This window comes from Hyperolius riggenbachi, chromosome 6, assembly GCF_040937935.1.
Source record: "Hyperolius riggenbachi isolate aHypRig1 chromosome 6, aHypRig1.pri, whole genome shotgun sequence".
Taxonomy (NCBI): domain Eukaryota; kingdom Metazoa; phylum Chordata; class Amphibia; order Anura; family Hyperoliidae; genus Hyperolius; species Hyperolius riggenbachi.
The window spans coordinates 108,662,843-108,807,021 of record NC_090651.1 but is presented as its reverse complement, the minus strand read 5'-3'; the positions used below and the strand labels follow the sequence as shown (position 1 = coordinate 108,807,021).

Below are 144,179 nucleotides of genomic sequence, written 5' to 3'. Positions count from 1 at the left end.
ACAAACACAATGTTCCAAAACTGCTTGAAGAAAGAGTCAGACAGGTCAAAATGGAAGAATACCAGCAGGCCCTTGTGGAGACTTTAGAGAGGAGATTGACATCCTCCCCCTCCTCTAGCCAGTTGTACGCAGACAGACTGACTTCCGCAAACCCAGGACGACCAGGAGGGCAGCAAACAACGCAAGCCGCAGCTAGTACCCAAAAGGGAACGGTATCGGCAGTGTCCTTGGAGTGGGAAAATTTTCTGACACCCATGCAGCAGCAGCCCACTGGACAGCAAGCGTGCAGATCCACCTCCAACACCGATCGCCTGGAGAAGATGGTCAAGGACTACATGTCAGATGACGTAGCTGCGTCGAACAATCCATCTGCACCCTTCAACTATTGGGTATCGAAGCTAGACACCTGGCACGAACTGGCAATGTACGCAATAGAGGTGCTGGCTTGCCCGGCAGCCAGCGTTATGTCGGAACGCTGTTTCAGTGCTGCCGGAGGCATCGTCACAGATCGGCGTATCCGCCTCTCTACAGAAAATGCAGACCGTCTGACTCAAATTAAAATGAATCAATCCTGGATTGGAAATGACTACGCAACACTCCAGGACCCCAACCAAGTAACATGACCAATGAACATCTGGGATGGTGTAGCGTTTCCGGTCCCTGTTTATTGAACCTCTCATCTGTATTACATTTATGACTGCATGGCGGCAAAAAGCATTGCTGCTATATCCGCACGCTTTTTGTCCTCATGCAAGGCCTGGGTTGTTGTGTCTCAAAAACCGTGGCCTTCTCCTCCTGCGCCTGCTCCTGTTCCATCACGTCTGCTGCTGCTGGGTTAGCGTTGCCGCGTGGTCCCTGTTTATTGAACCACTTATCTTTATTACATTTATGACTGCATGGCGGTACAAAGCATGCTATCCGCACGCTTCTTGCCCTCATGCAAGGCCTGGGTTGTTGTGTCTCACAAAGCGTGGCCTTCTCCTCCTGCGCCTCCTCCTGTTCCATCACGTCTGCTGCTGCTGGGTTAGCGTTGCCGCGTGGTCCCTGTTTATTGAACCACTTATCTTTATTACATTTATGACTGCATGGCGGTACAAAGCATGCTATCCGCACGCTTCTTGCCCTCATGCAAGGCCTGGGTTGTTGTGTCTCACAAAGCGTGGCCTTCTCCTCCTGCGCCTCCTCCTGTTCCATCACGTGTGCTGCTGCTGCTGGGTTAGCGTTGCCGGTCCTTGTTTATGGAACCTCTTATCTTTATTACATTTATGACTGCATGGCGGTACAAAGCATGCTATCCGCACGCTTCTTGCCCTCATGCAAGGCCGGGGTTGTTGTGTCTCACAAAGCGTGGCCTTCTCCTCCTGCGCCTCCTCCTGTTCCATCACGTGTGCTGCTGCTGGGTTAGCGTTACCGGTCCCTTTTCCTGGAACCTCTTATATGTATTACATTTATGACTGCATGCCGACAAGAAACATGTTACCTGTGCAAAGAAAACAGACATTTCCCGCATTTAAAAGACAGTTTTCCCTTTGAAACTTTAAAATCGATTTTCTCAAAAACTATAAGCTCTTTTTGCTAATTTTTTTTCCTCTTGTACCCACTCCCAAGGTGCACATACCCTGTAAATTTGGGGTATGTAGCATGTAAGGAGGCTTTACAAACCACAAAAGTTCGGGTCCCCATTGACTTCCATTATGTTCGGAGTTCGGGTCGAACACCCGAACATCGCGGCCATGTTCGGCCTGTTCGGCCCGAACCCGAACATCTAGATGTTCGCCCAACACTAATTAAAACCCATTAAATGTATATGCCTATTTATCCCGGTTATAAAACCGTTTACAATGTTTGCCGCCAATATTTTAGTTGGAAATAAAGGTGCATTTTTTTCAGTTTTGCGTCCATCCCTAATTACAAGCCCATAGTTTATAAAGTAACAGTGTTATACCCTCTTGACATAAATATTTAAAAAGTTCAGTCCCTAAGGTAACTATTTATGTATTTTTTTAAAATTGTAAAATTTTTTTTTTTTTTTTTAATTACAAAAAAAAATTGGGGAGTGTGGGAGGTAAGGAGTTATTTTTTGTGTAAAACAAGTTTATTTGTGTGTAAAAAATGGTTAGGGTGTAGTTTTACTATTTGGCCACAAGATGGCAACATTACCAATTTGTTTCATGCGACCTGCAAGCGTCCTTCCGGACGCTTGCAGGAAGTAGAAAGAGGCTGGGACATTGTTATTTTTTCACAATGATCGCGCTGCTCAGCCGAGCGGCAGCAGATCATTGCGGGGCTTAGATCAACGAACGGGAATGGATTTTCCCGTTCGTTGATCTCTGGGCGAGCGGGCGGCGGCGTGTGTACTAGCGGTGGGCGGCGTGTTTACGAGCGGGAGCGCGGACAGCGGCGGGAGTGCGCAAAGTACAGATTTCTCCGTCCCTGGGGGTGAAAGGATGGAAAAAGGGGCGGAGAAATCCGTACGCGCGGGGGTAAAGTGGTTAAGGTGCAGCAGGTGCAACAACTTTATTGTTACTTATCACAAGTATTTTGTTTGAAACTATGGGGCAGGGGTGGAAGGGGTTCAAAAATTTAAAGTAAAAAAAAAAAAAAACATAACATTTTTTCTATGTAAAATAGTATACTGGTGTAATTGGATGTATTTTTACTTTTTGACCAGATGGTGCTACTATAACCGTGTTCTATAAGTAGAAGCACAGAAAGTTGCTTATCTTTTTTATTTTTTTTTACAGTGAGCTTGCTTCTCCTTGCTCCAGGTTCTAGGTTGTCACAGACACTGTGATCGGGGCTGGGAACAGCTGACTCTCCTACCCTCGCATATGGAGAGGATTGTGACGGTGATGCGAATGAAAATGATGTGGGGATCGTGAATGCAGCGGTAAGCAAACAGTATGCATATCTATGCCCCTGATCTGCACGTGAAGTATACAGGGGAGTAGATATGCATACCAATAATCCTGAAATAGTTAAACCCTGCCAGGTATTAGCACTGTACTGTATACTTCCAATAAAGGAAAAGTTTAAATAAAAATAAAAAAATAACTCTCTCCTTCATCTGTTAGTGTTTACCTCACAAAACATTCTTCTTTCCTTCTTTTTTCCTGAACAGAAATTCTACTTCATTATACAATTTACATAATCATAGGCACTGCAGTGTTTTTTGTAGTTTAATCATATTATACATTATCTTTCCATTTTAATTTATTACCAATTAGGACATTTCCAAAACTGAAAGTTAAAACTGCAGTTCTTTACATCCATGGCAACAACACTTTGTTTGGAGTGCAGACTTTCTAAAATTCCAACCTTATTGTGTGATAATTAGATGAATAGAGCAGGAGCCATTGTTTCCCATTTTCAACACCTGCACAAATTCATTGACTGGCAGAAAATATTTACACCCTCATCTGCCTGTCTCTGTCAAGCTAAGTACACACATGCAAACATTTTCACCTGTTGGGGATTGGGTCAGGAACCAGTGCTACACAGACACATTGTTAGCCTCCAGGCTAGTGATTTGTTCTGTTGCTATGGAGAGGTGTGAAGGGACGGTGATCTGCAAATGACTGAGTGGAATCCTGAGGGTGGGGGAACAGAAATAACATTGCAATTGTCCTGCTTGTGTGTCAGGGGTCATTAAGAATCTGTCAAGAAGGATTCTTAAAGAGAACCTGAACTGAAAATTAAAAGTCAAAATAAACATAAAAACGTCATACTTACCTCTCGCGTAGTCTAGTCATCAATCTCTTTCTCCTGTCTTGCATCTCATGTGTCCACTGGGATCAATGAAATTCCCTGTCCTCCATTTTGAAAATGGCCAACCTCATAACAGCTTCCTGGTCAGCACACTGTTAAACTGTAATATCGCCCACTTCAGCCATAGGGAAACATGGGCATTACCTTGCACATTTAGTTGTAACTGACAGCAGTTGATATATAACTGACAGAATCTGGTATATTTCAGTTCTGACAAAATATTGTCAGAACTGGAAGGGATCACTGTAAAGGTGGCGATACACTGGTCAATTTGCAATCAGATCGACCAACAGATAGATCCCTTTCTGATCGAATCTGATCAGAGAGGGATCGTATGGCTGTCTTTACTGCAAACAGATTGTGAATCGATTTCAGCATGAAATCGATTCACCATCTGTGAAGATGCCGCTTCATACATTACCTGATCCGGCCGGCGCGAGTCCCCTGGTCTCCGCTGTCTTCTTATCCGCTCTGGGCTCTAACTTAGCTGTACTTCCTGTCCGGGGAAGTTTAAACAGTAGAGGGTGCTCTACTGTTTAAACTTCCTGCCGGGACAGGAAGAAGTGAAGACTGCCGGACTTGGAGCCCAGCACAGAGAAGAAGCAGCGGTGACAGCGGGGACTCGCGCCGGCCGGATCAGGTAATGTATTGCCGCTAGTGTCGGTCATCGGGCATTCGAACGCCACTATCGACGCACTTCCGACCCGCCGGCAATCAAGCAAAATCTTTCGCACGGACAGATCGACGGGAATCGGCAGGAACGATCGATTTCAGACCGAAATCGATCGTTCGGTCAGCATTTGCACAACGATTTCACAGCTGATTCGATCACAGTGATCGAACCGGCTGTATACCGGTGGGAAAATCAGTAAGTGTATGGGCCCCTTAAGAAGAAAATAGTGAGCTTCTAAGAGGAACTGATGGTGAGGTAACTAATGTTTATTTGCAGCTACATCATGCATTTATTTTAAATAATTTTACTCAGTTCAGGTTCCCTTTAATGACGCCTGAGCAGGATCGATTGCTGCCCGCTGCACACACACAATGATTGTCAGCCACAATGGTCATTATCGGATGTTTCGGTCAACAACTATCCCATGTGTGTACATACCTTTAGGGCGGTTTCACACTTCTAACCAGTGGTAGCAATGCAATGCGATTGGATCACATCGCAGCGCCAAAAACAACCAATGTAGATTACTGCGGCAGTGCATCTCGATTCTGACTGCAGGCCAAGCAGGAAGTGAGGCTCTCTAGCGCTCACTTCCTGTGGCCAATGGTAGAGTTGTGTAGAATTGTATTGACAAAATACACTTCCACACTTGTGTGATATGAATACGTACAGGGAACAGATTTAAAGTATGCGCGGCACCATAGACTTACAAGACTTCCGGTTCATTGCATGTCTCCACACGTCACTGGGCAAGCCGGCCACCAAAGCCTTGTGACACCAGCATTACCCGAGCGGCAAAAACGTCACTTCTGGTGCATCACGTCCAGACAGGTATGAAACGCCCCATAGGCTTTCATTGGTGCAGCGATACCCTGCGGCAAAACAGGATAACGCAACCCACGAGTGTGAAAGAGGCCTTAGAAATATTGTGGATTGGCCTTGTTTTTATATGTAAATACATAAATGCAAAGTAAGCCAGAGCAATATTTTCTAATAAGCCATGCAAACTACAGAGATGAGCAAAACACATGTTTTTTTTTCTTTAAATTGATGAAAACTGTTACGTTTAACATTTGTTTATTTAAATAAAATAAAAAAATCCATAAGAATGTATTATGCATACATGTTTCCAGTTATTGTCTTTCATTATACACAACCTTATTATGACATGATGACACTACACAGAAGCTACAAGCATACCACAATTTCTGAAAGACGATCACATTAGGTATCTAATTTGGGAGAGAGAATCTCATTTTACACTTTATATCAGACAGTGCCTTGAAGCCCTGTGATTTTATTGAAGGGAAACTCAACACACATCCTTATCGAGCCATATACACCCTGCAGCTGCTCCTATCTGAAGATCATCCAAGATTAGATTTGTCTCAGACAATAAAAACCATTGTGTCTTCCCAGTGTTCTGATGGTGCATCATTGCAGATGTCACATAATTGCAACATCATAATGGCTATAATAACATACTGTACTTTTCCTGTACTCGATTTCCTCTTAATGACATCACAGAATGGAAAAGTAAGAAAATGTTTTCAAAATAATTAGCTATTATTATAATTAGCTACTCTGGTGTTTTCGGTGCTAAATACAGAACAGTAACTAAATGCAAAGATTAATCATTAAACGCTGATGGCTTTCTGTGTATCAGTTTCAAATCCAAAGCTTGCTAAATCAAGCTTTTTTTATTACATATTTCACAGATGTGTAACTAGCGGCATCTGAAAATGACACACATGTCTACTGCATCAGTAAAATGATTTTTGGTGCCTGTTGTCGTTTTGCTTTTGTTTAAGGCCTTGTTCACTTTGGGCACGTTCAGAAACCTATTCAAGCGCATGATAAAAAATGCATGCGTTGATGTGCGTTTCATAACCTTGTGTTGCGGTGACCTTTTTTAAAGTGGACCCATGTGTTTTACATGCGCTTTATTGTGCGTGAATGCAATTTTCTTCAGCATTTTTTGCTTATTTGATGTAGCAGTTGTCAAAAAATATTTGTTTTCGTTTAAAACATTTTTTTAATTAGTGGTAAAAAAAAGCATCTCCAAAGTGCATTGCTATGCACTTTTATGCGCTAAAAAAACGCACCCATTCACTTGCATTGCTGTGCGGTTTACAGCGCAACGTACAGAAATGCATGTAACATCACGTTTCTCAAGCAGACAGTAACAAAGCGCATAGATGTGAATGTGGTGCATTAGAATCAATGGAAAAAAGCTGTACCTAGCAAAGCGTACAATGCAGTGCACTTTGAAAAGCATACAGCAACATCCCTCGTGTGAACAAGGCCTTATTCCTTGTCAACATGGGTGCCACTGCTGCCTAATTGCTTGTGTTGTTTTAAAGGAACACTATTAAACCAAGTGTTCTAAAATGACAATGTACAAATAATGTCTAAATAGCTGTGTAAACATTTTCCTACTTTTCATGTTAAATATTAGAGGCAAAAGCTGTAATTCATTGTGTGTACATTTCCGCTACATTTGGAGTCTCATTTGCATTGAATCTCATTTGCATAGATGAATCTCTGCAGTCTACAGTGTAATATTGAAGCAGAGTTATATGAAAAGCCTGTCAAGTTTCACATACACAATTACAAATGTTTATGTCGCACATAGGATTCATTTCCTCTGCTCTCTGCAGAGAGCTTAGTCAGAGACAGGCAGAGCTTTCTCTCACACACACACAGATGCACTGTGAGGGAATTCCACCTCCTCTCATGGCTCAGTACGCCGTCATAATTGCCTTCAGAAAAGTGTGAAAGGAATTAGATGACAGCAAACAAAGAGCTAAAAATTCAAATGTATACACCAGTACTTAGCAGCACTTCCCAAACATTTCTTATCTCAATTGAAAAAACATGTTAATCGATAGTGTTCCTTAATATAACCTTATGCAAGGCAGCTTATATCCTTTTTACGCTGTTAATTGATGTACATGTGCTAGATATCTGTTACTCAAATCAATTATTTGTGATCATTTTGGCTGACAATCTAGCATGTGTACATGTCTCCCCTTATAGTAGTAGCCTCACCCTCAGTAATCTGGTGAGTTGAATAATCTGATGACTGCTATTTTGTTCACCCACTTAATAACACAGAACAGGTTGCCCAGAGGAGATTGTTATTAAAGGTACATACGCACATGCAATAATTGTCAGATGAAACAGCCAATAATGACCCTTTCAGACGACCATCAAGTGTGTGTTCAAAGGCTGCCCGACTGATCCTGCTCGTGCATCAAGGCATCCTTACGACACCTCATGCAGGACTGTATCTGCTCCACTGTGTGCCAATACTTATCCATCCACCCCCTCCATAGCAATAGAACCCATAGCGATGTGTCTATACAGCATTGTTCCCTAACTTGTTGCCCAAGAGATTTTTTCTCAATCCCCGGTGCATGCCAATTATTGCATGTGTGTACTTAACTTAAGTATAACCCCAAATGCTCCCAAACAACCACTTCAGGTGACAGGTCCCTTTGGTGTATCTAATGCTCCAGACGAGATAACCTCAAAATACAACAAAAGGAGTATTTTGCCCTGTACAAGCACTGCTCTATGAATAAGGATAATACGTTTAGTACATTGACTTGAAGTTCCTCTACATCCTGCTGCTGGTACCTCTCTCTTCCTCACCTCTGCTTATGCATGGGTTAGGACCTTTTATGCAGCTATACAGTATATCAGCTTTTTATTCTACTGCGAGCAGTGTGAGTCCTGGTAAATAGAAATGCATCTGGGAATGACATAAAATCCTAGAATACATGATGGTCTCATATACTCATATAAAAGTGTATAGACACTTGGTCCCCTATGTCCAACACAGGTAAAGTAGCACACATTTGCAAAAAACAAAGGTCAAGTACCTTTTTCAGACCACAAAATTCTAGTCACTTGCCCTGTATGCCATGCCACCTGCTTGGCTATTCCACACAGATGGTGGGTGAGTGGATTATGTATCTGCAGGAAAGTAAACACTGTGGTCATCTACCTATGATTTCAAGAACTTTCCCCTTCCTTTTACCTACCTTCCTTCAACCCTCCCTCTCTCCCTCTTTCCTTCACCTCTCCCCAACCCCATATAACATTTTACAACATTATTGTATTTGTACCTATAGACCGTGTCTGTGGTGTTAATAAACTTTTCCTTTTGCTCAGCTACTGAACACAGGGTTTCCTGAGGTTAGATGCAGACACATGGTGCTGGGAAAGACAAATTCTTGACGTAGTAGATATGAAAGCAGCTGAGTCATACAATAATGTTACTCATAACATAATTAAAATGGGCACTAGTTAACTTGATGAACTTTGTAAGATATAGCAATGTATTGTTCACAACTAGATTTCTGCAAAATGTCACTGCAATGCTCAAGATCAGCAGTGGATTATTTCAATATTTGATTTGTAGCAACAGATTACATGGCACAGCACATAAAACCTTCAAGCACTTTCGTCAGTAGAATGCTCAGAACGGTTTAATGCATCAAAAAAGTGTTTCTGTGGTATACACTGAAAACAGGGCACCCGGAAATGTGGGTGCTGGATGAAAGTGCTAGTAGAATATCAGAAACATTACTGATATTCTCCTATTGGGCGCTGGATAATGCCAATACTAAAATATTTTACTTTACCTAACCTGCTTCTCACACTAACTGACCAATGCCGAACACTAACCTACCCCTACAAATGCCCTAGTCCCTAGTCCCCCTCACCCTCGCCGGCCGCTGCTGCTATCTGTCCCTCAGCCAATATCTGCGCCGTTAATCTATTTTTTTCCCACCCTGTTATATGTCCCTGCCAAATTTTCTGTTTTAGTTTCTCTGTCCCTAGGGCTATCAAGCAGAATAGTTGTCCTTTCTTTGTATCACCAGCAGGGGCATTGCTAGGATCCCAAAAGATCCGGGACACCTTGGAGCACCAAGGTAAGTGGCAAAAATGGGCATGGCCATGTTGGGAAAACAGGCATGGCTATGACATGGGCGTAGCCAACCGTAATATAACAGAAACTCAAAAGGGCCCAGAGTTTTTTTTTCCAAAACACAGTTATCCAAGTGACCCTAAAGGGGATTAGACAACAATTTTTCCCTTTAAAAGCACACATACTGTATAAGGCAGCATTCCTGCAAAAGAAAATATGCATACCAAAGAAGTGTTTCCCAACATAATGGAAATGCATAAAACGGTACACCACAGATTTGGAATGCAGAAGACAGTACACCGCAGGTTTGGAATACATAAAATGTAACGCTGACAGTTACATAGTTACAAAGTTAAGGATAGGTGGGGGGGAAAGGCTGTGCATCCCTAAACACATGTTGCAATTGAATGGTTAATCGCACAGGCATACACCGCCTCTGCCAGACTGAAAAATGCATGCCCTGCATCCAAGACAAGTGCTAACATTTAGTAAACTAGGAGGTACTTTAGCTTCCAATATGGTTTGCATGCAAAGTATATTATACTAGACACTTGCGCCACGGTGAGGCAGACCTCCGGGCAAGTGACCTAAACTAAATTTAAAACCACGGGAGCAGCTATGCAAAAAAAATGTGTAACTTACATTTGGTAGAACAGCAAGGAGAACGCCAGCGCATACCACTAAGGCTGCATCTGAAATGACCACCAGCTCAGTGTGTAGCACCTATATAGACTTTCTGCACACTTCGCATTCAATTCAGATGCAAATCATATCCAAGTCTGCTACTACTTATCATGCAACAGGAAACTCAGGAGGAGGGGCTGGGAGCAGCTAACCTGACAGTTACATAGTTACAAAGTTAAGGATAGGTGGGGGGGAAAGGCTGCGCATCCCTAAACACATGTTGCAATTGAATGGTTAATCGCACAGGCATACACCGCCTCTGCGATTTGGATCGCACAAAACGGTACGCCACAGATTTGAAATGCATAAAACAGTACACCACAGACTTGAATTGCATAAAACAGTACACCACAGGTTTGGAATACATAAAACAGAATGCCACAGATTTGGATTGTATAAAATGGTACGCCACAGATTTGGATTGCATAAAATGGTATGGTACAGATTTGGATTGTATAAAATGGTACGCCACAGATTTGGATTGCATAAAATGGTATGCCACAGATCAGGGCCGGGCCGAGGCATAGGCTGGAGAGGCTCCAGCCTCAGGGCGCAGTGTAGGAGGGGGGCGCAGAATTCATTCAGCTGTCATTCCTAATTGTGTATGAAGCAGAAAGACATAAGAAAAGGGGATACATAGCAGTGACTGCAAGCCAGATGACAAGAGATTAAGGTGTTGGGGAGGTTGTGGGCCCTGTGGCACCTCTTAGTCTAATAGCAATCAGTGTTTGATGGCTCGGGTGGCAGAGATGGAGGGGCGCACTTTGGTGTCTCAGCCTTGGGTGCTGGAGGACCTTGTCCCGGCTCTGCCACAGATTTAAAATGCATAAAACAGTACACCACAGGTCTGGAATGCATAAAACAGAATGCCACTGATTTGGATTGCATAAAACGTAATGCCACAGATTTGGAATGCATAAAACAGTACGCCACAGGTTTAAAACACATAAAACAGAGCACCTCAGATTTGGATTGCATAAAACGTAATGCCACAGATTTGGAATGCATAAAACAGGACACCACAGGTTTGGAATACATAAAATGTAACGCCACAGATTTGGATTGCATAAAACAGTACGCCACAGGTTTGGAATACATAGAATGGTACGCCACAGATTTGGATTGCATAAAACGGTATGCCACAGATTTGAAACGCATAAACTGGTACTCCACAGATTTGGAATGCATAAAACGGTACGCCACAGATTTGGAATGCATAAAATGGTATGCCACAGATTTGGAATGCATAAAACGGTACACCACAGATTTGAAATGCATAAAACGGTACGCCACAGATTTAAAATGCATAAAATGGTACGCCACAGATTTGGAATGCATAAAACAGAATGGCACAGATTTGGATTGCATAAAACAAATTGACACAGATTTGGATTGCATAAAACAGTACACCACAGATTTGGAATGCATAAAACAGTACGCCACAGATTTGGATTGCTTAAAGCGTAACACCTAAGATTTGGAATGCAAAACCACAACACACACACACGAACGCACGCACGCACACACACACACACACACACTCACACCTTCCACCTTGCACTTACTTTCTGACTGGCAGCAGGCAGTTAGAGGTGGGTGACACGCTGGCACTGGCTCCTAGTCCTGAAGAGCGGATCTGGCAGCCAAGCCAGGCAAAGGTAGAAGTCAGGGCGCCATGCGGGGGTCACTGGTTGGCTAAATGTCATCTTTGGCATCTTCATGAAGGGGGCGGAGCTACTCATGCTCTGACTCCATCCCCCTGCCTGTTCAATCAAATCCCACACCCCCTGCCAGGTGCTCCACTCCTGATTGGACAGGGGGCGGAAGCTCGTCCTGATGTGTGGGACAGTGGGCAGCCTGCCACCATGTTTAGCGAACGGTGGTCGCACTTAGCTTTATGTTTGGGGCATCCATGTTGGGCACCCCAGGGGGGAATATAAGGGGCACCCCAAGGCCATAGCCATGGCACAGGCCATGGATAAATAGTACAATTTACACCAAAAGCACTGCAGCATATAGTATAATGTAGCTCCCAGAGTGCGCTCAATTCTTGGATGGCAGTTTAAAACAAACTTTCAATATAGGAACAAAGCACATAACAATAAATTCAGTTCATATACTGTAAGCACTACAATGTCATCTCTCAGTCTCCATTGAATGCATATCAATCTTTAGTCTAATTTCATATGGGGGACATCTATTTCCACCACTAGGGCACCCATCGGGGAACAAACTCACCCCCCTGTTGTAACCCCTGTTAGATGGGTTAACAATCGCTTCATATCGCCCAGTCTCCTTGGTGCATCAGGATCCAGACTCCCCCTTAATGTGCCATCACTCAGTGTGCAATGAACCTTCAACAACGTCAGTCACCAGAGACTTCTGGGAACGGCCACCGCTGACCTCCAGAAAATGTGACTTATCTGCATACGTCAGGATTGTTCTAAAGCTGCATTACTGTCTGGGTCACCCTAACTGACATCACTTTGTATCATAACAACAATTTCACTGACTCTGCCTGCTCCTGCATTCAGACAGAGATGCTGTGGGCGGGCCAGGTGTTTCAACTTTCTATGATATAAAGCGATTGTTAACCCATGTAACAGGGGTTACAACAGGAGGGTGAGTTTGTTCCCCGATGGGTGCCCTTGTGGTGGAAATCGATGCCCCCCCATATGAAATTAGATTGAAGATTGATATGCATTCAGTGGAGACTCTGGGCCAGATTTATCAAAGCATTACTGACAGTTCTTTCTTCTTAAACAGTTCTAACCAGCAGAGGGACAGTTCTGCGTGATACTAAGAAACTTCTTCGATCCTAGTTAATAGCAGCAGTTTAGCATAAATTTCTAGAGTTACACTACAGTTAAGAAAAGTGCAAATCCATCCCTAAACTACCGCAGATTAAGAGGTGCTTAATAGCAGTTCTACACAGCTTGTACATTGCACACTAGGCATCAGGGCCGGCCTTTGCTATGAGCGACCTGTGCGGTCGCTCAGGGCGCCGTGCTCTCAAGGGCTCATGTGCCCTGTCGCCCCTTGCCGCCCCTCGCCGCCCCGCTGTCTCCCGGTGTCCTCTCAGTCTGTCTTTAGAGCAGGACTACAAGAAAATGGCCACCGACGTCCACAAATGCAGACAAACGGCGGCCATTTTCTTGTAGCCTGCTCTAACTACAGATGGAGCAGGGAGAGAAGAGTGACGTCGGCGCTGGAGCTGGATGTCAGGTGAGTCAGTCTCTGCCCGGCCCGCTGCCACATAAAGGAGGGGGCATACTGGGGCAAGCTACCTACGCTGGGGGCAAGCTACTTACACTGGGGGCATACTGGGGCAAGCTACCTACGCTGGGGGCAAGCTACTTACACTGGGGGCATACTGGGGCAAGCTACCTATGCTGGGGGCATACTGGGGCAAGCTACCTACACTGGGGGCATACTGGGGCAAGCTACCTATGCTGGGGGTATACTGGGGCAAGCTACCTACGCTGGGGGCAAGCTACCTACGCTGGGGTCATACTGGGGCAAGCTACCTACATTGGGGGCATACTGGGGCAAGCTACCTACGCTGGGGGCATACTGGGGCAAGCTACCTACGTTGGGGGCATACTGGGGCAAGCTACCTACGCTGGGGGCATACTGGGGCAAGCTACCTACGCTGGGGGCATACTGGGGCAAGCTACCTACGCTGGGGGCAAGCTACCTACGCTGGGGGCAAGCTACCTACACTGCTGGGGGCAAACTACCTACACTGGGGGCATACTGGGGCAAACTACCTACACTGGGGGAAACCATGCTACTACACTAGGGGAAACTGTACTAGCTACACTGAGGGCAGCTATGCTACCTATATGGGGCAACTATACTACCTACACTGGCGGCAACTATGCTACCTATATGGGGACAACTATGCTACTTATGGGGGGGGGGGGCAACAAAATCCGGTTTCGCTCAGGGCGCTGTGAAACCTAAGGCCGGCCCTGCTAGGCATGCTTTGTGAAGTGCTCCTCCCCCTTCTGCCTGGTGTCCTGTGAAACTGTTCTGTGTTTAACCCTTCCAATGCTTGGCATTGATGCAATACAGCAGATGTATTGGTTAGCCCAACAACAGCAATTCCCCTCACACACTGCACTGTCTGAGAGACCTTCCTAACTCCTCCTCTTTTACAACAGTTTTAGAAGGAAACTGCACCATATAGTGATTTCCTAAGATGTCTGAGACAGTTCTGCATAGATTTCTAAAAACCTACCAACATTTTGTCTCAGACACTCTTAATAAATGGCCCCCCTTGTTTCCAAATTGAATCAGAATCAGAATCAGAATCATCTTTATTATCGCCAAGCACACCGCTAAGTGTGCCCGGAATTGCTTGTGGTTCACATGGCATGGCAGTTCAGGAACATATAACAACAAACGTATAGAGCAAATGGCAGATCAGGAACATATAACAACAAACGTATAGAGCAACGTTTCTTGGTATATACTGCAGCTTAAGCCATTTGTTACATATTATAACATTTTTCTATATATTGTAACAAGAAACTGCATATATTATGCAAATTAGAAGAGGACATTTTAATATATTTCATTTGTTAATTAGCTAGCTGGATTTGGCTACACTTGACATGTTTAGCTAATTTTCTTTCTTTCTTCTTCTTCTTTTTTTTTTTTTTTGTATGATCAGTTTAAAATAAACAAATATTTGAAACGTTTGTATTTTGGAATATGTTAATTGGTCTTTCAAATGTAGTGTCAGGTTTCCCAAGAAGAGGGAAAAAAATGAACTGCATTTTCTTCACAAGCGATCATTTTAGAATTCAACATTAAAAAAGGAAATTAATATTTTACCAGCATTTTAAGTATGTGGAAAGTTGGCTACTGTAGATCTCCTTTTTACTCCTGAGCACCCTAACTAAATCTTCATAAGACTTGCTTAGGCTTCAGATTACACAAATCCGTCGAAGAAAATTTACATACCCCAAATTCCAATTCACAAAAGTAATATTCTGTCTCTTCTTATTTTTAAGATATCCAATATTGTCAACCATTTCTTTCAACCTCATTCTAAGGGATAAAAAAGATACATTTAATTGTTGCAAATATGTCGAATCCAATATTTTATCATTTTTTATTTGAATTATTATTTTTTTTTACGTTTCATGTGTTTTTTTTTATTTCTTTTGTATAAGTGCTATTTTTAGACATACATATACTGTATATTTTTTTTTTTACTAGAATCTGTTGCTGTAGCTAATTATGTTGCTTAAATTATAGGACTTATATTTTAGCAAAATGCAAAATTGGATTGTGAAAATCCATTTTTATAAACACTGCTTTCAGTTTAGCTTAAGTAAATCACCTAAAATTATGAAAATAACAGACTGGCAGACATTTACATATTATAAACTGTAAAAATGTTGCTTTATACAAAGCTCTGGGTAAAAAAACAAACATATAAATGACAAGCTTCTAGGGAAATAGCTCATTTTCAATGCAAACACAGTTTTGAAACTAAAACCGACATATTGACATTTTGCCACATGCAAAAAAAAAACAAAAAACATTTTAGCAGGTGCTCACTTCTGCATCTAGACCCATTGAGTTATACTCCTGTTTGCTTGATGAAGCAGGACCACACCTGCGAAACGCGTTGCACTAAGTGGAGTTCAATAAAATATTTTTGTATTGATATATTGTGACTCAATTGAGTTATATATTTTTGATGGAGGTAAGTCCACCTGAACATCCCCCTCTTTTAGACGGTTTTTAAACGTTTTTATTCTACTCTGGTGCCTCTGTACACCAAGCCTTGCTGAAATTTTTAGTCCACCCTCGGTGGAGGTGTGCTACCCCGTTTCCTATCTACAGAGAGCGACATCTTAAAAACCTGAGTGGGGTCAGGTTCTAATACTCCCCACCTGCACTTGAAGTGTTTGCCTATGGGTAACCCATGTTTGTGAGTATATCTAAATATTTTGCTTTTAACCACAACCAACTTAACAATACTACACCATATCGGGCTCTCGATTTCTCTTTGTTCTTCCAAGCAGTTCCATAGAAAGCAAGGCAATGCACATCAATATGAGCTAGCTCAGAGCAAAGCAGGAAAGCATGCAAGGAGCCATGGTGTAGGGAGTGCAGGATACTTGCGTAGCCTGGTTCAGGCTAGTGTGGACTGGATGGAAGCATGGGGTGCCGGGGTTGGTCCAGGTTGGCTGCCCTTACAGCTGTTTCGCCCTTGTCTCCTGCAGGCCTCATCAGAGGGGCATGTCACCTAAATGGTCCCCAGAGTATTGCTGGCCACCAGGCGCTGCACTCGTTGGCTTCTAGTGAGGAGGGGACGGTGTCTTCCGCCTTTTCAGGCGCTATCTCCTGGCATGCGTATCTGCGGTTGCCAAGCGACCGCTACGCATACATTTCGGGGGATGCGCTGCCCACTGTGGCCATCTTGTAGCCAAATTTAAGAAAGCACTCCCTAGGAATAAGACTTGCTTCCATCCAAACCAACTAGCAGGGAAAGAAGAGACCGCGTACCAAGAACAGAGAAAATAAAAAAAATAATTTAAATCCATACAAAGTACATTTGTACATACATTTCTAATAGATTCTCTCAAATTGCTACTGCTACCTGAATAGATTGTCTCTTTTACAAGTGTAGCAAAGCTAAACAACTAAGCGAAAAAGGCACTTTAGTACCCCTACTTTTATTAGTAAAGTTAATATGGCCACAACTATTGAAGTCAACTGTATTTTAATCGAAGGCTATGCTAACCAAGAGAGGGAAAGGGGGAAGGGGGTGGGGGGAAGGGGAGGGGCAAGAGGGGGGGGATATAGGAGGAGGGAGGAAGGAAGGGGAAAAGGTGGGGGATCTGTGGAGGTCATCGGAGGGGAGGATCAATTTACAGAAAACATGTAAAGTCATTATGCTCATTAAGCCCTAATGGGCCTAGAGCCTCAGTAATACTAATCAGCCAAGCCTCTTTCTGCAATAAACTTTTTTCCCTATCACCTCCACGGTTAGGACTAGGTACATGTAACAATTCTATCCCGTTCATTTCTGACGTCTTCCACCATGACATTCTCTCATATGTTCAATCACCCGAGGGCGCCCTACTCCTGTAGATACTGAATTTACATGTTCTCTAATTCTCCTCCTTAAACTCCTTGTCGTCATTCCAATATAATACCGATTACAATCGCAGAGAATAGCATATACTATGAACTCGGTTCTACAGGTAATCAAACTTTTAATTTTCCACTTAATAGGGCCTAATTGGAAAGTTTCCCCTCTAGCCATATTAGGACATGCCACACAGTGGCCACATGGTCGGGAACCTCTGAATCGCATATTATCTAACCAAGTCCCTGGATTATTACTCTGCAATTCGCTATGTGTGATACGACTTCCTATCGTTTCACACCGTCTAAATGTGACCAAAGGTTTTTCTTTTTTCTTTTCACTAATCTCGCGATCATCTTTTAATATCAGCCAGTGCCTCTGTATGATTTAGATTAGAAACTGCAGAATCAACTCAGAAGTATTTGGCCAATCAGAGAATCCCAAAAAATAACCAAAAGAAAGCCATTCGGATATGGGAATTCGGAAATCAATCGGAAATCTTCAGAAGAATTAGTAATTGGCATTGGCAGAAATCGGATTTTCAGCGGAAATGCAAATCAGCATTTTTGACCATCCCTACTTTCCTCCTTTGGAGGTGAGCAGTTTAATCCCCCAGTACTGTTAATCAGGTGGGCAGTCATTACACTTTTTCTAAAGGGAACAATCAGCAGAAGGTCCATCCAGAACACCTGAGTGGAGTCAGGATTTCTCCACATGTCTTAACTTCATAGTACTTTTTGTATATTGGTATCACACACACACACACACACACACACACACACACACACACACACACACACACACACACACACACACACACACACACACACACACACACACACACACACACACACACACACACACACACCAAATCAAGGAAAAAAGCTCAGATGTTTCTCAATGCAGGGACCACCTCTCCACTGCCCCTGCTGAGCTCTAGCAAGTGCCTTGTCAGTGCACAGGAACAGCTGTCATGCGGTGAATTCCCTGCCTCCAGCCTCCTGTATGATAGGTGCCTAAGGGTGATAGGGATAAATAGCAATAAAATAATAGCAATAAAAAAATAAAAAAATACTAAAGGGGGAACTGTCTGAATCTCCCGTGAAGTGTTGTTTCTATGCCTCACTTCTAGATCCTGAACTAATAGTTTTAATTTTAAAGAGAACCTGTACTGAGTAAAAATATTTAAAATAAATACATGAGGTAACTTCAAATGAACATTACATAGTTACCTTGTCATCAGTTCCTTTCAGAAGCTCACCATTTTTTTCTGACAATGATCCCTTCCAGTTCTGACAATATTTTGTCAGAACTGAAATATATCAGTTGCTGTCAGTTATAGCTGAGAGGAAAACTGATGTACCAGGTAATGTCCATGTTTCCCTATGGCTCAAGTGGGCGATGTTACAGTTTAACTGTGTACTGACCAGAAAGCTGTTATGGGTAATGGCCATTTTCAAAATGGAGGATGGAAAATTCCCTTGATCACAGTGAACAAACAGGATGCAGGAGAGGAGAAAGACACTGAGGAGTAGCCTACATGGAAGGTAAGTATGACTTGTGTATGCTTATTTTGACTTTTAATGTTCAGTTCAGGTTTTCTTTAAAGTCACAAAGCTCCCTGAATTTCTGAGGGATAGGTCATGAGAAAAAAACAAAATCTGCAGTAGACGTACTGACAGCAATAACTACACACACACACACACACACACACACACACACACACACACACACACACACACACACACACACACACACACACACACACACACACACACACACACGACAGAAAATAATAAAAAAAAATTATTCTCCTTTCTATGATACTCAAAACTATACAAATATCCTAATATTTTGCTTAAAGGGACCCTGAGCTCAGGTTCAAGATGGAATTTGGACTTACCTGGAGCTTCCTCCAGACCCCTCACCCCCCCCCCCCCCCCATAGCCAGTCCTGCTGGCTGCTCCTTTAATCAGTGATTCGGCCTGGAGTCGGATGTGCATGCTCCACCACACATGCCACGCATCATCATGCTAACCGGCGTGAGAGTCCTGCACATGCACGGTTCAGTCTTAAAACCAACCAGCATGATGATGCATAGCGTGCACGACGGAGGCCAAGTCGCCAATTTACGGAGCCACCAGTGGGATCGAGAGAAGACTCCAGGGGACCTCGCAGGCTACGGGGGGCTGGAGGAAGCCTCAGGTAAGTCCAAATTCTATTTTGCGGATCAGTTCATTTCGGCGCGCGGCTCTGAGAGCCGAGAGCCAAAACTGGGCACCGTCATAGCAGCAATGCTATGATGCGTGCCCCGCGTAGTGGTAATTCGGGGCTCTGGAGGCTGCCAGACCCCAAATTACATCTCCCTTCTAGTTGTGACACTTCGGAGGGGGAAAAGTATTTAACACCACCTCGGAGTTAAGCGGCAGTGGGGAAAGCTGTCATTCGGCTCTTCCCACGCCGACCTGAGCGGCGCCGACATAACATGCACCCCTATTTTGAGCCTGAGCCCAGGATCCCTTTAAACCATTTCCTGCAAAATGTACGTTTATGAACGTCTTATCTATGCAGTGCACCTCTAGTGTAAAATTGGTCATTTATAAAAGTCCAACTATTCTGCTAAACGACACGTGAATGCATGCCAAGCACAGGGACATGTATTTGAAACCTTCTGCCTATGGCATAAATTGGTTAAAGTGTTAATTTTAAAGACCATGTTTGGTCCTTTCTGTAATCTTTGTACAACTAAATTTACAGTTCCAGCAGACATTTTAGTGGCAAAGTGAATGTGTAAACATTGCCTCCTGTTGCTCCAAGGAAACAATTTTTGAAGGTCCTAAAATAATTTGTTCCTTTTGTGCACACAATTCACCCTGTTTATAGGATTACGGCACGCACAGTACATTATAAGCAGTGTGCACTGACAAACACATAGGTACACATCCTTCACCATTCGCAATTGCATTTCCTTGCTGAATTTACAGCTGCATTGCCACAGGAAACCACTGGAGGGGGGCTTCTCCCTCACATCCACTATGCCTCATCTTCATAAGCAATTGTACAATCCCAGCTCAAAGTGATGAATCAGAAATGAAGAATTAACACTAATCCAACTTTTAAAAATATTATATTACTATCTTAAAGTGGTATAAAACCCTGACATAATATTCAATAAAAACATTTTTTTCCTACTTTTTATATGCCATACGGTTATCATTAGAGATGTGGCAAACTGTTCGCCCGGCGAACATCTCTGGAGGTTTTACTACTTCCGGGTCGCTCTGACCCGGAGTAGTATGCCTGCGCTGCCCGGCGGAGCGCGTCCTCGATTGCGCTCATGTTGCCGGGCACTTTCTGCGCATGTGCGTGACGTCATGAACGACGTCACGCACATGCTCAGAGAGTGCCCGGCAACAGGAGCGCGATCTAGGACGCGCTCCGCCGGGCAGCGCAGGCGTACTACTCCGGGTCAGAGTGACCCGGAAGTAGTAAAACCCTCATGGATTTAGAGATGTTCACCGGCGAACGGTTCGGGAACCGTTCGCCACATCTCTAGTTATCATATTTGCATTTGTGCATAAGTATTATTATTTATTTAGAAGTTACAAGTTCCCAAAAGTACAGTTTTTTGCTTTGAGAGCTGACTTTGCATTTTATTAATAACTGGTTTTATTCATTATGTATTGAAGGCAGAAATGCTTTGAGTTTCTGTCTGTGTCCAGGAGCTTCTCCACAGTCAGAGAATGTGTCACATTCCTCAATTGATACAATTAAGTAAACACAAGATAACATTATCTTCACTTTCGGATGCGTCCAGATTTCTCTGCACTGAACTGTCCTGTGTGTAACCCTTTGAATGCTGTTCTAGTAAAAAAAAATGGTGGTTGTATATAATATTCTGTAAATCATTTTTTAGAGTAAAGAAGAAATGCTGAGTTTCATTACGCTTTAAACAGATGGTTTAGTAACATAGAACAAGATAAAAAAATATTTTGTTATAAACAGGCCAGCTATTACTTTATCTACATTACAATTTTTAGTATTTTTTAAAATTATATTACATAAAATTATAAGTTGCTTTTCTGTAGAAGGCTTTCTGTAAGTATCTACAACAAAATTAAAAAGAGGCAATTTAAAATTAGTTTTCATTCATACCCATGCTCAACTAAAATGTTCCACACTACTGATTAAAACCCCCTACCCCCACCCACGGTTCAATAATGACAGATGACTTACTGTCAGTAAGAGGTCAGAGCTGTCAGATGAATAATACTAACTGTAAGTGACAGCAACTTAGGGAAATATACATCCGATATATGTATGTGTACGCAAGTATATTCAATCTTACATTTTTTTATTTTTTGTTTGTAATAGAAATAGACTGAAAGCTAACACTGCACTGCAGCTGTATAGAAGTCCAATCAGATAAGTAAGCACAAAATCAGAAACCAAATAAAAGTAAGGCAATATTAAGCATATTTATTTTTAGACTTAAGCATGGCATACACATATGAGTTTCCCAAGCAAATTAGATCGCTCTGATCCAATTCACTGTAAATCCATAGCACAACATGCTAATGAGATCGTAATTTTGATCTATTTGCAGCAAAAGTGGATCAAAATTAGGATCAGACTGGACCGAAAAGTTTTTCTGATCTGATGCAGTGGGAAAGCAGTGTTTGATCAATGGCCACAGCGTTGCACTGCGTTGAACAGTGCAACGCTGGGGTTCGATAGATTTTCTATAGATTTCATGGTGAAACCCATTTAAAATTTGAGTGCAGTGTATGGATAAAGTCAATCCTTCTTTGATAAGATTTAGACCAAAGAGGCATCGATCTATTTGCCACACTGGGCAAAAATGTGTGTTTATTGGTACCTTAACATTAACCAGACTACAGGAAGTTCCTGTCACCTGTGCATCATTAATACCAATCCTGAGTAGGACAAGCAGAACAATATTCAAAGGGCCTACTCTTGTAAACCAAAGAAGCTGCAAGAGAAGCCATGTTGGATCCATATAGGAAAAGAGTGGACATAGTCGTTGCAGAGGAGACCAAAGTTGTGATTATCAAGGGCCTGGTATAATGAGATAATTGAGCAAGAGTAACATTGGTTCTGGTTGCAGATTAGGGGCTTGATTCACTAAGACAAATAGCATGCCTTATCAGAGTTAACACACCTTATCAGAGTTAACACCTATCATCAGAGTTAACACACCTTATCGGAGTAACATAGCGAGCGCTATGAACTTATGCCTGCTAATTTACAATGACAAGAGCTTCATTCATCCTTCCCTGAGCCCCTGCGGGTCCAATCATTTTAAAGGACATTATCCCCGCCCTTTGATTGGCCCAATAGGCTGCCTGTCAAGTTTCCTGTCGAGTGACAGACAGCCTATTGGGCAAATCAAAGTGCGGGGATAATGTCCTTTAAAGTGATTAGACCTGCAGGGGCTCAGGGAAGGACGAGTGGAGCTCACGTCATTGCCAATTAGCAGGCATAAGTTCGTAGCACTCGCTATGCTACTCTGATAAGGCACGTTAACTCTGATGATATGGGTTCACTCTGATAAGGCGTGCTAACTCTGATAAGGCATGCTATTTGTCTTAGTGAATCAAGCCCTAGGTGTGAATTGTGGCATTAGCCTTCAGAGCCACTATTAGCTCCTGGAGTCGTCTGAACAATCCTTTTCTATATGAAGATATCATTACAAGGTTAGCTGGTTATAAATGATGCCAATGTTTCATAATCACACATTGTGTTGAAAGTGCAAATAAGATTTATTTCTCTGCTAATTCTGATATTTTAAGCATCACAATTCATCTGTAACTGGAAGGATTTATTAAGCTTAAATCAGAAGAAATATTTTAACTATCATAAGGAGGCCATGTTACATAATCATAACACCTACAGAGCTAATTATCATCCCATCTGCTATTTTTTGTTTACCTTATTAAGCCATGGTTGCTTTTTTTCAGATTTAAAATGAGTATCCATTTTCAAATGCAACAAGCCTATTTCATGCAAATGAGAATGAAGTAGCACTTACTTGCATTTGTTGATGGCCCAAGCTGTTATCAAGCCTTAAAATAGAACCGGAACATATCTCTAATATATGTGTCAATACTTCTGCCTTTAATGCTTGCCATGCTGCAGAGTCTGAATATAAGATGAGATGCACTTACTTTTCCATTCTGAAACTTTTATTCATTTTTGAAAAACACTTGTGTAGCCAGTGCTGAAGATTAATGTTACAATTTTAATTCAAATCATTATTCTTATTAAGTTATCCTACTAGATTGCTGTGAAACCACATGCCATAGAGCCCCGTGATAGATATCAGCAGATTTCTGTCTCGGGATATTGGCAGAGAGTAATTTAAAAAGATGACTCATGATAAAGATACAGGGCTTGATTCACAAAGCGGTGCTGACCGTTTAGCACCAGAGTGCTAAACAGCACGCGAAGTGCCATTCGCGAACTTTTGCGTGCGCAAAGTGCCGCGATTCGCGCAATCGCGGACTTTTGCGCGCGCAATTTGCGCCAAATTGTGCTCGCAAAAGTCAGCAATTGCGGCACTTTGCGCGCATAAAAGTCCGCGAACGGCACTTCGCGTGCTAACTGTTTAGCGCTCCGGTGCTAAACAGTTAGCACCGCTTTGTGAATCAAGCCCATAGAGTATATGGGAGATTTGTACTGTATAGAGTTTGAGAATTTATACTGACTTATTTAAATAATAATTATACTTATGGAACAGTTATCGAAAATGTCTACCCCTGTCTTATAAACCCAGGGAACTATCTTCACCACATTTCACAACAACTGTGATAGGCGTACAAATAATTAAGCCACCGGGAAATTTGGGCGCAGGGTAAAGCCGATAAGCAGCTCATCCTGCCCATGAAAAATTCCCGGCTGCGTTAATTACTATTGCACCATCACTGTCACTGTGGACAATGAGAAAATACGTAATTCGTCTGCTAGCTTTTGCTGGAGGCCGGATTACGCTGTTTTTATAGTAATTTGTCATCTGAACGCTACTTTAGCCGTAACCCCTATTAACCTGATATCGACCTCTCCACGCCAATTGGCAAGGACGCGGCGGTAGCCCCACGACCGCTCAACACCAATTGGCGTGAAGTCCTGGGGTGGGTTTCGCAGGAGATCTCGAACACCGCTGTGTGGTCATCTCCGCTTGAATGATGGAGGTCCGCTCCGTCATCAGTCTCCCAGCGGTGATCGCCACTAGGAGACTGTTAGACGGCAAAACCCCTGTCTATTTACATTGTACAGTGCTGCAATCTACAGCAGCGTTGTACTGGGGACAGCCGTGTGACACGGCTGTCCCCCTGGGAGACACAAGATCGATCAGCTTTCATAGGCTGATGCCTATGACAGCCGATCGTGCTGATTGGCTGAAGGGGGAGGGAGGGAGAGCTGGGGAGGAAAAAAAATAGTGAAATTTATTATATAAAAAAGGACAAATAAATAATAATAATAAAACAAACAAACAACCCAGCAGCGATCAGAGCCCTCCAACAGAAATCTTTGTTGGTGGGTAGAAACCTCAGTTGGTGGGCAGAAAAGTGGGGGGGAGGGAAAATCACTTGTGTGCTGATTTGTACAGCCTTAAAGCTTCAGTGGCCTAAATTGTGAAAAATAGCCTGGTCACTAGGAGGTTGTAAGCCTACGGTCCTCAAGTGGGTAAGGCCTGTTGCGGCACCAGCTGCACCAAAATCTCTGACACTGTTTTTAGTTCCTTTGTGCTTACTACTTACTACAACTACTACTACTACTACTTACTCCACTGCTCCATTTAGACCATGCTGTCTTACTGTGGAGTAGAGAGGAGACAGTCATTAGAAGGAGGCAGTGTGGCTTCATATAAACCTATGAAGTGTTAGCTCTTCCTGTCATTTGGCTCCCAGAGCCTGCAGAGTCAGATAAGAGGGGGTAAATATAGGGAGCCTGGGTGAGTGAAGGGAGGTATGGGAAGCTACACTGGTGGCATTAAATACTATTCCCCCTCCAAGTTATAGCAACTCAGAGGGAGGAGTATTTGGGGTCCAATGATCGCCGGAACCTCGAATTACCCTTTTGCACCCTGCGCAGTATATTATTACCGCTATGGCAGTGCCTAGTTTTGGCTCTTGATGCTGAGCACTGAAACCACCTGCTTTGCGTTATTGACCTCTCCATTATATTTAGACTAGTGTGCAGAATGCTGAGGCATTCAGAATGTGTGCATCAGTCTCCCCTTCAGTTCCCAGGACCCCACACAGGTGTTACTGGTTCATATTTATTTTTTTAAGTGGAAAAATGCTTCTCAGGTATAGAAGATTTCTGATTGTCCCAAGGTACAAACCAGTGTGACCCTGACCCTGGACAAATCTTTACAAATCTTCTAACCACCTTTATTATAAAGTCCATACATGTTGTAGCGGTTCAGTTGTCTTTAAGCCATTTTTTTTCATCAAAGGCTGAAATCAGGATAATTAGATACAAGACAAATAACATTTATATTGTGCTTTTCTCCTGGTGGACTCAAAACACTTGAGCTGCAGCCACTAGTAGAGATGTCGCGAACATAGAATTTTCCATTGTCAAATGGCGAACGCGAACTTCTGCAAATGTTTGTGAACATGGTGAGCCTTCAATGGGCAGGCAAATTTTAAAACCTACAAAGACAGTTTCTGGCCACAAAAGTGATGGAAAGTTGTTTCAAAGGGTCTAACATCTGAACTGCGGCATGCCAAACGTTCCACCAAAAATTATGGAGTTGAAGCAAAGTCGGTTTTAATCCCTAAAGGGCAGAAATCACATTATGCACAGCTCTGGGTGTCAATGAGCTGTGGAGTGTCACACACAGAGAAATGTAATAGTACTATCAGAATACAGTGAAATACTAATTCACAGGAGTGGTACTGTGTCTGCAAGTTAATGTAGCCACAGCAGTAGTGTGCACACAGCTCTGGGTGTCAGTGGGCTGTGAAGTGTCACACACAGAGAAATGCAATAGTACTATGAGGATACAGTGACATAATAGTGCACTGAAGTGGTTCTGTGCATGCAACTTAGTGAGGCAACAACAATAGCAGTGTTGTGCACACAACCCCCCCCCCCAAAAAAAAAAAAAAAACACAGGAACCCGATGTGCCAGTCCTCAAAAGGACTGTTTGGGGTGCTTTTGCAGCAAGTGAGGAACAAGAACACAGGCCTAGTGTCAGGTATAGCGCAATTACCTCAGCGGCGGAAAACAGCGCGGCCGCCGCTTCTACGGCTGACGTCACGGCGTCAACTGTCGCGTCTCCTCAGGCGTCTTGTGCGGTTCCCGGCAGGACAGGTCTTTCAGTGGCACATCAGGTTAGGTATGCACACTCGCGGGCGGAGCGGCAGGACCTTTATGGGCTTAGGAGACGGGTCAGCTGATTGGCCGGTCAGCTGACATCGGACTGCTGTTCTCACTGCCGATTGGTCAAGCAGTTCTGGGCGGGAGCTTTGGAATTGCCTGTCTGTATTTAAGGATGGGGATGTCAGTGGCTCGTTGTCTGTTGTTGCTGAAACTTCGCAGTGAAAGCTCTCAGACCTTAGTCAGATCCATGTGTGCTTTGATCCGGCGGGACCCCGGGGATTTCACACTGGATTGGGATTATGTTATATTGTATTGATTATTTGTTGTGACTCTTTGCCTGTCTCTGACCCTCCGTTTGTCTGTCGATTCTGTACCTCTGCCAATATGATCTGTTGCCGACTTCTGCCTGAATACTCACTCTGATTCTGCCTAACGATTCTGTACTTCTGTCAATCTGATCTGTTGCTGCCCTTGCTTGTATGACCACTCTCCTATTAATGAGGCCTTAGGGCCATCACTCTCGTGTGTTCCTGAATATTGCTGTGCACCCAATCACGAGCGTTTTACAATTGAATAAAGTACTGACTATTGTGCTGATAGAGCTACTACTGATCTATTTAGGTATCACTGATCGTTACACCTAGCTAATGCTTTTACTACCTATCTGCAGCAAGTCTGGCCCTGCTGTCACTAACAGTCAGCAGCCAGCAGAGAATGCCTTTTGATGGGGGGTGGGGGGTCCAGGAGGGGGTGCTAGCTGATTGGCTGCCATGTTTCTGCTGACTGTAAGGTAAGGGGTCAAAGTATGGCTCCATTATGATATATAGGGAACGGGTCAAACACGCCATATGTTCGCAGTTCACAGAGAACGCTAACAGCGGAAGTTCGCCAGATAATGTCCACCAGCAAACTGTTTGGGCCATCTCTAGCCACTAGTAGGCAGTGGCAGTGTTAGGAAGTCTTGCCCAAGGTCTGCTTACTAAATAGGTCCTGGGCTGGCTTACTGAACAGGAAGAGCTGAGATTTAAACCCAGACCAGCTTAATCAGAGGCAGAACCCTTAACCAGTACGCTATCCAGCCGCTGCAAATGAATGTAAAAAAACAGTGTATCTTGAATAACGTATTACATTCTACTATATGTCATTATGGTTCCTCTTTAAATACCTTGAACTGCTCTCAAAAATGAACCTTCCCCTACTGTGACCACAGCTAATGGAAAAATAGGGCAACACTTTAGTCTTCACCATAGAAACTGGAACACAAGAGTGGTGAAAAATGAAATCATTACCACACAATCATCACGTAATTATCTACTAATAGACTGTCCTTCTGCAGGCCATCTCAACAGCATGGGAACAATAATAGCAGTGTTGGCCTGTCATAGTGAGTTGCACTAAAATCATTTAATTACCTTGGTGATATATTGTAATAGCTTGTCATTTTATCAAACTGTAAGTAAAGAATTTCATCCTCTGTTGAAAATGCAAAAAGATCACTTAAAGACTACTATCATGTCATGATTTTTTCCTGATATTAAAACATTTTTCTCATATAAAAACATACTATCTATCACAGAAAAAAACAGATAACTGAAAAAATAGAGAATACAAGGATTTGCAGTAAATTGATTTATGATTGCTATTCATATATCTGCATAATACCCTTTATTATTTAAAAAAAAATAATGGTCCCCTTAACCACTTAACGACCGCCTAACGCCCATAGGCGTCGGCGGGTCGTTAGTGGTATAGCATGGAAATTTCCATGCTAGTTCACGGAGACTGTCTCCGTGAACAGTGTGCGAGCCGCCGATCGCGGCTCGCACGCATAATGTAAACATGCGGGGAAGAAATCCCCGCTGTTTACATCACACGCCGTGACGTAGATCGGTGATCCCTGGCCTCTGATTGGCCGGGGATCGCCGTCATCTGATAGACAGAAGCCTATCCTATCAGGCGCAGGACGGATATCCGTCCTGCGCCGCTCACAGGGTAAGGGAGAGGGAGGGAAAGCCGGGGAGGGCGGAAAGCGCTGCGGAGGGGGGCTTTGAAGAGCCACCCCCGGAAAGTGCGGGTAGCCGGTGGCGATCAGACTCCCCCCAGCAGGACATCCCCCTAGTGGGGCAAAAAGGGGGGAAGTCTGATCGCCCTGGCTATTTCCTGATCGGTGCTGCGGGCTGGAGAGTCCATGCACCACCGATCAGAAGAAAATCCCGTGGTCCTTAAGTGGTTAAAGTGGTATGAAACCCAGCATTTCTTCTTTGCTCTAAAATATTATTTACAGCATATTATATACTTCCACCATTTTTTTTTTACTAGAACAGCATTCAACTAGTTAAACACAGGACTGTTACAAGCTCCCTGCAGGGAAAGTTGGACTCATCCACACTGGAGATAACATTATCTTGTGTTTACTTAATTGTATCAAGTTAGGAATGTAAACACGTCTATGGCAATTCAGACACTCTAGAACACAGACAGATACTCAGAAAGCATTTTTGGCAACATTACAATATGAATACACCAGTTATGAATAAAATGCACTGTCAGCTCTCAGAGCAAAAAAAAATTACTTAGGGGACATGTCATTTCTAAATGAATAATAATACTTATGCACAAAAGAAAATATGATAACTGTATGGGATATAAAATATAGGAAAACATGTTTTTATTGAATATTATGTCAGAGTTTTATACCCCTTTAAGGTGTATTATCCTCAAAAGCAAATATTAACCCCCCAAATAAACCATGAGACTTAATGAAATCTGCTTTATTTCCAGCTATTTACAGAAAGGTGTAAACTGAGTCGGGGTGTGTTGCCTGGCCTACATTAGATGTGCTTCTGCTACTTACTCAAAGTATAGTCACTTATGAACGAATTCAATAGTATAAAAGCAAATTAGGGAGAACTGTAACCTGTAGTATTTTTAACTAAAAGGTTGTAGCAGGCCACTGAATTCTGCTGGCTATGCAGGATCTTCTCAAAAAATTATCATATTGTGATAAAGTTCATTATTTTCTGTAATGTACTGATAAACATTAGACTTTCATATATTTTAGATTCATTACACACAATTGAAATAGTTCAAGTCTTTTATTGTTTAATATTGATGATTTTGGCATACAGCTCATGAAAACCCAAAATTCCTATCTCAAAAAATTAGCATATTTCATCCGACCAATAAAAGAAAAGTGTTTTTAAAACAAAAAAAGTTAACCTTCAAATAATTATGTTCAGTTATGCACTCAATACTTGCTCGGGAATCCTTTTGCAGAAATGACTGCTTTAATGCAACGTGGCATGGAGGCAATCAGCCTGTGGCACTGCTCAGGTATTATGGAGGCCCAGGATGCTTCGATAGCGGCCTTAAGCTCATCCAGAATGTTGGGTCTTGCGTCTCTCAAATTTCTCTTCACAATATCCCACAGATTCTCTAATGGGTTCAGGACAGGAGAGTTGGCAGGCCAATTGAGCACAGTAATACCATGGTCAGTAAACCATTTACCAGTGGTTTGGGCACTGTAAGCAGGTGCCAGGTCGTGCTGAAAAATGAAATCTTCATCTCCATAAAGCTTTTCAGCAGATGGAAGCAGGTGGACCGGTAAATTATATTTATACAGAACGTCAATGCAACTAAATGCACATAATTATATACAAAAGTCTAAAACAGCATATTTAATGGCCATATACAGTAAAGTCCATGAAAATATATTTGTTAAATAAGTTACATGACTGCTATTTCATTTTGATGATGTTATTTCTGCTTCTGTAAGGGTAGAGCAATGATGGATTTATCAAGCTGTGCAATGTAATTCTCTTATATCCATTCTTACTACATGCACAATTTCTGATTAGTGCTAATAATTCAAAATATGGATCTTAAATGCATACTAGTTAGGGAAGGTAATTCACAATGCTCGGTTCTGCTGCTGGTTTAGATTGACATAATCAGTATGGCTTAATCCCACAGACAGCTCATTAGCTCACTCTCCTTCATGACATCCTTGAACACATGGCACACCATGATTGCTTGTTACTGAAATGCAGGGAGGTTCTTCTTGGCATACACTATAAGTATTGTTTAAAGGCTTCATTGGAGCTATGTTTGTAAGGTTTTAAACATTTTGTTAAAAACACAAACACAGAAGAAGAGCTTTACGTTTCTTCTGGACAAATTGTAATTTGTAATCAAGTAATTGTATTGAGCATACATAAAAAAGCAAAAGAAACACAGATCTGTCAGTATACAATGTAAAAACATGACATTTTAAATCAGGAGGATACCATGTATTGAACTTTAAAACAAAAATAAGGAGCGCTCCATAGTGCATTACCATAAAAACCATTTATTACGCAAATAAAGTTATACTCACAAAATCTATGTTAATAAATTCGCTCTGTGCCTTCGTCAGATGACGCTATAAGCTCAAGCACGCCCCTTATCAAGATTTCAGCCGCCGTGGTCATGGAGACGGCTTACGCGGCGATTAGGGAAACCAAAGGTGATATATGGAGGGGGGTGGGGCTGGCAGTACCCAGGCAACCCACATTTGTAATTGGTATTACAAATGTGCAGCTGTCACACACACAGGTAGTCAATGAATGTGCTGGGCCTGGCAGTAGCAGAGTAGGAATTACCAGGGGGCCAAAGGCCAGCTGCGACTGACTGACAGGGCTGTCTATGCAACAAAAGTGTCTGTGGGACACACACACACAAAATATATATATATCTATATATCACAAGAACAACATTAGCTCTCAAAAGAGCTGTTGAGGGGTGCTTTTTAGCAATAAGTATCAGCAGGGGGCAAGCTAACAAGAGCCGGCCTAAGCTTTCCCTATGTCTACAGCAGGTTCCTCTCCCTTACTCTAATTACTGCAGCCACATGAGTGAGTGAAAAGGCTGATGCTGCCTGCCTTTTATAAGGTGGGAGGGGGGGGGGGGGGGCTCCAGGAGTGAGTGTAGCCTGATTGGCTACCCTGTGTCTGCTGACTGCGATGTAGAGGGTAAAGTTGACCCTAATGATGTAGTATAGGGGGCTGGTCAAACTCGCATATAGTTCGCGGTTCACCGTGAACAGGAACCACCGAAGTGGTAATAAATGTGTGTGCAAACCGTTCGGGCCATCTCTATTAAACATCAGGTATATCTGAGTCAGGACTGGGTCACACTATAGTGTGTCCCTCACTCATAAGAAATTACACCTATAAAACACTTTCCTAGCAGAAAATGGCTTCTGAGAGCAGGAAAGAGATAAAAAGGGTGAGTAGTTCATAGATTTTAGCTCTGGCATACTTCAATGAATGTGTCATTGATCAAAAACAATAAAACAGTAAAAACTAAAATAATAGATTTAAATATGAAATAAAACTGTAGAATATCTTAAAAAGTCATTTTTAGGAGAAGGAGGATAGAGACAATTGTTTATTTCATTAATTTATTTTCACCTCGGGTGTCCTTTAATCACCATTCTGTGAATGTTTCAGTAACGTGTAATGTGAATGATCAACAACAGAATGGAAGAACTGTAAACACAGACAATAGCATATTATTAGACTATAGAGTACATGTAATACAGAAGTGTAGGTGTATAGGATGAAGAATGTATACGTTGGCTGATATGTATAAGAATGCAGTGTGTGATAATGTATATGACACAAGATAATTTTGCAGATCAGCAAAGCAACATCACACCAGGAATTATGAAAGAAAACATAATATACGACAGAAAGATATCAATGACATAATGAGTAAATGTGAGTGGAGTACAAATGCACATTTTTTAGAACATGTAACAGGTAAAGCCTTAATTACATGATCAATGCCCTAATCATGAGGACCAAATAAGACAGTAAACTATACATTTCACTTTGAAAAGAGTCAAGATAATATCTGACATACCAACAATGCTTGGATTGGCATGGATGAAGCACAGATGGATGTGGATGCCACAGTGCAGATCACCTTTGGCCGCAGGCACACAGAGGAAGGTGTTCCTGGTTCACTGAAAATCTGTTTCATGCTCTGTCACATGACACATGAGCACACAGCCAGGAACAAGTTATGTGGTAAAAAGTGTCCACCAGAGGGAGCAGAAGTAAACTATAGGCCATATCCTATTGATGAACTATTCTTAATTTAGGCGATGGGGGTATCGCCTAATTCTAAACAATTTAAGACCCCCCCCCCCCCCAGGCAGAAAAGAACTTGCTTGGGCGATATAATCACCAGCGAGTTCTTTCACGGTATCTAATTACCCTTATCATGCCTCCAGGAAGCGATGCTTCAGAGCAGACATGAGCGTTAGCTTAGACCTGCAAAAAACAGGTCTAAACCAGATAACGCATGTCGTCACCGCAGCATTTGGGGGTCTCCTTTTATAAGGAAACCCCCAGTGCTCCCCGTTGGGTCGCCGCACATGTTAGAAGCCCCCCACGTGGCTCTGCCAGTCACCCCTGTAAAAATACAATCCGCCACTAATCACCCGACGCCTCTCGCTGCAAAATCTGTTGGATAATTACAGTGTATCTGTCACTGTAATTTCTGTGCGCATAGGAGCCCAGGCAAAGCATCTTTGAATCTGCCGCCAAGGCTCCCCATTGGTCCACTGTCTGAGCCAATAAAATGGCTTTTGATAATTGGTGCTGTGGACCAAGCACCACAGCACCACATGGTCTGATTTAAACTTCAGAACTCAAATCTCTGCTGTGGTGAAATCATCCTATTTTCACCTGAAGAACATTGCAAAAATCAAGCACCTCATACCCCCAGAAGATCTGCCAACCTTAGTCCACGCCTTCATCACATCCCGACTGGACTACTGCAATGCTCTCTACACTGGCCTTCCAAAAAAGGTCTTGTACCGACTACAGCTGATACAGAATACTGCTGCCAGACTGCTAACCAACCAACCCCGTCACTGCCACATAACGCCAGTCCTGCACTCCCTTCACTGGCTACCTATAGAATGGAGGGTCCTATTCAAGATCGGCCTACTGACATTTAAATCCCTGAATAATTTAGGCCCTGGATACATGAAAGATATGTTGCAGCTGCGTAGCAATCCCCGCATTCTCAGATCAACAGGTTCTAATAATCTAGTCATACCCAGAGTCCACTTGGAAACTTTTGGTCCCAGAGCCTTCTGTCATGCTGCCCCTACGTTTTGGAACTCCTTACCTCAACAGATCAGGACAGCTCCATCCCTGGACGTGTTTAAATCCAGACTGAAAACCCACCTGTTCAGTTTGGCATTTGCAGAAATATAACTTTTGTTGTGTGAATACTTAATCCAACTAATTACTGAATCTGAGAGAGCCTAAGCGCTTTGAGTCCTATGGGAGAAAAGCGCTATAGAAATGTTATTGTATTGTATTGTATTATTGTATTACTGCGCAAGCGCAAGTCTCAGATGCCTGCACAGTAGAGTGGACCCGACTGGGATCGGCTATTTCCATCTATTTCCGAGTGGAGAGCTGCAACAGCGCCCCCCCCCCTTCTGCCCCCCCTCATCGGAGCCAGGGAAGGTAAATATTGCACAGCTTGACAAATTGTTGGCTGTGCCTTCCGAGGGGAAGACAGAGACCACCGTGGGACAGAGGAGGACGGGGTAAGCCTCGATAGGATCCATCAATTGCATTGCACTGGTTATAGGCCACATTAAAAGTGGGAAATGTTTTAAAATAATGTATTGCTGCCTCATTCTTTTACTTTTCATCACAAAAACCTGGCATTTTAACATGGGCATTAGAAATGGGGAGTTTCAATATTTTTAAATTGTTGGGTGTGTTTCTTTTCCTTCTTTCTTTTTTTTAGGGTTATGTGAGGTGAAGTCGTCTTGCAAAGTAAGTAAATTTAAAGGTTTCAGTAAACAAAATATGCCACTTCGCTGATAGTCTTTAAAATGTAAATATGTGAATTACAAATAAAGAATAAAAGGGGTTTTGTCCATGGTTCAATATTAGTATAAAATGTTACCAACCCAGGTTACTACCAAATTATTCAGCATTCAATTGCAAGTGAAAATCAAAGGCGAGTCTTCATTTATATTGACTAAGGCTTCTAGCAACATCAGTTGGTAGCCCAGGAAATCCTTCTTATGTAAAGAAATTGAAATCTCCATGGAAACTTGTATGAAAAATATACTCCAAGGGCATGATTTGTCAAAGAAACCAGGGAAGCAATAACAAACACGTCTTGCTCCTCGGTTCTCCAGACATCTCCTGATTTATCAAGTATTACAATTATCACGAGTCTGGAACTAGCTTAACAACGGGCAGGCAATTTATTATTTATTTCTAATGTGAAATTACAAATTGAATTCATGCATTTTTAAGAGTGGTAGAGTATAATTTTCTTTTCATTTTGTGTGTGCGTGTGTGTATGGGAGATTTTTCAAAGAGATGATGAAACGAGTGTCAAATGAGTTGTAGGTTTTGGAGGAAAAAAAATGAAATGAAAACTAATATTAAGATGGTGTTTTTGTGTATGAATGCATATCGAGGCTTTGTAAGGATTGGAAAGCTTTTCTAATAAGTCTCCTGTGCACATCATAAAGATGTAACTTTGGAGAGCTGGAAAAGAGTACAGGAATGTACAGGGGGACCTTATTTTACACTAGTTTACAATAACACAATCTATAAGTAGGGATGGTTGGAAATCCCTATTTCTGATTCCGCCGAAATTCTGATTTCCACCAATGCCAATTACCAATTAGGCGGATTTCCATTTTACAATTCAAATTTTTGTGGAGTCTTTTTTTGGGTCATGTTTTATATCCTCTGAATGGCTAGATACTTTGAGCTGACTCTACATTCTCCGATTGGTGCAATGTTTCCAAGTTCTGTGATTGGGCTAAAATTACTGATTTGCGGTAATGCGGTATTTCCACAGAAATCTGATTTCCGATTTTCGTTTTCCGATCAAAAACTGGATTTCCAAGTTCCGATCAGAAATACCAAAATTTCATTTTCGCAGAATCCAAATGAGCATCCCTACCTGTAAGGTCAGTAATTTTGTTTGATTTCCTAGAATTGTTTTAAATAAAAGGCTGTATACAGGCATACTGAAGAAGGTGGATTGGGGGCAGGTGATCAACAATGGCCCTCAGCTACGACCCCCACAACCCTCTCCCCCCCCCCCCCCTTGACATTTCTTCCGCTTAATTGGTAGAGTAGCCATGTGTAGCTTTACCTCTTCCAGGGTGGTCTACTCTGCTGTTTACCACAGTCTCTATATACAGTGGCTGCAGTGTAGACACACAGAGCTGCATATAGTGAAGGTGTGTTTAAAAGAAGGGAGTTTGGTAATCAGAGTGGACTGACCTGCACTGGAAAAAGTAAAGCTTGACTGCACTATTCTGAAAATCAAGGGAAGGAAGAGTGTTTGTGTTAGGCCTAGAGTGGGGAGGTTAGTGTTAGGCATGGGTGGGGGGGGGGGGTAGTGTTAGGTGTCCAAAGGAGAAATTACTGTGAAGGAACAGCTTAGTGTGGTTTGCCTCCTTAAGGTATTTGCAATAATTCAGCTTTAAGAGTGTGCATGAGGTGCATTGTGGGTAACCAAAGTTACAGACTTAAAGAGAAACTGTGACCAAGAATTGAACTTCATCCCAATCAGTAGCTGACACCCCCTTTTACATCAGAAATCTATTCCTTTTCACAAACAGATCATCAGGGGGCTCAGCATGGCTGATATTGGTGAAACCCCTCCCACAGGAAACTCTGAGGACCATGGTCCTGGCAGTTTCCTGTCTGTGAACCTCATTGCATTGTGGGAAATAGCAGTTTACAGCTATTTCCAAATGCCAAAACAGCAAGGAGCAGCTACATTACCTGCCAGCAGTAAAATGTCACCATGTGATAAATGTCAGAATGTAAATTAGGGAGAGGAAAGATTTTACAATGGGCAAACACTGACTAAATCATTTATACATAATTATTGTAAAAATGAAGCACTTTTTTATTACATTATTTTCACTGGAGTTCCTCTTTAAAGCTAAAGTATTACAAATGCCTTCTGTTTTAAGAAAGCAAACCACACTAAGCATTGCTTTTTTTGTAGGAGGGTTTTTTGGTCTCTTTTAGTCCCCTATACTTTCCTATTGGTTTTCCAAGCTGCTTGGAAGAGAGAATAAGTAGATATTACCAGTATTTTAAATATTAATAATCTCTTGTGCCAGAAGAAAGCCACAAAATTGTATGCTGTAGTGAATGGAAGGACATGATGACATAACAAAGGTCAGGATTGAATATGCTATCACTGCAAAGGAATCTTGGGTGTGAAGTACTTGCATTTAAAGCGGAATATAACCTAGAATTTCTTCTTTGCTCTAATAGAATATTCACAGCATAATATATACAACCAGCATTTTTTTTTTACTGGAACATTATTCAAAGGGTTAATCACAGGCTTTAGAAGCTCCCCTGCCAACAGAGCTGCAGCATGTTAAACAATGTAATCTTGTGTTTACTTAAGGGCTCGTTGCCACTATTGCGGTGCGGAATCGCCTGGATTCCACCGCTGATGAAATCGCATGCGGATGCGATTCCCCATGCATTTTTTGCCACAAATTCGCATGCAATTTCGCATAGGTGAGGTTATATGCGATTTTAACCATGTCACTGCCTGTGTGAATCTACATTGGTACCTATGCAACTTCACATGCAAATTCGCGGCAAAAAACGCATGGGGAAAACGCATGCGATTTCCCTATTAAATACATTGCATGCGATTCGCATGCATTCCACTCGCAGGCGAATTCTGCGGCTCTTTTGTGCGTTTTTTCACCGCTGAAAAAAACGCACCTCAACAACGCTACAGTGGAAACAGGCCCATCCATTTGCATTACATGTGCGAATCCGCATGCGTTGGACGCATGCGGATTCGCGATAGTGAAAACGAGCCCTTAATGTATCAAGTGTGGAATGTGACACATTCTCTGACTGTGCAGGAGCTGGTGGACACAGAGAGAGAGTCAAACCATGTCTGCCTGAATAAATGAATGAATGAATAAAAGCAGTTATTAATAAAATGCAAAGTCAGCTCATAAAGCTAAAAAATGTACTTTTGGGAACCTATAACTTATAAATGAATAATAATACTTATGCACAAATTCAAATATATAACCGTATGGCATATAAAAAGTAGGAAAACATGCTTTTATTGAATTTTATGTTAGGGTTTTAAACCGCTTTAATTAACTGTCAACAGTCAGTCTTGCTACAAGAAAAAAGGGGGTCAGGTAAAATTTCACATTGTTATGAAAAGACAAAAAAGCTTCTGAAATGGCCCAAGGACGTGGTGCAGAACCTGCAGGACAGAAAAACACACAGACATGGATATCAGTTGAATTTGGTTTTGTGAGGCACCGATTGCTTTTAGATAACTGTGACACACATTTTAGAAAATTAGATAATGAAACATAGAAAATCAGCGGCAATGTTACCTTTATATGTAAACTAGTGTATTTTCCATTATTTTTGGAGACCATTGTGACCCTTTAGAATATATTGGATTTGATCATCGAGCTTGCAAAAATCACCTACAGTGCAGTTTGCATATCACTCGTCCTTTTCTATTTTAAACTCTATTACAATTTTTTTTTTCCTGAGTGTCAGAAAAATTAGATGACTTTCATGCTGGGTGGCAGAATTAGCCAATTATAACTGATAATGAAATGCAAATCCTAAAGTAAAGGGGTTTTCTTATGTCTTCTCTGCCTCAAAATTGAATGTAAAGAAGACAAAACAGTGATTACAATTTTCAGGCATAAAAGGCAAACTAAATTAAGTAATTTTTCCCCATATTATGTTTAAGTAGACAAATATGGGTGCATTATTATTCTAACAAGTGCTGATAGTGGATAATGTGTTTCATCTGCAGTATTTTAAATTAAGTAACATTCCTGGGAAACATACACAAGGATAAGTTGGGCTTAATTAAATGTAGGCTCTTTTCTCCAAACATGCTATCTTTTTCTTCTGTTTACCGTGAAGCTTATGAAATTAAAGGCTTAAAAGGCATTTTGCTGATGCTCAGTCAACATATTTTGTACATGTTTTACCAATTTTAAAATTGTGAATGTGTGAGTGAACGGTCAAGTAGATGCAAATAATTCTGAGTTGATGCAAATTGTATGCAAATGTATGTAACTTGGAAATGGACCAATAAAATGATACTGGGGCTGCACCCTGCAGTGGTGCTCAGCAGAGCTCGAATATTCGAGTAGCTCGAATATTCGAGCTCTTTTTCAGCTATTCGAGCTCGGTATTCGAGCTCCGAATAGCTGGAGATATTCGAATGGGCTATTCGAGTGAACTCGAATAGCACATTCACTATTCGCGCTATTCGAGCTAACAGCGCTATTCGAGCTCGAATACCGAGCTCGAATAGTGTCATAGCCCAGATTGATGTCCTTAGAGCCAATCAGAGGGCTCCCAGGCCCTCTGACGGCAGCCAATCACTGAGGGGGACCCTGGCCAGCCCCTACCCTATAAATAGCGGCCGCCATGTTCGGTTTTTCCGTCCTTGCCTGACTTTGTACAGAGAGAGATCTGCTCCTTTGTGCTTTGGCTTAGCAAGAGCTTTATTGTGGTCATTCACCTAGCGTTTTTGCTCACATACACCTCCTATATACACCTATATTGTTGTTAGTTAGATAGACATTGTATTTTAGTTAGTAGCTTGTGTGTTACTAGAGAGCCAGCTGCTGCAGGCAAGCTTACACAACTTTAGGCCTCAGGGCCTGCCTGTGTGGGCAGCTCAGCTGTTCTCTCCTGTCCTCTGTTAGTTTATTTCTTCTCATCTATACCAGTATTTCTGCTGTCCTTTACTAGTACTACTGAATGATTGTATTTTGTACTGTAGTTATATAACTGTACTAGGACTAACTAGGACACTCACTGTCACTGTTTGTTCATAGCTCCTGCGTGTGACCGTGTGTGTGTGCGTGCACTGTCTGTAGTGTACACACACTCTATTTCCTTCTGATTACTGATTAATTATTGTAATTTCTAGTTGTACTTCCTGACTGTTACTACTTACTTACTGTACTAGGGACACTCACTCAGTCACTGTTCATAGGCTAGCTCCTGCACGTGTGTGCGCGTGCGTGCACTCACTGTCTGTAGTGTACACACACTCTATTTCCTTGTGATTACTATTGATTATTGTAATTTCTAGTTGTACTTCCTGACTGTTACTACTTACTTACTGTACTAGGGACACTCACTCAGTCACTGTTCATAGGCTAGCTCCTGCGTGTGTGTGCGCGTGCACTGTCTGTAGTGTACACACACTCTATTTCCTTGTGATTACTACTGATTACTGAATCTGATTAAGTTGTAATTTCTAGTTGTACTTCCTGACTGTTACTACTTACTTACTGTACTAGGGACACTCACTCAGTCACTGTTCATAGGCTAGCTCCTGCGCGTGTGTGCGCATGCGTGCACTCACTGTCTGTAGTGTACACACACTCTATTTCCTTGTGATTACTATTGATTATTGTAATTTCTAGTTGTACTTCCTGACTGTTACTACTTACTTACTGTACTAGGGACACTCACTCAGTCACTGTTCATAGGCTAGCTTCTGCGTGTGTGTGCGCGTGCACTGTCTGTAGTGTACACACACTCTATTTCCTTGTGATTACTACTGATTACTGAACCTGATTAAGTTTTAATTTCTAGTTGTACTTCCTGACTGTTACTACTTACTTACTGTACTAGGGACACTCACTCAGTCACTGTTCATAGGCTAGCTCCTGCGCGTGTGTGCGCGTGCGTGTACTCACTGTCTGTAGTGTACACACACTCTATTTCCTTGTGATTACTGCTGTACTGATTATTGTAATTTCTAGTTAGTGTACTAGGGGACACACTCACTGTTCACTGTTCACACTTACTGATTACCGATTATTGTATTTTGTATTTGTACTGTACTACTCAGTTAGCGATCTAATCACTTAGTGATTAGTGTCACCTCACCCACCAACCCACTCCATTAAAGTACCCCACTTTTCACCCGCCCTTTTAAAAAACTTTTGTGTTTACGCCCAAAACATCTAAGATGTCTGGAAGTGGCAGCCAGCGCGGTTTGGGCAAGGGGAAGGACAGCAAGGGAATCAGGAGGAGAGGGAGCAGCATTGTGGCAAGCCGCGGCCGCGCCACCATGCACAGTTCTGCAGCAGCAGCAGCAGCGTCAGTGGCTAACATTCCTCCTATAGCCACTGGCCGTGGACGCCTTGGGCGCCGCCCAGCAGGAGCATCTGCAACTCACGCTGCAGAGACACAGCAGCAGCAGCGTGTAGCACCTGCTCCGATTTTCCTCCAGCCGGGTCGGAAACGTCCCATTGAGGAAAAGGATGCAGACACTGTGGTGCAACGGAGGATGAGCAGCCCGCCATCAGCTCTGCATCCGAGGCCTCCACCCTCACCACCACCACCACCACCACCCCTGTTCGCAGCAGCCGCCCAGCAGGGCCTGGGGAGGAGGCCAGTTCACCGTCACTTGCCGACCTGTCATTCAGCAGTCTTTTGACCCCAGGCATCATGAGTAAATTGTCTGCTGTTGTTGGCGATCTTGAGGAGGAGATGCTGATGGGCACTTTGGGGGATGAGGGATTGGACAGCAAGACTGTGGCGACAGTCAAGCAGCCCATCCATGCATCAGGAGAGGAGTTTGGGGGGTCATCATCCCAGCAGGACATGTTTCAGGAGGGGGAGGATGATGATGACACGGTGACAGACAGAGACTGGGTGCCACCAGCTCCAGGGGATGTCGTCATCAGCAGCTCTGAGGAGGAGGAGGAGGATGCCCTTGTGGGCCTTGCAAGGAGGCGCATCATTGCAAGCATTGGCAGCAGTAGGCAGGTCCCACAGCCTGCTGGTGTCTCAGGCTTAGCAGCAGCAGCAGCAGCATCTGCCAGTACCACCACAAGCCGCACCCAAGCCTCCCCCCCCCCAAACCACCACAGGGAGACAGGCAGCAGCGGTTCCATGCCGTAGGGGGTTGTTTTTGTCACCAATCTGGCGCTTTTTCACCATGCCCACTGTGGACAGCAAGTACGCCACTTGCAACCACTGTCAGCGGAAGTTGAGCAGAGGTGCAGACCCCTTAAAGTTCAGCACCAGCTCGCTCATCAACCACCTTGCTGCAAAACATTTCCACCAGCATGAGGAGTTCCAGAGGCTGAAGGCATCTGGTGCTGGCAGTGGCACCACACCCATCACTGCACAGCCTTCAGCAGCAGCAGCAGCAGCAACAGCAGCCACCCGCCCTCCTGCTCCTCCAGCAGCACCAGCAGGAGTGCGGAAATGCACTGCTCCTCCCCCCTCTGCAACTCCTGCTGCCGCCGACACTGAGGCCTGTTCTGGCAGCCAGTCCTCAGTGGCCTCCTCTGCTGTGTCTGCTGATTCCCGTGCCAGCAAAAGGTCACGCCAGAGCCTTTTAAACGAGTCCTTCCAGGGGGTGGTTAGGGCTCTGCCTCCCAGCAGCCGTCGCGTGCGTCAGCTGAACGGCTTGCTGGCACGGGCCATGTGCTCCCAACTCCTGCCGTACACGCTCGTGCAGGAGGGGAGCGACATGCGTGCGCTGCTTGCTTGTGCAGCAGCAGACTGGCAGCTCCCCAGCAGACACTTCTTCGCCCGCAAGGCCATTCCTGCACTCCACCGCTTTGTGATGGCCAATGTGGAGCGAGGGCTGGAGCACGCGGTTGGTGAAAGGGTCCACGTCACCATAGACTCCTGGAGCAGCCGCTTCGGGACAGGCCGCTGTCCTTCACTGTCCACTGGGTCAGCTTGGTGGAAGGGGGTGAGGATGGGAGAGCAGCAGCGGGCACAGCAGCAGCAGCAACACAGAGGGTGGTGCCACCCCGCAGGGTCAGGGGAACTGCAGCAGGTTCCTCCGATCCTCTGCCATCCTCCGGCACACCTGGCCAAACCCCCCGCCTCAGCAGCAGTGTGAAGGCCCGCCACTGCCAAGCGCTGCTGCACTTGGTCAGCCTTGGGAAGACCAAGCTGACGGCAACCCATGTGTTGGCCAAACTCCAGGAGCAGGAGAGGATTTGGCTGACACCCAGAGGCCTCAGAGTCGGAGAGGGGGTTGCCGACAATGGGGCCAATCTGGTTGCCGCAATAGACAGGGGAAACCTGACCCACATCCCCTGTCTTGCCCACGTGCTGAACCTGGTGGTGCAGAAGTTCTTGCGCACCTACCAGGGGATGGGCGAACTGCTGGAAACGGCAAGGAACGTTGTGCGTCACTTCCGGCGCTCGGCTGCAGCCTGTGCGAGCCTGGAAGACGTGCAAAAGGAGCTGGAGCTGCCACGCCATCGGCTGATCCTTGATGTTCCGACTCGCTGGAACTCCACCCTGGCGATGTTGGAGCGTCTGGTTGAACAGAAGCACGCTGTCAACCAGTACCTTACCCTGGCCACTGTTTCCGCCGCTCAGAGAAGGGACAAGACCAGCAACATCCCGTCCATCGTCCCCGATGATGACTGGAGGCACATGCAGCAGGTGTGCTTAGTGCTGGCTCCCTTTCTGCAGGCCACTAACATGGTGAGCAGGGACTATGCTATGGTCTGCGAGTGGGTGCCCCTGGTTTGTCTGCTGAACAGGGCCCTCGATGCTTTGCTGGAACAGGGAGCGGCAGCCTTGGACCAGCAGGAGCGGCAAGCAGCTGCACAGTCCACCTCTGAGGGGGAGGAGGAGGAGGACTTGGTGGAGGTCCCTGACCTTGCTGCTGATGAGGGGGATCAGCACAGTGCAGCTGAGTTGGTGCGGGGGTGGAGAGAGGATGAGGCTGAGGAGGGAGAGGAGGAGGATGAGGACAGCACTGCCGCCGATGTGCCAGCACACGTGGCCCGCCTCTTCCCAATGGCAGCGCACATGCTGACGTGCCTGCGCAAGGACCCCAGGGTGATCCAGATGAAGCAGAGGGAGGACATCTGGATCAGCATGATGTTGGACCCACGCCTCAAGGGGAAGTTGAGCCAGTTCCTGCCGCCCGCAGGAGGAGACCCAGCGCAACAAATAAGGAGCTTGCAGCAGGCCCTTGTTGAGCGCTTGGAGGAAGCCTTCCCCCAGCCTTCCACCCCCACTGTCCAGCCAGCACAGAGGCAGCAGCAGGTGCCTGCATCCAGCAGCAAGCGCCCCACAGACCTGCTGTCTCTCAGCAACGAGCTCTACAGGACTGTAGAGGCTCCGGCAGCAGTGACTAGAGAGGAGGTGCGTGCAGCAGCATCCTCCTCCAGTCACAGCCAGCGCCTGACCCGAATGGTGGCTGACTACATGGGGTCCTACAGCGGGCTTGACAGCGATGCCCCTGTTGATCCCATGGAGTATTGGGTCAAGCGCCTGGAGATCTGGAGCGAGCTGGCGCAGTACGCCCTGGAAGTGCTGTCCTGTCCCCCTTCCAGCGTGCTGTCCGAGCGCTGCTTCAGTGCAGCTGGTGGCGTGGTCACCGAGAAACGCTCACGTCTGTCTCACAAGTCTGTGGACAGACTGACGTTTCTCAAGATGAACCAGGCGTGGGTGGAAGGCAAGTTCCTGGCCCCTGTTGTCGACGAGAGGGGGACATGAACTGAAGAACCATTGTTAATGTGCCTTACCACCCTTTACCACCTCCTGGCTCCTGCTCACTAAGCCAGCCTGGTTCACTTTGACTATTACGTCGCCTGCAGCCACACATTTTACACCTACAGTGGGCTGCTGTGTACTGCCCTTCTGCTGTCTGTCTGTGTTTCCCACTGCCAGGGTACACAGATTTACCTTCTGCTGCCACTATGCCACCAGCTATTACGTCAAACAATAGCTATATATCTGTGTAATTTGTTTTACAAACAAAACCAAAAAAACATAAAAAAAAGGTTTAATTTTTCTGAGGTGCCCGGGTTGAAAACTGTGTTGTCCCAGTTGTGTATTGGACACAATGTGGGCTGCACAACCGCTGCCTGGGACCTCCTGTTGTGTTTATTTACGCCCTGGTATTACCGCTAGGTACCAGGGCTATTATGTCACGCTGCCTGCCTGCTGCCACACTCACAATACTCCTCCATTCCTCCTGCTGCTGCTGCTGTCTGTCTGTGTTTCCCACTGCCAGGGTACACAGAATTACCTTCTGCTGCCACTCTGCCACCAGCTATTACGTCAAACAATAGCTGCTCACATAATTACTCCTCCATTCCTCCTGCTGCTGCTGCTGTCTGTCTGTGTTTCCCAACGCCAGGGTACACAGATTTACCTTCTGCTGCCACTATGCCACCAGCTATTACGTCAAACAATAGCTATATATCTGTGTAATTTGTTTTACAAACAAAACCAAAAAAACATTAAAAAAAAAGGTTTAATTTTTCTGAGGTGCCCGGGTTGAAAACTGTGTTGTCCCAGTTGTGTATTGGACACAATGTGGGCTGCACGACCGCTGTCTGGGACCTCCTGTTGTGTTTATTTACGCCCTGGTATCACCGCTAGGTACCAGGGCTATTATGTCACGCTGCCTGCCTCATTGACTGCCTGCTGCCACACACTCATCCTCCTCCTCCTGCTGCTGAATTTACCTCCTGCTGTCTGTGTGTTTCCACTGCCAGGGAGCACATACAATGGCGCTTCCAACATGCGTGCGCCACCAGCTATTTGTTACGCTCAAAAATAGCTGCATTTCTTTAAAAAAACAAAAAAATTATATATACTTTTTATTAATACTGTGTGATATTATTTTTAGAGGTGTCCGGGTTGAAAACTGTGTTGTCCCAGTTGTGTATTGGACATGATGTGGGCTTCACGACCGCTGTCTGGAACCTCATGCTGTGTATTTACGGCCTGGTACCACCGCTAGGTACCACACAGCCTATTATGTCTCGCTGCCTGCCTCATTGACTGCCTGCTGCCACACAATCATCCGCCTCCTCCTGCTGCTGCTGCTGAATTTACCTCCTGCTGTCTGTGTGTTTCCACTGCCAGGTAGCACATACAATGGCGCTTCCAACATGCGTGCGCCACCAGCTATTTATTACGCTCAAAAATAGCTGCATTTCTTTAAAAAAAAATATAAAAGAGAAATAAGTGAAGAAGAAGAAGACGATATAGAAAAAGAAGGAGAAGAAGAAGAAGAAGAAGAAGAAGGAGAAGAAGAAGAAGAAGAAGAAGGAGGAGGAGAAGAAGAAGAAGAAGAAGAAGAAGAAGAAGAAGAAGAAGAAGAAGAAGAAGAAGAAGAAGAAGAAGAAGAAGAAGAAGAAGAAGAAGAAGAAGAAGAAGAAGATGAAGAAGAAGATGAAGAAGATGAAGAAGAAGAAGATGAAGAAGAAGATGAAGAAGATGAAGAAGAAGAAGATGAAGAAGATGTAGAAGAAGAAGATGAAGAAGATGAAGAAGAAGAAGATGAAGAAGAAGAAGATGAAGAAGATGAAGATAAAGAAGATGAAGAAGAAGAAGATGAAGAAGATGAAGAAGAAGAAGATGAAGAAGAAGAAGATGAAGAAGATGAAGAAGATGAAGAAGAAGAAAAAGAAGATGAAGAAGAAGAAGATGATGAAGAAGAAGAAGATGAAGAAGATGAAGAAGAAGATGAAGAAGAAGATGATGATGAAGAAGATGAAGAAGATGAAGAAGAAGAAGAATACAATATAGAAGAAGAAGAAGAAGATATAGAAGAAGATATAGAAGAAGAAGATATAGAAGAAGAAGATATAGAAGAAGAAGATATAGAAGAAGAAGATATAGAAGATAAAAAAGAAGAAGAAGAAGAAGTATATACAGTACTGAAAAAAATTCTGGACACAACTTCTCTTTCCACCTTTTTTTTTTTTAAAGGAACATCCCCACATAATCACTTGCTGTTGTTACTTGGAAAAAAAGATGTTTCTTGCATCATTCACCCTCAAAACAAGTGTTGGAAGCTATTTAAGGCCAATTCGAATAGTCAGCTCGAATAATGAGCTCGAATACCGACTCGAATAGTGAGCTCGAAGTCCGAGGTCGAATCGAATAGTAAAAAATATTCGACTCGAATATTCGACTGAATTCGAATAATTTACTATTCGAATTCGACCAAACTCGAATAATAAAAAGGGGTATCCGAGCATCACTAGCACCCTGATACATGGAAAATATTACACCGTTCCCTACGCTACTCTGCAAAGCTGGGGAGAGTGTTTTTTTTCAGATTTTAGTGGTCATTACACAGGGGGGAGGAGGTGTCAGAGGCCCACAGGGCCCACAGGGCTGTAAGACTTCTGGCTCCACCCACCATGTTTTAGCTTGATTGAGTTGACTGCAATTTCTCTGTTTTGTTTGACACAGTGAGTGCAGCAATACAGGGAAATTCTAACCTTCTTTTAACCTGCATGGCCCCTTTCCGAAGGGGAATCTGAAATTAGAGGGACATAGATGCTGCCATATTTATTTCCTTTTAAACAATACTGTTTGTCTGTCAGTCCTGCTGATCTTTCTGGCTGGAGTAGTATTTGAATTATACACCTGAGACAAGCATGTGGCTAATCCAGCCAGACTTCAGTAAAAAGCATGCTTGTTCATTGCATGCCTGGCTAAGGATCAGCAGGTAAGCCAGGCAATTTGCATTGTTTAAAAGGAAATAAGTGCAGCATATGCTTTGCTATTGTTGTAAATTCTCTGACTTGTACCTGGGGTTGGGAAAAATGGATGCAAAATAGCGGTAATAGAATATCGGTAATTTTACACTGTAGCCCCACTCTGGTGAACTAATATTCCCAGAATGCCCACTGTTACTAAAGATTTACACTCTGCCACCACTATCTTTCTCTCCCCCTCCCCACGTGCCTTAATTTCCAGCTACAGACAGTATTTCTGTACTTTAATGTGGTCGCCTATGGTAATGCATGCATACATTTTCCAGGTGCTGCTTGATCTCAAATTGTCCATTTCTGGGTGTCGGCCTAGCAAAGTATGCAGCAGTTTAACGCTTAGTATGTATTCCTCCCTCCAGTACAGCCGTTCATTCCCTCCTGGTCCCCAAGTACAGCCATTAACCCCGCATGGTCCCTAAGTGCAGCCATTCTCTTTCCTGGACCAACGTATACTTTAGGCTTAAAACAAATCTGGCTGTCAGGCTTGTCTAGCTACTTTCGATAGGTCAGACTGTATGCTTATATGACTGACCTATAACCCAGCCCTAACACTTGGGTACACTCCTGCCTAACAACAAACTACAATACCCTGCAGGTAGATGTAGCATACAACCTGGCACATAGCATTCACCAAACACAGCAAGGTAATGCAGACACAGTATACTTGAATAGTTACCTGAGGCTTATGGGCTGAGGCAATTCAGATGAAAGTGTAACCACAATACAGATGCATAGTCAAAACAGGCCAGGATCAGGGCAGGCAGTGTTCATGCAAGGTCCTTTAACAATCGGTGTACAAATTACAAAATAAGTTAGCAAAAAAGGCAGGTGCCTCAAGAATCACTAGCAAGCAGCGCTCTAGACTGAACGTCCTGCTATTAGAGTTTCCAACCACAAGCTAGATAGGTCGCAAGCTGGAGGAACACTGCCGTCAGTGGCTGCACATCAAAACACCTGCGTGTATAGCACGTCACCGCGTCCGATGACGTCACTGCGTCATGTTGCTCCATAGCTCTGAAGGCGGATCACAAGTTCCCAGTAGTTGTGCAGGTGTTGCTGAGGGGTAGCCTCTACCTCACATGCAATATCGGGCCCAATGGCCACCAGATCCAGTGAGTCTGCATATGAAGGAGGGGCGGGGGGGGGGGTAAGGGTGTAATACCGGTACCCCTACTGTTTTGATGTATTTGCTGAAAACCTCCATCAATCTAGTGACTGGATTTGAGAGCTTATTGTTGCCCCTTTTATATTTTTTCTACATGAATAGCTATTCACAATAGCAGGGGAGCACTCTACCTTAAAGACTTTGCTTGGGGGGTCTGAGCCCAGTTTTAGGGCGCTGACGCATATCGGTGCTATTTAGACTGATATTATCTTGTTGACCTTTGTTTATTTATTGTCCTATGAGCGCTAGAGTACATTGTTGTTTGTATTCCTTTTCATACATTCACCTTCCTTTACATTGCTAGTCTACCTTCCCTTCCTTCCTTTACATTGCTAGTCTATTTTTTAGCAATTCTGCTCACCTCCATTCTCACTTAGCCCATATGCAATTCACTTTTTACCCTGTGTTTATTTTCACTCAATAAAATGCCCTTTAAACCACCAGCAAAGAAGAAAATAAATGTTCACTTATTATTTGGTAAAATGCTGAAAAGTTATTTTAAAGAGAAGATGAAAATTATCTAGGGTATAGGTATCTAATTTTCAGTCCTCGGGGGGCTTATTATATTTATTCCAAATCATATTTATTACTTATGAGACATTCTTTGCTTACCTTCAGCATTTTTATTTTTACTTGTCAGCATCTTATTTTGTAATGCATGCAACACCCAATGTCACAACAGGATTCTGGCATACTTGTTATATAATCCCATTATCCAGCCTATGGAACTAGCTACTCTATGTGGGCAAAAAAGTCAAGAGGCCTGGCAGTCACTAAAGTCTAGGTCTTCCCATGCATTCAGACATAAGGAAATGCTAAATTCCAGGTTTTCTCAGCTGTCTGACAAGCAGTCCCCCCACAGACTTACTGTTGCCAGGGAGGTGGATTTGTTTGGTATTACTGTGGAATGAAGCTATGTTATCAATTGCTGTATAATAATTTGGAACTATGAAGCAGAGTCAGGACAAGGTCTTCCAGCACCCAAGGCTGAAACACCAAAGTGCACCCCCCCATCCCTCCCACTCCAGCCGTCTCACACTGATTGCTATTAGACTAAGAGGCACCACAGGGCCCACAACACCTTAATCTCTAGTTATCTGGCTTGCAGTCTCTGCCATGTATCCCCTTTTCTTATTTCTCTCTGCTTCAAACACAGTAGGGGAATGATAGCTGAGTGAGTTGTGTGCCCCCTCCTACACTGCGCCCTGAGGCTAGAGCCTCTCTTGCCTCTGCCTTGGCCCGACCCTGCTATGAAGCAAAGATACATAATGCTGCTGCACTGCCGTATCCGAGCCAACCATTTGCCACTTTGCAACGCTTTCCAAAGCTTTGGACTCTGGAGGCATTTTGAGATCCCCCCCCCATTTTGCTGTGTTGACCAGCTGTAGCTATTGTAAACTCCTGCCCCCCTACCCCCACCCCTTTCTTCCACCCTCCACTTTGTAGAAGTGTACCAGACTGCACAGGCTATGGTGTGTAATACTGCAATGCAATACCTGTTAAATACACTTTACTGTAACAGATTAGTTGTAGTTATTTTTCTGTTATGTGCCCCAGTGAATCCCACCATCTAGCCCCCTTTGTGACCTCCAAACATGTGAAGCTGGGGCTGTTTCTGTCAGTGTGAGTAACAGGCAAGGATTTAAAGTATTTTAAACCATAACTAAATCAGTAGCACAGGCTTTTTCCATCACTGAACAAAGCTATATTTCAAAAACATGAAGCTGTTCTTAGAGGACAACTGAAGTGAGAAGAATATGGAGTCAGTGCTGGCTCTCACATGAAGCAAGAGGAAACATTTACATCAGGCGCAGAGATTTCAGGGGCAGCATTTTTGTACTGTATGTGAACCTTCCTGAGGAGGAATGAAGTGGCTGAGGATGAGCAGTTTGTTTGTCACAGACTCACACCCAGCCAGTGTGCTATTGTGTTGAGCTGCAGTATGTCATGTGAGAACATCAAATGAAGCAGAGTAAATTGTCGGGTGCCGTGCGATCATTCCAAATCGGGGCAGGGGGTGCATCCTCCAGCAAAAGGTCCTGTATAGAGGCTGCCATATTTATTTCCTTTTAAACAATACCAATTACCTCGCAGCCCTTCTGATCTAGTTGGCTGAAGCAGTGTCTGAATCACACTAGAAATAAGCATGCAGCTAAGTAAACATCTGATATGCTGTATATTTATTCAGGGTCTATGGTTAAAAGTATTAGAGGCAGAAGATCAAAAGGACAGTCAGGAAATGAGCATTGTTTAAAGAGGATCTGTAACGTCAAAATATCCCCTGGGGGGTACTCACCTCGGGTGGGGGAAGCCTCCGGATGCTAATGAGGCTTCCCACGCCGTCCTTCGTCCCTCAGGGGTCTCGCTGCAGCCCTCCGAGAAAGATGACATCAATATTTACCTTCCTGGCTCCTGCGCAGGCGCTCTGATGGCTGTCGGCTCCGAAGTAGGCGGAAATACCCGATCGCCGTCGGGTCTGCTCTACTGCGCAGGCGCAAGTTTCTGGCGCCTGCGCAGTAGAGTGGACCCAACTGAGATCGGGTATTTCCGTGTAGTTCGGAGCAGAGAGCAGCCACAGCTCCCCCGCTGGAGCCTGCAAAGGTAAATATTGAACTGACAGTCGGGTCTGTCGCCGGCTGTTCGGAGGGCTGCAGCGAGACTCCCGTGGGACAGAGGACGGCGTGGGAAGCCTCATTAGGACCTGGAGGCTTCCCCCACCCGAGGTGAGTACCCCCCTGGGGATCTTTTTGATGTTACAGAGTCTCTTTAAAAGGAAATAAATATGGCAGCCTCCATATCAGCGCCACGGAATATGTTGGCACTTCATAAAATACTTTAAAATAAACTTGTATGCAATTCTATCAAACAAGAGTTACTAAAAAGTAAACATTTTGATAACTGGAAACGTAGCCACACCCTCTGCTCAGATGCATTCTACCCATTTGCTAGGCCTAGTGCAGATATTTGAATCTAATATTTCATGCATGACATGTATAATGCAGGCACAGGAAAAGACTGCAAAGTCATATCACAGCTTCGCTTCATTTGATATATATTTTACTCCACAAAGGTTTACTTTAACTGTCACAAAGTTCAAGAGGGGAACGGATGTATCTATAATTAAAGTAAGAAAACTCTTTAAGTGTATCAAAACGCTAAAAACCCCTAAATGGAGTTTCAGAAGATCATTATACTTCTCCCATAGTAACACAGACCATATTCAGCATCTTCAAATTCAATGACTTTTTAATGCAGCTCTGTGGCTATCTGAACTCATTGCTTTGTTGAACTGTCAAAGATTAATGTTATACTGACTCTCATAACCTTGGGTGCAGAAGTGAAATATCAGCTAGAATGTGACAGAGAAAGTCAGTGGGCTTTGTGCTAAATTGTCACTTTTACAATTCTTTCTCTAATATGCATTTCTGCCTGTATTTCACGTATACTCGCATGTGGACAGACTCTAGCGATGTCTGTATTCAACCTTATTTCTATGAAAAGGTGTCTCAGATTTAAAAGATTTATAATCTCCTCATTTATATTTCAGTATGTGAATCTGGCTCGAAAAATATGTTATTGGGACAAAGTCATGCACTAGAAACTGCTTTTATATGTTATAACAAAAGCCTATACATTAATCAAATTGTGTTGAGTTATATATAACTGTAATAAATCTTTGTTGGTTGCTATGGGCAACAACACTACACCTTAGTTCAGCACCATATCACAGGAAGTGTGATAACTCGACTCTCATCACAGCAACAGCACAGGAGATAGAACTTCTTATACGTCGTCAAAGTTTCAGGAGTTTATTCAGTAAACAGATATACAGATGCTTATCTTTACATGTTCGTTACACCTCAGCGAAGCAATTGGTCTGTAGTAAGTCCTCTTTGCGTTACAGGCTCTTGGTCCATTCCTTTTGAATGGCAACCAGGCTTTCTCTTATGTTACATCTATACTACGTTGCACTTAGGCCTATATACAGCATACAGTTAGATAGGATGACAAGACATTACTAAAAGAGTAGAAAGTGGAAGTCATCAGCCAGAAGTCAGAAGAAGCAGTAGTAGCCCCGGGAGCTCACTAGCTCTTCTTATACTAACTCTAAAGAGTTAAATGTGACATCATCTGAGCAGGGATGGATCAATACCTCTTCGCCTGCTATTGGCTGATAAGACCCCGTGATATCATGACAAGCACAGTCTTTACTGCGCATGGCGTGAAAAACTCCATGTTCCAGGGACCTGACTCTTAATCTAAAAAGAACATTGTTTACCTTTAGGAAATATGAAAACACTCGATGTTTACAGAACAAGACTGCCTCCCTGTCTGTACATCGTAGCCTTGTACTGTCCAAATCACACTGTTCTTCAGTGCTTCTAGAAATGCTCCTTAAAGGTATACTCTGCAAATCAAGTCTTTTACCTAAACTCAGTTAAAGTAACTGAGGCCTATGAATTAATATAATACTTAAGTTCTAACAATAACTAGTAGACCCAAGCCCGTTTAAAAATGGGCTCTAGGTCTTTTTCCAGCCACCGCCGCCAGTCTGCATGCGCGCACACACTGCACGCGCCCGACTCGCACGCAACTGCTGTGCGTCCACCGCGCGCACACCCGCACCCGCCCACCTCGCTCGCCTGCCTCGCTCCCTGGTCCTGTCCAGCTGTCCGTTACTGCGCACATGCGCATTAACAAAAAACCTGGGACACAGGGACAGCTGCTGGACGCAGCGATAGTTAGGGTTTTATTATAGAGGATTGGTAAACCCCAGACCTGATGTATTACATTTTTATTAGTGCTGACAATGGCCATTTTATCTGATTTTTAAGGCTTTGGCTGACTTTTTCTACCCTCTTATCATGTCATTAACAATAAACAAGAATAAGAAACTGTTGTATTAATTAGCACCTGAATAGGTAAATATATTGATGAGTAGGCAAACATTGCATTTAGAAAATCTTAGTTCATTTTAAAGTGGGATTCAACTCCCCTAAATTAAATGTACTCTTAGGCAGGCACATAAATAACATTTGAAAGCATTCCCTTTGAGTAAAAATGTTTACCTTTAATGCAGATCTGCAAATGTAATTATTGCTGGCTAGAAGCCCTTTGCCTGGTTTCTGCACTTTGCTCCTCTCCCTCTTCTGCTAAATAGACATGTTGCTATGGCAATGGTTGAGTGACTTCAGCAGAAAAGTAGACAGCAGTGAAGAGACAAACTTGTACTGTTGCCTACATCGAAAGTGAACATTTTTACTTAAAGGGATTACTTCCAAATGTTTTTTATGTACCTAAGAGTATGTACTTAAATTTTGGTTTGGTAAATTATGGAGGAATGCGTCTTTGTCTCTCTCTCTTTTTTTTTTTGGAGATGTTGTGTGTGGAGCAAGTCGAGTGGATTATTACATGTTGGAGGATTGTGACAGGCAGAGGGTGGCCTCTAATGACCCTGCAATCGCTGTGGACCCTATCTTACTAAGGGTCATATCGTAAGGGTGAGTGTCCCCTACTAGGGATGAGGTGGTGGTATTCACTCAAGAGTAGGGATGCTCGGAAAATTCCGCGGAATTATAAATTCCGTGATTCCGGCCGGAATTAGGTTAATTCCGATAGTCAATCGGAATTCCTATACCTCTCAAACGGAATTCCGCGGAAATTTTATAATTCCGACAGAATTTTCCGGAATAGCACAAATCTCTCTCTCTCTCTCTCTCTCTCTCTCTCTCTCTCTCTCTCTCTCTCTCTCTCTCTCTCTCTCTCTCTCTCTCTCTCCTCCATCCATCCATCCATCCATCCATCCATCCATCTATCTCATGCAGTAGGGAATTGCAGATTTTCAAAACAGCTTATATACCATAGCTGGGATTTGAACCCAGAACCTGGTGTGTAGTAGGTATGTGTCTTAACCTCTAGACCATGACCCACACTACATGTTAAAGCTGGCAGTAGCATAAACCATACTTCCATTATGATCAATTCGATAGAAAAAGTAGCATGATTAAGGATTTGTACTTTTTGAAAAGCATGCCTATATACCATAGCTGGGATTTGAACCAAGGACCTTGTGTATAGTAGGTATCTGTCTTAACCTCTAGACCATGACCCACACTACATGTTAAAGCTGGCAGTAGCATAAACCATACTTCCATTATGATCAATTCGATAGAAAAAGTAGCATGATTAAGGATTTGTACTTTTTGAAAAGCATGCCTATATACCATAGCTGGGATTTGAACCAAGGACCTAGTGTATAGTAGGTATCTGTCTTAACCTCTAGACCATGACCCACACTACATGCTAAAGCTGGCGGTAGCATAAACCATTAAACCATACTTCCATTATGATCAATTCGATAGAAAAAGTAGCATGATTAAGGATTTGTACTTTTTGAAAAGCATGCCTATATACCATAGCTGGGATTTGAACCAAGGACCTAGTGTATAGTAGGTATCTGTCTTAACCTCTAGACCATGACCCACACTACATGCTAAAGCTGGCGGTAGCATAAACCATTAAACCATACTTCCATTATGATCAATTCGATAGAAAAAGTAGCATGATTAAGGATTTGTACTTTTTGAAAAGCATGCCTATATACCATAGCTGGGATTTGAACCAAGGACCTAGTGTATAGTAGGTATCTGTCTTAACCTCTAGACCATGACCCACACTACATGCTAAAGCTGGCGGTAGCATAAACCATTAAACCATACTTCCATTATGATCAATTCGATAGAAAAAGTAGCATGATTAAGGATTTGTACTTTTTGAAAAGCATGCCTATATACCATAGCTGGGATTTGAACCAAGGACCTAGTGTATAGTAGGTATCTGTCTTAACCTCTAGACCATGACCCACACTACATGCTAAAGCTGGCGGTAGCATAAACCATTAAACCATACTTCCATTATGATCAATTCGATAGAAAAAGTAGCATGATTAAGGATTTGTACTTTTTGAAAAGCATGCCTATATACCATAGCTGGGATTTGAACCCAGGACCTAGTGTGTAGTAGGTATCTGTCTTAACCTCTAGACCATGACCCACACTGCATAGTAGTAGGTACCTGTCTTACCCACTAGTAAGGGAGAGGCTGCAGCCTCAGGGCGCAGTGTAGGAGGGGGTGCACAATTCATTCAGCTGTCATTCCCAATTGTGTTTGAAGCAGAAAGAAATAAGAAAAGGTGATACATGGCAGCGACTGCAAGCCAGATAAGTAGAGATTAAGGTGTTGGGGGTGGGGGGGGGGGCCCTGGGGCACCTCTTAGTGTAATAGCAATCAGTGTGTGACAGCTGGGGTGGGAGGGATGGGGGGGCGCACTTTGCTGTCTCAGCCTTGGGTGCTGAAGGACCTTGTCCCACCTCTGACCACACTACATGCTAAAGCCTGGCCCTGAGTGTGGTTGATGGTCTAGAGCAGTGGTCCTCAAACTAAGGCCCGCAGGCCGAATGTGGCCCCCTAAGGCTTTCTTACCGGCCCCCCACACAGAAAATGTATTGCTTATAAATGCGGTCAGCTACATCTTTAAATATTGGTGGTCCACATATGGAATAGCAGTGCAGCACCCCCCATCCACATGGAAGCCAGAAAGTACAAATCCTTAATCATGCTACTTTTTCTATCGAATTGATCATAATGGAAGTATGGTTTATGCTACCGCCAGCTTTAGCATGTAGTGTGGGTCATGGTCTAGAGGTTAAGACAGATACCTACTATACACTAGGTCCTTGGTTCAAATCCCAGCTATGGTATATAGGCATGCTTTTCAAAAAGTACAAATCCTTAATCATGCTACTTTTTCTATCGAATTGATCATAATGGAAGTATGGTTTATGCTACCGCCAGCTTTAGCATGTAGTGTGGGTCATGGTCTAGAGGTTAAGACAGATACCTACTATACACAAGGTCCTTGGTTCAAATCCCAGCTATGGTATATAGGCATGCTTTTCAAAAAGTACAAATCCTTAATCATGCTACTTTTTCTATCGAATTGATCATAATGGAAGTATGGTTTATGCTACCGCCAGCTTTAACATGTAGTGTGGGTCATGGTCTAGAGGTTAAGACACATACTTACTACACACTAGGTTCTGGGTTCAAATCCCAGCTATGGTATATAAGCTGTTTTGAAAATCTGCAATTCCCTACTGCATGAGAGAGATGGAGAGATGGAGAGATGGAGAGATGGGGAGATAGAGATAGAGAGAGAGAGAATATTTTAAAATTTTTCCGGCGGAATTCCGAATTAAACGGAATTCCGCGGAATTACCCCGGTATACTGTCGGAATGGAACGGTAACGGAATTTCTATATGACGGAATGCTGAATTGTGACGGAAACGGAAATGGGCTATTCCGACCATGCCTGCTCAAGAGAAGAATCCTTAGCATGTCACAGTGTCTCGTGAACATATACAGTGGATTACCAAAGGACTGTGTTATATCTACTTATATCCAAGGACTGTTCACACTTAGTGCTTTTCCTGTATTGTTCTGTGCTATTTTAGTGGTTTATTGGAAGCACTCCATTAAATAATTCACCCTGTAGTTGTATTTAGCTAGCGCAGTGTTTTGCTTTGACCATAAATCTTTGCTTCCAACAGGCAGCCTAATGCACTAGGAATTCTCTAAAGAGCTGTAGTGCCTACCAACAGTAATCATAGTGTCCTGCAAAGAAGGGGAGACTATGTTGCTGCTCATGTCCTGGTTCTGCCCACCACTGCTGATGACCAGATTGAGCTGATGACTAGAGTAAGAGGATAACTCATGGGGCTTCTCTTTGCTCATCATCAGCTGTGGTAGCTGAGTCAGGCCTGGTAGAGCTTTAAAGTGAACCTGAGATGGTTTACTAGTGCAAATTTTTACTTACCTGTGGCTTCCTTCAGCCCTATCAGCACAATGGCCTCCCTCGCTGTCCTCCTCAGCCCCTCCGCTACGCCGATATGACTCCCAGTAATCTGGGCAGTTGCGGCATTCTGCGCATGCGTGGCTTGGCCGCACACAAACCCCTCGCAGGTGCAGATCTCTCCAGGGGATGGGAGGGCAGAATCCCTTGACTGGCGGCAACTGACTGGATTACGGGAATCGTAGTGTCAGAATGGAGGAGCTGAAGAGGATGGCGAGGGAAGCCACAGTGCTTATGGGGCTAGTAAAAGCCCCTGATAAGTATAAATTAGCACTCAGGTACACTTTAGAGATGTTGCGAACATAGAATTTTCTGTTTGCGAACGCAAACTTCTGAAAACTGTCTGCTAACAGGTGAATCTGGCGGCCACTATAGACTTCAATGGGCTGGCAAATTTTAAAACCTAGAAAGACTTTTTCTGGCCAAAAAAGTGATGAAAAAGTTGTTTCAAGGGGTCTAAGACCCGGACAGGGGCATGCCAGAGGGGGGTCCATGCCAAAAGTCTCGCCAAAAATTACGGAGCTGACGAAACGTCGTGTTTTAATCCCTAAAGGGCAGAAATCACATTATACACAGCTCTGGGTGACAGTGGGCTGTGGAATGTCACAAACAGAGAAATACAACTATCAGAATACAGTACTATCAGAATACAGTAAAATAATAATGCACTGGAGTGGTTCTGTGCGTGTAACTTAATGAGGCAACAGCAGTAGTGTGCACACAGCTCTGGTTGTCTGTGGGCTATGGAGTGTCACACACTAAAAAAAAAAAAAAACAGGAGACCGATGTGCTAGCCCTCAGTAGGGATGTTTGAAGTGCTTTCACAGTGAGTGAGGAACAAGAACACAGGCCTAGCTAATGCTTTCCCTACCTATCTGCAGCAAGTCTGTCCCTGCTCTCACTAACAGTCAGCAGAGTATTGATACAATATGGCCAACTGCTTTTTGATAAGGGGTGTGAGGGGTCCAGGAAGGGGTGCTAGCTGATTGGCTGCCATGTGTCTGCTGACTGTGAGATAAGGGGTCAACATTTAGCTCAATGATAATGTATAGGGGGAGAACACACCAAATGTTCGCTGTTCGCCGCAAATGCGAACAGCCAATGTAAGCAGAATACTGCTTGCCGGCGAACTATTCTGCCCATCTCTAGTACACTTTAATAGGAAGTCATGAGGTGGAGGAATTGGTTAGTATCCAGGAACTTTTGCCAGCTGCAGCTGGGTGTGATGATTATATGAACCCCCTTCAGCAGCCTTCAGAGTAAGCAAATGTGAACATATGTAGACTGCTGCTCACCAATGAGGGCTGAAAGTCTGGCTTCAGCCATAAACAAATACAGTACAGGATTGCACACAAGTTTGTTAGGCTACTATGTAGAGGGAGTACACAGCAATTCTACCATTACTGACAATGACAAGGTAGCACCCACTGCACAATTAGTGGAAGCGTTGCTATGGTAATGCTCATTACGCTACCTGCTAATTGCACAAAGTGCAAAGTGCAAAAATTGGCTTTTCCAATTGGAAAACTGAAAACGGAAATCATATTTCTGCGCTGATACTACATAACCACAACTCTTTAATTTTAGCCCAATCATAGAACTCGGAAGCATTGGACCAATCAGAGAATGCAAAAATGACCAAAAAAGATTCTTTGGAAAAACAGAAATCACATTTCTATGGAAATACCTAATTTACTGCAACTCGATAATTTTAGCCGAATCACAGAACTCAGAAGCATTGGACCAATCAGAGAATACAGAATCAACTTGGAAGTTTTTGGTCAGCTAGAGAATGCAAAAAATGACCAAAAAAAGACTACTCGGAAATCAAAATTGGAAATCCATGGAATTGGTAATCGCCATTGGCGGAAATCGGAATTTCTGCTAAATTGGAAATCAGCATTTTCGACCATCCCTAATCCTCATACGAGAAGGGAACTTTTAATTTACAACTGTGTTCATTTACAGCACATACAAATACAGTGTCTGTTTGTAATTTAACACTCCAAGTTAACCATGTAAGTTTAACAATCCAAGTCACATAATCTAATTCCTCAAAAAAAAAAAGTTTTTCATAAGTCACTGTATGAATGGAAAGCATTATTAATAGTACAGAAAGTACAGAGAGGCTGAAATAGTTTCTGTATTCACTTGACTGCATAAATGGACTGTGCTTTAGATCCACAGCTAAATTACTGCTGAGACCAATAATCTCTTCAGAAAAGCAGCCACCATTGTATGCAACAATATTGGTTTTAAAGCTGCTTTTACTGCAAGTTAGAAGGACCCCCAGAGGAGAGGATCCTCCATTTGTGATGCACGGCCTTCATCCTTGTTCCCTGTGAGGCAATTGTTCACTGTACCATACAGGCCTGCAGAGAGCAGTCACAAGGTCCCAGTGGCTTAGATTATGTAGCCATCTTCTCCTTCTTTTTATAAAGACTTAGAATTGATGTAAAGGTTAATGGTAACACCAGAGATAAAACTGACATCCCCACTTGCACATCCTTGAAATAAACCTATTTTGAGACAAGTAATTATTTAGTTGCAATCAGAATACTTGTCAACCTGCCCTGCGTTGACCAGTGAGAACTAAGTGAGAAGCTTTCAGTCAGTGTGTAAACACGACACAGGTAGGTTCACGCTTATATTATTTGGCGGAGCTCAGGAAATTATGGGGTGAATAAGGTCCTGTGAGATGGCATTCATTGACCTAGCAAGGAAGTTTAAAGATTCCTTGATAGGTACTGTCCCCTGTTCCCTTGTGCTCTCCTGCCATCCCAAACAAACAAGAGCTCAACTAGATCCTGCTCTTTCACACATCACTTGCTCTATTTTCACTCTAACGTCACTGACTTTGTACCTGATTCAGGTTTGTAACTCAGAAACAACTGAAGCATGGAGGTCAAGCAGCACAGCTTAAATTGAGCAGCGCGAGTTAAAATCTCTGCGTGCATGCTACGTGCGGTGGTGCTGCGTAGCATGTGCTGGTAACTCATGTGCATTTCTTTAAAGGGGCACTATGGCAAAAAAAAAAATACATTATGTGCAAACATAGACAAGTAAGAAGTATGTTTTTCCAGAGTAAAATGAGCCATAAATTATTTTTCTCCTATGTTGCTGTCACATACAGTAGGTAATAGAACTCTGACAGAAGTGACAGGTTTTGGACTAGTCCATGTCTTCATAGGTGATTCTAGGCTATTATTCTTTATATTCCCTAAAAAGATATTCCATAATGTAACGATAGGTGTCAGCAACCAGAGAGAGAATCTGATTCTTGGCGATCTGCAGTATCCCCAAGAATACAGATATACCTGGTTATTGGGGATCTGCAGAATCGCCAATAATCAAATATGTCTAACCTCTAGACACCTGAGTGTGTAAGTGTTTTGGTGCAACAGTAACCTTTGGACCACCGGGGTAGCAGGTGGTCCAATAATTAGAGAAGACCCTACTGCAGTCAAGGACACCTGGAGAGGGAGTCCCTGACTGATAAGGAGCAGTGTCCCCTCTGTATAGCAGGGGACCCCTGCGGAAAGGCTGGACACCCTGCGGGGGGTGACAGCCAGAAGGTCAGACAGGCCGGGTCGGCAACAGAGTATCAGATATGCAAAGTACCAAATCAGAGATCAGAAGAATAGTCAGGAAAGCTACAGGTCATAACAGATATCAGAACAAGGCCTAGTCTGAGGTGTGAGGTCCGTGATCTCAACACCCTGGAACTATGCTAGAGAATAACACAGATGATATACAGTATTCCTAGTCTGGGGTGTGAGGGCCGTGATCTCAACACCCTGGGACTGTGCTAGAGAATAACACAGATGATATACAGTATTCCTAGTCTGGGGTGTGAGGGCCGTGATCTCAACACCCTGGAACTATGCTAGAGAATAACACAGATGATATACAGTATTCCTAGTCTGGGGTGTGAGGGCCGTGATCTCAACACCCTGGAACTATGCTAGAGAATAACACAGATGATATACAGTAACTGGCTAAGTGTGGATTCCTAGGTCCTCCAGGTTCCACCACACTGAAGGATCTTACTACAAGAAGATTTATGCGTGCTCAACACCAAGCTTAACCCTTACGAGTCTGGCTGTGCAAATCTGGCTAAATTGGCTTATCATGAGGCATTGCTCATGCAAAAATGCATTTGCTTTTGCATGCCAAACTTTGCAGGGTCAAAAACTAATACCGCGAAGTGGTTGCCCTGCGGGAATTAGTTCATGCTACATAGCACTATCCAGGAGCGCCACGGGGAGGCTTCCCAATGCCCCCATACAACCGGGGGGACTTCGGGGCCTCAGGCTCTCTCACTGCCTAGGAACCACAGTGTTACCCCGGAGGGGGAGGCTGGGTGGCGCGGACGACCCCCCCAAGCGTGGCCAGCGTCGGGGGGGCTATCCGCACCCACCTCCCAAAAATTAAAAACAGGCACTTACCTTAACGTCCATTGCGTTCTGGTACTGCGCATAAACTTGGGGGCACTGCATGGGAAAGGAATGAAGTATGGGTCACCCCAAGCTGAGGGCTCAGGGCTGGCTGAAAATATACAGTTACACATTCTAAAATGCTTCGTTTTTAAAACGAAATGCAAATTAAAAACTCTTGTGAAGCTTAATGATGTCCTGTATGTGATGTGTTGTACTGTACATAGTCAATCAATACATGCATCAACATTAAAATGAATCTTTTAATCAGATAGTAAAAAAAGATTGTATTGCCAAGTGGGTTTTTAAAATACTGTAGCATGATTGTCAATTTTCAACCTGTCGTTATATCAATTTGCCTTCTTAAGAAAGCATATCTAATACAGGCTATGTCAGTCTCTGGTTATGATACTAATACACTATGATAGACAGCCAGACTTGCACAGCCAGACTTGTAAGGGTTAAGCTTGGTGTTGAGCACGCATAAATTTTCTTGTAGTAAGCATTTTGCAGTCTTTACCCTTTGGAGGCAGGTGGTGGATAGCTTGTATGGGGGCATTGGGAAGCCTCACCGTGGCGCTCCTGGATAGTGCTATGTAGTATGAACTAATTCCCGCAGGGCAACCGCTTCGCGGTATTAGTTTTTGACCCTGCAAAGTTTGGCATGCGAAAGCAAATGCATTTTTGCATGAGCAATGCCTCATGATAAGCCAATTTAGCCATATTTGCACAGCCAGACTTGTAAGGGTTAAGCTTGGTGTTGAGCACGCATTAATCTTCTTGTAGTAAGCATTTTGCAGTCTTTACCCTTTGGAGGCAGGTGGTGGATAGCTTGCTCTAGGTGGTGTGAGCCCTGGAGTGGGCTGTCTGTGCCTGTTTCCCCCCCCCCTTCTGGAGTGATGTGTGCGAGCCAGCCCTGAGCCCTCAGCTTGGGGTAACCCATACTTCATTCCTTTCCCATGCAGTGCCCCCAAGTTTATGTGCAGTAGCAGAATGCAATGGACGTTAAGGTAAGTGCCTGTTTTTAATTTTAGGAGGTGGGTGTGGGTGGCCCCCCCCGGCGCTGGCCACGCTTGGGGGGGGTCGTCCGCGCCACCCAGCCTCCCCCTCCGGGGTAACACTGTGGTCCCTAGGCAGTGAGAGATCCTGGGGCCCCGCAGTTCCCCCGGTTGTATGAGGGCATTGGGAAGCCTCCCCGTGGTGCTCCTGGATAGTGCTATGTAGCATGAACTAATTCCCGCAGGGCAACCACTTCGCGGTATTAGTTTTTGACCCTGCAAAGTTTGGCATGCGAAAGCAAATGCATTTTTGCATAAGCAATGCCTCATGATAAGCCAATTTAGCCAGTTTTGCACAGCCAGACTTGTAAGGGTTAAGATTGGTGTTGAGCATGCATAAATCTTCTTGTAGGAAGCACACTGAAGGATCTGACTAAGGTCTGAGTGCTAACACATAGGCATTCGCAACGCCAGACAACCAGCAACTAAACAGCAGGAGATATATATAGTAAAGCGCTCCACAGCGCCGCCCAGCTCCCATCAACCAATCACTGACTGATCAGGAATCAGCTGACCGCCCTGATCAGCTGATCTTCCTCCTATTGGTATAAAGAGCTTGTCGTGCAGCGTGTGCGCGCGTAGCTCTCCATCTGTGTGCACTACTGGGTCCAGACAGCCCAGACACACGTTGCTGCGGGGAAACCGCCGCACTGGACGCGGAATCCGCCGCCTTACTGTCAGAACACGCGGCGGCCCCCACGGCATTCCTCCCATGTGCACCACCAGTTCCAGACAACCCAGACGCATGCTGACGCGAACAAACCGCCGCATCAGACGCGGAATCAGCCGCCTTACTGTCAGAACATGCGGCAGCTTTTCCGCTATTCATCACAGTACCCCCCCCCAGGAGTGGACTGCGGACACTTTCCACCAGGCTTTCTAGGATGTAAATCATGGAACTCTTTCTTCAAATCCTCCGCATGCATGCGGCAATCTGGCACCCAAGATCTCTCCTCTATGCCATATCCTTTCCAGTGGACCAGATACTGCACGGAATGACACATGGAATGACACCTTTCATGCTGGGTGGGAGATCAACAGCATATGTGACATTATTAATCTTCTTGGCCACTGGAAATGGTCCTATAAATTTAGGACCTAGCTTGGGTGACAATTGTTTCAAGGCCAAATGACGAGTAGATACCCACACCAGATCTCCAGGGGAGAATCTCCACTCTACCGACCGATGTTAATCTGCCTGCTTCTTCTGGGTTTGGAAAGCTTTCCCTAGGTTCCTCTTAACCATTCCCCAAATCTCTTTCAAGGCCCTCTGCCAGTCCTCCAGAGCTGGAAAAGGAGTTGATGCGACTGGCAAAGGAGCAAACTTAGGTGATCTACCTGACACCACTTGAAAAGGGGAATACCCAGAAGAAGAGCTTTTCAGATTGTTGTGTGCAAACTCTGCAAACGGCAAAAACTTTACCCAATCCATTTGTGCATCAGCAACATAGCACCTGAGAAATTGTTCCAGGTATTGGTTAACTCTCTCGGTCTGGCCGTTGGTCTGAGGGTGGTAGCTTGATGAGAATGCGAGTTCCAAGTCTAATTGATGGCAAATGGCCCTCCAAATTTTCGAAACAAATTGGACTCCCCGATCTGGCACTACATTTTCCGGAATGCCATGCAGCCGGAAGATGTGCTGGATGAAGGGATCAGCCAGTTCCTGGGCCAAGGGGAGTCCTTTCAGAGGGACAAAGTGCGCCATCTTACTGAAACAATCTACTACCACCCAAATGACCGACTTGCCTTCAGACCGAGGGAGTTCACCCACAAAATCCATGGAAATATGAGTCCAAGGTTCATTGGGGACTGGCAAAGACTGTAATGTGCCTACGGGGGCCTGACGAGAGGGCTTACTTCTCGCACAGATCGTGCACTCCCTTACAAATTCCTTACAATCAGACGCCAAACTAGGCCACCAGGCACATCTAGCCAGTAGATCCTGAGTTCTGGTGGCTCCAGGATGACCGGCATTCTTGTGAGAGTGAAAAAACTGTAGAATTTGTAACCGAAAGGGCAGTGGCACAAACATGACCCCCTCTAGCTTCCCCTCTAGAACATCCTGTTGATAGGGATTCAAAGTGTTTGACCAATCTCTCCAAGTCTCAGTGGCTGCCAGGACTACCTTTGGAGGCAGGATAGTCTCCGGATCAGTAGACTGCACTGACTCGGGCTCAAAACACCTAGAGAGTGCATCGGCCTTGATATTCTTACTTCCGGGAGTATACGTGATTATAAATCTAAATCTAGCAAAAAACAGGGACCACCGGGGCCCCCTCGATATACTCCAAATTCTTATGGTCTGTGTAAACCGTGATAACATGTTCTGCACCCTCCAGCCAGTGTCGCCATTCCTCAAAAGCTAATTTAATAGCTAAGAGCTCCCGGTTGCCGATGTCATATTTTTTCTCGGCAGGTGAAAATCTGCGAGAAAAGTAAGCGCATGGATGTAGCTTACCCTGCAATCCTGACCTCTGTGACAACACCGCTCCTACCCCCACCTCTGAGGCATCAACCTCTACAATGAAGGGAAAGGCGACGTCAACATGCCTCAGTATTGGGGCAGAACAGAACAGCTTCTTTAAAGTCGAGAAGGCCGTATGAGCCTCAGGTGACCAATGATGAGTTTTAGCCCCCTTCTTGGTGAGACTGGTGAGAGGAGAGATGATGGTAGAGTACCCTTTAATAAACCTTCTGTAGTAATTGGCAATCCCCAGGAACCTCTGGAGTGCCTTCAGCCCCACGGGCTGAGGCCAGTCCAGGACAGTAGAAACCTTCCCTGGGTCCATCGAGAGACCAGAAGTGGAGATGATGTAACCTAGGAAGGCTACTGACTCTACCTCAAAGAGGCATTTCTCTAGTTTGGCATACAGCTGATTCTGTCGTAACCTCTCTAATACCCATCTGACATGCTTGCAATGTTCAGTGAGGTTGGACGAAAAGATTAGTTTATCGTCCAAATAAACCAGAACAAACTTCCCCAACACTTCCCTGAACACTTCATTGATTAACTCCTGGAAGACGGCTGGCGCATTGCACAACCCGAAGGGCATCACCAGGTATTCGTAATGTCCATCGGGTGTGTTAAAGGCCGTCTTCCATTCGTCCCCATCTCTGATGCGAACCAGATTGTATGCACCCCTGAGATCTAGCTTAGAAAAAATCTTGGCGTTGGTCACCTGTGTGAATAAATCTTCAATCAATGGTAAAGGGTAGCGATTTTTCAAAGTGATCTTATTCAGTCCTCTGTAATCAATACAGGGGCGGAGACCTCCGTCTTTTTTCTTCACGAAAAAAAACCCTGCCCCTGCTGGTGACCGAGAGGGACGTATGAACCCTTTCGCCAAGTTTTCCCTGATGTATTCCTGCATAGCTAGTTTCTCTGGCCCAGATAGATTATAAAGATGACCTCTGGGCGGCATACAACCAGATCTCAGATCGATAGGACAATCAAAGGCACGATGGGAGGAAGTTTGTCTGCTGACTTTGGGCAAAAGACATCAGCAAATTCTGCGTATTGTCTTGGTACACCTTCAACCTGAACGTTGGTATTACCCAGGGTTACTTTCGCTAAACAATGATGATCACAGTGGGACGATCAGCTCGTTAGCTGACTCGTAACCCAGTCTATCTGAGGTGAGTGGATTTGTAACCAGGGCATGCCAAGAATGATGGTAGAGGTTGCCATATGTAAGACCAGAAATTGCAGACTCTCCCCATGTAAAACCCCCACCTTGAGATGCACATTAGGAGTCTGGGACAAGGGGCGGTTACTCTGCAGAGGGGAGTCATCTACCGCAGTGACCAAGATTGGTTGATTTAAGGGAAGCATGGGTATACCCAATCTTTTTGCAAACTCGTAATCGATAAAATTAGCTGCTGAAACAGAATCAATAAAGGCTTCCGTAGAAGCAGTCTGAACCTCCCATGTGACCGAACAAGGGAGTAACAGATGATCATTATGTAGAGGTAAAGACTGCGCGCCCAGGGTATTACCTCTGACTACACCTAGGCGGCAGCGTTTCCCGACTTCTTGGGACAATTCCGCACTATATGACCCTCCTCTGCACAGCATAGACAAAGCTGCTCCGTCTTCCTACAATTCTTCTCTGAACGAGTTAATTTGGAGTGACCAATTTGCATTGGCTCAGGTGGTGGTGAGGTAGGGGGAGACATGGCATAAGAGACATATCTAACCCTGTCTTTACCACGGGTTTGCTTTTGGTATCGTAACCGACGATCCACACGCACTGCCAGAGAGATTGCTTCCTCAAGTGTCTTAGGTTCAGGGTATCCCAACATCAGCCCAGAATCTGTGTCTGACAACCCCAATAAAAAACAATCTAGTAGTGCAAAAGCCCCCCACCTAGCCGACACTGACCACTTCCTGAACTCAGCCGCATAGACCTCCACTGGATCCTTGTCTTAACGCAAGGTTTTTAGCTTCCGCTCAGAGGTAGACGCAATGTCTGGGTCGTCATCAATTATGGCCATAGACTTGGAGAATTCTTCAACTGACCTAAGTGCTTCATGCCCTGTTGGTAAATTATACGCCCAGGTTTGAGCATCCCCTGAGAGTAAGGTTTTGATAAAGGTAATTCTCTGTGCCTCTGTCCCTGACAGATTAGGCCTCAATTCAAAATATGACATCACACGATTCTTAAAATTCTGAAAGTCAGATCTATGGCCAGAAAACTTTTCCGGTACAGACATTCTCAAGTCTGTGACTGGAGGGGATCGCACTGAATTGACAGTCGTCTGTAGGACTTGTAGTGACCCAGACAAAGCAGAGATCTGGGCTTGCTGACCGTTCATCACTCTGATGAGATTTTCCACCGAGGTGGTGAGTGTGTCCAGACGAGTGCTAAGTGCGTCCATATTGTTTTGGTCTGGCGTTCTGTAACGATAGGTGTCAGCAACCAGAGAGAGAATCTGATTCTTGGCTATCTGCAGTATCCCCAAGAATACAGATATACCTGATTATTGGGGATCTGCAGAATCGCCAATAATCAAATATGTCTAACCTCTAGACACCTGAGTGTGTAAGTGTTTTGGTGCAACAGTAACCTTTGGACCACCGGGGTAGCAGGTGGTCCAATAAGTAGAGAAGACCCTACTGCAGTCAAGGACACCTGGAGAGGGAGTCCCTGACTGATAAGGAGCAGTGTCCCCTCTGTAGAGCAGGGGACCCCTGCGGAAAGGCTGGACACCCTGTGGGGGGTGACAGCCAGAAGGTCAGACAGGCCGCGTCGGCAACAGAGTATCAGATATGCAAAGTACCAAATCAGAGATCAGAAGAATAGTCAGGAAAGCTACAGGTCATAACAGATATCAGAACAAGGCCTAGTCTGAGGTGTGAGGTCCGTGATCTCAACACCCTGGAACTATGCTAGAGAATAACACAGATGATATACAGTATTTCTAGTCTGGGGAGTGAGGGCTGTGATCTCAACACCCTGGAACTACGCTAGAGAATAACACAGATGATATACAGTATTCCTAGTCTGGGGTGTGAGGGCCGTGATCTCAACACCTTGGAACTATGCAAGAGAATAACACAGATGATATACAGTAACTGGCTAAGTGTGGATTCCCAGGTCCTCCTGGTTCCACCACACTGAAGGATCTGACTAAGGTCTGAGTGCTAACACATAGGCATTCGCAACGCCAGACTACCAGCAACTGAACAGCAGGAGATATATATGTATAGTAAAGCGCTCCACAGCGCCGCCCAGCTCCCATCAACCAATCACCGACTGATTAGGGATCAGCTGACCACCCTGATCAGCTGATCTTCCTCCTATTGGTATAAAGAGCTTGTCTTGCAGCGCGCGCGTGCGTAGCTCTCCATCTGTGTGCACTACTAGGTCCAGACAGCCCAGACACATGTTGCTGCGGGGAAACCGCTGCACTGGACACGGAATCCGCCGCCTTACCATCAGAACACGCTGCGGCCCCCACGCCATTCCTCCCATGTGCACCACCAGTTCCAGACAACCCAGACGCATGCTGATGCGGACAAACCGCCGCAGCAGACGCGGAATCAGCCACCTTACTGTCAGAACATGCGGCGGCTTTTCCGCTATTCATCACACATAAAAAGTATTTAAACAATGATGCTGGCCAGCTTCCCTGCTTGCCGCACAGTCTTTTGGCAGTTGGCGGGAGCAATGGCCATTCACTAAGTGCTTTTGAAAATAAATCCCTGAGAATCCCCTATGAAGAGATGGACTAGTCCAAAACCTGTCGATTCTGTCAGATTTCTACTACCTACTGTAAGTGACAGCAACATAGAAGAAAAGTAATTTATGGCTCATTTTACTCTGGAAAAAACATTTGCACATATTTTACATTTTACAATTTTTTGCCATAGTGCCCCTTTAAATAACGGCCACTCCTTTATTCCAGCCCAGTCAAGTGACAGGCAGCCTATTGAGCCAATCAAAGTGCTGGGATCATTTCCTAGAAAGCCACTGGACCTGACAAGACTCAGGGCTGAATTAAAGTAGTGGCTTTTATCTCAAAGGAGCGCGCGTAAGTTACCAGCGCACGCTATGCAGCGTTATTGTGAGTAGCGTGCACGCGGAGGTTTTAACTCACACTGCTCAATCCAAATTGCACTGCTTTAGCAGTGCAGCTTAAAAAAAATAAACCCCATAGTTTCAAGGTAATTCAAATTAAGGTCTTTAGAAGGGATACCATGTGTGCCTGCCTAAAAAATGTTATGTGCAAGCCAGTGTCTGAGATGCCTGAAAATGTAGCATTTATCTGCCTAAACATTTTAAATGGCAGAATTAGTATGTGAGGCCTGAAAAATTGGGCAGTTACCTGCTTAAAACATTGTTCTTGCAGCCACACTGGAGGCATGAAAAATTTGGCAATTAGCTGCCATATAAATTTTTGAATTTCAGCCTCTGAATGAGACAGTGGCCAGAAAAAAATGGCCAATTACCTGCCGAATAAATATGTAAATTTCAGCCTCTGCATGAGACAGAGACTCCAGCAAAATGGGCAATTGCCTGCCAAATAAATATCTAAATTTCAGCCTCTGTGTGAGACAGAGGCCTGGAGTAACTGGCAAGCACCAGGATATTAATATTAATTTTTTGTTTGGGTAAAGCCATTCAAAGTAGGGCAAATGAGATACTTGGTACCATGCTGGTGGTGGTGCAGATTAGCCGTACCTGTGGCCAGGGTTGAGGTCTGAAGTAACTGCCATGTGCCTGGATAATAAAAGTAATCTTTTGTTTGGGTAAAGCCAATCAAAGTACGACCAAATGAGATACTAGGTGATGCGGCGAGGATGGTGCCAGACAGCTGTGCCTGGGGCATGGCTGACATGAGGCCTGGAGTAACTGGCATGTGACAGGCTAACAATATTATTTTTTTTAGAGTAATGCCAATCGATGTGGAACCAAATGAGAAACTGGGTGCCATGCTGGTGGTGGTCAGGGGTGTAGCAATAGCCATAGCAGGCATAGCAGCTGCCATGGTGCCCAGGAACATAGGGGGACCAGGTGGTACTTGATGTATTCACTATTAACCTTCTTGTGTTCTTCCACCCTCTGACTTTGTCTCAGTGCCCATGGACTATATCCAATGTACAGTGCATGAGCATGTAAATTGCCCAATTTACTCATATCCATAGGGTAGGGGCAGGTGGCATTGCTCAAAAGTGCCTTCATCTGATGGCCCCATGAAAGTGTTGTTATGGGCCCCATAATCTCTTGCTATGCCACTGATGGTAGTGCAGGATGGCTGTGCCTGTGTCCAGGGCAGACATAAGGCCTGGAGTAACTGGCATCTGGCATGCGCCAGGAAGGTTCATAAATTATGTGTGCCATATCCCATATGAGAGGGAAGCTCTAAATTAACTACCCCCCGCATGCTGCTAATTGAAACCGCTAATTTTGTCTGCCCATAAATACCACCAACTTGTACCATGCACCATAATTACACAGCTGGCGCCACCATGTGATTGTCCGCTATGGGCACCAGGTGTGTCCGTGCGCCATAATTACCTGTCTCATAATGCGTATCATATACACATGTCTGTGTGTGTATGTGTGTTGTGAAGTCTCAGCATGTAAAGGTTAAGAAGAAAAAGCTGATAATGCCGACTAATAGTGAAATATTGCAGTGTCCATATTCTTTGTAGTTTTATAATAAAAGTGTTCTGAGTGAGGAAATGAAAATGTAACATGAGGCGTATCTGTCTTGTACACTGAACTATAGCCTGGCAATAAAACTTTATCACGTCACACAGATAAGCTGCATTACAAAGATGTGTACATTCAAGGCCCTAAACCACATGGGACCCAAATACATAGCAGATCTATTGGAACTTTATGCCCCTCCACGCACCCTCCGCTCTGCCAACAAGATGAAGCTGGTTATTCCCAGGATACACTTAACATTTGGAGCTCGGGCCTTTTCCTACTCTATGGAACTCACTTTCACAATCAGTACGAGAGGCTCCTGTATGAATCTATACGTTGGTTGCTATTGGCAACAACACTACACCTTCGTTTGGCACCATATCACAGGAAGTGCGATAACTTGACTCTCATCACAGCAAACAGCATAGGAGATAGGATTTCATAGATGTTGTCAAAGTTCAAGAGTTTATTTGTAGAACAAATATACAGATATGTTCAGTAGCAATATCTAACCTCGGCAAAGCAAACCGTCTGTAGAATTTTATGCGATCCTTGCATACTTGATCTATCTCTAATAGCTAGATCAGGTCTCTCTTAGTTACATCTATGCATCTATGCATCTATGCTAGGCACATATATACAGCATACAGATTATGTAGAATGAAAGTAGGAAAAGGATCGAATAAAGTCCTCAGTCCGAAGTAGCCCCCTCGGGAGCCCACGTTGGCTCTTATACTGAGTTCTAAAGAGTTAAATCTGAGCAGGGACGAATCAATAACTCATCACCTGCTATTGGCTGATAAGAACCCATGACATCATGACAAGCACAGTCTTTACTGCACATGCACTGGAAAATTCCATTTTCCAATGAACTGTCCCCTTGTTCTGAGGAGACCATTGTTCAATGTATTTGTGAGAATATTTTCATAACAATGGCTCATGTTTATGTTGTTCGTCGCCAGCTGGTCTGGCCTCTGCACTGGATATCTCTGATACAGCCTTGGGAGTTCCAGTACAATATTCTACTGAAAATCAGAACTGTCTTTATTTATCTCTAAGAGAAATTATTCTTAAAGGGAGATTCTGCACATCAAGTCTTTTAACTTAACTCAGTTAAAGCAACTGAGGCCTACGAATTCAAGCATATAATACTTAAATTCTAACAGCCCCCCTTAAAAGGCTTGATCTGCAGATCCCTTCTACTGGTTCAAACAGTACCCATGATTCTTTCCTTTATGTTTCACTTTTCGATGCTCGTGCTCGCACACTTTCTCTGCTCTAGGTGGTTATCCCTGGGAGAGAGAGCAAGACCTCTTGGCCTCCTTTTAACCAGGCTCTCTGGGGATACCCTACTTCTAGGTCCCTATTGACCAAACTTTCCACATTTGCGTCACATGCATATCCCTTACAAACTTGCATGATCATGGAAAAGTGAAACTTGTTTGTCTGTTAAGCAACGGAGCAGTGCCAGGTGTCTTCTAAAAGAACGTCTTTAAACAATCCTCATAGGTACTACTGAAAGCTAGACACCTAACCTTGTATATCGCTTAGCTAGGAAATATTGGCTTATGGGAATATTTATCTGACACCAATCTCTTAACCATGTGGATATGTTTGCAATTTCACACACAAACTCACCTGTGTAATGATGCCTATGATTGTCATCCCCATCATGACTAGTGGGTGTAGAAAGAAGTTTTGAACTGCAGAGGCCCAGTCCGAGTGTCCCTGGAACATCGCCAGAAACCTTCTCCACCAGGTCAGATTGGAACTCACCTGATAATATTTGTGTTCAACCTCTTTAAGATCCCCTTGATCATGGTGAAATATCATCTCTAGTTTATTGTTCTGTTTGTTTAACCGTTGTAACAAAGTGTGGTCTTGTGTTAAAACCTGTACCCATTTATCCCATGGCGTTTTATCTCTCTGGATGGGCACTTCCTGTGGAGCTTGGAACTTTAGAGTTTTCTTAACAATTTGAGGAATAACGTAGTCAAACCTTTATGACTGGATCCATATGGGATCTCCGCTCACACAATAAGTTCTCCTTGAAAGATCAACCTTGTTGGAACAATTATGAAAATGTACCATGAATGTGTCAGTAGACATGTTTAAAAAACAAACTTTTCCTTCAGCCACCGGAGATATTGGTTTTGCTTTAGGATGGATCTTTTGAATGGCAGCTGTGCATTCTGTGTTATCGAGCCAGCATGCTTCCTCACTAAATCTGAATTGCCCCGGCAAACACAGGTACTTCTCTGAGAATTGCCAGCATGACAAATCTACTTGTTTCATCTCTCCGTCTAGCACCAAAAAATGTTGACCTCTCAGGTCATGGTGTAAGACATGTGTGGATGAAAAAGGTGTCCCCAGTGATACTACTGGAAAAACTACCTTGGTTTTTCCATCGGTAGGAACTAAGGAAGTAGCGGTGCATAAAGAATTGTCGCACCCAGTGGCATAGCTAAGGAGTTGTGGGCCCTGATGCAAGTTTTACAATGGGGACCCTAAGCACTCTATACATAGCAATTGATTTGGCGCACCAAAAACCCGCCAATGGCAACTACAGTTTAAGAGGTGCAGTGTGTTAATACCTACTACCTGTTGTTCACTTCAGTGCACCCACCTTCCGATGTGAGCGCACGCAGTGTCACTGTACCTGCTCGGTACCTGTATGTGTGTGACAGGTGCACATTTGTAATACCCATTACTGCATATACCTACCTGTTGTGTTCAGTGCACCCAGAGCCGGGACAAGGTCCTTCAGCACCCAAGGCTGAGACAGCAAAGTGCGCCCCTCCATCCCTCCCACCCCAGCCGTCACACAATGATTGCTATTAGACTAATAGGTTCCCCAGGGCCCCCAACCTCCTCAACACCTTAATCTCCAGTTATCTGGCTTGCAGTCACTGTCATGCACCCCCTTTTCTTATTTCTTTCTGCTTCAAACACAATTTGGAATGGCAGCTGAATGAATTGTGCATCCCCTCCTACACTGCGTCCTGAGGCTGGAGCCTCTCCAGCCTCTGCCTCGGCCCGGCCCTGAGTGCACCCACCTACCTACGTGAGTGCACGCAGTGTGATATACCACTCCGTGCATACCTGTGAACTGCACCTGTGTGACAGCACATTGTATTAGTCAAGTCAGTGCATACCTGTTACTTCATCCCCCCCGATATGGACAAAACGAACAAAACAGGTAGCGGCAGAGGTAGAGGCAGACCCAGTGGAAGGCCACCTGGCAGGTCTCTGCAAGGTCATGCTGATGTGATTTTGTGCGGCCCTGGACCAAAGTATAGTGCTCAGAAGAAGGCACGTCCCATCAACTCCCAAGATTTTGAGGACGTGGTTGACTATTTAACACAGAACACCTCATATTCTGCAGCCACCAGAGCCACTACAAGCACCACATCCACCGCATTTGACACTTCGTAGGCGTTATTTGGTGGGCATATTACTGATGCACAGCCATTATTGTTACAACCAGATAAAGGCGCTAAGCAAGTTACACCACATCATATGTCTGAGTTAGGCGACACTATGGACGTAACGTGTGAGGAGGAGTATGATGAAGTACCTGCTGTTGGTGCAGTTTTGGAGGTGTCTGAGGCAAGCGAAGCTGGGCAGGATGGTTATGATGATGACGATGATACGGATTCCACGTATGTTCCCGATAGAGGAGATGACAGTTCAGAGGGGGAGTCAGAGAGGAGTAGGAAGAGACGAGTTCCTGAAAGAAGCAGGTGGAGCTCGTTGTCAGAAACAGCTGGTGGCAGTGTCCGGCGCCATGTATCGTCACCTATGGACAGCCAGCCAACATGCCCTTCAACGTCAGCTGCTGATGCCACCATAGTGCCATCACCCCGGGGAGGCTCAGCGGTTTGGAAATGTTTTAATGTGTCTGCCGTTGATCAGAGCAATGCTATCTGTTCTCTCTGCCTCCAAAAATTGAGCCATGGAAAGGCCAACACCCACGTACAGACAACTGCCTTACAAAGGCACATGGAGAAAAGGCACAAACTGCAATTGAAAGAGCACCAGAGGAAAAGAAGCACACAAAAGAAAAGCCACTCTCCTTCTCCTCTTCCTCCTTGAGGTGCAGCATCTTCAGCCGCTTTCTCCCTTGCACCTTCACAGTCACCCTCCTCCAATCCCCCTCTGTCCTTGAGCAGTTCTTGCTCCTCTGCCCACAGCAGCCAGGTGTCTGTGAAGGAAATCTTTGAGTGGAAGAAGCCAATTTCTGCCAGTCACCCCCTTGTCTGGCGATTGGTAAGATGCGATATCTGTCCCAGGAGGGGACGTCAGGATGTGTGCTCCTAATCCCTAGAAAGGTTTGATGCAATGAATGTTTGCATGTCTGCACTATGCATGTTACAGGGCCAGAGTTAGGACACCTATGTTTACCTGGGTACTTCTGCGCAGTATAGGTGACTAAGCATAAGAATGCATTCTTCTGTGAACTAAGACCCCGGCTTTTAACTTAGCTGTAGGGATAACAGTGGTGCCTGGATGAGTGAATCTGTGAATGCATTTGTTTGAACATTTGCATGCGAGAGTGCTAAGGGTTAATAGATTTTTGCTGTTTTCTGGCCACACCCCCTTCAGCACCTCCATTTCCTTAATAACTTATTTAATGTCCTAACTAGAGGCGATGTGCCTGGATATATATGTTTTTTTTTGGTTTTTTTTTAAGCTTCTACATAGGCTGCCCATACAGGTTATGGCTACCTAATATGTCTACTTTGTTTTCTTATGACATACAGCCAAAGCGTGTATAAATGTTGGCCATCATCTGAGACAGACTAATCAGACACAGATACTAAAAGGCCATTTCGGCCCCTTTCACACTTGCGCACTTCATCGATCTGTGGTACAATTCCCCCCACCACACCCCACTGCCACAAGGGCCATGCAAGTCTATGAAGACTTTCCCAGTTCACGGAATGTGACGTGGTGTGCCATAGGTATCCAATGGCCGCAATGCCTAGGCAAAGGCTTCAGTGCATTACTGCATGAACCGTACCTACCTGATGGATTATGCACCAATGCAAGTCAATGAGCGACACAGCAAGTGCGCATGATAGGAGCCCAGCAGGGAGTATGCCACTAGCTGGGGATGGTGCTTTGCATATGACCCTGCCGCCTCATCATGGCGCAGGTTCATATGAAAGCTATTTTCTGTGGAGTGATTTGGTGCTTGCACCACAATTAATAGGTGCGCAACCGGCCTTAAAGTACTTTACTAAGGATATTCAGCCTGCATGCAATTGAACGTTAAAACTGATCTTGCAAATGGGCTTGATTTACTGGTATACCTATCGCCCCCGCAGACCCATCAGTTTTTTTACCTTACAGACACCTCTGCCTATCTGATACTGAGAAGGACACCTAACTTACAGCTATTGTTACTCAGGTGCCCAATATATATGGGATTCAGACCCATAAAGCTGCTAACTGATGATTTGTAATAGACAAACTAGATGGCAGGTGAACAGTTCTTGGCGAAAAATGACTGTTTCATGGTAAAAATGTGCTTCCGCATTTAACATTGAAGTCATTGGCAGCAAACTTTAGTAATTAATACCAAAGACCCTGTACTTTCTAGAATTACCAGATTTGCAGGGTATGTTAAAGGATACCCAAAGTGACATGTGACTTGATGGGATAGACATCTGTATGTACAGGGCCTAGCACACAAATAACTATGCTGTGCTCCTTTTTTTCTTTTTTTGCCTAAAAGAGCTAAATATCAGGTATGTAAGTGGCTGACTCAGTCCTGACTCAGACAGGAAATGACTACAGCGTGACCCTCACTGATAAGAAATTCCAACTTTAAAACATTTTCTTAGCAGAAAATGGCTCCTGAGAGCAAGAAAGAGGTAAAAGAGGGGAATATCTTATCAGTGAGAGTCACACTGTAGTCATTTCCTGTCTGAGTCAGGATTGAGTCAGCCACTTACATACCTGATATTTAACGTTTTCAGGCAGAGAAAGAAAAAAAGAAACACAGCATAGTTATTTGTGTTCTAGGCACTGTACATACACATGTCTAACTCATCTTGTCACATGTCACTTCGGGTATCCTTTAAGGAGAAAACTGGAAACAAGACAAAAACATTCAAAAAGACCTTGTAGTTTTTGAGAAAATCTGTTTTGAGTACATCAAAGAAAAAAAATGTTTTCATAAAGTCAGCAAAATGACACATGCTGCAGAATTCAGAATGGCATTGCTCTGTGGCTTGCTGTACTTAATATAGCAAGTCCAGGGCTGGGAATGTGATCAACAAGTGTGTTACTGTTTATCAGTCATCGAGGCACAGATTGATGCATGCCACATTCTACATTGCTTATCAGGTATCTAGAGGATATGGGGCTAGATCATTTCAGAGGATACTAGCATAGGAGTAATGAAAGATAAGTATTCATGGCTAATTAAGAACATTAAAGGACTTTTTGGTAGCATCATTTTTATTTAATTTAATCTCTTTGTGGAAATGGGTAAGGGGTACCCTTATATTTGTTTCACCTGGGAATGGGGTAGGTATATTGGAGTCCAAATTTAAAAGGGGGCTCCCAGGTGACACCATGAACCCCCAGGGCATCAATGGCCCCCACCTCCTCCTGGGTACCAGGGGTAGGGAAGAATCCATTGTCCGTGGATTTGACAAGGGCTCTGGGGGAGAGGGGAAGGCTTGGCTGGCACTCTTTTCCAGATTCCCAACATACCATGGACCATGCAGGATGTTATAGCTCGGGGTGCAGAGCTAGACACTGTGAGAAAACGCGGAAAAGCCACTGCGTCTGCTGAAAGCAAGGCGGCTGATTCCGCGTCCAATGCGGCGGTTTGCACGCATAGGCATGCGTCTGGTAGTGTGGCAGAACGCGGAAAAGCCGCAGCATGTTCTAATAGCAAAGCGGCTGTTTCTGCGTCCAAGGTGGCAGTTTGTACGCAGCAGCGTGCCTTTGAAGTGGCTGGGTCGTTTAGTCCACATAGATGGATGAAGAGCTACGCGCGCGCGGGCCAGAATTCAGGACCTTTATACCAGCAGGGGAAGTGTCAGCTGATCAGGACGATCAGCTGATTCCTGCTGGACTCATGATTGGCTGAGTGGCTCGGGCGGGGCAGCAGAGTTCAGCTACTATATATTCTGCTTGCTTGTCAGTTGCTGGTTGTCTGCCATTGCAAACACTTTGTGGAAGCATTCAGACCATAGTCAGATCCTTACAGTGTGTTTGAACCAGGAGGACTTGGGAATTCACACTGAGCCAGATTACCTTGTACTGTTTATTTGTTAGACCAGTTCCAGGGTGTTGAGATCAAGGCCCTCACACCCCAGACTAGGAATACTGTGTATCTTCTGTGTATTCTCTAGCATAGTTCCAGGGTGTTGAGATCAAGGCCCTCTCACCCAAGACTAGGGAATTGTATTATCATTTGTAACAGATGACTCCGGTGAAATGAGACTGTTCCTCCTGAAGAAGGCTAACGTTTATTAGCAGAAACGCGTTGAGGTGTAAATAAGATTATATTCTCCGTTTTATGAAGGATTAAGGAGTGTGGAAGGCTGTGGAAGCGCTCAGCGGCCAATCACATATACACAAGCTCCTCTATCTCTAAAATGACATCACCGAGAAGCAGCTGATAGCGGTGAGATCCGGAAGAGCGAGCATCATCCTGGAACTAGCAGTAGGAAGTGACGTATGCCCCCGGATACTGCAGAACAGCTACACGGAGAGCCAGAGCTCAGAAGTCTTTTAACTGTATACGCAGCTGAACAAACGGAGTGACACCAGACTGTTTAAAGGTATCCCTTGATGAGACAATGTGCCTAACTATTATTTGAAGAAGTATAAAAGACTTACACCAAACCCGTTGTATACTAACAAGACGGGTCCCACAGTGACAGACTAAATGGTGGGGAGTCTTGCAACCTAGATTACGCCGACAATTGATTGCAATCAATTTTATGCATATTGGAGAATCAATCCCCTTTTCTTCTGATCACAATATTGACTGTGAATCTGACAGTTTTGCATAAGATTTGGGATTCGCTTCATCCTTTTTTAGTTAATTTTCCGAGATCTGGAGAATTTCTTGAATGTGGATGGTATGAATGAGAGTGTGTATAATGCATAATTAGTAAGGGTGATTATATGAATTTTATACTGTTTTATTGTCATTTTATGGAAGAAAGTATATTTAGAATAAAAGAAAATAGCATATATTAGCGCATGTTCCTTGATTCATAATTTTCTGTATTATCATTTATGTTATATTCCAGACTTGTTCCAGGGTGTTGACGATCACGGACCTCACACCCAAGACTAGGGAATTGTATTTTCATTTATGTTATGCTCCAGACTAGTTCCAGGGTGTTGTGACTACGGACCTCACACCCAGACTAGGATTGTGCTATTACTGTATTACGTCAGCCCAGCCCAGGGCAATACCTTTCATATTAGCTGCAGGGCTTCCTGCAACCCAGCCTCGGTCCCTCGCCCAGGGGTCCACAGGCTACAGGAATATCACCCACAGTCAGGGGTGAATTCCTCAGGAGTCTTAGGCAGCCAGCTCCTCTGGTGGTCTCCACTCAGAGTTGTTACTGTTGCACCAAACACTCTCACTATTCTGGTGTCCAGAGGTTAGCAATACATCTGTATTATCGCTAATTCTGCAGATCATCGATAATCAGGCGTATATCTGCATTCTTGGTGGTACTGCAGATCGCCAAGAATCAGATTCTCTTTGCGTGCTGACACCAATCGTTACAGAATGGCAGACCCAACCCAAATGGACGCACTGTATAGCCATGGTAAAGTCCTGACCACCGCGGTAAACCAACTTTCCGCGGCAGTTTTAAACCAACAAACCCAGATATGTCAGATATTTAGGGCTATTCAGGAACTTCAATCAGTGCGATCTCCTCATAGCACAGACATACGTATGCATGTACCTGAAAGGTTTTCTGGCGACAGATCTGACTTTCGGAACTTTCGAATAGAGTGTTATCATACTTTGAGTTAAGGCCTAACTCGTCTGGAACCGTGGCACAGAGAATTACATTCATTAAGACTCTGTTGTCAGGGGATTCCAAGACCTGGGCATATGGTCTTCCTATTGGGCATCAGGCCCTGACCTCTGTGGATGAATTTTTTGAGGCTATGGCTATGATTTACGATGACCCAGACATTGCCTTGACTTCTGAACGGAAGCTCAAGCTTCTGCGTCAAGGTAAAGGTCCGGTAGAGAATTATGCTGCGGAGTTCAGGAGGTGGGCAGTCTCGGCTAGATGGGACGCATTTGCCCTCTGTTTTTTGGCCGGATTGTCAGATACTATTCATGAGGTAATAATAGGCCATCCTGAGCCCGAATCATTGGATGAGGCAATTTCTTTGGCGATACAGATAGATCGCCGTTTGCGCCACCAGAGACAGGTTCGTGGTAGAGTGGCCAGAAGGTCTATCTTACGCGACTCTTCTCGGTCTCCCTTACCCCCAGGCAAACCTATGCAAATTGGGTACACAAGGCTGAGTCTGGGAAAGCGGAGTCACAGGATCCCAAAGAAGAACTCTTTATATGGGTCCTCTAGACCAGACAAATGCCACCACCTGGGGGGAGTCAATACCATAGGTGAGCAGGGTTCATCGCTGAACGATGATCGGTTGATCCTTCCTTGTTCGGTTACGTGGGAGGGTCGGACCAAGTCCGCAGAAGCCATGGTGGACTCGGGTTCAGCAGCGAACCTCATAGATTACGATTTTGCTAAAAGCTTGGGGATACCTTTATCCGCACCCGACCGGCAGATTTCGGTCACCGCGGTGGATGACTCTCCATTGCGCAGTGCCCAGTTTCTTACCCAGACCCCCCTACTGTCATGTTGTTTAGGGGCAGTGCATGAAGAGAGTTTACAGTTCCTGGTCCTGCCGATGAAGGGCTCTGCTGTTGTTCTCGGTATGCCCTGGTTACGGCTTCACTGATTGACTGGGCTTCAGGGCAGCTACTGAACTGGTCAGCCCATTGTCAGGAGCACTGTTTAAAGAGGGGTGAGGCGGATAATACCAAGATAAGGTCGCAGGAAAGGCAGGACAGTGTACAGATATTTCTAACGGATCCTGTTCCTCACGGTTACCTCTCATGCATGAATCAGATAGCAAAAGTGCCAAAGCAGACGCTTTAGACAGGGGTTTTGGGCCCAAAATCTTTCTATCACCGAAAAGACAAGCTGACAAAAAATCATTTCAGGTGCCCCTGCTCAAGCCAGCAGTGCAGGTGGATTCCACTCCCTCCCACCCTGTGTTGATTGATGACTGGCCTGAGTATGAGAAAAAAAGGGAATTCTCTAACTCACATCCTGGAAAGTCAGGAAGGAGATGTCCGGAGTCCACTCCTCAGGGGGGGGGGGGTACTGTGAGAAAACGCGGAAAAGCCGCCGCGTCTGCTGATTCCGCGTCCAACGCGGCGGTTTGCATGCATAGGCACACGTCTGGTAGTGTGGCAGAACACGGAAAAGCCGCCGCATGTTCTAATAGCAAAGCGGCTGTTTCCGTGTCCAAGGTGGCAGTTTGTACGCAGCAGCGTGCCTTTGGAGTGGCTGGGTCTGTTAGTCCACATAGATGGATGAAGAGCTACGCGCGCGCGGGCCAGAAGTCAGGACCTTTATACCAGCAGGGGAAGTGTCAGCTGATCAGGACGATCAGCTGATTCCTGCTGGACTCATGATTGGCTGAGTGGCTCGGGCGGGGCAGCAGAGTTCAGCTACTATATATTCTGCTTGCTTGTCAGTTGCTGGTTGTCTGCCATTGCAAACACTTTGTGGAAGCATTCAGACCATAGTCAGATCCTTACAGTGTGTTTGAACCAGGAGGACTTGGGAATTCACACTGAGCCAGATTACCTTGTACTGTTTATTTGTTAGAACAGTTCCAGGGTATTGAGATCAAGGCCCTCACACCCAAGACTAGGGAACTGTATTGTCTTTGTGTTATATTCCAGACTAGTTCCAGGGTGTTGACAATCACGGACCTCACACCCAAGACTAGGGAATTGTATTTTCATTTATGTTATGCTCCAGACTAGTTCCAGGGTGTTGTGACTACGGACCTCACACCCAGACTAGGATTGTGCTATTACTGTATTATGTCAGCCTAGTCCAGGGCAATACCTTTCATATTAGCTGCAGGGCTTCCTGCAACCCAGCCTCGGTCCCTCGCCCAGGGGTCCACAGGCTACAGGAATATCACCCACAGTCAGGGGTGAATTCCTCAGGAGTCTTAGGCAGCCAGCTCCTCTGGTGGTCTCCACTCAGAGTTGTTACTGTTGCACCAAACACTCTCACTATTCTGGTGTCCAGAGGTTAACAATACATCTGTATTATCGCTAATTCTGCAGATCATCGATAATCAGGCGTACATCTGCATTCTTGGTGGTACTGCAGATCGCAAGAATCAGATTCTCTCTGCGTGCTGACACCAATCGTTACAGACACGGCCTGGGCTCCACATTAGAGCTCCACATGGCCTGGGCTCCACATTAGAGCTCCACACGGCCTGGGCTCCACATTAGAGCTCTCCCAGCCTGCATGGGTGACAAGGGATTAAATAGACTAGTGAAGGGGGACCCCATGTCATTTAAAAAAAGAAGAGATATCAGAAGAGAAGGTGACAGCACTTATCATTTGTTAATGAAAATAGTGGGTTCATATAGTGTATGAGAAATGGTATTGGCTATACTTATTCATGAGTTGGTTTGGTGTGTGTGTGTGTGTGTGGGGGGGGGGGGATTGGGCTGACAAAAGTAGGTATAACCTGGGACCCCATGACAATTTCGCAGGGGGTGAGGGGGCATGGATTGTAGTTATGCCCCTACCTTGATTTATTATTAAAACCATGTGCTTTTACGACTTGCAGGGACATATTACGTATTACGTAAAAAATAAGAAAGGCTTCCTGAAAGGTTAATTCAATTACATATAAAATAACACTATGGGTTACCCTCAGCAGGTCTACAACAATCCTTGCATTAACTTAAATAAATCAGTGGAAAAACATTTCAGACAATTTAAAGAAAAATCCTGTGCAATTGCTTCTTCAGCACAAATACTTTGAGCTGAATACTACTATTCTGTTTCTTAGTTTGTTCAAAAGAGACATTAGAACCACATGTTGGAGCATATGTTGGCAAGGACACCACATTCAGGCTGTTTCATGTCCCTTCCTAATCTCTATCTGATGAGTTACCCCATTTTCGTAACAAGTATATCTTGGGAGCTAGCTTACCTGGAGAGCACCCTAGGCCTCCAGAGAGGATCCATACATTTTCTCAGCACTGTTAGAATTTAAGTAGGCCTCAGTTACTTGGCCTGAGTTTATGTAAAAGGCTTGTCCGCAGAGTATGTCTTTAACATAAATAGAGTCTCTTGTGATGCAGGCAGAGGCATCTCAGTGTCTGCTTGAATAAACAAGCAGATACTGAGAACATCGGAGAACATGTTCCTGAAAGAAGGCCACAGGCCTACACTGACCTCAACATGTACACCACAGGAACAGTAAACATAGGCCATGTTTTCTAAATACCAAATTCCTGTAAGTATGTCAAGAGCCTCATTAAATATTAATCGAGTAGGTGTGTATTATGACACCACGAGGGGGCTAAGCCAATAGTCGTGGCGAAGATGATGTCACATTTAACTCTTTCCTATCCGCTATTAAAGATGCGGGACGGGCGGACAGAGGGCATTCTGTCTCTGATTCCTGCTATGCTTCCTACTTTAATGCTGACTGGAGCCTCTAAGTATTTCATTCCTTTCTGTAATCTGATATAATGTATGCTGTACATAGGTAGTCTAGATGTAACATAGAGTAGACACATGAAGACCTGATTGACTTCAGCAGGAAGTTTAATCAAGAAGCTGCAACGCAACGGAATGACTAAATGAGAATCTTGCTTGGCTAGGATATGATGATCTATATCTGTATATATGTTTCCTGAATAAACTCCTTAAACACTGAAGAAGCCTGAGGAAAGTCTATCTCCTGCTTGCTGTGATGAGTCGTGTGTGCAACTCTTGCTGATGAGTTTGCTGGTGTCGGAAAAAAGGTGATTTATAACAGTTTATAACAAGCACCTTGCAGTTACACAAGAAAAAAACCCAATTGTTCATTGCATGGAGGGGGGAAATAGTAGGAAATTTGAAAACAAGTAGCACCTAATTTATATATTACTGTAGGGAACTCTTGAGAGAGTTGCACAATTTTTTCTACAAGTATGGAAGGTAATGTGAGAGCTAGCATACTTAGAGGGCACACTAAGTCTCCAAGAAGAAAGAGGAGGGAAAGGTATGGGCAGCACCAAAAAACACAGATATCAGTTACTTACACATATTTGTAAATATATAGCAAGCCATGGAAGTCCAACAATCCTCTATTGTTATCCTCTTGAGATCCATTCCAGGCGGAAATCTACTCCAAATGCATATGGTTTGTATCAATTGCACTGTAATATTTCAGAGCCACTTGGATTCATTTGTCAAGGCTTTATCACTGCCTGGATTAGGGTTTCTTTATTGGTATTAACCCAAACATCTCTTCATTTGGGCTTCACCCTTACTCTTGCTTGTAAGCATGCTCAAAATTACTTTATGTTTTACTAAAAGTTTAATTTATCATTTTTTTAAATAAATTAAGGGCAGCCTGGCTTTACTAAGACAAAGTTCTGTATGCATAATGCAGAGTGCAGCATTGTAAAATCAACCAATTTCTAACCTTTCTACAACTATCATTATATAAGCCATTATGACCCAAGCAAGAGCTGCAAAATACTGTTACCTTACAGTAGATAATCTTTCATAAGTGAAAGAAAAACACATATTCTCCAATGATCTCAAACTCAGGAAAACCCACCTTAGTAAATCATCAGACAATAGAGACAGTTGAGCAAGAAGAGTATATTAGTAGTGAAGCTCTGTTAAGCTGACATTTTCCATCTTGGCCTTTCATTATTGTAGACTGTATCTGTAAAACATAAAAAACAGTCAGAGCAAATACAAGTAATGACTAATCTGGTCACCTCGGAGAGGAAAAAGAAAGCACAAGGGGACACGGGAGTCATTAAATGCAGTATTTCAATAGAATAAGATAACAGATTCTATACTCAAACAATGTAGTTGTCTGTAGAGCAACCACCAAAGGCACACACAGGTTGCTGCATCACGCGGATTTCACTCCTAACTGTGGTTAGAACTTGGAACAATAAACAGAACCGTGTAAGACTAGACTATGGATCTACATACCACACATACATGTGTGGGCATGCCCCTTAAAACAATATTGGTTAAAATCTAAAAATAATTGTAAGCATAACAGCTTACCACATGATGAAGGACAACCATTAATTAAGATTTAATGTACATTTCAAGGCCAGAACCCAAAGTCTAGGCACTTTGGGATCTGGCTGGTTATTGTGAGAAGTGTCCCGCTACTTCGGCCAATATGCAAATAACTCATAAATAACTGTTAATTATCGGAGTTTGGCTGGCCATAAAGTGACCTTACCAGAGCTGGCAAGCCAAGTTCCAAAGAAAGGAGCAAATTGGTAAAGTGCAGTAGTGGCTGCGACTGTATCTGCAATTTCTAAGTTTAAATCCACCCCTGTTTGCCCCAGTGTCCACTCTCTGACCTCTTTAAGCTGCAGCTCCATCCCACCACTCCCTTCTTAAGGTTGCCACACACAATACAATAAAATTATCCGATTTTACAGTAATTCGATAAAAAGGATCGTATCGCTCGAAAAAATCGAAAGCTTTTTTTCATTCGACTGAAAAATCCAATCAAATTGATCCGGAATGCCAAATATTTCTCTTCAATTACAACCAAAGATTGTATGGTGTGTGTTGGATTGTTAATCTATTAATATACACACCCTAGCAATTTTCTCTTTGTTTCCAATAATTTTTATCATAATTGAGGAAAAAATTGAAAATACAGTGGCTGGCAAAAGTATTCGGCCCCCTTGATGTTTTCCACATTTTGTCATATTACTGCCACAAACATGAATCAATTTTATTGGAATTACACGTGAAAGACCAATACAAAGTGGTGTACACGTGAGAAGTGGAATGAAAATCATACATGATTCCAATTTTTTTTTACAAATAAATAACTGCAAAGTGGGGTGTGCGTAATTATTCGGCCCCTTTGGTCTGAGTGCAGTCAGTTGCCCGTAGACATTGCCTGATGAGTGCTAATGACTAAATAGAGTGCGCCTGTGTGTAATCTAATGTTAGTACAAATACAGCTGCTCTGTGACGGCCTCAGAGGTTGTCTAAGAGAATATTGGGAGCAACAACACCATGAAGTCCAAAGAACACACCAGACAGGTCAGGGATAAAGTTGTTGAGAAATTTAAAGCAGGCTTAGGCTACAAAAAGATTGCCAAAGCTTTGAACATCTCACGGAGCACTGTTCAAGTGATCATTCAGAAATGGAAGGAGTATGGCACAACTGTAAACCTACCAAGACAAGGCCGTCCACCTAAACTCAAAGGCTGAACAAGGATTTGAGAAATGCAGTCAAGAGGCCAATGGTGACTCTGGACGAGCTGCAGAGATCTACAGTTCAGGTGGGGGAATCTGTCCATAGGACAACTATTAGTTGTGCACTGCACAAAGTTGGCCATTATGGAAGAGTGGCAAGAAGAAAGCCATTACTAACAGAAGAGCATAAGAAGTCCCGTTTGCAGTTTGCCACAAGCCATGTGGGGGACACAGCAAACATGTGGAAGAAGATGCTCTGGCCAGATGAGACCAAAATGGAACATTTTGGCCAAAATGCAAAACGCTATGTGTGGCAGAAAACTAACACTGCACATCACTCTGAACACACCATCCTCACTGTCAAATATGGTGGTGGCAGCATCATGTTCTAGGGGAGCTTCCCTTCGGCAGGGACAGTTAAGCTGGTCAGAATTGATGGGAAGATGGATGGAGCCAAATACAGGGCAATCTTGGAAGAAAAACTCGTGGAGTCTGCAAAAGACTTGAGACTGGGGCGGAGGTTTACCTTCCAGCAGGACAACGACCCTAAACATAAAGCCAGGGCAACAATGGAATGGTTTAAAACAAAACATATCCATGTGTTAGAATGGCCCAGTCAAATTCCAGATCTATATCCAATCGAGAATCTGTGGCAAGATCTGAAAACTGCTGTTCACAAACGCTGTCCATCTAATCTGACTGAGCTGGAGCTGTGTAGCAAAGAAAAATGGGCAAGGATTTCAGTCTCTAGATGTGCAAAGCTGGTAGAGACATACCCTAAAAGACTGGCAGCTGTAATTGCACCAAAAGGTGGTTCTACAAAGTATAGACTTAGGGGGCTGAATAATTACGCACACACCACTGTGCAGTTATTTATTTGTAAAAAATTTTTGGAATCATGTATGATTTTCGTTCCACCTCTCACGTGTACACCACTTTGTAATGGTCTTTGACGTGGAATTCCAATAAAATTGATTCATGTTTGTGGCAGTAATGTGACAAAATGTGGAAAACCTAAAGGGGGCTGAATACTTTTGCAAGCCACTATTGGTGTGTGGCACATTGGTCATATTCTTGAAATGTTACAATCAGTCAGAAAAATTGATTGCAATTCTTAAATTGAACAGATATTTAAAAAATTGTATGGTGTGTGGCCACCTTTAATCTGACAGGAGGAAAATAGACAGGTAAGCCCACCCATCAGCATGCCTATGTTTGGCCTCTATCTTTTTATTGCAGCTCCTGTCAATAGTTTCTGCGGTATGGATAACCTTTTCATATAGCAGCGAATACCAGAAACACAAAGGTTGCAATAAAAGGCAGGTGTGTTGCTGCTGGGAGGGCTGTCCTGTCTATTTTCTCCCATTCAGAGTGAAAGCAGAGCGGAGGGATGGAGGCGCAGTGTGGAGAGGTAAAAGAAAGGACATCGGAGCAAAATAGGAAGTGGGTTGAGGAGCCTGGGAATTGGAGATACCGCAGCAGCTGCCACTAAACTTTGCTGATTTGCTTCTTTTTTTTCAGGACTTGGCTGGCCTGCTCTGGTCAGGTCACATTCTGACCAGGCAAAGTCTGAAAGGAGCAAGTTCTTTGAATATTGGCTGCATAAGTCATCCACTTTAGCGCAATGGTCGGCTAGATCCCAAAGTGGCCAGACTTTGGGATCTGCCCATAATATGTACATAAAAGAACATGTGTCACAAGTCACACCCACTGTATCAGGTTATCAAGCACTGTTGTGTTTTTATCAGTCTCTCCTTTACTCCTATGCATGTATAAGAGCTTAAGGAAAATTGGATGTATTAATGGGTACATTTTATAGAAGATGCAGTTAAGAGAATCTTACCTTTTACCTAAGACAGAGCCAATCAAGTGGTGTTTTGTAATCTGAGTAGCTTTCAAGTAGTAAATGGGTGTTATTTGGTCACATAAGATGGCTTTTAATCTATTACCGCTGATCATTTTCTTCCCAGTCAGCATAGCAGTTGTACATCAGCACATTTTTGGATGAAATTTCCACTAGGCAACATGTACCTCTAAGTAAAGGTTCTGTCAATTCCCCTATTGCTAATAACTGTACAAGGAAACACTCATAACCAGAGAGGAAAAGGTGTGCAAAAGCCAAAACCCTTATAGTATGTCTTAGGAAATAGAATCTTCATCTGCTGGAATGGCCAGACTCACCATGTAATTAAAGCGTTCTTTAACCAAATAATGTAAAAAAAAAAGTAATCATCTTCTAAATATTGACTGGATAGCTTGATGAATGGCTTCTGCTGAAAACTGTGGACTGTTGCTTATTTGCATAAGGAGCTTTTTAATTACATAGTGGTAACAAGAATTTCAGTGTGTGAGGTTCATCTATTTCTGTACATGTGCTACACTGCTACTGTATAACCCTATTTCTGTAGGAGGAGCCTATTTATGGACCAGTACATGTGCTAATCTCATATCATTTTTACTTTCCTCTAAGAAGCCTTTTATCCAAGAGCGACAAAGTGAATATTCCACGTATGTACTGTGCTGCTTTCATGTATTCAGGATGCATATCTATCTTTTAAAAGTCTATAATAGAGATGGCCTGAACTGTTTGCCCACAAGCAGTATTCTGCTAACATCCGCTGTTCGCATTTATGGCGATCAGCAACATTTAATGCATTCGCCCCCTATACATTATCATTGAGCTAAACTTTGACCCCTTACCTCACAGTCAGCACTCAGCAGACACATGGCAGCCAATCTGCTAGCATCCCTTCCTGGACCACCCACCCCTCTATCAAAAAGCGATTGTGGTGGCCATATTGAATTAATTCTCTGCTAGCTGCTGACTGTTAGTGAGAGCAGGGTCAGACTTGCTGCAGATAGATAGAGGCCTGGTGCACACCAAAAACTGCTAGCAGATCCGCAAAATGCTAGCAGATTTTGAAACGTTTTTTCTTATTTTTCTATGGCGTTTTGCTAGCATTTTGCGGATTGCTGCAGCGGATTTCAGTATAGTACATTTTATATATTGTTACAGTAAAGCTGTTACTGAACAGCTTCTGTAACAAAAACGCCGGCAAAACCGCTCTGAACAGGCGTTTTTCAGAGCGGTTTGCGTTTTTCCTATACTTAACATTGAGGCAGAAACGCATCCGAAATCCAAAAAATGCCTCACCCTGGCATTTTTCGTTTCTGCAAAATGCCTCCCGCTCTGGTGTGCACCACCCCATTGAGATACATTGACCAAGCGGATCCGCAGCCGCAAGCGGCTGCAGAAACGCTGAAAAAGCCGCTCGGTGTGCACCAGCCCTGAGAAAGCATTTGCTAGACTTTTGTCCATGTTCCTCACTAGCGGTGAAAGCACCACTAAACAGCCCATTTGTGGGCTAGCACATCGGTCTCCTGTGTTTTTTTTTTGTGTCTGACACTCCACAGCCCACTGACACCCAGAGCTTTGTGCACACTACTGCTGTTGCCTCATTAAGTTGTAGGCAGAGAACCACTCCAGTGCATTATTATTTCACTATATTCTGATAGTACTATTGCATTTCTCTGTGTGAGACACTTCACAACCCATTGACACCCAGAGCTGTGCACAATGTGATTTCTGCTCTTTATTAGGATTACAACCAGACTTTGTGTCAACTCCGTAATTTTTGGTGGGACTTTTGGCATGAATCCCCCTCTTGCATGCCCCTGTGTAGGTGTTAGACCCCTTAAAAAAACCCTTTCAACCCTTTTGTGGCCAGAAACAGTCTGTCGGTTTTAAAATTCACCTGCCCATTGAAGTCTATGGCGGTTCACCAGATTCACCTGTTCGCGAATGGAAAATTCTATGTTTGCGACATCTCTAGTCTATAATACTAATGCAGGGGTGCCCATTAGGTAGATCTCGATCTACCGGTAGATCGCGAAGGACTTCATGGAAGATCTCGACCCCACGACAGTTTCCATTCTGTATATACAAATGTGCTGTTACATGGCGAAACTGCCATGTATTTACATGTACAGCATTGTGATCAGCAGCAGCGCTGTACTGGGGACAGTTGTGTGACACGGCTGTCTCCCTGGGGGACAAGAGAGCGATCGACTCTCATAGGCAGAAGCCTATGACAGCCGATCGCCATGATTGGCCGGCTGAGGGGAGGGAGGGGTTGTAAAAAAATAATAATAATAAAATAGTAATAAATAAAAAAAAATATTTATTTAAAAAAAAAATAAACACAGAGTGGGCGAGCAGACCCCACCAACAGAGAGCTCTGTTGGTGGGGGAAAAGTAGGGGTGGAATCACTTGTGTGCTGTGTTGTGCGGCGCTGCAGCTTGGCCTTAAAGCTGCAGTGGCCAATTAAGTAGAAAATAGCCTGGTCACTAGGGGGGTTTAACACCATGGTTCTCAGGAGGTTACAGTAGCTCACAAGCTGAAAAAGTGTGGGCACCTCTGTACTAATGTATTGCAGTCAAGTACGCTTATATTGAGGAAATGTGGTTCTCCTGCTCTTGCAAGACAAAAAAAAACAGAGACGACAACATAGAACATACTAAAAAGTAATTCCAGCAAATCTTAATATGTGTTCCCAGGGATGCAGCTAGAAATCAATGTTCCCTCCAGCAAGTATTAGGATTGGGCCCCCTCCCCTAAAGAAAAAAATAGACATCATGCAGGGGCATACCAACAACTCTATTGGCCCCTAAGCAACATTGCCTTGTGCCCATCATATGCTTTATACTGCAAGTGACCATTCATACACACACCCTCCCCAACGTGCTAAGTAAGCACAGCAGAACAGTATAATATGTACCTACTCCAGTACTGTGCAGGGTTGCCTCTTCTTGGCTGCAACCACTTGTCCACTTGATCTATGCTGCAGTCTGCAGACCTGGCTCCTAATGCAAGTCATGTGATTGGGAGCTGGGTATGCTTGTTTGCAGCAAAGTGAGGTAGATTTAGGCTTTCTGACACATTTTTTTGATTTAATGCAGTAATATAATTTTAAGAATAGAATTTGTGTCTTTAATAATAGAATTGTCACTTGCTTTCTGTGTCTAAGTGGTTTAGGATAATTTTGCAGAAAGTGAGCTGAAACTATTCTTTTGGGAACAGGGAGGAGGCAATAAAAGTTCAAAAGGGGGTATAACCTTGCCCCACCCCAAAAATCAGAGAATAACGAATAACATGCAGTATGTATAGTCTTTGTTTTGCTCTCAGGACTTAAAATTAACATTATAGTTTGGCAATGACCATTGTTCTAAATTTAACAAGAGGTGATATAATATATATATATATATATATATATATATATATATATATATATATATATATATATATATATATATATATATATATATATATATATATATTACCAAGGGGTGAGCAGCACAAACCAAATTTTTTTATGCAATTCTATGCAAAGCATGCACGCAGCGCTGGAGGTCCCCAGACTCCATAAGAAATATATAAGTACAGAGGGGCTGCAGCACACAACAGGAAAACAGTGACAGGGGCTCTTGGTTACGCTTTAACGCGCTTAAGCTCACCAACTGCGCCAAAGTGTCCCCAATCTGGTGAGTCCTACTCTACCATGCAAAATGCCAGTTTTTATAAGCAGTCTAGTGGGAACTAAACCAAAAACCCTAAAATGTCAACTAGATGGGAAAAAAGGAAATTAAAAACACCTCACCCTTCACCTAGCTACCAAACGAACTCTCTTAACATGTGCAAAGCACTCATTTATATACTTAACTGTGCTAGAGGTGGGCGTGGTCATGCAGGCTCTCAGGGGAAAATTATAAATAAATTACCAAGGGGTGAGCAGCACAAACCAAATTTTTTTATGCAATTCTATGCAAAGCATGCACGCAGCGCTGGAGGTCCCCAGACTCCATAAGAAATATATAAGTACAGAGGGGCTGCAGCACACAACAGGAAAACAGGAAAACAGTGACAGGGGCTCTTGGTTACGCTTTAACGCGCTTAAGCTCACCAACTGCGCCAAACCATGACCACGCCCACCTCTAGCACAGTTAAGTATATAAATGAGTGCTTTGCACATGTTAAGAGAGTTCGTTTGGTAGCTAGGTGAAGGGTGAGGTGTTTTTAATTTCCTTTTTTCCCATCTAGTTGACATTTTAGGGTTTTTGGTTTAGTTCCCACTAGACTGCTTATAAAAACTGGCATTTTGCATGGTAGAGTAGGACTCACCAGATTGGGGACACTTTGGCGCAGTTGGTGAGCTTAAGCGCGTTAAAGCGTAACCAAGAGCCCCTGTCACTGTTTTCCTGTTGTGTGCTGCAGCCCCTCTGTACTTATATATATATATATATATATATATATATATATATACATTTTAGAAATATATACGCATACTCTTTAGAGACCAAAGCCCGCAGATGATACAACATCACTCAGGCATTAAATTAGAATTCTATGCTATCAGTTCTTGTGAGCAACCAACATGCATGGCTTTCAAGATTCCTCTAATTAATCCTTAAATAACCAATTCATCCAGCCCTAATTGCTACTGAGATGTCTTGCTTAAGCATGTGTTGACATGAACTTCAGGTTTGTTAGCTGAACCTGGGTGTTGTTATTACTGGATGAATCTACATTTAAGGGGACATGAAGCCTAAAATAATTTAGTATTAATTAACGCCATGCAGAGTAACAGTTATTCCAAATGGATGATTTTTAAAGCAAATTTGAGGTTTGAAAGAAACATTTATTTATATTGGATTGGGTTTACTCAAACAGCAGTAATACTACTCCTAGGTCTAGTACAGTGTGAAGGCATAACTGTTATCAGCTCATAATACAAAAAAATAAAATAATTGATCTGAAGTATTACTTAAAGTTAATCTTTTTTAATAGTTGATGGTTTATACACAGTATTTGCTCCATCCTGTTTTGTGAAGTTTATTCAGTCAGATTTCATAATAGCTGCCTGTACTGTAAATCTACAGCTCCATGAATTTATGTGTAGGCCAATAAAAAGTCACAACAGGGAGGCATCAATCAGCACTGCAGATTCAACTAATCAGACATCTTTTCTGGCATATTTATAGATTTTCAAATCCAGGCAGGGTTGGAATTTCCATAAGGCACTGTAGGCACATGCCTACAGGCACCTGATGATCCTAAAGACACCTAATGATGGAAAGGCAGAGTCCCGAGCAGAGTGTAAATGAGAGGTTACTCACCCAGCTCTCGGCATTCCACTGATGAGATCTAGCTTCAGTCAGGGGCACCTCCAGCTACTTAATACCGAGGGTACCTTTGGCTACCTAATACTAAGTGGCACCTATAACTACATACTCCAGGAACAGGGGAAGCACGGGATAGCTGACAACTGGGCCAGCCAGCACACTTGCAATGTGGTTTGGCAGGATGTTTGTAGGTCCATGGAGGGTAAAGGCCAGGACATGGGTGCCATAGGCTCCTGTGATGTAAATCTGGGCCTGAATCCATGTTGCTACTACTGTGCTACTGTGCAGCTGTGGGCCCTCCCTTTGCCGGTGCAGTGTAGACACACTAGTACATGAAAAGCCCTTGTCAAATAGGTTCAGAGAGCATTGGGATGCCGCATGCCATTATATTGCAATGCACCAGCAGCACTGTGAATGTCACATAGGTGCTGCGTTGCAGTGCAGAAAGCCACATTACAATGTGGCCATTGTATGGCACCACAACACACCACTGTGAACGTATCCTTAATGGGAACCTTAAAGTGACTTTCCATCCATACATTAAAGTCCTCCAGTGCTACTGTAATAAAAAGTTATATTTACGTGCGGAGTGTCGTCATACAAAGCTGTCCTGAAGACCCCGCTTCGCTCCACTTCTGGCGCCTGGCCCGGCCTCCCCTCTCTACTCGGAGAAAAACACCAAGCTATTTACCACAGTAGGGAAGGTCAGTAGTTCATATATTTGAGCACTCTGAGACACAGAGACAGACAAAGAAGTACATCTGCTTTTTTTAAATTTTAAAACATTACATAAAATTGTGGGATATCTAAAAGTCATTTAGGCTCCCTGCACACTGCAAATCCGTTTTCCGATTCCGATTCCGTTTCCGATTCCGTTTCCGATTTTCAATTCCGGTTTTCCCTGAATACATTCAACAGAAAAACGGATCGAAAAACGCAGCATGCAGTAAAGATTAAAAATCTGAATCGGAATCGGATGTAAAAACAGATTAAAAAGCGGAATCGGAATCGGAAATGTATGCAGTGTGCAAGAGGCCTTAGGAGTAGGAAGATTGATACAGTACAATTGTGTATCTCTTCACTTTGTTTTCACTTAAGTACCACTTTAGTGATACAAAAGTAAGGCACTAACCGACTTAAGGGAAACCTAACTGATCGAGGTTTTAGGACGTAGATTCTATGTCCTAATTAGCCCCCGTGTGTTCTAGGACATAGAATCTACGTCCTGCATAATTCCTGCTGTCTGCCGCCACACGTGCACGTGACCGCGCATGCACGTGACCGTGCACAGTCATGTGAATAGTAAAGTGAATGATTGTTGCTATTAGCTAACAATAATCATTCAATAAAGTTAGAAAAAAAAAGTTGTAAAGTAAAAAAAAAAAAATTAAAGTGACATAGTCCCAATAAAATAAAAAGTATTTTTTTTAAATTCCCCATTAATTTTTAACCCCAACCTAGCCTATTAACCCATTATTAACCCCTACAATACCTAAACCTGTTTATAAATGTTTAATGACTGCTGCCAGTAGCGATCGGATGCAATTGCTAGGGCGAAAGTTTCAGGCCCCAATGCTCTACAGCTGTAATGTTCTGCCATTGCCTAGTAATGCATCTGTACAGCTCTATGCCCCCTGAACTGTTGCCCTAGCGAACACATTTGATTGCCACAGACACGCAGATTTGGGAAACAGTCCGCTACATCCTCAGCTAGAAGTAAAATGTGACATATGGGGTATCATTTTAATCAGGAAGGGCCAAATAATTGATTTGTAAATGTTTTATAACTGTGGGATGTGTGATGTGAAAACAGTTTTCTGCATAAATGGACTATAAAACAAAATAGTTTTGGGAGAAAAAATATAATCCAAAGAAATCCTATATTGTACTGAAAAAAAAAACAAGATATGCATCACTAAGATGGCATAGATAATTAAAAAGTTACTGCTGTGTCAAAATGACAAAAATGTCAGGAACTTTAAGGTGTAAAAACCGTGGAACGAGAACCAGCTAAACCCTATAAATGAATGAGTTTCGCTTACCTGGGGTTTCTACCAGCCCCCTGCAGCCATCCTGTGCCCTCAACGTCATTAGAGGGCAATATAATAGCTTGGCGGATGAGCTTTTTGTCCCTAGGCCTTCTCAAAGGACTAGAGGACATGAGCTGCGCATGGAGGAAAAACGTTTTAGCCATTTATTTAGGAAAGGGTTCTTTACAGTAAGAGTGGTTAAGATGTGGAATGCATTGCCACAGGAAGTCGTTATGGCAAACTCTATACCTGCATTTAAAGGGGGCTTAGATGCTTTCCTTGCGTTGAAAGACATCCATGGCTACAATTACTAGGTTATGCCTAATGATGTTGATCCAGGGGTTTTATCTGATTGCCATCTGGAGTCAGGAAGGAATTTTTCCCATTTGGGGCTAATTGGACCATGCCTGGTGGGTTTTTTTTCGCCTTCCTCTGGATCAACAGGGGTATGTGGGGGACGGGCTGAAGTTGTACTTTGTACTGGTTGAACTCGATGGACGTATGTCTTTTTTCAGCCAAAATAACTATGTAACTATGTAACTATGTAACTCCCGGATCCTCTGGTCCCCCACTGCCAGCTGGTTTTGGTTTAGCCGATTCTGAGATTTTGCATGTGAATGTATGCACTCCATTTGCGCTTGAAATTAATTAATATGGTATGTTGTTAAATTTGGGGTTGGTGACTACAATGCGGGGTCTTCATATCAGCTTCATGGGACGAGATTCTGCGTTACCTCGGTTACAGGATGCTATAGCGGGTGTCAACGCTTACAAAGATAATTGTTGATACCCGCTATGGCGTCCTGTAACCATAATAACGCGTGCAATGATATACTCCAAGTCAGCAAAACGGAAACTAGCTGGCGGCGAAGGGAGCAGGGTCGGCTAAAGGATCCGGGAGTGACGTCGAGGGCACAGGATGACTGAAGGGGGCTAGTAGAAGCCCCAGGCAAGTGAAACTCTTTTATTTTTATAGGGTTTAGGTTTCCTTTACCTCACCAGTGCCTTTCTACAAAAATATCAAGGGTAGAGGCCTGCTCAGGTCTAATTTTTTTTTTACCCCAACCCGCCACTGCTGAAAAAAGGTGCATTGTAGATCTTTCTGTGCAAAAACGTGTAGGCTTGAGAAGATGCATTTTTATGTGCCAAAATGAACTTTACAACTTTGGATTACTTCTTTTGTATACATAAGCATACATTTACACACACACCTACTCAGGACTTACCAATCTGAACACAGCTCTCCCAGTCCATGGGCTTCTCTGCTTACCCTGTGCTTCCTTGCCTCCTCCCTACAGCTTTAGAAGACATGTCCATAACATTCCATAGCTCTTATCCAATGAAATACCTCCAGTCAACAGACAGGTAGAGCTTTCTTGCCACCCCTCTCGTTTTATCTGAGCAAGCACCAGTATTACTAAATGAGCTATGGTAATGTAAAAACACATCTTCAATCTGACACTGGAATGTTACCAGTTAGCCTTAGATATGAGGGAGAGGTCTCAGGTTAAGAGCAGGTACAAGTCTTCTTGCATTTAAGATGAGTGGCAGAAAACAAGACAGCAAGTAAGTATTCTGGTCCCAACAGTCATCATAGATTTTGGGAAGCAAAGCATACAAAAATTGTCTTATTATGCAGGAGAACAGAGGCGCTAAAAGGATAAAAGGAAGCTAAATTAGCTTAAAAAACAAATTCTTGGTAAATAGAGGAGGTAGTGGTGGACTTAACTCCTCCAAGTAGACAAACAACGACTGTAGTAAAGACAGTCAATATATTTTATTTATGAACTCCAAATATGCAACGCGTTTCGCAGGTTTGATACCGCTTCATTAGGCAATAACAACGGAGCAATAGCATATGTGGTCAGTAGAAGAGCCAGGCACCTGTGTGAGAAATTGTCTTATGTTTGCTTCCACTACCCACAATCTGACCCGCACTCGCAACCTGCTACCTGCAACCTGACCCGCAATCTGATTAGAAACAATACAGGCACACAAACCTGACCCGCATTTCAGGTAACCCGCGGGTACCTGCAGAAAGGCAACTTGATGCAGGCCTCTAACCTAGGGATAAGCAGGCACATTTTTTTAATTTTGATCTCACAGTCAATTGGGATGTCTTTGCTAACCATTTTTTTTTCAGAATTGCAGTGTATTAAACAGGAACTCCAGTGAAAATAATGTAATAAAAAGTGCTTAGTTTTTACAGTAATTATGTATAAATGATTCAGTCAGTGCCCATTATAAAATCTTTCCTCTCCCTGATTTACATTCTGACATTTATCACATGGTGAATTTTTTACTGCTGGCAGGTGATGTCACTGGAAGGAGATGCTGCTTGCTTTTCGGCATTTGGAAATAGCTGTTATCTCCCACAATGCAACAAGGCTCCCACAGTGTGATGTCAGTACCTCAGTGCTGTGAGGCACTGACATCACACTGTGGCAGGGGTATCACCACAATATCAGCCATACAGAGCCCCCTGATGATCTGTTTGAAAAAAGGAATATAGTTCTCATGGGAAAGTGGGTATCAGCTACTGATTGGGATAAAGTTCATTTCTTGGTTACGGTTTCTCTTTAACCAGTTCAGCCTATCTGGACGACTATGCTCGTCCCGATAGGCACTGCTGCTGTTGCTGCGTGTTGCGTGCGATCGGGCACGCTCCCGCCGTTAGCCCCCCAATCAGTTAATGGGAGTATAATTCCCATTCACCAATCTAAGTTCCCCCGCAGAAAAAACGACGCTTTCTAATCAGAGAGCGTGGTATTTCTGCCCCCAGAAAAGTTCTCCATCTTCTTTCTAGTTCGTGGATGCGAGATCGTTCGCATCCAGGACTTTTTTTACTCTGGCCATCTTGTGGCCAAATAGTAAACTGCACTCACACACACTTTTTATTAAACAATTACATTATTTTTCATTTAAAATTAGCTGTTTCCCTCCCACACCCAAAATTACCCAAATACATTTCTTAATAAAAAAAACAAATTAAAAAAATTACAATAAAAAAAACAAAAACAACATAAATAGTTACCTAAGGGTCTGAACGTTTTAAATATGCATGTCAAGAGAGTATATTATTATATTATTTTAAATTATAAGCTTGTAAATAGTGATGGACACAAATTAAAAAAATGCACCTTTATTTCTAAATAAAATATCGGAGCCATAAATTGTGATAGGGACATAATTTAAATGGTGTAATAAGCGGGACAAATGGGCAAATAAAATACATGAGTTTTAATTACGGTACCGTATATTAATTTCAAGCTATAATGGCCAAAAACTGAGAAAAAAATGTTGTTTTTTTTTCATTTCTTTGTTAATCTTCCTGTTAAAATGGATTTTTTAAAAAACAAAAACTTCTTAGCAAAATGTACCACCCAAAGAAAGCCTAATTAGTGGCGGAAAAAACAAGATATAGATCAATTCTTTGTGATAAGTAGTGATAAAGTAATTGGCGAATGAATGGGAGGTGAACGTGGCTCGGATGCATGAGGTTTTCGACACTGTGGTGCTGAATCGGTTAAACATCACCTTTTACGTTTTCTCAAATTTGTTTTTGGGGCGATTTGCACTGAAGTGAATCGCAGCAAGTGGTAATAGCAAAGCTCCCAGACTTAATCTTGCTAGGCTTATTAAGGAGAATAATGGCAACAAGGATTTTTTTTCAAGTTGCATTGCTTTTGCCAGGGATATATTTTTGGAAATTCTACTTCACTCCTTGTTCAATTATCCAAGGTAATGACAAGTAGCTACACTAAGGGCCTGATGCACAAAGCGTTGCTAACAGTTAGCACGCTGGTGAAAAGCCATTTATCACGCCTAAACTCAGTTTAGGCATGATAAGTTTAGGTGTGATAAGTTTAGGTGTGATAAGTTTAGGCGTGATAAGTTTAGGTGTGATAAGTTTAGGCATGATAAGTTTAAGCACCAACTGCGTTAACACCGCAGTGCACAGCTGATCAAAAGTTTTGCGCTAGCAAAGTCTGGTGCACTTTGCATAGAGTTTAATGGCGCTGCTTTGCGTGCGGGACTTTGCACGCTATCTACACTTATCTAAACTTAGCATGCCTACACTTATCACACCTAAACTTATCACACCTAAACTTATCACGCCTAAACTGGCTTTTCACCAGCGTGATGCAATGGTTATCACGCCTAAAGTCTCTAACTGGGTTAGCACCGCTTTGTGAATCGAGCCCTAAGTGTTGGAGATTTTGCACCCTCTTCCTCCATTGTTCTTACAGATGCCTCTGACTTCCATAGTGATTTTGGGGTAGTTCTCCTGTAAAAACAGCACCATAGACTTCAATGCAAGAAACCTGAATTCCAATTAGATCATGCTGATTAAATTTCTTTAAAGTTTGAATCCTACATTTCTTCCTATTTCCACTCCTGAGTGGGGTAATTTGTTTATTCTGCAACCTTTTTTCCCTCACCATGAGGTGCAAGAAAACTGGAGCAAAAGCAGAGTCATTGCTTAAAGCAAAGCAACTCAAGGCCTGCAGCCCAAATTTAGCCCGCCTAGTCATTTTATGTGGCCTGCAAGGGCATCAAATGTGCTTAATTGTCTCAATTATCAATTATGGTCCATGCTAACTTAAAGTGCACAATGGCTTCAATTCATCAAGCATTACCGCATTCGGTAATGCTGAAAACAGCTGAGTTAACGGAGCACTTAAGAAAATGTTAATTCATCAAAGCTGTTACTGAATGAGAAGCTGAAATGACAGAGCAATGAGATAAATTACCGACTTGTGCTCAACACATGTCAGTAAATGTTAATTCATCAAGGTTACCACATTCGCTAGCACATTCGGTGTTTATCTCCAGCTCTCCCCTGTGGTTACAGGCTTCGAAAGCCTTCTGTGTGAATGTTTTAATGATTAGCAGGAGCAGGCAGCAAATAGAAACAGCCCCTGTTCTCCTGCAAGTGCCGCTGATAGGTGCTGATAGGTCACAGGCTTCTCCACACAAGCTTTCAGACCCCCAGGCAGTGAGCAGAGAGAACGGGACTAAAGATATCCCCAGATGTCCTTCGGTCGTTTAACCCTTTGAGTCCCTGTTTGAATATGCAAAGATGCAAGTGGTGAAATCACCAAGCATGGCATTTGTAATGTCTCCAGGAAGTTTATCTACGTTGTGGCAAATAAGTAAAATGTTAAGAAACACTGATGGACAGATTCAGAGCAGCAGAGGCAGTATAAGTAACAGTAAATATAACAAGTTTACATAAAGGGATGTCTGGATGCCTTCTATTGTTATCAGCTTGTAACAACACAGAGACATTCCAAGCTGCTCTGCACCACTCTGCTGTTATCTAACAGCCTTTGATGAACTGAAGCCGTAGTACTTCGGTAACTTAACGAACCTCTACCACACATGTAAAAATATTGATGAATTAGCACAGTGAAGTGTAAAATACCGAATGCGGTATTTTAAGGACTGGGATTTTGTTATCGAACACCCTTTGATGAATTGAAGCCAATGTCCATAAATGAAATTTCTCACAATGCACTTTGATTTTGGTACTCGCAAAGTGTCCTCCCGCCGCTAGAGTGCAGTGTTTCTACTACAGCAGTTGACAGCTGGTTTTTCAGTGGGCGGAGAAAAATATCAACTATCTATCCAAGAAAAATTTAAATGGAATGGTAAAGTGACTATGTTTGTGCTTGGAAATCACAAATTAGTTTATATTTTGTGCAATGAGGCAGTGTCAGTGGTCAGGAAATGCGATATCCATCAGCATTTTGACAGCAAAAATGGAGCTAAGTATGCTAAATATACCTTTCAAGAAAAACATTAAATTCTCCAAGAAAAGGCAAAATGCAATCACAGCAGGAAATGTTTACTAAACCTACATTGTTATACTTTAATAAACCCCTTGTGTGAGTTTGACACCCCTGTCTTGGAGCAATACATTAGATTTATTTGCTTCTTTTAACTCCTTTGGGACTAGCCATTTAACCCCTCTTGGGGACCAGAGCAGTTTGCCTGGTTTAGATGTCCCCAATTTAGATAGTAGCAACACATGAGCCAGATTTGTCCCAATCAGCCCTAATTGTGCCAATTAATAGGTAAGTAGATTACTACCATATATCATTTACATATACAAATGTTAAAATAACATAAAAACAGCAAACATGAGGTAGACTGTATACAGGCGGGTGTCTTTGCTGATCCCCCCCATTTGCAATTCACTGCAGTATGTCAGAGGTGGGGTGTAGCTGGCCCTGAAAACATGCACAGTTATTGATTGAATAAAGTACATATCAGTACTATGAGACACAAATCTATAGGGGGTTGGGTAAAGCAGACGTGTGTCAAATGGTGTATGCAGTACATGAGGCATCAAGCTGCTGGCCCATGAGGTCCACACAGCTAAAAGATACACTCAGACAGCACGTCTACCCATTAACCTATTGCTGACCACATAATGCCGATGGGCATACGGTCCTTGGGGCTCTCTTTGCAGGAGATCATCAGTGCGCGCATCTCCGCTAGGTAGGTGGTGCTCTGCTCCGCCTTCAGCCTCCCAGCGGCGATCACCGCTGGGAGACTGTTAGACAACGAAACCGCTGTCTAATTACCTTAATTTCTGTATAGGAAGATCGATTTGAAAAAAGTGAAGCCACAAATCAGCAACCTGCTTCTAAAGATTTAGTTTCACACTTTATTATATTAAAAAAATATTTTTTCTTCAAAAAGGTAAAAAAGTCTTTTTGTGAACAGCAATAAAAATGTTTCGTGGTACAGACATAGAAAATCAATGTGTAGAGCAGATCATAGACACTGTGTGCTTTGTTTGATAAAAAAAACTATTTCAAAGGTTATTTAGTTCAGGCGACGACACTAGTCCGTTTTGGGTTGTTAACCCTTCGTCAGGCCTTTGCAAAGCATAAAGAATATCTTAATCAAAAAAAAATATATAGTCTTGAAAGACCTTGCATAAATGTATTTAGTTTAGGGGTATCTGTTCCAACCAGACACAACCCGGGACCTGACTGATGGCTGGCATGTGGGGAATCAGCTGCAAACACAGTGTTGCAGCTGATTCCCCACATGCCAGCCATCAGTCAGGTGCCGGGTTGTGTCTGGTTGGAACAGAAAGCGGGTCGGATATCCGAATCCGGATAGCTTAACCACGGAGATAATGTCCATGATGTCATTCAGCCAATCAGAGGGCTCCCAGCAGAAGCCCTAGCAACCAATCACAGAGAACCCTGGCCAGCCCCTCCTGTATATAAAGCGGCGGCCATATTGTGACAGCAATATTGTCCTTGCTTGTGACTGCTCACTGAGAGACATCTTCAGTGCTGTTTGGCTAAGCAAGTGCTTTATGCTGTGAGAAAACCTAGGATTTTTGCACATAAACACCTGTACTATACCACTCTTTTATTGTTGTTTAGTTAGCTAGCTTGTATTTTGATATTAGTTAGTGTGTGTGACAGTCTCTGTGCCACAGCAGCTCTGCTAGTTAGGTCCTGTCTGTGTCTGTGTGTGCTGTTGTGCACACAGGTCAGGCCTGTGCTATTAGCCTTAGCTACAGTATAGGTTAGGTAATAGGATTACTGTGTTATTGTGTAGTTATTTAGTACTACAGTGCTAGTTAGTTGTTAGAGTAGTACTGTGTTAACTTACTGCAGATTACTGCAGTGCTGCTGTGCTGAGTGTCAGTGTTTGACAGGTAGACAGTTAGTGTGCACTGCCTTCTACTCTGCTGTCTGTCACTCCGTGCTGATTCATTAAAGTCCAACACCGATTTCGACGATTTCAATAAGTACAAGTACCCCACATCCATCTGGTGACATCATCATCACACTAACTTGTACTATGTCTGCTGGCACTGGCAGCCGGGGGAAGGGCAGCAAGGCCAAGAAGAGAGGGAACATTGCTGGCACCATCAGCAGTTCTGCCGCATCAGTGTCCATTCAGCCGCTAGCCACTGGTTGTGGATGCACTGGGTGCCCAGCTGTTAGGGGGTGTCACGCTGCAGAGGCGCAGCAGCGTTAGTGGCCATTTTTCAGCAGGGTCAGTGGTGCAAATTGGAGGAGAAAGATGCCGAGCCCGTGATGCAGCTGATGGTGGATGAGCAGGCCACCACCAGCTCTACAAGAGAGACCTCCACCCCCACCAGCACTCCTGTTTGCAGGAGCAGCAGCAGCCACCCAGCAGTGCATGGGGACTCGTCGGTCATCATGTTGACCCCAGCGGGCAGCCTACCCTCAGTCAGCGCGCTCTTTACTCCAGGCACTGTGAGCACAATCAGGGCTGTTACCACTGACTTTGAGGAAGATATTCTGGATGCAATGGGCTATTTGGAGAAGTCACAGATGATGACAGTGATTGTTGGGGGGTGGGGCCTTGCCTGATGTGTCAGCAGAAGAGGACGTTGGGGGGTCATCAACATCCCAGCAGTTGTTTGAGGAGGGGGAGTATGATGCTGATAATGATGACAAGATGAAGGACCATGAGTACCATCCACAGGAGGGGGATGTTAGCTCTGAGTCTGAGGAGGCGGATGCATCGGTGGGTCTGGCATGGAGAATCAGCATCGCTGAAATTGGCAAGAGCAGCAGTGGGTGTGGAATGTGGGACCCACAGCCTGCTGCTTCATTTTTTGCCGCTACCACCAGCCGCACCACTCAACCCCAGGCCCCAACCACCGCAGGGAGAAAAACATCAGCAGCAGCCCATTCAGGGCGTAAGGGAAAAATGTTATCCCCAATCTGGCAGTTTTTTGATCTGCCCTCAGTGGACAGCCAGTTTGTGACTTGCAATGTGTGCCAGGTGAAGCTGAGCAGAGGTTGTAACCCCTCCAACTACCGCACCTCCAGCTTCATCAACCATCTTGCAAAAAAACATTACCATGAGAATGAGGAGTTCAAGAGGCTGAAGGAAGCTGGTGCTGGCAGTGGACAGACAAAAACCACCACCAGAACCCCCTTTGCCACTTCTGCCAACACTGATGCCTGTTCAGGCAGCTAGTCCTCAGTGGTCTCTTCTGCTCCCTCCTCAGCTTTCCGTGCAAGCCAAAAAGACACCAGACCCTGCTGAGTGAGTCCTTTGTGGTCAGGGCTCAGCCTCCCGACACCCGTCGCATCCGCCAGCTGAATGGCCTGCTTGCACGGGCCATGTCCTCCCAGCTCCTCTTGTACTCGTTTGTGCAGTGTGCAGCGTCGGATTGGCCAATTCCAAGCCGACACTATTTTGCACATACGGCCATCCCAGTACTGCACTGCTTCGCGATGGCCAATGTGCAATGTGGCCTAGACCATGCGGTGGGTGAGCGGGTCCATGTGACTATGGACTCATGGTCAAGCCGGTTTGGGACAGTCTGGTACCTTTCTTTCACCGCGCACTGGGTCAGTTTGGAGGAAGGGGGTGTGGAGGCTGCAGCAGCATTGGGCACAGCAGCATTACAGTGGGTGGTGCCACCCCACAGCAGGTTCAGGGGAAGTGCAGCAGGTTCCTCTGATCCGGTTCCATCCTCCGGCAAACCCGCCTTCAAACACCCCCGCCTCAGCAGCAGTGTGAAGACCCGCCACTGCCAAGCGCTGCTGGAGATGGTCAGCCTGGGGAAGCACAGACTGATGGCAGACCACGTCCTGGACAAACTCCGAGAGCAGGAGAGGAGTTGGCTGACCCCCAGAGGCCTGAAGTTCAGAGAGGCGGTGTCCGACAATGGGGCCAACCTGGTTGCTGCCATCCACGGGGGAAACCTGACCCACATCCCCTGTCTGTCCCACGTCCTGAACCTGGTGGTGCAGAAATTCCTGCACACCTACCAGGGGATGGACACTCTTTTGGAAGCGGCAAAGCGAACCTTAGGTCATTTTCGCCACGCGGGTGGTGCCACAGCGTCCCTGGAAGCCGAGGAGCTGGAGCTGAACCTCCCATGGCACTGTCTCATCATAGACGTTTCAACATGCTGGAATTCCACCATGGCCATTTTGGAATGTCTGGTTGAACAGAGGCAGGCTGTCAACCAGTACCTGGCCAATGCCACCTCGGACACCACCTTGTCCGGGACCGGCACCACCCACCTCCCCGACATCATCCTCAGTGCTGAGTGGGGAAAAATGCAGCTGGTGTGCATGGTGCTGGCACCCTTCCTGGAGGCCACCAACATGGTCAGCCGGGACCGTGCGTCACTGTGTGAGTGGGTGACCATGGTGTGCATGCTGGACAAGGCCCTCTATGCTCTGCTGGAAGTGGAAGAGACAGCCCTAATCCAGCAGGAGCAGCAGCCACCTGCACAGTCCACCTCTGTGTGGCAGGAGGAGGAGGTTGAGGAGTTGGAGGTCCCTGACCTTGAAGATGAGGGGGCACAGCCGAGTGCAGCTGCAGTGGTGCAGGGGTGGAGAGAGCAGGAGGAGGCTCAGGAATCAGAGGAGGAGGACAGCACTGCCGATGATGTGTCAGCAGAGATGGCATCCCTCTTCTCTATGGCAGCGCACATGCTGCAGTGCCTGCGCAGTGACCCAAGGGTGAAGCAAATGCGTGCACCGGAGGACATCTAGATCACCCTGATGCTAGACCCATGGCTGAAGGGTAAGCTGGCTCAGTTCCTGCCTGCAGGAGGAGACCCTGTGTACCAAATGAGGGATTTGCAGCGGTCACTGGTTCGGCACTTGGAGGAAGCCTTCCCCCAGACTTCCACCCCCCCTGCTGTCACAGTCCAGCCAGCACAGCAGCAGGTGCCTGCGTCCAGCAGTAGCAGGCACCCAACAAACCTGATGTCTCTGACAAAGGCGCTCTACGCCACGGCGGTACAGCTGCTGACTGAGGAGGTGCCTGCAGCAGCATCTGGCTCTCAAAGCCAGAACCAGCGCCTGATCTGGATGGTGGCAGACTACATGGGGTCCTACAGTGGGCTTGACAGCGACACCCCTGTGGACCCCTTGGATTAATGGGTCAAACACCTGGATATTTGGAGCGAGCTGGCGCAGTATACCCTGGAAGTCCTTGGTTGCCCCCCCTTCAGCGTGCTGTCCGAGAGGTGCTTCAGTGCGGCCGGTGGCGTGATCACCGAGAAACGCTCTTGTCTGACCACCCAGCCTTTGGACAGACTGACTTTCTGAAAATAAACCTAGCTTGGGTGGTTGGTGAATTCCTGGCCCCTGTTGTTGGCAAGAGGGGACATGAAGTGGCTGGAAATCACTATGCCTGCCTTACCACCCTTTACCACCACAACCTCCTGGCTCCGTCTTGACTAATAAGCCTTGTTCAAAAAATGTTTACAGCCGTGGTACCAACACTAGGTGCCATGGTGAACTATCTAAACACAATTGCTGTGTAATTTTTTTGGAGGTGTCTGGACTGATAACTGTGCTGTCCGAGTTGTGGGGAGGCCCCAACTGCGGCAGTATGACCGCTTCCTGGAACCTCTCCTTTTTAATGTTTTAACTGTGCCGTGGTACCAACACTAGGTGCCATGGGGAACTATCTAAACTCAATTACTGTGTAATTTTTTGGAGGTGTCTGGGCTGACAACTGTGCTGTCCTAGTTGTGGGGAGGCCCCAACTGTGGCAGTATGACCGCTTCCTGGAACCTCTCCTTTTTAATGTTACAACTGTGCCGTGGTACCAACACTAGGTGCCATGGTGGAATATCTATGCTGCCTGCCACACGTTACACTCCTTCTCCTCCTCCTGTCTCCTGCTGCCTGTGCTGCTCTCACCAACAGGGTGCATCTACCCACTCTTCCTGCTGCTCCTGTCTGTGGTACCCACTACCACCTGGGTCCACACAGAACTATATCTTCTGCTGCCAGTCTGCCACTGCCACCAGCTACTACACCGCTACAATAGCTGCATCTACCTACTCCTCCTGCTGCTCCTGTCTGTGGTACCCACCACAACCAGGGTCCACACAGAACTATATCTTCTGCTGCCACTACCAGCTATTATTCCACTACAATAGCTGCTGCTTCTCCTGTCTGTGGTACCCACCACCACCAGGGTCCACAGAGAACTATATCTTCTGCTGCCACTACCAGCTATTATGCCACTAAAATAGCTGCATCTACCTACTCCTCCTGCTGCTCCTGTCTGTGGTACCCACCACCACCAGGGTCTACACAGAACTATATCTTCTGCTGCCAGTCTGCCACTGCCACTACCAGCTATTACGCCACTACAATAGCTGCATCTACCTACTCCTCCTGCTGCTCCTGTCTGTGGTACCCACCACCACCACCACAGAAAACTATATCTTCTGCTGCCACTACCAGCTATTATGCCCATACAATAGCTGCATCTATCTACTCCTCCTGCTGCTCCTGTCTGTGGTACCCAACACCACCAGGGTCCACACAGAACTATACAGGGAGTGCAGAATTATTAGGCAAATGAGTATTTTGACCACATCATCCTCTTTATGCATGTTGTCTTACTCCAAGCTGTATAGGCTCGAAAGCCTACTACCAATTAAGCATATTAGGTGATGTGCATCTCTGTAATGAGAAGGGGTGTGGTCTAATGACATCAACACCCTATATCAGGTGTGCATAATTATTAGGCAACTTCCTTTCCTTTGGCAAAATGGGTCAAAAGAAGGACTTGACAGGCTCAGAAAAGTCAAAAATAGTGAGATATCTTGCAGAGGGATGCAGCACTCTTAAAATTGCAAAGCTTCTGAAGCTTGATCATCGAACAATCAAGCGTTTCATTCAAAATAGTCAACAGGGTCGCAAGAAGCGTGTGGAAAAACCAAGGTGCAAAATAACTGCCCATGAACTGAGAAAAGTCAAGCGTGCAGCTGCCAGGATGCCACTTGCCACCAGTTTGGCCATATTTCAGAGCTGCAACATCACTGGAGTGCCCAAAAGCACAAGGTGTGCAATACTCAGAGACATGGCCAAGGTAAGAAAGGCTGAAAGACGACCACCACTGAACAAGACACACAAGCTGAAACGTCAAGACTGGGCCAAGAAATATCTCAAGACTGATTTTTCTAAGGTTTTATGGACTGATGAAATGAGAGTGAGTCTTCATGGGCCAGATGGTTGGGCCCGTGGCTGGATTGGTAAAGGGCAGAGAGCTCCAGTCCGACTCAGACGCCAGTAAGGTGGAGGTGGAGAACTGGTTTGGGCTGGTATCATCAAAGATGAGCTTGTGGGGCCTTTTCGGGTTGAGGATGGAGTCAAGCTCAACTCCCAGTCCTACTGCCAGTTTCTGGAAGACACCTTCTTCAAGCAGTGGTACAGGAAGAAGTCTGCATCCTTCAAGAAAAACATGATTTTCATGCAGGACAATGCTCCATCACACGCGTCCAAGTACTCCACAGCGTGGCTGGCAAGAAAGGGTATAAAAGAAGAAAAACTAATGACATGGCCTCCTTGTTCACCAGACCTGAACCCAATTGAGAACCTGTGGTCCATCATAAAATGTGAGATTTACAAGGAGGGAAAACAGTACACCTCTCTGAACAGTGTCTGGGAGGCTGTGGTTGCTGCTGCACGCAATGTTGATGGTGAACAGATCAAAACACTGACAGAATCCATGGATGGCAGGTTTTTGAGTGTCCTTGCAAAGAAAGGTGGCTATATTGGTCACTGATTTGTTTTTGTTTTGTTTTTGAATGTCAGAAATGTATATTTGTGAATGTTGAGATGTTATATTGGTTTCACTGGTAAAAATAAATAATTGAAATGGATATATATTTGTTTTTTGTTAAGTTGCCTAATAATTATGCACAGTAATAGTCACCTGCACACACAGATATCCCCCTAAAATAGCTAAAACTAAAAACAAACTAAAAACTACTTTCAAAAATATTCAGCTTTGATATTAATGAGTTTTTTGGGTTCATTGAGAACATGGTTGTTGTTCAATAATAAAATTATTCCTCAAAAATACAACTTGCCTAATAATTCTGCACTCCCTCTATCTTCTGCTGCCAGTCTGCCACTGCCACTACCAGCTACTATGCCACTATAATAGCTGCATCTACCTACTCCTCCTGCTGCTCCTGTCTGTGGTACCCACCACCACCAGGGTCTACACAGAACTATATCTTCTGCTGCCAGTCTGCCACTGCCACTACCAGCTATTACGCCACTACAATAGCTGCATCTACCTACTCCTCCTGCTGCTCCTGTCTGTGGTACCCATCACCACAAGAGTCCACACAGAACTATATCTTCTGCTGCCACTGCCAGTCTGCCACTGCCACCAACTATTACGCCACTACAATAGCTTGCCACTGCCACCAGCTATTACGCCACTACAATAGCTGTATTTTATTAAAAAAAAATGTTTAATTTTTTTAAGTTGTCTGAGCTGAAAACTGTCATGTCCCAGTTGTGCAGTTGGACTTTGGACATAATGGGCTTGATTTACTAAGAGGTGCTAACCTACTTAGCACGTCTAAAGTCTTAAGGCGCGCTAACCAGGGTGCTAAGTAGGTTAGCACCGGATTTCTCAATCAGATCGCGCGCAAAGTTTTGCGCGCAAAGTTTTACGTGCGCAAAATTCTATGCGCGCGCTAAGTCCCATAGGCTTTAATGGGCACTTCGCGCGGAGCGCCCTGCGCTCTGTGCAGTGCGCGCGCAAAACTTTGCGTGCGCTACTTTGCGCACGATCACTACTTCTCACATTTCAACTGAGTTTAGACGTGCTGTGGGCCAGTGCTAAAGTTAGCACCGTTTTGTAAATCAAGCCCAATGGGCTGCACGACCGCTGTCTGGAACCTAGTCCTGATGTTAATTTACAGCCATTTTTTTTTTGTATTTTAACTCCCCACATAATCAATTTGTATTTCTCTTAAAAAAAAATGATGCTTCATGTAATATTTACTTTAAAAAATGTTTTGAAAGCAATTTAAAGGCCACTTCCGGTTTTCTATCCGGATATCCAAATTAATTCGGATTTCCCGGATAATGCATTCATATATCCGCATCTATGCAGAAACCGGAACGTTCGGATTTGGATATCCAATCCGGATTTTTAGCTATCCGGATCAATTCGGATTTTAAAAAGGGGTGTCCGAGCAACCCTGATGGCATATATGGGCTGCAATCTACAGGTACGCACTGAGCATTAAACATATGCTGTGGGGGTGATATATGGTAGTAATCTACTTACCTATTAATTGGCAAAATTAGGGCTGATTGGGTCAAATCTGACTCACTTGTTGCTACTGTTTATTCCCTGTGCAATCATTCAGAATCGTTGCAATTTTCCCAATTTAGATAGCCAGGGATAGGTATCCCCTGTATAGATAGTCAGGCATGGGTGTCCCCCATATAGTTAAGTGTCCCCAGTGCAGGTAGTCTCCATTACTGACCTCCCTGGGTCCTGCGATGAGCAGCTCTCCCTGTCTCCTCTCTCCCCAACATGCAGCCTCGCTCTACTGCTAAGTTCTGGGTCCCAGCTTGATGACGTTATCAAGCCGGGACCCGGAACTTAGCGACAGAGCGAGGATGTATGCCAGGCAGAATGGTGGGAGAGTGACGATAACGAATGTTAGGAAGGTAAGTGGGTCTTCTTCTTCCTTTTCAGCTGCCTCCGCTTCAGTGATCACTATGATCGGCGGCAATCGTAGTGATCATGTGATCAGGAGCCAAAGGTCATGGCTCCTGATCAGTGAGGGGAGATGTCAGCTGTCATATGACAGCTTAATCTCCTCTCTCCGGTGTGTGTGATCGTGTTGGGAGTGGCAGAACTTCAAGGACGTTAGTGTTACATTCTGTCATCAGCAGGCAGCCACACAGAGGGCGTAACTCTAACGTCCTTGGACCCGAAAGGGTTAAAAGCTGAAATCTGATTGCTTATTTTGAGAAACTGCTCCAGTTTAGCTCTAGATTTTATTGTTCGTTCTTGAGAAATCTACCCCATATTCTATGTTCTGTTAAAGTCCCTGCCTGGGAGCCGGTGGTCATGTGATCCCTTGCCTGGGCTGGTTCTAGCTACAATGAGGCCCGGGGCAAAAGTAACGTCGAGCTCCCCCCATCCCATCCAGGCCCAACCCCATCCCTTTCAGCCACACAATATCATTAGGTATCCATCATTATCCCCAAAAGCATTGCTGGGGTCCCCATTATTCCGCTTCTCTTTTACCCTACATATGCAGAATGTACACATAGCAACAGGACACAGGAGGCAGCACTGTGCTCTATGCTCTGGACTTCTTCTCTTTCTCATTCCCTGCAGGCATGAATAGGGTCACCATAGCTGGAGAGGGGGCAGAAATCTTGTGGGCTCCTACAGGCTCTGGGGCCCCGTGCCTGTCTCTTGCCTAGGCAGCTGTCTATGACAGTAAACTGTGAAGTAGTTTTTTATATTCATGTCAGGACAGAGGCATCTTTTCTTATCAAAATAATAATGTGATTCGGAAAGGCTGACATATGCACTATCGATTGGCGAGAAGTGTGAATTTTAATGACCGGCCGCCTTTAAGATGTTCTTAGAAGGCTCAGTAATCCCAGAAAGGTGCACAGCAGACATCCACATGAATGTAACTGAAACCACACAAGAGATGTAATTCTTCACTGCACTTCTTTATTGTTTTAATATTTTAATCTGAAGATTAGATGAAACACAGCATGATTAAATATATGTTATCAAAGAAATGATATAAAGTGCAACTTTGGTCTCTTAGCATAAAAAGACTCCCGGGTAGAAATAATTACCATAATCTGTTTTTAAATTGGACATCTCTCAATCATCATATGAGCATCAATGAATTTGTGAAACAAAAACAGCTTTGAGCCCAAATGCATTAAATATATTTTAATTGAAAGGGCTTTGTTTTCCAGCTCAGCCTTCCATGTTACTATATAGCAGCAAAGGCTTTTGTATTTCTTTCATAATCGAGCCCCCTTGCTTAATAAGTATTCTGAGGACACACTCCAAAACGAGATGAAAATTTCAATGACTCTTTCCTGGTGAAACATTAAATAAATCCCATCAGAGTGTGAATGTGTATTAGATCCACAAATGCCAAAATACAATGCTCAAAGACAAACAGACAGGAAAAAAGGATTTCTATTGTGCTAAAATAAAAGATATTGGAATAAAAAAAAAGGGATACAGACAAATCTCCTTAATGCTGTGATCCATTTGGGAAATTTCTGATCATATTTGATCTGAACTACTAACGGCTCCAAGAAATCAGAATGAAAAGAACTTTGTTCCAGAACGAGTCAAGGAAAAAAGAGGGCAAACAATGAGGACAGCTACACCCTCTTCACAATGCAATTTCAAAGCATAGTCAATATAATGATATAACAAATGCTTTCTGCCTGCAATTTTCTATAATTGATCATGAAAAAAAAAGAATTAGGTTTAACACATTAAACTATTTTGACAAGTCATTGGTAGAAACTGGATAATTACATTTGAGAATCAGTTTAATTGAGTATTTTACTTTTTGTTTTTTAAAAACACTTCTCCTCTTCTCTTTTAAAATCTGGTCACCATTTTGTTTCCATAATGCGACAATAAATTCTAGAAAAGGATGACATAATAAGCAGAAGGCAACACTAGGGGAGCAGTGCGGAAGAGGAGGGGTCTCTGATCACAACTGGAGTCAATGGATCAGGTGAGCCATGCTGCCGCTGCTTGTAGCTGTACATGGATAGCAGGAGGGACACATGGGGGAGTGGAAGGCACACATAGGGGAGCAGAGGAAATACATGGGGGAGCGGAGGGCACACATGAGAGAGTGAAGGCTACACATGGGGGACAGAAGTACACATATGAGGGGACAAAAGGACACACATGAGGGACAGATGGACACATATGAGGACATAGGAGAACGCATGGGGACACAGAGGACACATGAAGTACAATCGGGACACAATAATTGTGGAAGAACATCTACATGATGCTCCTGGACCACGGGTGCACCAGGTTTAGTATAATTGTTTTTTCCTGGTTTTTGCCCTCTAAACCTAGATGGGTCTAAAATACACTAAAATCCAGTTAAAATGGAGGTAGAGGTGGATCCATCAGCTCCAGTGGCAAGCGAAGACACAGTCAGTCAATTTTGAAAACAGTTTTAATTTAGATATGATGCACTCCAAACTGCAATGTGTTTCAAAGGTGAACAATAGAGATGTCGCGAACCTCCGATTTTCGGTTCGCGAGCAGCGTTCGCAAACTTTTGCAGAAGGTTCGGTTCGCGCAAACTTTCGCAAACTGCAATAGACTTCAATGGGGAGGCAAACATAAAAATTTAGAAAAATTTCTGCTGACTGGAAAAATGATAGAAAAGATGTTTCAAGGGGTCTAATACCTGAAGGAAGACATGGTTGAGTAAAATACACATCAAAAGTCCCAGAAAAAAATCTGGATTTAATACAAAGCAGTGTTTTAAGGTCATAAGTCTCATTGAATGTTCAATTGCAGGCCTACACTGCTTTATGACATCAGGAATACCTTTCTCCCTCCCTCCCTCCTCCCGGAGGGAGGAGGGTCTCATCTTCCAGGCAATTGTAGTGTTTCAAAAGGCAGCTTACATACCATGGCTGGGAATTTAACCCAGGTCTCAGTGTGTGGTACGTAACTCACTTAACAACTATACCACCACCAACACTACCTGCTGAAGCCAGCCTAGCATGTACCATTATGATCAATCCAAGAGAAAAATTAGGTTGCTTAAGGATTTGTAGCATGTCAAAAGCCAACTCACATTGGCTAGGAATTGAACCCAGGCTGGGCTGGGAATTGAACCCAGGTCTCAGTGTGTGATACGTAACTCACTTAACCACTACACCACCAACACCACATGCTGAAGCCAGCCTAGCATGTACCATTATGATCAATCCAAGAGAAAAATGAGCTTGCTTTATCCATGGAATTGTACTATTTCAAAAGCCAGCTTACATACCATGGCTGGGAATTGAACCCAGGTCTCAGTGTGTGGTAGGTAACTCACTTAACCATTATACCACCAACAACACTACATGCTGAAGCCAGTCTAGCATGTACCATTATGATATATCAAAGAGAAAAATTAGCTTGCTTAATCCACGGAATTGTACTATTTCAAATGCCATCTTACATACCGTGGCTGGGAATTGCACCCAAGTCTCAGTGTGTGGTAGGTAACTCACTTAACCACTATACCACCAACAACACTACTTGCTGAAGCCAGCCTAGCATGTACCATTGTGATATACCCAAGAGAAAAATGAGCTCTCTCTCTCTCTCTCTCTCTCTCTCTCTAGGACTTGATGCTATTGAAGTGAATTTTCATCTTAACGGATCAACGAATACCGGCAGAATTTCACAGGCCATTCCGGAATTCCGCCAGATTAAAAAAGCAATTCCGTTCCGACCAAACAGAACGGAATGACCAATTTCCGCCTAAAATTGCGGAAAAATACAATTCCGTGGAAAGCGGTGACCATCCCCACTAGAGAGAGAGAGAGAGAGATGAATCTACCTGTCTATCTGGGGTTTTCTTCAGACAACTATTGAACGCAAAAGGCCAGGCCATGCCTGGGTGAACTTGAACCACCAACCTTGCAGTTAACAGCCAAACTAGTGCGTTTGGCTGTTAACTGCAAGGTTGACGTGCCACACAGACTGTGTACCACAAAGACTGTGCATGCAGTTGCTGTTGAATGATTTTATGGGGACGTATGTGTGTCTTTTGGAGGGAGGAAGTAAGTCTGCTCCAAGAAGTTTCAGCATGTAGTGTTAGTGGTATAATGGTTAGGATAGCAGCCTACAGAGCGGTAGGCCTGGGTTCTATTCCCAGCCAATGTGAGTTGGCTTTTGACATGCTACAAATCCTTAAGCAAGCACATTTTTCTCTTGGATTGATCATAATGGTACATGCTAGGCTGGCTTCAGCATGTAGTGTTGTTGGTGGTGTAGTGGTTAAGTGAGTTACCTACCACACACTGAGACCTGGGTTCAATTCCCAGCCCAGCCTGAGTTCAATTCCCAGCCAAATGTGAGTTGGCTTTTCATGCTACAAATCCTTAAGCAAGCTAATTTTTCTCTTGGATTGATCATAATAGTACATGCTAGGCTGGCTTCAGCATGTAGTGTTGTTGGTGGTATAGTGGTTAAGTGAGTTACCTACCACACACTGCAACCTGGGTTCAATTCCCAGCCACAATATGTAAGCTGGCTTTTGAAATACTACAATTCCCTGGAAGATGAGTCCCGCCGGGAGGAGGGAGAGAGGGATAAGGGAATAACAATCAGCTAGTAACATGCCTACAAAAGTCTAATTAAACTCTCCCTAGCAGAGTCTGTCAGCAGGGCCAGCCTTAGGTTTCACAGCGCCCTGAGCAAAACCTGATTTTTGTGCCCCCCCTTCATCCTCTTCCCACGTGCATATACACACACACACGCACGCATACACACACACACACACAGGCCCATATGCAATTCACTTTTTCTCCTGAGATATCTCATAGGACAATGGTTCCCAACCTTTTTGACGTTGTGACACATCACACCAAATGCTCAGATCTCTGTAACACGTCACATATGTATAATAGAAAAATTACTATTAATAACCACGAATGGAATGGAAAGAGTGCATTATCCTGAATACACTTAAAAATGAAGGGTAGAACCTTTCAGGAATATTAATAAAAACAATCAGTGGGACAGTTATCCACCTTCCCCCCATTTAGAATGATAGCACAGCATTGACAATTTGCACCACGCATTATAGCCGCAGTGCGCCGCGCCCCCCCCCCCCCAAAACAAACGCCCTCAGACTCAGTATAGGTAGGTAGCCAGGTATAGGTGCCCCCAGTATAGGATCTCATGTGTAGGTGCCCTCAATTTAGGTTGCCAAGCATAGGTGCCCCCAGTATAGGAAGTCAGTTGAAGGTCTCCATCCTTTCATAGGTAGCCAGGTGTAGGTGCCTCCAGTATAGGTAGCCAAGTGTTGGAGCCCTCAGTAAAGCTATAGGTGCCCTCAGTATAGGAATCAGGTGTAGGTGCCCTCAGTATAGGTAACCAGCTATAGGCGCCCCCTTGGAAGCTGGCGCCCTGAGCGACTGCTCCGGTCGCTCATATCAAAGGCCGGCTATGTCTGTCAGCAGCTGTCCCTTAACTAATTACTGTAGGCAGAAGAGTGAGTAAAACGACAGGAGAACCTTGCCTTTTATAAGGGGGGGGGGGCTCCAAGAGTGAGTGTAGTCTGATTGGTGACAATGTGCTTGCTGACTGTGATGTAGAGAGTCAAAGTTCTGCTCAATGGAGCATTATGGGGCCAATCGAACTTCTGCAAAAGTTCGCCTTCGCCGGCGAACGCGAACCACCTAAAGTTTGCCTGGAACCGTTCGTGGGTAAACCATTCGGGACATCTCTAGTGAACAATTTTACATTGCGAAATGGTAATCGAAAGTTTTTGGAAAATACTTAATTCATTTTCTGCATAACCATATTTACATCGCATGATGTCACAATTATGCATAATTATGCAAACATTTTACATTTGATTCTGTGGGGTCAAGTAAAAAAAATCAGAGAGTACATAGACATCCTTTTACAACCCCACATACAAAGCTTACACTCATTCATTAAAAATACATCACATCGTCATACAATCCTTTAGGGACTGCATGTACCAAGAAATGCATTGATGGTATATTTGGATGTTAAAGCTGTGTACTTCTCCATTCCCATTATAGGATAATTAGTCCCACTACGTTATTCTTGGATGAATTGGTTCTTTATTGGCCTGTTGAATTTTCTCCTTAGACATAATATTTTAGTGCTAATGTTTAATATTTCAGGTGCATGCAAAGGTAAGTAAGGCAAAGCCTATAACAACACTTCTAAATCTGGTAAGAATAAAAGCTTTTAGACCAATAAACCAAAGTAGCCAATGAAATGCATGATGCATGTTTTTTCACACTTTTTGATTTTTGGGCAACATCATCAGCTCTAATTACAATCAGAACATCTTTAAGGGGCGTATGTTTCTAGAGAATGTAACCATCCCAGTTGTTCCCTTCAATACAGCCCCTTTCTTCCTGTTATCTGCACCTAAATAACATTGTTAAACTAAAACTGGGGCAGTTTCTGGCCAATTTGTTGCCTCCACACCCCAGTCTCGTGAACAGGGAGATAGTGGCCTACATTAATAGTTTTGCAAATCCCAACAAAAAATTAATAGGGTATATACAAAATGCTGTTTCTCAGTATGATGTTTTTCTCAAAATACATCTATAGGGCTGGATTTCCACTGGCGTGCCACGTCCCTTCCTGAATCAGAATCGGCTCCTGTGCTGATGCGAATTTGCATCCAAATGGGAATGGCCATGCTTGGCTTTAGGGATTCGGCTGCATTGTGCGGAAAACTGCAGCAGGGGTCTTTTTTCCCCTGCATGCAATTTAGATGCAGCCTAATGATTTTTAAAGGCTGCATTTCTGCATCTGGATGTGGGAAATGTGCTTGTGGGCAGGGCTGGGCCGAGGCAGAGGGGAGAGAGGCTCCAGCCTCAGGGCGCAATGTAGGAGGGGGCACACTACTCACTCAGCTATCATTCTGCTGTTGTGTTTGAAGCAGAGATAAATAAGAAAAGGGTATACATGGCAGTAACTGTAAGCCAGATAACTAGAGATTAAGATGTTGGGTGCTCTGGGGAAAATCGCTTTCTAATAGCAATCAGTGTGTAACGTCTGGGGTGGGAGGGATGGAGGGGTGTACTTTGATATCTCAGCCTTGGGTGCTGGAGGACCTTGTCCCTGCCCTGCTTGTGGGAAATTGTTGCAATTTGGCTACAGTGGAAATGGGTCCTAAAGGATTACAAATTACCATGCCTGAACCCAATAACACACTTTTACTATTTGTTAAGAGAAGCATGTAGCACCTTATTCTTCTTATATTCTGCTTATGTACAGCCAGGTCTAATATTGTACTTGTAATCCGAAAGACTTAAAACAATTAATACAGACCAAATAACAGTTACAGCTTAAATAGGATTAATGACAGCTACTATACTTGTCAGGCTTGTCTGGTCAATAACCACAGGTCAAGCTGTATAGTCATATGACTGACCCAGAGCCCAGTCTGTAACACCTGCGCATACTCCTGCCTAACATCATACTACAATACACCCTGCAGGTAGATGTAGCATACAACGTATAAAAGGAAATCACACTTGGAACACTGCGCTCATATAAGGGACTACTCAACTCTTTAAGAGATTTATGCTGTGAATCAATTTAAAATTTCATGCAAAAGTCCATGTATAAGCACCAAATAACCAATAGTGTGCTGCTGTATTCAATATACACAATATAGAATAAAATTACACTTGGAAAACTGCACTCATATAGAGGACTCCTCAATCCTCAAGGAAATTGTACTGTGAGTCAGTTAAGATTTCGTGCAAAAGTCCATGTACAAGCACCACATACACACTACAGAGTCCTATATCATGTAACAGGTGTGGAGCGCTGCTATTCAGTGTGTGTACCACTCATAGACATAAATACAAGATAATAGCTGCGCTTCTGTTTGTGCTTGTGTGTCTTCCGATATAAAACAATCAACGGGTAATACCACACCCCCCGTCAGGTGGGGACTCACCTGATGGTGCGGCCTTAAGGGCCCGAGGTCGCATTTGGGGTATTGGCCACCCCACAGCCTCTCTGGCACCTTCTGTCCGGTCCTTCAGTGGCTCAAGTTCATCATCAGCTGTTTGTAATAAAAATGGAGACTCCTCATCGCGTAAAAGTCTACTTATAGTTTTATTCGTTTTAAAATATGCATATTTATGCAAAAAAGATCAGCAAAAACGTAAAAAAATCCAGTAATAAGTGTTCCCAACATGGGATAGTAACAACTCAATATGAGCAATTAGGGATCACTTAAAGCAAAGTAGTGCACTTAGCTGGGGTAGGTAGGGCACCCAGGGACCACCTAACAGTCTACCCGGTGTCCACAGATGTCACTCCCGCTATCAGTGCTAATACCAGTGCTGGGCCGAAATTACGCATTAGCGTAATTACGCATCATAATTCACTACAAATGCACCGTAAGCGTTACGTGTAAGGTTACGGTATTACGCGTAATTAATTACGCGTAGACCGTGGGTTACGTTTTTACGCGTAACGAATTACGCGTAAGACAGTAAACTCCTATTGAAATTACACAGTGTGCCGTAATCGCGTAATACTACGCTCCCGTATAATATAAAAAAGCAGCCGACTTTAAGGGTTAATAGCAAAGCCCCCTTAAGTGCTAAGAGCCTCAAATTTGGAGAATATATTAAGGAGATCAGAAGGAATAAGAGGAAAACATTTTTTTTCAAAAAGACCTTATAGTTTTTGAGAAAATCGATGTTAAAGTTTCAAAGGAAAAATATATACATTTAAAAACCCGCCAACTTTAACGGTTAATAGCAAAGCCTGCTTAAAATTTAGGAACACCAAATTCACAGGGTATATTAAGGGGATCAGTGGGAATAAGAGGAAAATTTTTTTTTTAAAAAGACCTTATAGTTTTTGAGAAAATCGATTTTTAAGTTTCAAGGGCAAAAATGTCTTTTAAATGCGGAAAATGTCAGTTTTTTTTGCACAGGTAACAATAGTGTTTTATTTTCATAGATTCCCCCAAGTGGGAAGAGTTTTACTTACTTCGTTCTGAGTGTGGGAAATATAAAAAAAAACCGACGTGGGGTCCCCCCTCCCAGACCTCTTTAACCCCTTGTCCCCCATGCAGACTGGGATAGCCAGAATGCGGAGCACCGGCCGCGTGGGGCTCCGCACCCTGACTATACCAGCCTGCATGGTCCATGGATTGGGGGGTCTCGGAAGGGGAGGGGCAGCCAAGCTTTCCCCTCCCCCTCCGAGCCCTTGTCCAATCCAAGGACAAGGGGCTCTTCTCCACCTCCGATGGGCGGTGAAGGTGGAGGCCGCGATTTCCTGGGGGGGGGGGGGGGGGGTTCATGGTGGCATCTGGGAGTCCCCTTTAAAAAGGGGTCCCCCAGATGCCCACCCCCCCTCCCAGGAGAAATGAGTATAGAGGTACTTGTACCCCTTACCCATTTCCTTTAAGAGTTAAAAGTAAATAAACACACAAACACATAGAAAAAGTATTTTAATTGAACAAAAAACATAACCATGAAAAAAGTCCTTTAATATTCTTAATAAACCATTAATACTTACCTGTCCCTTTAAAAGCCAGTTCCCACGCAATATCCTCGGAAATATACTAATCAGTTACAATGTAACAAAGTTATTACAATGTAACAACTTTGTTACTTTGTAACACCACCGCACCCGACGTCACTCGCCGCTCACCCGCCGGCCGCCGCATACACGCTAAGTCCCCGCCGGCTCCTGCCGTCCACTCCGCCCACACCTGTCACCCATATACATGCTGGCACCCATGGGTGCCAGCATGTATATAGGTGACATGTGGGAGAGGCGGGGAGGGCAGCGGAGCCGGCGGGGACTTAGCGTCCCTTCACCCGACAGAGCTCTGAGCTATATAGCTCAGAGCTCTCGAAAGCATCTTTGTATTTGGGTTTCAAGGAGCCCCATTGGTCCTTAGCAGACCAATGGGGTTCCTTCTGATTTGAAGGAGGGGGGGTGGGCATCTGGGGGACCCCTTTTTAAAGGGGACTCCCAGATGCCACCATGAACCCCCCCCCCCCCCAGGAAATCGCGGCCTCCACCTCCACCGCCCATCGGAGGTGGAGAAGAGCCCCTTGTCCTTGGATTGGACAAGGGCTCAGAGGGGGAGGGGAAAGCTTGGCTGCCCCTCCCCTTCCGAGACCCCCCAATCCATGGACGGTATTCTTACGCGTAATTGCGTAAGGGCAATGCGTAATTACAGACATGTACCGAAATTGAATGTCTATGCCGTAAGCGTAATTTCGTAATGCGTAATAGCGTAAAATTACGCGTAATGATCCGTAAGCGTAGCTTTTTCCATTACGACCAGCACTGGCTAATACTGCTGACTGGAAGAAATAAAACTGCTCCTACGCGAATACCGCTAGTCGCGTCCGACCAGACATTCGCGCTGCCGTCACGCCGCAACTCCGCCCAACGTTTTGTTGCTAAGGCAACTCCTCAGGAGCTTAGAAATAACTTCTGTTTGCAATGATGTTTCTGAGCTCAGGTGCACATTAAGTACTATACATTTGAGAAAACCTAACCAACCATAATATATATGTATATATTTCTAATATAACCATAATATATATATGTTATGTTTCTAGTTTTAAAATAAAATGTGGTTCCCTTGGGCTGTGTGTAAAACAATAAATCTATTAAGGTCAAAGAACAAATAATTATGTGAATAATATTTTCAGCATCAAGAAGAGTTTATTTGTTGGAAAATAAAAAGCAAAAAGACTCAGGACACACAAGACGAGTATGTTTCCACAAGATGTGCACTATGACAATATGTTTGGGCTGTTTGCAATTATAACCACAATTGATATTCACGTCTCACTTTAGCGGATATCACTGTGGCTCCTGGATCCTGTTTAACATTCAAACAGAGTCTAACATTTCCAGCACAGTGCTGTGGATTTTCAAAATCACTCCTTGTGATTAACTGTTCTAATACAGCTCACATTACAAAAACCTAGACTGTGGTTTATCACTTTTTTTATTATTTGTAGGGCAGAGGTACTATTGGTATAAATAATCTACTGCTTTGATTAATGTTTTATGCAGTGTAATCAAAAGTGACAGAAGAAACCGGCTTGAAGCGTTCATTGAAAAGACTAAATCAGTGAACATTGATATGTTTTAATAAAATGGTGCTAAGAGTAATTATGTTCAGTAACCCATAACAACCAACTGCAAATCATTTAATATTTGTTAGCACACTAAAGTGGATGAGGTAATTTCAGAGTCGTTTTTTTTGGCATGGGGTACTATTTGGTGCCAGCAACCATAGCAGGCTGATACATTTTCATCAAAACAATAAAACGAATGAGTAAAATATGCTACTTTTGAAAAAAAATGTTATGAGGAAGGTTGGTTGTCCATTCACTATAGATGCCCAGCTACATGGACTAGGAGGCTTGTGGTAGATTTGGATCATAGGAGGTTTGTGTTGGATCCTTTTCGCCTACAAGGCTGATAGGCAGTTTTCAGCCACTGCTGTTGCATGTGCAATTTTTGTGCACATGGGATTGTGGTATATTGCATGAGCAGCAGTAACTTTTGAGAGTGCAGCAGGTAACACCCAGATATATCATGTAACATTTTTTCACTGACCTAAAAACACAGATTGTGACTGTATGTGTGGATGGCCCCATTCAGCTGCATGTACAACAAAGGAGCAGAATTTCATCCCTGGCTGCTGAACTGTGTGCTACCCATGCAGTTCATCCATCCATGTGAATGAGATCTTAGGTTACAAGTAGGGTTCAGTTGTTTTTGCTGTTAGGGTTTGCTGACATTATTAGGTTAAATTTAACAATAGCTCAAGAGATAAAATAGTGTTGAGGATAATTTAAAGGGTTCAGATTAGGTTTAGGCTTACGTGAAAGTTAACAGTTTTGTTAAATGGCAATTGACAGGGATTTAAGTATAAAGGGTAGTGCTATTGAAACATGTCTACTGGTAAGGTTAGGGTTATTTTTAGGTAGAGGAGAAGTGAAACAATTAGGGAAAGGTCAAGGTGGGGCAATATTTACTACGGTACTTTTTTAATTTCAGTATCCCGCGGCCTGATCACCAAGCCCTGTTAAAGCAGTACTGGTCTGAGTGTATTAAGTGATAAAGATGCTAATCCTGCATTCAAAACTTTCATTTTTTTTTTCTGCTGTTATGATTTGGAGTTATCACATACAGTGGCTTGCAAAAGTATTCGCCCCCCTTGAAGTTTTCCACATTTTGTCACATTACTGCCACCAACATGAATCAATTTTATTGGAATTTCACATGAAAGACCAATACAAAATGCTGTACACATGAGAAGTGGAATGAAAATCGTATATGATTCCAAACATTTTTTTTACAAATAAATAACTGCAAAGTGGGGTGTGCGTAATTATTCAGCCCCTTTTGGTCTGAGTGCAGTCAGTAGCCCATAGACATTGCCTGATGAGTGCTAATGACTAAATAGAGTGCACCTGTGTGTAATCTAATGTCAGTACAAATACAGCTGCTCTGTGACGGCCTCAGAGGTTGTCTAAGAGAATATTGGGAGCAACAACTCCATGAAGTCCAAAGAACACACCAGAGAGGTCAGGGATAAAGTTACTGAGAAATTTAAAGCAGGCTTAGGCTACAAAAGATTTCCAAAGCCTTGAACATCCAATGGAGCACTGTTCAAGCGATCATTCAGAAATGGAAGGAGTATGGCACAACTGTAAACCTACCAACACAAGGCCGTCCACCTAAACTCACAGGCCAAACAAGGAGAGCGCTGATCAGAAATGCAATCAAGAGGCCCATGGTGACTTTGGATGAGCTGCAGAGATTTACAGCTCAGGTGGGGGAATCTGTCCATAGGACAACTATTAGTCGTGCACTGCACAAAGTTGGCCTTTATGGAAGAGTGGCAAGAAGAAAGCCATTGTTAACAGAAAAGCATAAGAAGTCCCGTTTGCAGTTTGCCACAAGCCATGTGGGGGACACAGCTCTGGTCAGATGAGACCAAAATGGAACTTTTTGGTCAAAATGTAAAACGCTATGTGTGGCGGAAAACTAACACTGTACATCACTCTGAACACACCATCCCCACTGTCAAATATGGTGGTGGCAGCATCATGCTTTGGCGGTGCTTCTCTTCAGCAGTGACAGGGAAGCTGGTTAGAGATGATGGGAAGATGGGTGAAGCCAAATACAGTGCATTCTTGGAAGAAAACCTCTTGGAATCTGCAAAAGACTTGAGACTGGGGTGGAAGTTCACCTTCCAGCAGGACAACGACCCTAAACATAAAGCCAGGGCAACAATGGAATGGTTTAAAACAAAACATATCCATGTGTTAGAATGGCCCAGCCAAAGTCCAGATCTAAATCCAATCAAGAATGTGTGGCAAGATCTGAAAACTGCTGTTCACAAACGCTGTCCATCTAATCTGACTGAGCTGGAGCTGTTTTGCAAAGAAGAATGGGCAAGGATTTCAGTCTCTAGATGTGCAAAGCTGGTAGAGACTAGTGTTGGGCGAACAGTGTTCGCCACTGTTCTGGTTCTGCAGAACATCACCCTGTTCGGGTGATGTTCGAGTTCGGCCGAACACCTGGTGGTGTTCGGCCAAACTGTTCGGGTTCGCCCGAACGGCTCAATGCCTGGCTGAACAGAGCCCCTGTTCGGCCGAATACGGCCCCCCTATGGGGTCGCAGGCATAAGGGGGGAGCATGCCCAGATTGCGGGGGGGTCAGAAATTCCCCCCACCCCCTCCGCTAGCGCTCCCCCCTCTGCCCGCTTCCCCATACAAAAGTTTAAGGAAAGTAAAATAGTACCGGTGGTAGTGGCTGGCAGTGGCACTGTGAAGTGAGTGAGGAGGAGGAGTCCGGAGAGTGACACGTTGATGGAGGCCGGGCAGCGGGCGGTTCAGCGGTAGTACCCTTGTGGTACTTCCGCCCTTTCTCTGACCTCACGTCCTCTGCGTGATGCCGCATACGAGGGTACGCGTGACGCGTACCCTCGTATGCAGAGGACGTGAGGTCAGAGAAAGGGCGGAAGTACCACAAGGGTACTACCGCTGAACCGCCCGCTGCCCGGCCTCCCTCAACGCATCACTCTCCAGACTCCTCCTCCTCACTCACTTCACCACCGGTACTATTTTACTTTCCTTAAACTTTTGTATGGGGAAGTGGGCAGAGGGGGGAGCGCTAGCGGAGGGGGTGGGGGGAATTTCCGACCCCCCCCCCCCGCGATCGGGGCATGCTCCCCCCTTATGCCTGCAACCCCATAGGGCCCCCAAAAGCGGGATGTTCGGGGAGTTCGGGGTTCGGCCTGAACATGCCGAACATCGCGGCCATGTTCGGCGAACGTTCTCGAACCCGAACATCCAGGTGTTCGCCCAACACTAGTAGAGACATACCCTAAAAGACTGGCAGCTGTAATTGCAGCAAAAGGTGGTTCTACAAAGTATTGACTGGGGGGGTGGGGGGGCTGAATAATTACGCACACCCCACTTTGCAGTTATTTATTTGTAAAAAATGTTTGGAACCATGTATGATTTTCGATCCACTTCTCACGTGTACACCACTTTGTTTTGGGCTTTCACGTGGAATTCCAATAAAATGTATTCATGTTTGTGGCAGTAATGTGACAAAATGTGGAAAACTTCAAGGGGGCTGAATACTTTTGCAAGCCACTGTACTTAAGGAACACTGGCCCTTTAGTAGTCAGTGCCAAAAAGTTGCATGCTGGGGGTTCTTTTTATCTATAATATCTATAATATATTCCTCCTCTTCCCTTTATTTCCTTGCCTTGCTGCTTCATCTGACAACTGATACCCTGCTCACTTGTGTTTACAAGCAAGGCTGAGGTGACTCAGCGATTGGAGGAGAAAAGAAAAAAATTGAAGGACAAAAATGACATCACGAGTTAGCCTAAACTGTGGGCAAAAGACATGGTTCCCACCAGGAACAGAATTCTCTTCATTTAGTATATAACATTTACTGAAATCAAAATGTGGACAGTACAATACATGTGTTATGTAAGTAGATCAAGTATTTATCTACTTATATACGTGTTTTTTTCCCTGGCATAGTATGGCTAATTCTACTGCTTTAAATAATGCTATATACTTACATTATTGAATTTTTCCCAATTTTAAGACACCGGGATATCACTCCATAGTGTGCATACTAAAAACTGGCTCATGGTCCCACTCCTATATATTGTATCTATATTATCTATACTCACAGCAATGTAACTGCTTTGTGTGCTGAATAGAAATTATTGGAATTGCATGATTTTTTATCTTTGCATGTATATTGACTTTCCCTACTGATTTCTGACTTAACACCAAGTTTCATAATTTTCAAGTATTTGCATTGATGTATGTCCAGTTAACTAAAAATCCCTCAAACATAATATTTTCACAAAATTTGCTATATATGTCCAAGCACCTTCTGGTAAAATGTAACATCATTTTTGTTTTGAAAGACATTATAATTTTTTTGAAAATCAAAATTAGAATTTTTGTGAGAAAACATGTTTTTTAATGCAGCCCAGGTGTTATTGCAGCAACTTTTTTTTAGCATCTTAGCAATCCTATGTTCCATCAACAGTCGAGAATTTTCCCCTGGGTCAGTTGGTGAAACTTTTACAATTAAAAGTCAAAGTACATATTTAAAAACACAATAAAAATGGTTAGTATAGATACACCCCTTGTAGGCACTTTTAAACCGTTGTATCTCATACAGGCTGGTGTTTCCCAGGGAGTCCAGAAGCCCTGACCAATATCAACACACGTGATTTGTATAAATAGTAGGTGCTCTGGAGACAGGAATAGAGATGGCTCGAACCTCCGATTTACAGTTCGCGAACCGGGTTTGCAAACCTCTTACAAAAGTTTGGTTCAATAGACTTCAATGGGGAGGTGAACTTTAAAAACTAGAAACACTTATGCTGGCCAGAAAAGTGATGGAAAAGATGTTTCAAGTGGTCTAACACCTGGTGGAGGCATGGCGGAGTGGGATAGACGCCAAAAGTCCCAGGGAAAAATCTGGATTTGATGCAAAGCAGCATTTTAAGGGCAGAAATCACATTGAATGCTAAATTGCAGGCCCTAAGTGCTTTAAAACATCTTGAATGTGTATACATCAATCAGGTAGTGTAATTAGAGTTCTGCTTCACACTGACAGACCAAACTCACTGTGTAACGCACCGCAAACAGCTGTGTAGTGACGGCCGTGCTGGACTGCTGCGCACCATGGCGAGAGTGCAGGCCGTGGCGGTTTTAAAGCCCATATGGTCACCGGGCTGTGATAGCTCAATGATAGAACAACAGTGACTGTCCAGCTGATCAAATTTGGTCTGTCCACAATGAAGCAATGTGTGTCCCCCCTGAGACACTCATATAGCCATCGGTCATTGCTTCATTGTGCTACGCAAGCCCCTTCACTGCGGCAAGGTAATGATCATGAATAGGACTTGGCACATGCAGATGCCTTTAGTCTTGTTGTTGCAGCTGCCAGCTGCAGTGCAGCCAGATAAATTAAGCAGGCATGTACACGCACCAGAAAAATTAGTATAGCGAACGCTGCTAGCAGCGGCCTTAAAATTCAGGAATCCACCTGGAGTCCTGGACACAGTTGGTGGTGGAGGAGAAGGCAGTCAAGCAGCCTGCAAGCAGAGATGCCGTGTGGGGAGTGACTTAGTCTTGGGGCAGGCAGTCACACGGCCTGCAGGCAGAGATGCTGTGTGTGGGTACTGACTAGAGGTGGGCCGAACGGTTCGCCGGCGAACGGTTCCAGGCGAACATCGGGTGGTTCGACTTCGCCGGCGAAGGCGAACTTTCCCGGAAGTTTGATTTGCCCCATAATGCTCTATGAGGGTCAACTTTGACCCTCTGCATCACAGTCAGTAGGCGCATTGTAGCCAATCAGGCTATGCTAAGCCCTGGAGCCCCACCCCCCCTTATATAAGGCAGGCTCCGGCGGCCATTAGTCTCACTCGTGTGCCTGCTAGAGATAGAATAGGGACAGCTGCTGCAGACGTGTTCTCCTAGGGACAGATTAGTCAGGCTCTTGCCTTCTTAGCTTGCTTAGCTGAATCTTATTGCTATAATAGCGCCCCAGAAAAGCTCTTTTCAGAGCTCATCCTGCTGTGATCAATTTTTTTTCTGTGTTTGAAACTGACACTTGTGGTGTTTAGACAGTGACTACTACCTGTGTGTGTGATACACTTGTGTTGTTTAGACAGCATTGCTAATTCATTCTGTGTGTCCCACTGGCAGCAGCAGCAGCACATTCAGTGACTACTACCTGTGTGTGTGATACACTTGTGTTGCTTAGACAGCATTGCTAATTCATACTGTGTGTCCCACTGCCAGCAGCAGCAGCACATTCAGTGACTACTACCTGTGTGTGTGATACACCTGTGTTGCTTAGACAGCATTGCTAATTCATAATGTGTGTCCCACTGCCAGCAGCAGCAGCAGCACATTCAGTGACTACTACCTGTGTGTGTGATACACTTGTGTTGCTTAGACAGCATTGCTAATTCATACTGTGTGTCCCACTGCCAGCAGCAGCAGCACATTCAGTGACTACTACCTGTGTGTGTGATACACTTGTGTTGTTCAGACAGCATTGCTAATTCATACTGTGTGTCCCACTGGCACTGCCAGCAGCAGCAGCACATTCAGTGGCTACTACCTGTGTGTGTGACACACTTGTGTTGCTTAGACAGCATTGCTAATTCATAATGTGTGTGTACCACTGCCAGCAGCCCACCAGCATTCAGCAGCACATTCAGTGACACCTGTGTGTGTGACAGGGAGCTGCACATTGTACTACCTACCCAGTACTGAATTTACCTACTACTAGTACCTGTTGTGTTTAGTTAACCCACCTCATCACTGCATACACCTACCTTTGTGTTGAGTGAACCCACCTCGCTGCACATAACTACCTTTTGTGTTGAGTGAACTTGCGTCACTGCATATAACTACCTTTTAAGTTGAGTGAACTCACCTCACTGCATATCTACCTTTTCTGTAGAGTGAACTCACCTCACTGCATATATAAGTACCATTGGGTTGAGTGAACGCAGCTAACTGCATATAGCTACCTTTTGTGTTCAGTGAACTCACCTCACTGCATATATAACTACCTTTGGGTTGAGTGAACTCACCTCACTGCATATAGCTACCTTCTGTGTTCAGTGAACTCAGCTCACTGCATATATAACTACCTTTGGGTTGAGTGAACTCACCTCACTGCACATAGCTACCTTCTGTGTTCAGTGAACTCACCTCACTGCATATATAACTACCTTTGGGTTGAGTGAACTCACCTCACTGCACATAGCTACCTTCTGTGTTCAGTGAACTCACCTCACTGCATACATAACTACCTTTGGGTTGAGTGAACTCAGCTGACTGCATATAGCTACCTTTTGTGTTCAGTGAATTCACCTCACTGCATATAGCTACCTTTTGTGTTCAGTGAACTCACCTCACTGCATATATAACTACCTTTGGGTTGAGTGAACTCACCACAGTGCAGCTGGAGGCATTGTCACTGAGAAGAGAAGTTGTCTAAGTCATGACAGTGTTCAGTACCTGACCTTTATCAAAATGAACTAGGCATCGATCCCTGAGGGCTATTGCACGACCGAAGACTAAGTCAGTCCCCACAGACAGCATCCCTGCCTGCAGGCCGTTTGACTGCCTTCTCCCCCGCCACCACCACCAGGGTCCAGGACTCTAGGCGGATTCCAGAATTTTTAAGGCCGCTGCTAGCAACGGCCACTATACTAATTTTTCTTGGGCATGCACATGCCTGCCTAATTTTTATGGCTGAACTGGCGGCTGCAACAAAAAACAAAAGGCATGTACATGCGTGACGCGTACCCTCGTATGCAAAGGAACGCTAGCGGAGGGGGTGGGGGGAATTTCTGACCCCCCCCCCCCGCGATCGGGGCATGCTCCCCCCTTATGCCTGCGACCCCATAGGGCCCCCAAAATGGGCATGTTCGGGGGTCCCATTGACTTCCATTGAGTTCGGGGTTCGGGCCGAACATGCCGAACATCTGGCCCATGTTCGGCCTGTTCGGCCCGAACATCCAGGTGTTCGCCCATCACTACGTCCTGCATGCGGTGGAGGTCCTGGCACTAAGTGTGGTTTATACACAGGGTGTACTTGTGCTACAGGTTTACCCGCTATGAGCACCCATGTCTGCTTGCTTTTATAGGATCTGGAAGTATATATACTGAGGAATCACGCTGCTAGAAGTGCTGCTGTGAACATCTACATTTGGTTAAAGGAGATCTTTGTGTACCCTTTAGACAGCTAGCAGCAGTCTGGACTTTTTTAGAGGTTTAGGAGTGGTGAGCGCTGTATCACATTTTTTACAATTTACTTTGTAATCATGTGCCTTTGTAAGGTAGTTGTCCCTACGTGGGTCTTGGCCTTTCCATGGCCCAATTTTCGGTGGCAGAGAGTACAGATAGCATTGCTCTCATCTGAGGCAGACACAAAAAAAAATTTCCACACCGCTGAGCCCTTGGGGTGATGGCACTTTGGTGGTGGTGGCTGACTGAGTGTTAAGTGGGGTGCCGGAATCAAAGCAGGAGGAGGAAGATATGTCACGCTTCCGTGCGGAAGCTGAGAAAGATGAGGTATTCTGTGTTAAATAGTCAACTACGTCCTGACAATATTGGGGGCACGTGCCTTCTTCTGAACACTGTACTTTGGTTGAGGGCCGCACGAAATCACGACAGCGTGACCTCGAACAGACCTGCCAGGTGGCCTGCCTCTGCCTTTTGTTTTGTCCATATTGGGGGGGATGAAGTGAAAGGTATGCAATGGCTTGACTAATACAATGTGCAGTCACACAGGTGCAGTTAACAGGTATGCACGGAGTGGTATATCACACTGCGTGCATGGGTATTATAATGTGCACCTGTCACACACAGACAGGTACCGGACAGGCACAGTGACACTGTGCGCTCACCAAGGTAGGTGGGTGCACTGTGAACAACAGGTAGGTAGGTATATGCAGTGATAGGTATTACAATGTGTACCTGTCACACAAACACAGACAGGTAGCGGACAGGCACAGTGACACTGCGTGCGCTCACGTAGATAGGCGGGCGCACTGTGAACAACAGGTAGGTAGGTATATGCAGTAATGGGTATTACAATGTGCACCTGTCACACACACACTGACAGGTAGCGGACAGGCACAGTGACACTGCGTGCGTTCACATAGGTAGGTGGGTGCACTGTGAACAACAGGTAGGTAGGTATATGCAGTACTGGTTATTACAATGTGCGCCTGTCATACACAGACAGGTAGCGGACAGGCACAGTGACACTAGGGGCTTGATTGACAAAGCGGTGCTAACCTACTTAGCATGTCTAAAGTCTTTAGATGTGCTAACCAGGGTGCTAAGTAGGTTAGCACCGGATTTCTCAATCAGATCGCGTTTTGCGTGCGCAAAGTCCTATGCGCGCTAAGTCCCATAGGCTTTAATGGGCACTTAAAGTATAGCATAAAGTTTCGCACGCATAAAGTTTTGCGCACGAAAAGCTCGTTTAGACGTGCTAAGGGGGTTTTAACAGGCGTGCTAACAGTTAGCACCGCTTTGTGAATCAAGCCCTATGTGCACTTAGCTTATGTAGGTAATGGGTATTACAATGTGTACCTGTCACACACACAGGTAGTCACTGAATGTGCTGGGCCTGGCAGTGGCACACACACAGTATGGATTATCAAGGCTGTCTATGCAACACAAGTATCAGTGGGACACACAGCAAAAAAAATAGATCACAAGAACAAGATTAGCTCTCAAAAGAGCTGTTGTGGGGTGCTATTTTAGCAATAAGAATCAGCAAGGAGCAAGCTGACAAGCCTACAAGAGCCTAACTAATCTTTCCCTATGAGAGAGTCTGCAGCAGCTGTCCCTTCTCTATTTACTGCAGGCACACGAGTGAGTATAATGGCCGGCGGTGCATCTGCCTTTTATAAGGAGGGTGGGGCTCCAGGAGGGAGTGTAGCCTGATTGGCTACAATGTGCCTGCTGACTGGGATGTAGAGGGTCAAAGTTGACCCTAATGGTGAACTATGGGGGCGAACCGAACTTCCGGAAAAGTTGCGGTTCTCTGCGATCGGAAGTTCTCCGGCAACCGTTCGCTGCCGAACTGTTCGGGCCATCTCTAAACAGGAGTGGGAAAAAAATCCCTGCCAGTTTACAAAGCACCCTTGTCCAAGGTTATCCCCTGCACTAGTTTTAATGAGCCATCATTCATGTTCAAACTATCTGTTCTTTCAAACCAAATGCCTTAGTTCAATGTACAGAACCAAGAGGATCTTGGTGGCCATCTAGATGATACTGTTGCCCAAATTAGGGCTTGCAATTGCTGAAAAATTTCTGTGGTAGGGCAGTGGTGGAAATGTGTTAGGAGCGGGAAGGGATCCTTTGATCAAGTTTACTAAATGTATTGGTCTAGGATCATTGATTAAAGTTACATTATTATTATTGTTAATTAAAAAAAAAATAATAAGTTTTCACGTGTGGGTGTTTTTATTGGTTTTAAAGCTTTGTGGTAATGGGGTAAGGTACCTCTATACTATTTTTATTGGTGGCATTATCTGAAGGATTACAGATTCCACCACAACTCACCCCTGGGTCCTAACTACATTTTGGAGTTTTTTTTAATGGTTGAGGTAAGCCCACCACTTTCTCCTTTTTAAACTGGTTTTCCATTTTCTACACTACAGGAAGCGACTTCTTAAACCTCTCTAATCTCCCCACTTACCTTTACAGTGGTTACCATGGAGGTAACCCTGTTTGGTAAGTATTTTTCTTCTTATATTACGGTCCTATTATCCTTTACAGTATATATTTCCCCATATTGGGCTCTCTTTGTCCCTTGTTCCAATTTTAGCTGACAGTTCTTCTCTCAGTACTAGATGGAGCACAGGTAGCAACAACCCAGCTGGACTCTAGAGGACTGCAAGTACTTTGCTGAATGCAAAGTTTTAACCTATGTAAATCTGCACTGAATGAATACTATAGCTGACAGTTCTCTCAGTAGCTGGCAATACAGCTTACAGATAGCTAACAAGTTTGTTAGCTTGTGTAAGTAGCCTACACACAATTCTGCGGTCAACTTAAGCACTTCAGTACGCAATAAATCCCACAAAAAACAGTTCTGCACACAAGACACCCTATAAATAGTAAAACAGATCTTACTGCAAGCTATCTCTTCCTGAAGCATACACTTCTCTCCCTGTCTCTATAGCTGCTGTCTGTGTGATCACACAGACAAAGCAAGATGGAGTGAAAAACCACTCCCGCCGCCACCCTTATCTACCTGTGGTGAGATCTCTTCTCATGGGCTGCTGACAATTGCTGTGCATCCTGGGAGCAAATTATTTGTGTATTATCAGTGGCGCTGAGCAAAATCCTGACCTTGTACTGCCATATACTCCTCGTTTATTACCTGATGAGGTAAGGTTAAACCTGCAAAATGCATTGTAGCTTTGTTTTGGAGTATGTGAATAAATGTACATCTGTTTTGAAATTGACAGTTCTCATGTCTACTTTGTGAGGTAAGTCCACCACTGCCTCCATAGCAATTTTAAGAATTTTAGTATATATTTGTATCCTTTTGGCGTCTCTGTTTTTTTTATATCTCAATTGACTCCATCCCAGGGGGAGGGATAACATACCCCCTTCTTTCCTTGATCTACAGAGAGCGACTTCTTAATCCTGAGTGGAGATGAGTCTAATCCAATGATGAGCAGAAACTACGCCAGTGCGAATTTACGCATCAGAGTTCGCATGTACACATCATAGTTCGTAGGTGCAGTTTCAAAACTACGCTTACGAACTTACGTGTAGTACCGCTACGCGTAGCTTACGCAACATTTGTATTGCGTAGTGAACTACGAATGCGTTACTCGCGTCTAATTTTCTGCGTAATTGTATGCTTACAAATATACGCATTGGAAAGGGGACTGTACGCATAGAAGGGTTCCCAGCATAAGCAATTAAAGAGGAATTAATGCGTAAAATTTTCTGCATACAGACATAAGCATCTGCATACACTACGCTTCGCACTATGCGTAATTGCGTATTTTAACGCGTAGTCTATGAAATGCCTACAAAGCGAATATTTGATTTCGAAACCGTAGTTTGGCGAAGCGTAATTGCGTAAAACTACATGTAGTTCCAGCGTAGCGAAGTTGGCTAACTACGACCATCCCTGGTCTAATCTCCCCACCTGCATTTACAGTGGTTACCTGGGAGGAAACCCCAGTTTGTGAGTATATTTTTTACTTACTTTCAGAATTCCCTATTCCAGTACTTGCTACACTATATTGGGCTCTCGGTGACCCTTTCTGTACCTTTTGAAATGTTGACACACTTCCGCCCCAGGTTTTGCCCGTGCTCCGGCAGCAAAAAAGTGACCGCTTAACGAAACACTGATTTTTTTTCTTTTGGGAAACTTCGGTAAGCAATGAAGGCCCATTTTGCAGAGAGATCAAACTTTATATTCTCACTTGCTCATCCCTACAAGCAGCATCAAGTGCAAGAAAAAATGTGTTGTCAGCTTACGAAATACAAATGTTAGGCCTCATTTTTCATTGTCTACGCTTGGCAAAATATTACTTTTGGCTGCAAGTCTAGTAATATTCATCATTTCTGCGAATAAGCTTTTATAATTTTGTGACTGAGCTGGATGCTTTATGCAACATGATGTGAAAATTTCCTATTTTTTTAAAGGTTTGAAGTGATAATTTTGTTGTGTTCAAATTCTCACCAACTGTGCAGCTGATTTATTAAAAGAAAGGGAAAAAAAGTATCAAAGGAAGAAAGAAGACATGGTTGATCAGATATTTCTTGTCATTTTTTTGAACCTCATTGGTTTAATTTGGCTGTTTGCTGAAGATATCCCTCCTGCTTTCTTTGCTTCAGCCTTTGTGTATGAACTCTCTTTAGGGGAATAATGTTGACTTAAAAAAAAAAAAGTAGTACTGTCAGAGCTACAGGGAACTTTCAGTCCACTGTTGGCTATTAAAAGCTTGACAGATCATTATTTTTGAGAATTGATACCTGATTTATTTTAAAAATGCCCACATAGGAAGTATATGCCACATATGAGAAGGTAAAGAGTGGTGGTAAACAGACCATTCTCAAAATGGGAAAGTATTTATTAATGACTTAGTAGATAGAATATGGAGTAATGTAACCATCTTTGCAAATGAAACAAAATTATGCAGACCTATCAACACTAAGACAGATAGTGACAAATTTGGATAACCAGATAGAAAAACCGGAAGTGGTCTTTAAATTGCTTTAAAAACTTTTCAGGGTATATGAGGCATGTAGCATCACTATTTTGTAAAGGCGAACACTAATTGATGATGTGGGGACTTAAAATCCCCCCCCCCCCAAAAAAAAATGGCTTTCAATTAACAATAGGCCTAGGTTCCAGACAGCGGTCGTGCAGCCCACATTGTGTCCAAAGTCCAACCGCACAACTGGGACATGACAGTTTTCAGCCAAGACACCTCCAAAAAATTATGCTGCAGTTGTGTTTTGGGTTAAATATAGGTGGTATCAGTGGCCTGTGGCACCCTGGCCTGGTGGTGGGAGCTGCACAGGCAGCAGGTGCAGGGCAATGCAGCAGCAACAGGTGTATTGTGTGCCAGGAGCATGCCTGACGTGGCACGTTGCAATTGGCACTTGGCACATGTCACGTGGCACTTGGCCCGTCTCACGTGGCACTTGGCATGTGTCACATGGCACTTGGCACGTGTCACGTGGCACTTGGCACTTGCCAAGTGTCACGTGGCACTTGCCACATGTCATGTGTCGTGTCATGTGTCATCTCCTTACAGTATTTCGAATCTGGATACCCACAATATCAGTGGATATCTGGGTTATGCGGCCAAATATATGCAGGTAGCTAGCCGGATTTTTAAAAAAATCTGGAATCTGAATCCGAATCGGATAGCGTAAAAAAGTTCGGATATCCGGGATACACAGATATCTGGAATCCTGATGAGCAGCACTGCTGGGAACATCAGAATTGGAGAAGGACTTGGGAATACTGGTGGATGACAAGTTAAGTAATCATATACAATGCTAAGCAGCTGTAGACAAAGCAAATATCATTCTGGGATGAATACAAAGGAAAATAAAATCTTGAGATGCTAGTATGGAAACCTCCCACACCATATTTTTCACATACAAATCTGATGAAGTTGACATGAAACACATTGGGCCATATTCACTAACTATTGGTAAAGTTACCATATCTATGTAATGTGGGCTGTGCTAATTGCCCAACATGTGCTATCTATTCAGTGTAAGTAACAGTACAATTGTTGTGTTCTCTATGTACAAGTAAACTTTACTCACAGGTTTTTTTTAACAGTTGAAATTTTATTTATTTATTTTTTAAAGAACGATTACAGTTTAACAAAAACATACAGTACAGAGGAGTATAATCAGGGCCGGTTCAAGTCACAATGGGGCCCTGGGGCAAAATTAACCTGGGGGCCCCCTCCCCCAGCACATTCATCCCCAGGGCTCCTAAGCCAGCTGCTGCTGCCCTCCAGTTCGCCACCTTCAAATTTACTGTGTTCTTCAGGGTCCCTGCACTGTTTTTGTCAGAATAGCAACTTACTTTTCCCGGTGCACTGCTCCAATCATGCTCCTTGTCTTCATCCCCGCTACCTATTATCCATGACTCTGTGCTTGTCATTGCATAATAACTGGTCGTGGAGAAAAGGCAGACAGTGGGGATGAGGAAAGGGAGCATGAATAAAGCAGCGTGCCGGGATAGGTGACTTGCTATTCATGACAAAACAGTGCAGGAATCTCAGAGGGCTCAAGTCAAGCAGAGACCTGGGGAGCCATGCAGTGCTCAGGGGCCATGGGGCAATTGCCCCTTTTGCCTATATGGTAGCGCCGGCCCTGAGTATAATATAGGTACAATTAAATGAATTTGGTTTACAAGAGGAATGTAACATAAATACAGCATCTCATACATTAGTGTGTTATACTTAATATGATTATTTAATCATTCATAGAAACATGGGCATCCCCAGAAAATGGGGAGGCAAAAAAAGGGGGAGGGGTGGGTGTGGCCATGGACCAGGATAGGGTTGTGGTCACAAGTGGAGCCAAATTTACATGAATTTAGCAATGGTGGAACATTAGACTAGGACTATAGTAAGAATTAGATTAGTGCCTCCGACACAGGTGCCCCCCAGTTTAGGTAGTGACATGGACCCCCAGTTCAGGCAGTGACAGGGACCCCCAGTTCAGAAAGTGACAGGGACCCCCTGTTCAGGTAGTGACAAGGACCCCCAGTTTAGATAGTGACAGCGACCCCCAGTTCACGTAGTGACAGGGACCCCCAGTTCAGGTAGTGACAGAGGTCCCCAGTTCAGGTAATGACAGGGACCGCCAGTTTAGGTAGTGACAGGAGCCCCCGAGTTTAGGTACTGACAGGTGCCCCCTAGTTTAGGTAGTGACAGGTGTCCCTCAGTTCAAGTAGTGACAGGGACCCCCAGTTTAGGTAGTGACAGGGACCCCCAGTTCAGGTAATGATAAGGACCACTAGTTCAGGTAGTGACAGGGACCTCCAGTTCAGGTAGTGAAAGGGACCCCCAGTTTAGGTAGTGATAGGGACCCCCAGTTCAGGTAGCGACAGGGACCCCCAGTTTAGGTAGTGACAGGGACCCCCAGATCAGCTCAGGTTGTTACAGAGCCCCCGAGTTTAGGTTGTGACAGGGACCCCCAGTTTAGGTAGTAACAGGTGCCCCCCACTCACCATTTTGCTCAATGTGCGGACAACCATGAATACAGATAATAGTATTCAGCGGTACAGAACCATGTTGTACATCCCCAAGTAGGAAAAATAGAAACAGAAGAGAAAAAAAAAAAAGAGAAGAAAATCCTAGTCTGGACGGTCCCACCTCCTCTCTCCCCACACACACACACACTCTCTAGTCAGTATATATTGAAGAAAAGAAACCCTTCCCAGATTAATCCAAAACAGGGAGAAATTCTGAGTTTGTAGGGTCCATTATTCTGTCCTCCCAAATCCCCCATTCCTTGTTGTATTTCTTGGGACATCTTCTGCTCATATAAGTGGTTTTGTACAATGGTAGGAGTTTATTAATTACTTTAGCCCATTTGCCTAACGTTGGTATTGAGGTTTTTTTCCAATGTAATAATATTTTTTTTTCTGGCTTAGAAACATAACACTCGGACTAATAGTTGTGCTTAGTAACTTTACTCACAGTTAGTGAATATGGTCCTTTGTCTTCTACTCAATAAAGCTTTGTGTTCGAACCAGCCTGGGTCATTCCTGAAAGATAAACAACCACTAACTGCATTTTATTGGATTTTTTAAGATTTTTAAAAATTTTATTCAGTGGGTGTCTCCGTTGTTTAGGAACAAAAAAGACCCTTGCGCTTCAACTCCAGGTTACCAGCCAATCAAATTCCAATATAAGACTTGTCCACATAGGCAAATCACACATTGTGCTGCTCCAATGTTGGGGAAAGTGCAAGTACATCTAAGAAAAGAAGGAGCGCTCTAAGTGCGTTACCAAGGTGGAAACTTTATTGCGCATAACAAATTAAATACTCACAGGATGGTAGATTAAAATCGCTTGTCAGCGGGAAAGCCACCTGCTACACCCCTCTGCGGCAACGTTGCACGCGCTGTGGCCAGCAGCGCAGTGTCCGGTGAAACCAGGAGGCTCGTCTTGCGAGGCGGTGGGCGGGGCCTACAAACGGAGTGTGTGTGACGTCATTACGCATTTCGGCGCTCTGCGCCTTCGTCAGATCTGTTGCCGCAGAGGGGTGTAGCGGGTGGCTTTCCCGCTGACAAGCGATTTTAATCTACCATCCTGTGAGTATTTAATTTGGTATCCGTTGTTTAGGAGTTTGCTACCTAACACATGTTCTCTATGTCATAATCTGCCAGCTTTGGTCAATGAATGTACAAACAAACAGAAACAAACTAACAAACAGAAAATAATCTGATATTAGGGTATCTACTCAATCTAAGGCTCCCTGCACACTGAATGTGATTCCGATTTTTAATCGGTTTTTACATCCGATTCTGATTTTTAATCGTTACTGCATGCTGTGTTTTTTCCTCCGTTATTCTGTTGATTGCATTCAGGGAATATCGGAATTGCAAATAGGAATCAGAAACGGAATCGGAATCGCAAAACGGATTTGCAGTGTGCAGGGAGCCTAAGTCCTTTCCTGGATGTATTTATGGAAAGAAATATCGTCTTTTAAAGTAAAGTCCAAATAGAGTATTTATAAAGCACAGTTCAAGTGATTCAATAAAAAACCCTGCTCCAGCACTGAGACCCCCGCTAACCCAACAAGAGCTTGATGGCAGAGCATACCTGCACTGTGCAGTCACAGATGGCTCATGCCTGCACACTACCGCGGAGTCGAGCAGACTTGGCTTTTTCCGCTGAGGCTGAGTGGCAGCTCACACAGATATGAGCCATCAACCCCTGTGTATTGTGGGTGAGCTCCGTGGAACTTTGAGGGTTCTAGAGCTGGAACGAAGAGAAGGAGGAGCAGGGGCGTAACTAGAAATCACTGGGCCCCCCTGCGAATATTTGGATGCCCCCCCCCCATAGGTGCCAAATAATCGTAATGGGGCAGCGTTTCACTGTAAATTAATTGTAAAGTGGGCAGCATTTCACCAGAAAATCATAATGTGGGCCAGAAAATCGTAATGTGGGCAGAGTTCACCAGAAAATCGTAATGTGGGCCAGAAAATCATAATGTGGGCAGAGTTCACCAGAAAATCGTAATGTGGGCAGCAGTCACCAGAAAATTGTAACGTGGACAGCATTCACCAGACAATCGTAACGTGGGCAGTGTTCACCAGAAGATCGTAATGTGGGCCAGAAAATTGTAATGTGGGCAGAGTTCACCAGAAAATCGTAATGTGGGCAGCAGTCACCACAAAATCGTAACGTGAGCAGCAGTCACCAGAAAATTGTAACGTGGACAGCATTCACCAGACAATCGTAATGTGGGCAGCGTTCACCAGAATATCGTAATGTGGGCCAGAAAATTGTAATGTGGGCAGAGTTCACCAGAAAATCGTAATGTGGGCAGCGTTCAACAGAAAATCGTAACGTGGACAGCATTCACCAGACAATCGTAATGTTGGCAGTGTTCACCAGAAAATCGCAATGTGGGCAGCAGTCACCAGAAAATCCTAGTGTGGGCAGCAGTCACCAGAAAATCGCAATGTGGGCAGCAGTCACCAGAAAATCGCAATGTGGGCAGCAGTGACCAGAAAATCGTAATGTGGGCAGCAGTCACCAGAAAATCGCAATGTGGGCAGCAGTCACCAGAAAATCCTAATGTGGGCAGCAGTCACCAGAAAATCGCAAATGTGGGCAGCAGACACCAGAAAATCGCAATGTGGGCAGCAGTGACCAGAAAATAGCAATGTGGGCAGCAGTCACCAGAAAATCGCAATGTGGGCAGCAGTCACCAGAAAATCGCATTGTGGGCAGCAGTCACCAGAAAATCGCAATGTAGGCAGCAGTCACCAGAAAATTCTAATGTGGGCAGCAGGCACCAGAAAATCATAATGTGGGCAGCAGGCACTAGAAAATCGCAATGTGGGCAGCAGTCACCAGAAAATCCTATTGTGGGCAGCAGACACCAGAAGATCACAATGTGGGCAGCAGTCACCAGAAAATCGTAATGTGGGCAGCAGGCACCAGAAAATCGCAATGTGGGCAGCAGTCACCAGAAAATCGTAATGTGGGCAGCAGTCACCAGAAAATCGCATTGTGGGCAGCAGTCACCAGAGAATCGCAATGTAGGCAGCAGTCACCAGAAAATTCTAATGTGGGCAGCAGTCACCAGAAAATCATAATGTGGGCAGCAGGCACTAGAAAATCGCAATGTGGGCAGCAGTCACCAGAAAATCCTATTGTGGGCAGCAGACACCAGAAAATCACAATGTGGGCAGCAGTCACCAGAAAATCGTAATGTGGGCAGCAGGCACCAGAAAATCGCAATGTGGGCAGCAGTCACCAGAAAATCGTAATGTGGGCAGCAGGCACTAGAAAATCGTAATGTGGGCAGCAGGCACTAGAAAATCGTAATGTGGGCAGCAGACACCAGAATATCGTAATGTGGGCAGCAGTTACCAGGAAATGGCAATGTGGGCAGCAGTCACCAGAAAATTGCAATGTGGGCAGCACATCCTTCACATCCCTGGACCCACAGCCTACATCCCTGGACCCACATGCCTGGACCCACAGCCTACATCCCTGGCCTGGACCCACAGCCAACATCCCTGGACCCACAGCCTAAATCCCTGGACCAACAACCTAAATCCCTGAACCCACAGCCCACATCCCTGGACCCACAGCCCACATCCCTGGACCCACAGCCCACATCCCAGGACCCACAGCCCACATCCCTGGCCCCACAAACAGCCCACATCCCTGGACCCACAACCCACATCCCTGGACCCACAGCCCACATCCCAGGACCCACAGTCCACATCCCAGGACCCACAGCCTAAATCCCTGGACCCACAGCCCAAATCCCTGGACCGACAGCCCACATCCCTGGACCCACAGCCCACATACCTGGAACCACAGCCCACATCCCTGGACCCACAGCCATCACCCCAGAGCTTTATATGGGGGGACCCTCAGTCATCAGCCAACATCCCTGAACCCTCAGCCATCACCCCACAGCCCTAAACCCACAGCCTACAGCCCTGGACCCACAGCTATCACCCTAGTCACAGATCTATATCACACCCTGGGCTTATTTGCGGGTCAATCATTTTTTCCTGGTTTCGGAGGTAAAGGTTGGGGGGTCAGCTTATACGCGGGCCGGCTTATATGCGAGTATATACGGTACTTTTTTACATTCAGATCTCCCAGGTTTACTTTAACAATGCTGCATTCCCAGTCTGGGTCTAATCTAAAAATCACATGATTCATTTGTTCTTCTCTACTAGTTATATATGGACTGAGCAACCTTTGCTTTTATTTTCAATTGTATATAGCACTCTAAATTCCAGTAAAACATTTGATTGGGTGTGCAAAAATGTTGCAATACCCTTTCAAAACCATTTATTTGCATACTCACAAAAAAATATGCTGTTATTCCTTTAAAATCATCACCCTAGGGGAAAACGTAAGATATCACATTGAAGTATAAAGTGTTTTATAGAACATTTCTTCATGGAATGAACAGAACAACCATCTTCTCCGGAAAGGTTAGTACAAAATTCATATGTCTCTGTTGTTCATTTTTATTGCTACAATGAAAATGATTGACAATCTCTCATTTTTCTCATGCAACATACAGCAAAGATTTCCACTTCGAAAAAAACATGTAATTTAAATGTTAAGAAGATGCAGTTAGAACTGGAAATGTTATTCATTCTTTGTATTTTTATATATGATTTTTTTTTTTGCACAAAATTATATTTATTGACAGAAGAGGTTCTTCAGATACCACTAGACAGGTTTTTAATGTCCCCACATGACAAAGTAATGATATATGTAATATAGTTGTTTTATTCAAGAACTGAAATTCTGAAAACAGACTAGTAGATGGTTAGATATTATAATACATTTATCATACATTTTAAATATAGATGCATAGGCACTGAAAGTCTAAGATAATGCCACAATATAATGTACAGTATATGTATGTGTATATATATATATATATATATATATATATATATATATATATATACATACAGTGGTGTGAAAAACTATTTGCCCCTTCCTGATTTCTTATTCTTTTGCATGTTTGTCACTCTTAAATGTTTCTGCTCATCAAAAAACGTTAACTATTAGTCAAAGATAACATAATTGAACACAAAATGCAGTTTTAAATGATGTTTTTTATTATTTAGTGAGAAAAAAACCTTAAAACCTACATGGCCCTGTGTGAAAAAGAAATTGCCCCCTGAACCTAATAACTGGTTGGGCCACCCTTAGCAGCAATAACTGTAATCAAGCATTGATGCGATAACTTGCAACAAGTCTTTTACAGCGCTCTGCAGGAATTTTGGCCCACTCATCTTTGCAGAATTGTTGTAATTCAGCTTTATTTGAGGGTTTTCTAGCATGAACCGCCTTTTTAAGATCATACCACAACATCTCAATAGGATCCTGGTCAGGACTTTGACTAGGCCTCTCCAAAGTCCTCATTTTGTTTTTCTTCAGCCATTCAGAGGTGATTTTGCTGGTTTGTTTTGGGTCATTGTCCTGCTGCAGCACCCAAGATCGCTTCAGCTTGAGTTGACGAACAGATGGCCGGACGTTCTCCTTCAGGATTTTTTGGCAGACAGTAGAATTCATGGTTCCATCTATCACAGCATGCCTTCCAGGTCCTGAAGCAGCAAAACAACCCCAGACCATCACACTACCACCACCATATTTTACTGTTGGTATGATGTTCTTCTGCTGAAATGCTGTGTTACTTCTACGCCAGATGGAACGGGACACGCACTTTCCAAAAAGTTCAACTTTTGTCTCGTCGGTCCACAAGGTATTTTCCCAAAAGTCTTGGCAATCATTGAGATGTTTTTTTAGCAAAATTGAGACGAGCCTTAATGTTCTTTTTACTTAAAAGTGGTTTGCGCCTTGGATATCTGCCATGCAGACCGTTTTTGCCCAGTCTCTTTCTTATGGTGGAGTCATGAACAATGACCTTAATTGAGGCAAGTGAGGCCTGCAGTTCTTTAGATGTTGTCCTGGGGTCTTTTGTGGCCTCTCGGATGAGTTTTCTCTGCGCTCTTGGGGTAATTTTGGTCGGCCAGCCACTCCTGGGAAGGTTCATCACTGTTCCATGTGTTTGCCATTTGTAGATAATGGCTCTCACTGTGGTTTGCTGGAGTCCCAAAGCTTTAGAAATGGCTTTATAACCTTTACCAGACTGATAAATTTCAAATTACAGTACTTTTGTTC

General features: G+C 44.2%; 1 long non-coding RNA gene across 1 annotated transcript; it reads right to left on the bottom strand.

Annotated features, from left to right (window-relative positions):
* Nucleotides 1-37,713: 37,713 nt before the first annotated feature.
* Nucleotides 37,714-138,543, bottom strand: LOC137522519 (uncharacterized). Its single transcript, XR_011022315.1, has 3 exons — nucleotides 138,474-138,543; nucleotides 84,771-84,881; nucleotides 37,714-37,843 (listed from the first exon to the last, which is right to left on the bottom strand). It is a non-coding gene; the product is annotated as an uncharacterized lncRNA (long non-coding RNA).
* Nucleotides 138,544-144,179: the final 5,636 nt, after the last annotated feature.